Genomic DNA, 134,062 nt, shown 5'->3' with positions numbered 1-134,062 from the left:
ACCGTCTTGCTACATGGAGGAGTTTTTTTAAACATCGCATGCACATTTGAAGCTACTTTAGGAAGTGACGTGGCAGGCTAGCTCAGTGCTGCCCGGTCTTATTGAGTATATCAACTTGAAGGCCGACCGAGATACTGCAGGTTGCCGTTAGCAACTAAATTATCCTTTTAACTTCGTCTGTGTGTGATTTTAAAGTAATCGCTTCTAGTGAAATATAACTAATTATTGATACTATGATTGTGTTTTTAGTTTTTTCTTTACATATCCACGAATATTGACCAGGAAAATTGCCATTTCCCCATTCAGTACAATGGGGGATCCTATTTCCTGGAAACAATGCCACCAGTACCGCGGTCGGCTTTAAACTTGAAATCCTAAATGTAAGGGGGCAGTTGTTCTCTGCTACCATCCTCATATTGAGTGTAGTGAGATAATTAGGCAACATTTACAGTATTACATTGCAACATGTTAACAGCTTGTAGTAGTAACTGAACATGATACCGAATGTGTCCTTATTCAGACAGTCAATTATATGGCTGGTGTGTAGACCTAGCATTTTTCTAATGGTCTAATCAGCCAATCAATCAATTAATTAACCAATCAATCAAATCTGAACTGTGTAGAGATCAGTCCACAGTTAATTATAATATCAAATTTTATTTGCCACATGCGCCAAATACAACAGGTGTAGACCAGTGAAATGCTAACTTACAAGCCCTTAACCAACAATGCAGTTTTAAGAAAAATAAGTGTTAAGTAAAAAATAGATAAGTAAAAAATAGTCAGGGTAGCCATGATTAGCTGTTCAGGAGTCTTATGGCTTGGGGGTAGAAGCTGTTAATAAGCCTTTTGGACCTAGACTTGGCGCTCCGGTACCGCTTGCCGTGCAGTAGCAGAGAGAACAGTCTATGACTAGGGTGGCTGGAGTCTTTGACAATTTTTAGGGCCTTCCTCTGACACCGCCTGGTATAGAGGTCCTGGATGGCAGGAAGCTTGGCCCCAGTGATGTACTGGGCCATAAACACTACCCTCTGTAGTGCCTTGCGGTCGGAGGCCGAGCAGTTGCCACAGCAGGCAGTGATGCAACCAGTCAGGATGCTCTCGATGGTGCAACTGTAGAACCTTTTGAGGATCTGAGGACCCATGCCAAATCTTTTCAGTCTCCTGAGGGGGAATAGGCTTTGTCGTGCCCTTTTCACAACTGTCTTGGTGTGTTTGGACCATGATAGTTTGTTGGTGATGTGGACACCAAGGAACTTGAACCTCTCAACCTGTTCCACTACAGCCCAGTCGATGAGAATGGGGGCGTGCTCAGTCCTCTTTTTTTTCCTGTAGTCCACAATCATCTCCTTTGTCTTGATCACGTTGAGGGAGAGGTTGTTATCCTGGCACCACACGGCCAGGTCTCTGACCTCCTCCCTATAGGCTGTCTCATCATTGTCGGTAATCGGCAAACTTAATGATGGTGTTGGAGTTGTGCCTGGCCATGCAGTCATGGGTGAACAGGGAGTACAGGAGGGGACTGAGCACGCACCCCTGAGGGGCCCCCGTGTTGAGGATTAGCGTGGCAGATGTGTTGTTACCTACCCTGATCACCTGTGGGCGGCCCGTCTGGAAGTCCAGGATCCAGTTGCAGAGGGAGGTGTTTAGTCCCAGGGTCCTTAGCTTAGTGATGAGCTTTGAGGGCACTATGGTGTTGAACGCTGAACTGTAGTCAATGAATAGCATTCTCACATAGGTGTTGCTTTTGTCCAGGTGGGAAAGGGCAGTGTGGAGTGTAATAGAGATTGCATCATCTGTGGATCTGTTGGGGCAGTATGCAGATTGGAGCGGGTCTAGGGTTTCTGGGATAATGGGGTTGATGTGAGCCATGGCCAGCCTTTCAAAGCACTTCATGGCTACAGACGTGAGTGCTACGGGTCGGTAGTCATTTAGGCAGGTTATCTTAGTGTTCTTGGGCACAGGGACTATGGTGGTCTGCTTGAAACATGTTGGTATTACAGACTCAGTCAGGGACATGTTGAAAATGTCAGTGAAGACTCTTGCCAGTTGGTCAGTACATGCTCAGAGTACACGTCCTGGTAATCCGTCTGGCCATGCGGCCTTGTGAATGTTGACCTGCTTAAAAGTCTTACTCACATCGGCTACGGAGAGCGTGATCACATAGTCATCCGGAACAGCTGATGCTCTCATGCATGCTTCAGTGTTGCTTGCCTCAAAGCGAGCATAGAAGTGATTTAGTTAGTCTGGTAGGCTTGTGTCACTGGGCAGCTCGCGGCTGTGCTTCCCTTTGTAGTCTGTAATAGTTTGCAAGCCCTGCCACATCCGACGAACGTCGGAGCCGGTGTAGTACGATTCAATCTTAGTCCTGTATTGACTCTTTGCCTGCTTGATGGTTCGTCAGAGGGCATAGCGGGATTTCTTATAAGGGTCCGGGTTAGAGTCCTGCTCCTTGAAAGCGGCAGCTCTACCCTTTAGCTCAATGCAGATGTTGCCTGTAATCCATGGCTTCTGGTTGGGGTATTGTCACGAGAATTTATCTCTAATTAATCAAACTTAATGCTTTGAATAATTCCCAGAGGGTGTAAGGCTCTGGTTTAATCATGAATTAAACAAAGGTCCGCAACCAACAAGAATGATCTGTATGTTTTAATCATGGAGAGCTCTGCCGCCAAAAAACATACATACAGCATTTATACCCCTTGACACACAAAGGCACTTTGCTCCGCCCACCTTTAAACAGTTTCTGTCCCCTTCATCCTGGAATGTTTAGTCTCAGCAGTTTCTAACTCACCCCCTCTGTTAGTGGGTTTATAATGATAACCTTAACACAGTTCACACAGTCATCATCAGTATTGGGGTTAACAATTTTAGTCATAATCATAATCAAAGTCCACCCTTTGACTAAATTTGTTCACCCTTAGGATAAATGTATTTACAAGCATGACCAATCTGATCTTCAAACGTCAGAACTAATAAACATTTCATCCAATTGCGGTCTTTCAGGGTCAAAGTCCTCGTCATCCACCAAGCCTGGAGGATTGTCTTTCACATTCCCCTGGTCAGAGTCCGGAGTCGGTCCATCTCTCATCATTTGTTGAGATACTGCATTCACCAACGCCTTACTCACCAATCCTCGGACACAGGGAACAAGACAACAACCACATACAGTGAGGGAAAAAAGTATTTGAACCCCTGCTGATTTTGTAAGTTTGCCCACTGACAAATAAATTATCAGTCTATAATTTTAATGGTAGGTTTATTTGAACAGTGAGAGACAAAATAACAACAAAAAAATCCAGACAAACGCATGTCAAAAATGTTATAAATTGATTTGCATTTTTATGAGGGAAATAATTATTTGACCCCCCCTCAATCAGAAAGATTTCTGGCTCCCAGGTGTCTTTTATACAGGTAACGAGCTGAGATTAGGAGCACACTCTTAAAGGGAGTGCTCCTAATCTCAGTTTGTTACCTGTATAAAAGAAACCTGTCCACAGAAGCAATCAATCAATCAGATTCTAAACTCTCCACCATGGCCAAGACCAAAGAGCTCTCCAAGGATGTCAGGGACAAGATTGTAGACCTACACAAGCCTGGAATGGGCTACAAGACCATCGGCAAGCAGCTTGGTGAGAAGGTGACAACAGTTGGTGCGATTATTCGCAAATGGAAGAAACACAAAAGAACTGTCAATCTCCCTCGGCCTGGGGCTTCATGCAAGATCTCACCTCGTGGAGTTGCAATGATCATGAGAACGGTGAGGAATCAGCCCAGAACTACACGGGAGGATCTTGTCAATGATCTCAAGGCAGCTGGGACCATAGTCACCAAGAAAACAATTGGTAACACACTACGCCGTGAAGGACTGAAATCCTGCAGCGCCCACAAGGTTCCCCTGCTCAAGAAAGCAGATATACAGGGCCGTCTGAAGTTTGCCAATGAACATCTGAATGATTCAGAGGAGAACTGGGTGAAAGTGTTGTGGTCAGATGAGACCAAAATGGAGCTCTTTGGCATCAACTCAACTCGCCGTGTTTGGAGGAGGAGGAATGCTGCCTATGACCCCAAGAACACCATCCCCACTGTCAAACATGGAGGTGGAAACATTATGCTTTGGGGGGGGTTTTCTGCTAAGGGGACAGGACAACTTCACCGCATCAAAGGGACGATGGACGGGGCCATGTACCTTTCAAATCTTGGGTGAGAACCTCCTTCCCTCAGCCAGGGCATTGAAAATGGGTCGTGGATGAGTATTCCAGCATGACAATGACCCAAAACACACGGCCAAGGCAACAAAGGAGTGGCTCAAGAAGAAGCGCATTAAGGTCCTGGAGTGGCCTAGCCAGTCTCCAGACCTTAATCCCATAGAAAATCTGTGGAGGGAGCTGAAGGTTTGAGTTGCCAAACGTCAGGCACGAAACCTTAATGACTTGGAGAAGATCTGCAAAGAGGAGTGGAACAAAATCCCTCCTGAGATGTGTGCAAACCTGGTGGCCGACTACAAGAAACGTCATGTTTTGTAGAGGGGTCAAATACTTATTTCCCTCATTAAAATGCAAATCAATTGATAACATTTTTGACATGCGTTTTTCTGGATTTTGTTGTTGTTATTCTGTCTCTCACTGTTCAAATAAACCTACCATTAAAATTATAGACTGATCATGTCTTTGTCAGTGGGCAAACGTACAAAATCAGCAGGGGATCAAATACTTTTTTCCCTCACTGTAATACAAGAATACCCATACAACCGCTGACCGTCCCTAAGATGGTGGCTCCTATGGTTTTCCATTTACCAAACATTTCATCAAACCACCCTATCCACGATGTACTAACTTCTGAGTTCTAAGCTCATTCTTCACTTAGTGCAGTTAATTCTGCAAGAGCTCTGGTGACTGTCCCATCCAGTGTGGTGTTGTTAGGGATAAATGTGCAACAATGGCTTATCATTCTATAGACACCGGCCCTTTCTGCCTGATCTAGAGCCAACCTCTTTTACTAAGTCATGAGTGGGATGGCGGATAATTTGTTCAGAGATCCCTTTTACTGCATCCCTAGTCTAGCCAATAAATCGTTGTTGGTCGTAATAGATATAATTAATCCAATCCACAATTTTGTTTATTGTCACCCACCAAAATAACTTGGTAGTAAACCCTTCCCCTAATTCTTTCATAGCTTGTTATCCATCCGATACCCCCCTTGGTATCGCAATCGCATCCATCTAAATAGGGCTATTCTCCTTTTTGTTAAAACTCCTCCTATGTCTGTTTAACCCTTTCCTTGGTTCCTGGTGACTCATTCTAATTAGCTGAATCAGTAGAACCAGGGCGCACGTATCTAGCCACCCTTTTGGTATTCTCTGCCTTATACTGTCTTTACTGGCACACGCCCACCACACATCGGTTACAGGGGCTGTAAGGTTCAGAATGTTCTCCTGTGCTTCTGAACTCAAGTCAATCACATTACTACTATCTCCAATTGATAATTGGTGATGTCTTTGTTTCTTTTACCCCCCATCTGGATGTTCAGTCCCGCCCGGTCTCATATTCCCGTCCCCAAATGTGTTTAAACACTTGAGTCTAGGAACAATCCGCCGTGGGGGCCGAACACGAATATAATGGGATTTTATAATCCCAAGTTTCTTATTGACATGTACCCCACCCATTGGCTACGTCCCTAACCCTTATTTTGAATCCGACAGTCTGCCCTTCTCTGACTCCCATTTTGTAGGCCACTCGTCCTTGACGGTCAGTATGTCGGGTCGCTTCTCTTCTCTTTTACTTCTTAACAATGGTAAGGGCATAGCGTAATTGGTGGTGGATCTTGACATATCAAGACCATTGCCAAGACTATGATGCAGCTCAAGTTACCCCTATTCCCAAAAACCGCCAACCCTCTCCTGTCCTCAGTCTTTCTGCTTGGTATCACCCCATACTCACACCCTGAGAACACACTACAGTGATGATAGGTCGGGGTAGGAGATCTTCGTTAACAGAGGTGATCCCCAGACCCTATTGGTCCAGTTCTTCTCTCTAACTCTGCATGTGTTCAGTGGTGCTTGCATGTGTTCTTACCTTTTTGCAGTGGGTAACGTGGACCCAGGTTGCTCTTTCTGCTATTCTAATGGCAAAGGCAGTGACCAATATAACCTGATAGGGCCCTTCCCAACAGGCCTGCTTCCAGTCTTTCTTCTTTAGGGACTGGATTCTCACCAGTCACCTGGTTAGATAGAGTGGGTCACCTTCTCCTTTAGTTCACCTGTGGGGCACAAAACCTCTGACATACCGCTCACATCAGTATTCTCGTTCTAGACTGTATCTAAAAATAAATAAATAAAATAAAAAGTATTTTGTCCTCTCCTTCGTATATTATTTAATCCTACCACTAGCCTCTTCCCCCCTCTTGACACATGGTTCAGCTCATGTGTCAATATTACCACCTACCTAAACAATCACTTAGGTAATATTGGTAATTTATCATCCAATTGCCATCCCATATTTATTTTTGAGACTGTCCCTTGCTTCTTTATTGCTCCTCCCACTACCTTTGTCTTTTATGGCGGCTAAATTCGACTTTCATTCAGTTCAGAATCAATAGTAATCCAATCAATCAATCTCTTATCTTTGTAAAAACACTCATGTTTAGTTCAAACTCTGTTCTACCCCGGCTCTCCCGGGCTTGACCTGAAGACTGATGGTTGGACATGACAGGTCCATACTTAAATCTTTCAAACCTAACACAAACCCCCCTTCATGCTGTAATCAATCAAGAAGATGGCAAAGGAGAGACAGGTTTTAGCCTGAACTCTGCTCAACCCTGGTGCCGCTCCCTTCACAATGTTTGAAGAGAGACAAAAGACAGCCATGGATTGAAGTAAGAGCAAGCACTTCGACCCTAGGTCACCTAAGTCTTCTGCCTAGCAACAAAGAATTAAAAAAACTCTATGTTCGTGATTAACCCAGTTATACAGTGGGGGAAAAAAGTATTTAGTCAGCCACCAATTGTGCAAGTTCTCCCACTTAAAAAGATGAGAGAGGCCTGTAATTTTCATCATAGGTACACGTCAACTATGACAGACAAATTGAGATGTTTTTTTCCAGAAAATCACATTGTAGGATTTTTAATGAATTTATTTGCAAACTATGGTGGAAAATATGTATTTGGTCACCTACAAACAAGCAAGATGTCTGGCTCTCACAGACCTGTAACTTCTTCTTTAAGAGGCTCCTCTGTCCTCCACTCGTTATCTGTATTAATGGCACCTGTTTGAACTTATCAGTATAAAAGACACCTGTCCACAACCTCAAACAGTCACACTCCAAACTCCACTATGGCCAAGACCAAAGAGCTGTCAAAGGACACCAGAAACAAAATTGTAGACCTGCACCAGGCTGGGAAGACTGAATCTGCAATAGGTAAGCAGCTTGGTTTGAAGAAATCAACTGTGGGAGCAATTATTAGGAAATGGAAGACATACAAGACCACTGATAATCTCCCTCGATCTGGGGCTCCACGCAAGATCTCACCCCGTGGGGTCAAAATGATCACAAGAACGGTGAGCAAAAATCCCAGAACCACACGGGGGGACCTAGTGAATGACCTGCAGAGAGCTGGGACCAAAGTAACAAAGCCTACCATCAGTAACACACTACGCCGCCAGGGACTCAAATCCTGCAGTGCCAGACGTGTCCCCCTGCTTAAGCCAGTACATGTCCAGGCCCGTCTGAAGTTTGCTAGAGTACATTTGGATGATCCAGAAGAGGATTGGGAGAATGTCATATGGTCAGATGAAACCAAAATAAAACTTTTTGGTAAAAACTCAACTCGTCGCGTTTGGAGGACAAAGAATGCTGAGTTGCATCCAAAGAACACCATACCTACTGTGAAGCATGGGGGTGGAAACATCATGCTTTGGGGCTGTTTTTCTGCAAAGGGACCAGGACGACTGATCTGTGTAAAGGAAATAATTAATGGGGCCATGTATCGTGAGATTTTGAGTGAAAACCTCCTCCCATCAGCAAGGGCATTGAATATGAAATGTGGTTTTGTCTTTCAGCATGACAATGATCCCAAACACACCGCCCGGGCAACGAAGGAGTGGCTTCGTAAGAAGCATTTCAAGGTCCTGGAGTGGCCTAGCCAGTCTCCAGATCTCAACCCCATAGAAAATCTTTGGAGGGAGTTGAAAGTCCGTGTTGCCCAGCGACAGCCCCAAAACATCACTGCTCTAGAGGAGATCTGCATGGAGGAATGGGCCAAAATACCAGCAACAGTGTGTGAAAACCTTGTGAAGACTTACAGAAAACGTTTGACCTGTGTCATTGCCAACAAAGGGTATATAACAAAGTATTGAGAAACTTTTGTTATTGACCAAATACTTATTTTCCACCATAATTTGCAAATAAATTCATTAAAAATCCTACAATGTGATTTTCTGGATTTTTTTTCTCATTATTTAAAGTGGCCAGTGATTCCATGTCTATGTATATAGGGCAGCAGCCTCTAAGGAGCAGGGTTGAGTGATGGCTATTTAACAGTCTGATGGCCTTGAGATAGAAGCAGTTTTTCAGTTTCTCGGTCCCAGCTTTGATGCACCTGTACTGACCTCGCCATCTGGATGATAGCGGGGTGAACAGGCCATGGCTCAGGTGGTTGATGTCCTTGATGATATTTTTGGCCTTCCTGTGACATCGGGGGCTGAAGGTGTCCTGGAGGGCGGGTAGTTTGCCCCCGGTAATGCATTGTGCAGACCGTACCACCCTCTGGAGAGCCCTGCAGTTGCAGGCGGGGCAGTTGCCGTACCAGGCGGTGATACAGCCTGCTCTCAATTAGGCATCTGTAAAAGTTTGTGAGTGTCTTAGGGGCCAAGCCAAATTTCTTCAGCCTCCTGAGGTTGAAGAGGCGCTGTTGTGCCTTCTTCACCACACTGTCTGTGTGGGTGGTCCATTTCAGTTTGTCAGTGATGTGTACACCAAGGAACATGAACCTTTCCACCTTCTCCACTGCGGTCCCGTCAATGTGGATAGGGGGATCACCCTCTGCTGTTTCCTGAAGTCCACGATCAGCTCCTTAGTTTTGTTGATGTTGAGAGAGAGAGGTTATTTTCCTGGCCTCACTCTGCCAGGGTCCTCACCTCCTCCCTGTAGGCTGTCTCATCATTGTTGGTAATCAGGCCTACTACTGTTGTGTTGTCTGCAAACTTGATGATTGAGTTGGAGGCATGCTTGGCTACACAGTCATGGTGAACAGGGAGTACAGGAGTGGGCTGAGCACGCACATATGAGCGAAGTGGAGGTGTTGTTTCCTACCTTCACCACCTGGGGGCGGCCTGTCAGAAAGTCCAGGACCCAGTTGCACACGGCGGGGTTCAGACCCATGGCCTCGAGCTTAACGATGAGCTTGGAGGGTACTATGGTGTTGAATGCTGAGCAATAGTCAATGAACAGCATTCTTACATAGGTATTCCTCTTTTCCAGATGGGATAAGAGTGGTGGCGATTGCATCGTCTGTGGATCTATTGGGGCGGTAAGCAAATTGAAGTGGGTCTAGGGTGGCAGGTAAGATAGAGGTGATATGATCCTTGACTAGTCTCTCAAAGCACTTCATGATGACAGATAGTCGTTTAGTTCAGTTACCTTTGCTTGCCGAAAGGTGTGCCGCAGGGGTTGCTTTTGGGCCCTGTTCTCTTCACTATTTATATTGTCGTGATGTACCTTTCATTATTGTGATGACTATTTTATTTATCGAATAATTACCTACTATGTTTAATTGTTACTAGATTAAATTAATCATGTAACAATTAACTCATTAGGAATTTGGGGCACCACGGTAATAGTTGTTTAACGAGTTACCGTTTCCCGAATTAACTCACACATCTCTTATCATTTAACAGTCATTTGTTAATCATTTACCTCATATCAGTCTCATTCTGAAAGTCGTAGGCTCTTTAAGTCTGCACGAACCCGGGTCTTACTGATCATTCCGTACCACACAAATTGATGTAATTATTTCTTTACTAACTAATTAAAAATGATAACACAAGATACAAACACATACACGGTATATGTAGGGATTATAAACTTAATACAATGAAAACTGGTCCCTAGCGGATTAACACAATATGACACTTGTTACAAAAGATGGCAAGTTAAAGAGAGAGGGAGAGAGAAACACTTGGATACACGTGGACCTAAGCTCATAGTAATCATAATACTTTGCCAGAACTGCCGCCCGTTTGGTAAGAAGTAATGCATGCATTTACCTGTTTGTCTTCGTCGTCTCTGTTGGACCCAGGCCTTCGTGGGAAGGGTCGATTGGGCCCTCTTCTTTCGGATGGCCTTTTAGGTGTAAGGTTCAGATGTAAGGCTCAGATTGTCCACAAGAGCTCACAATGTCCTTCTTCTTAGTCGTCTGTTTACTTTCACTCGTTCTGGAAGTGGTCTTTTGAAGACGGCTAATCAGTTTGAAGAGAGAAACAGGATGGTCCCACTTAAATTCACCTTCTTAGATACAGTACTTAGAACAGCTACTCAGCCGTAACATTGATTGTTAGTGGAGGCAACTTTGTCGTCTTCACCTCGTGTTGATTTTCAGGGTCGGGACCAATATAGACAACAGCTGCAGCTTGAAGTCCGTCTAGTCTGATCATTCTTATCTCAGTCTTTTATGCACTCTTGTAAAGAGGGGCGTTTCCGTCATACTGACACGCTCTCTGAGCTCCCTCGGGCGTGGCTAGTTACGAGGCAAAAGTATTATTATCACTATGATTTTGTTAGAAAGCTAAAATCACATTCCTGTCTTCATGAAAACATGTCTTCCTCCTTGATATTTTCTACACAACGTAAAGGATGTAAACCTGATATACACAGTGTAAAAACTCTTCAAGTTACAATGTTTTCGTTATAACGCCTTTATACAATTTTTTATGACATCACAAAATATACATACATTTTCCATATTCCATTTCTCATCATTCCCAACGTTTGGATGTTGAGATGTATTGTCCCAATGTTCATTGTTGGATGTTGAAGTTTTTGCCGGCAAAAGTCTCTGAAACAAAGGACATTCCTTTCACCATACTAGAGGCCAGAGATAGATTCTCCTATCTCTAATTTATGGCAGTATTAAGGTGTCAAGACCCGCACAGCCCCCCCCCCCCATGTGGTTTAGAGGGTCTTGTTGTTGTCAGCCATTTGCCAAGCTGATATGAGGCCTTTGATCCTCACCCAGGGAGAGTCATGACAATATAAATAATCTGTTCAAACCTGTTCAAACCTGTAACAAACCTGTAACATTCATCTCTACGCGGATGATACAGTTATTTACTCCTGTGCCCCCTCAGTACAGCAGCAACATGGTTTTGACTCAAAAAATCGCTTACTGATCTTAAACTAGTGTTAAATGCTAAAAAAAACAAATGTATGTTGTTCTCTAGGTCTCGTAATATTGACCTTGAGGACCTGCATATTTGCACATTAAAGGGAGCCCAAATTGAGCAAGTTCCCCATTATAAGTGCTTGGGTATTTGGATTGACAATATGCTCTCTTTTAAAACACACATTGAAAAACTGACAAAAAGCTGAGAATTAACATTGGTTTCTTTTATAGAAATAACTCCTGCCTCACTTTGGAAAGTAAAAAGAAGATTGTTCAAGCAACGCTTCTCCCAGTACTTGATTATGGTGATATAATCTACATGCATGCGGCAGCCTCTGTTTTGAAACCTTTAGACTCAGTCTATCACTCAGCACTGCGTTTTATCACTGGGGACAATTTTCGTACACATCACTGCATTTTGTATAGTTCTGTTGGCTGAGAGTCTCTGACTACCAGAAGGGCCCAGTTTTGGCTACTTTTTGTATATAAAGCGGTTCTTCAGAGACTCCCCCACTATAATAATATAATATGCCATTTAGCAGACGCTTTTATCCAAAGCGACGTACAGTCAGTCCGGGGAACGAACCCACTACCCTGGCAATACAAGCGCCATGCTCTACCAATTGAGCTACAGAGGACCACTACAGCTCACTTATTATTTGGAGAGCTAGCAATTTTCAGATCCACTCTCTGGACTGGCTGGTTCTGGAGGTCCTGCGGGTCTCCACTGAGCTGGGGAAAAATGTTTTTAATTTTCATGCCCACAGCTCGTGGAATAGCCTTCAGGCCACCTTGAAGCTGGACTCGCTGGTGCCCATTGAACAGTTTAGATACATTTTGAGGGAGATAATATGTGATAGTTGTGTCCTTTTTGATTGATCTTATTGTATTTATTGTATTGTGTTGATGTTGTTATTTTGCTTTATGTTGTATTTAATTGTATGTTCATGTCTAAATAAAAGTAAAAACAATATATATACAGTATACTGTGTTTTTTTAATTAAACAAATAATTTGGAATTTCTGAATTTAATTCAATTCAAACAATGAATTTAATTTTTATCGGCCACACCCAACAGGAAGCAGAATTGGAATTGAATTTGAATTGAATTTGAACTGTAGGAAGTACAATTGAATTCAAAGCAATTCAAACCAAACAGGTAAAAATACACCTTATAGAACAACGGGGACTGTGAGGAGACACACGCAAAGGTACAGACACATGCATACGCACACATTGTGATATTTTTGTATGGTGGTATTAAACATTTTGTATTGTAGATATGTAGTGGTGTAATAATGTTATATGATGTACTGTTTTATCTTTTGTTTTATATGTAATGTAAGTGCTTTACTGTTTTTGGACCCCAGAAAGAGTAGCTGCTGCCTTGGCAGCAGTGAATGGTGATCCCTAATAAATAAAAATACAAATACAAATACAAACTGAGATGTGAAACATGAAAGTCTCATTCATTTGACAAAAAGGATATGCCACTTATTAATGCAAAATCATTTCAAATATTAGTTTGATTATAACTCAAAGATGTCAAACAGTATATTTCTTTGTCATGAGACAAATTGTTCCCTTCCATACTGCAGTGTTTGATCTAATGCATTCTGGGAAATGTATTTTTTCTGATATTTAAAAACATATAGTGGCGATTCCGACCCGAGTTACGAGCGCACACTTTTCTCTCTATGCGTGTTCTGACCTTGAACTTAAGCATGAGAATAGCATGCTATTCACCTGCTATTCGTTCGGGGTGGAGATCTAAGAAATGAAGGTGTGGCAGCAGTGTATATTCAGATATGCCGTATTCTGACCTTGCCTTAATTCACTTAACATAAAATATTAGCTACTATCACATCAACATGACATGACATGTATTGCGGCCCCTTTTCCACAGTAGGCTTTAAATAGTTGTGCCGTTATTCCTAATTTTATTTGTGTGCCCTCATATTTTGCTTGGATGAAATTTGAAGATCCAAGCTATAGGCTTCTGTAGGAATTAACCTGCCGAGTTGATGTTCACGCTTTAGAATGTTTTAATTAAATACCCAGGCTTTTCTCAGTTTTATTTTACAATTTGTATCATGTTTAATATTAGCTACTGTCGGGAGCCACCGTCAGTAATACACACATACATTTATAACTGTCACTTTAGCATTTGTAGCTTCAATTTTGCATCCTATTTGAATTATTATGGAACTCAGATCACACGTAGCAGGTGAAACCTGGTGTCACGGGTGCTGTAGGTGGGTGTGGTGCAGGAATCAAGCGCAGGACGCAGAAACCAAGTCCAAAAGACTTTAGTGAAATATTCACTTAGTACACGAGCTCAACAAGCCCGGAGGCGAAATAAAGGCGCACACAGGCGTCAAACAAACGGCGCACTAACATGTGCGAAAAACCCTCTCCAAAACAATGGAGGGAAACACGTAGCACAGAACACCAAACAGAAGCGCAATCACACACAACACCTGACACACACAACGAGAACTAAATAGGACACTAATGAACACTAACTGGAAACAGGTGTACAACATCAAGACAAAACCAAACGAACATGAAACATACAACGGTGGCAGCTAGTACTCCGGGGACGACGACCGCCGAAGCCTGCCCGAGCAAGGAGGAGGAGCAGCCTCGGCCGAAACCGTGACAGTACCCCCCCGGCCTCGGGGGACGACCAGGAGGACGCGGAGCAGGGCGCGCGGGATGCCCCCGGTGGAACTACGACAGGAGAGACGGGTCTAGGATGTCCCTCCGCGGCACCCAGCACCGTTCCTCCGGGCCGTACCCCTCCCACTCCACGAGATACTGGAGACCCCCCATCCGACGTCTCGAGTCCAAGATGGACCGAACGGTGTACGCCGGAGCCCCCTCGATGTCCAGTGGGGGCGGAGGAGTCTCTCCTATCTCACCTTCCTGGAGTGGACCAGCTACCACCGGCCTGAGAAGAGACACATGGAACGAGGGGTTAATATTCTTATATTCAATAGGCAGATGTAACCTATAACACACCTCGTTCAGTCTTCTCAGGACTTTAAAAGGCCCCACAAACCGCCGACCCAGCTTCCGGCATGGCAGGCGGAGGGGCAGGTTTCTGGTCGAGAGCCAGACTCGATCTCCAGGTGCGTACACCGGCCCCTCACTGCGGTGGAGATCGGCGCTCGCCTTGTGTCGACGGATGGCCCGCTGCAGATGGACGTGTGCAGCGTTCCACGTCTCCTCCGAGCGCCTCACCCAATCATCCACCGCAGGGGCCTCGATCTGGCTCTGCTGCCAAGGTGCCAGAACCGGCTGGTAACCTAACACACATTGGAAGGGGGTTAGGTTGGTAGAGGAGTGGCGGAGAGAGTTTTGGGCCATCTCCGCCCAGGGAATATACCGAGCCCACTCCTCCGGCCGGTCCTGGCAATACGACCTCAGAAACCTACCCACATCCTGGTTGACTCGTTCTACCTGCCCATTGCTCTCCGGGTGGTACCCCGAGGTAAGGCTCACCGAGACCCCCAAACGCTCCATGAACGCTCTCCAGACTCGGGAGGTAAACTGGGGGCCTCGATCAGACACTATATCCTCGGGTACCCCGTAATGCCGGAAGACGTGGGTAAATAGTGCCTCTGCGGTCTGTAGGGCAGTAGGAAGACCCGACATAGGGAGAAGACGACAGGCCTTAGAGAACCGGTCCACAACGACCAGGATGGTGGTATTCCCCTGCGAGGGGGGAAGGTCTGTCACAAAATCCACTGAGAGGTGGGACCAGGGTCGTTGTGGAACGGGCAGGGGTTGTAACTTACCCCTGGGCAAGTGTCTGGGCGCCTTACACTGGGCGCACACCGAGCAGGAGGAGACATAAACCCTCACATCCCTGGCTAACGTGGGCCACCAGTACTTAGTGCTAAGACAATGCACTGTCCGGCCAATACCCGGATGTCCAGAGGAGGGTGACGTGTGAGCCCAGTAAATGAGTCGATCCCGAACCTCGAGCGGAACGTACTTCCGACCCACAGGACACTGTGGAGGGCTAGGGTCGGCACGCAACGCCCACTCGATTTCAGCATCGACCTCCCACACAACCGGTGCCACTAGACAAGACGCCGGTAGTATGGGAGTAGGCTCAACGGACCTCTCCTCCATGTCATACCGCCGGGACAGCGCATCTGCCTTACCGTTCTGGGACCCAGGGATGTACGTGATTTTAAATACGAACCTGGCGAGAAACATACTCCATCGAGCCTGGCGAGGGTTCAGTCTCCTCGCTGCCCGGATGTACTCCAGGTTCCGATGGTCAGTCAAAATGAGGAAAGGGTGTTGAGCCCCCTCAAGCCAATGCCTCCACACCTTAAGGGCCTGAACTACGAACATGAAACATACAACGGTGGCAGCTAGTACTCCAGGGACGACGACCGCCGAAGCCTGCCCGAGCAAGGAGGAGGAGCAGCCTCGGCCGAAACCGTGACACCTGGAGCCTGGCACATGGTTTGCGACAACTGAACCGTTGTCATACAGTTCAATGGATTAGGGTAGATTAATAGGACTATTGTTCAACCCTTATTGTACACTTTTTTCCACCTTCCAATATTTCACGAATTGAACTTGAATATGTCAAGTTTTAGGATTACTCAAACCACTTAATTTTTTATTCATCAAAATATTTCATGCGTGAAGGCTCTCCAGAACAGTTTTTTTTATGATTCATACATACTTTCCTAACCAAAAAAATTTACCTAAATAATCTACAAGATCAAAGTATTTTTAAATCTACCAGTTGGTGCTGAAATGGAGATGAATATGCATATACAGTATTTAGATGGCTTTTGTGATGGAAATTTTATTGTGTGTATGTGATTGTATGTTTAGCACAATGCTGCTTTTGTAATAACCTGTCTTAGTTGGGTTCATGCGAGTGGCGGGTTGACTGCACAAAGGATTAAACCACACTATCACTCATAATCAATTTGGCTGTACACCCAGAACATTGCTCTGTGAACTAGAAGGAGTGATACAATATCTCAGTTTCAAGGTAAGAAGTCTGACGTGGTATCAGTCACATGCAGGAACCAACCATGCTTATATGACTTGTTTGTGTAGCAGTATAAAGGTACTGAAAGAGAACCTCCCATTTGGAGTTTTTCATCAATCTTGTATTGAGTTTGTGAACCTTTCCGGCCGTGATAATAAAGATTGCTTCATTTACTTTGAGTTTGAGTCCTTAGTGGTGAATTTCCACGACACTTTCTTTCATTGATTCCAATATTCTGAACCCTGTCGTCGAAATTCTAATCAAAATGAAGAGAGACTGTAGATTCTTCAAACAACTTTATTATATGATTTGCAAATCTGGAGCAGTTAACAATTCACTCAACAGTGCAGAGTTAAGAGCCCAACGAACAAGAGTTGGGTCTCAGCTTTTATAACCTTTGTCTACGTGGCAGTTTAGCAGGTGTGTGTCTTTCCTCGGATACCGCATTACCACCTCAGGTGTGAAGATGGAGGGAGATCGCATTTCAGCCGTGCGTAATTGGCCGACTCCAACCACAGTTAAGGAGGTGCAGCGCTTTATTGGCTTTGCCAACTACTATCGGAGGTTTATCTGGGGCTTTGGCAAGGTCGCAGCTCCCATTACATATCTCAACGCTCGGGCACACCACCCAAGCTCCACCCCTGTGCCTTCTTCTCCAAGAAGCTCAGCCCGGCAGAGCAGAACTACGACGTTGGTGATCGGGAGCTGTTGGCTCGCCCTGCTTCGCGTCCTCCTGGCCGTCCCCGAGACCGGTGCGCTGCTGGAGCTGTCAAGCCCCCCTTCCTCCGAAGCTGCCTCCTCTCCTTGTTCGGGCAGGCTTCGGCGTTCGTCGTCACCGGCCTTCTAGCCACTGCCGCTCCATATCTCATCATTCCATTTGTTTTGTCTTGTCTATTACACACACCTGGTTCATATCCCCTCACTAGTACATGTATAACTGTTCCCTCTACCCCCCTTACCCGTGTGGGTGATTGTTGAATGTGAGATGAGAGTAGCTCGGTTGAGCTACATGTACTTTGTATTGCTGGGGTATATTTTCCCCGTGTGCCTGTTTTGTTCCAGTTCACCTGTTTTGCGCACTGGACTGTTTGACACTATCCAGCATAACTTTGTACTACGGAATAAACTCTGTATTCTGTGATTTACCCTCCTGTGCCTGACTCCTTCAAATAACCTCTTACAACCCCGGAAGCGGGGAATGTAACGTTGTGGAACGGTGTTCGAAGGCTGCCCATTCCCCTTCTCAAACTCCCGTCGGCCCAGGAGACGGCTAAGTTGGTGGTGCAGCATGTTTTCCGGGTCCACGGCCTTCCCCAAGATGTGGTCGGATCGGGGCCCTCAGTTCGCCTTTTACTATGGACCGGATCCTGGACTGCCGGCGGGTGGGGAGGGGTCTCTAATTTCTGGTGGACTGGGAGGGTTATGGGCTGGAGGAGCGGTCCTGGGTGTCCAGGAGGGACATTCTGGACACAGGGTTGATAACATTCCGTCGCTTCCAACTATGCCATGGGTTACATCTTACGATCGTAACCCATGGCATAGTTCTTCAGGACCTTGTCCTGGAACACTTTCATCAGGACCCTGTCCTGGTATCTCTAATACGTGACCTGTTCCCAGAACAGGATGTTCTAAAGGTTCCCAGAACTTTCCCCCAATTGGAGATTACTCTGTTCCAAACAGTGCCTCAGTTCCCAGAACTGATTGCGCACAACCTTTTCCCAGAACAGGATTTCTGAAGGTTCCCAGAACCTTCCCTCAATTGAGAGTTGTGTTTAAGAAAATCAGTCACACCCTTAATTTATTTTGTCTGTTCGGGATGGCGTATCCGTCCACTGATGCTCCCTGACGGGTCCGAGGAAGGTCCCTTCTGCTCCTTTGAGTGGAGTGTGGGCTCCCTGAGCCACACCTAACGTTGCCCCTGCGCAGTTAACCTTGGGTTCCCCTTGAACAATCTGCAAGCGGAGTTAGCCATCCCATCCTCGTGGAAATTCTATTCAAAAGGAAGAGAGACTGTAGATTATTCAAACAACTTTATTATAAGATATGCAAATTTGGAGCAGTTAACAATCAAGTTACTCGAGTGAAGTTACTCAAAAACAATAGAGGAAAAACACTGGCTTCTTCTTACATGAGAGAAACAGACAGTGGACAGGTTTAAGGCTAATACAGCGCATGTGCATAACAAAGTTTGTAATTTTTCCACCATAACCCATTCTCTCTGTGTATTCTTTAGACAAAATTATATTTAAAAGGTACATCGTATTTAAAGGGATGGCTTAAGATAAATGTACTGAAAACCCTATTGAATGAAGTGAGAAAATCTGTTGGCCAGCAAGTGGGATTTCAGCGGTTTAATTAAAATGAATTCAGTGCACGCAAGGGAACCACGCCTGCAAAGCCCGTTACGCACCTGCATAAGGCAAGTCTGAATACCAACCACTGAGAAGTGCGTAGGAAAGGTGTGCATAAGAAAGGCATACATTTCCTAAGTCGGAATCGGTCCCTTAGGGAATTATGAATTATTGTAGACAACCCACAACATTTTTTAAATGTCTTTTTATTCAACCTTTATTTTAACAGGGAAGACATATTGAGACCTACAGTGCATTCGGAAAGTATTCAGACCCCTTCACTTTTTCAACATTTTGTTATGTTACAGCCTTCTTCTAAAATTGATTAAATAAATGTTTTCTCCGCATCAATCTACACACAAGACCCTTTGCTATGAGTATTCAGACCCTTTGCTATGAGACTCGAAACTGAGCTCAGGTGCATCCTGTTTCCATTGATCATCCTTGAGATGTTTCTACAACTTGATTGGAGTCCACTTGTGGTAAATTAAATTGATTACAGGTACACACCTGTCTATATAAGGCCCCACAGTTGACAGTGCATGACAAAGCAAAAACCAAGCCATGAGGTCAAAGGAATTGTCCGTATATTACCGAGACAGGGTTGTGCCGAGGCACAGATCAAGGGAAGAGTAGCAAAACATTTCTGCAGCATTGAAGGTCCCCAAGAACACAGTGGCCTCCATCATTCTTAAATGGAAGAAGTTTGGAACCACCAAGACTCTTCCTAGAGCTGGCCACCCGGCCAAACTGAGCAAATGGGGGAGAAGGGCCTTAGTCAGGGAGGTGACCAAGAACCCGATGGTCACTCTAACAAAGCTCAAGAGTTCCTCTGTGGAGATGGGAGAACCTTCCAGAAGGACAACCATCTCTGCAGCACTCCACCAATCATCCCTTTATGGTAGAGTGGCCAGACGAAAGCCACTCCTCAGTAAAAGGCACATGACAGCCCGCTTGGAGTTTGCCAAAAGGCACCTAAAGGACTCTCAGACCATGAGAAACAAGAATCTCTGGTCTGATGAAACCAATATTGAACTCTTTGGCCTGAATGCCAAGCAACACGTCTGGAGGAAGCCAGGCACCGCTCATCACCTGGCCAATACCATCCCTACGGTGACGCTCCCCATCCAACCTGACAGAGCTTGAGAAGATCTGCAGAGAAGAATGGGAGAAACTCCCCAAATACAGGTGTGCCAAGCTTGTAGCGTCATACCCAAGAAGACTCGAGGCTGTAATCAATGCCAAAAGTGTTCAACAAAGTACTGAGTAAAGGGTCTGAATACTTATGTAACTGTGATATATATATATTTTTTTTCTTTAATCAATTTGCAAAAAAAATCTAAAAACCTGTTTTTGCTTTGTAATTATGGGGTATTGTGTGTAGATTGATTTGGAACAATTTGATCCATTTTAGAATATGGCTGTAACGTAACAAAATGTGGGAAAAGTGAAGGGATCTGAATACTTTCCGAAAGCACTGTAGGTCGCTTTTTCAAATGCGCCCTGTATAATACAACGCTACATAAATAAATAAACAACACATTATACACACATATATATATATATATATATATAAATAAATATCAATTTGTCATTCAGTTGATTCAGGATGTGAACTGACATTTAATTGCTAGTAGCAAAATAAAAATAACCCATTTCTAATGAGGATTTTTCAATTCAGGAACATTGGACGACAATTTCCCTATCCAAATGTGCACACACAATGTTAGAAGAGTAACATGATCTTAGAATATTTCCCAGATAGTTTTAGGAGAATGAGTTTGTTTCAATTAAATGTTTCAACCGTATGCTACATGGTATTGGCAACCATTACATGATGTCAAAATAAAAAATTCTATGGTGATGTGTAGAATAAATAAGCCAGTAGAATTTCATTGAATTAAATTCTACTTCCTTTAAAGACATGCTCCGGAACTTTGCCGACTACTAAGTATTTGTTAAACCTCCCGCTAATCTATGAGAAGAATTACTGTTTTACCTCTATTACCCACAAAATCCCTAGTTTGAAAGTGACTGTTTTTCTGGAAGCTGTGCTGCACAATTTCCCTACATTTCCCCCCACGTGGGCCAGCCCCTAGCAATTCGGGTTCTAGCCAATGAGCTTCAGCCCCTCGCCGTTTGAGTGACATCTTGCACACACAGCAGAGTGAGATAAAGAGCAATGACGTGGTGCACATATCTGCACAAATGTGACGTAGTACATCATTTTCGGGGACCACTTTTGGCCCGTGAGCTCTACTTTCAGAACTACCGGCTAAAAAGTATACAAAAGTACTGAAGAAACTCTTTAATTCAAATTCAATTCAAATTCTTCTTCCTGTGGGGTGTGGCCAATTCAAATTAAATTCATATTCAAGAATTGAATTGGAATTAATGACCAATTTGCAACTCTATTCAGAATTGACCCCAGCCCTGATAATCACACAATATTCACACAATGGGGGACATTTTACTCTTCTAACATTGTGTGTGCACATTTGGATAAGGAAGTTGTCGTCCAATGTTCCTGAATTGAACAATCCTCATAAAAAATGTGTTATTTTTAATTTGCTACTAGCTATTGAATGTCAGTTAACTTCCTGAATCGACTGAATGACAAATGGTATTGTGTCAATGTCACATGATTCCAGACCTGTGTTCAAATCATACAGAACGATAGAGGCCTCTAGTGGCCAAAAGGCTGCTTGAGCATGGGCAGCACCATTGAGGGCTTCCACAATGCTTCCGCCATTTTAAAGTAGTCAAAGTAGTCAACTGGGTGGGGATTCCTATGGGTTGTAGCCTCAATGGTGCTGCCCAAGCTGTCACAGATGCTATAATGGCACAGCTATTAAGATGAGTCCTCTATCTAGCTCTATGGTTAAAATACAAATAATTTCAAATACTTTAGATGTGTTTGATTGGGCTTGCCTGTCGCAATGGAACTAATAAAAAAGTACAGAAATTGCAAACCCTGCCCACCTGCCACAAAGATTTCAAATAGTACCGTAAAACTTAAATTAATAGCCCTGGCCTTTATTTGCTTCAATCACTGTACACAACCGGCGCTTATTAGAGTCAGGCTTCTATTTGAGCCAGGCGTCTATTTCCTTAATGCACACAGCTTTTGCTCAATACAATATTGAAAAGACTAGCAAACTGTTTATTGTGACCAGTATTGTGACATTATAATACCAAATCCATTGCATATCAGAAATAACACCTGCGTTTCTGCGCTTCAGCAATATTCTCTCACTCTTTGCGCCTTGTATCCCCTGTAGTTGCAGGGAGATCACAACAGATAGACTTCAGTATTCAACGTTTGTCTAGATGCCTTCAATACTGTCCACGAGGGGCAACATGAGCACGTTTTACTTTCTTCTTAACAGTCAAGACTCTTCTGTTTCAACAACCTTAACTTATCCTATCCCATGGCTCAACTTACCCCATAACCAGGGTAAGTTGTGCCAAGAGACCACATTTTTGGACAAAACTAATGTTTACATGAATTCTGATTATATCCAGGGATACACAGCATCCTGAAATATACTGTATGTAGATATCTTTGTTGGAAATAATAATATATTTCCCTTGACGGAGTGATGCTGAATGTAAAAAATGGCTCAACTTACCCCACTTTCCCATACCTACTTTCACTTCACCTATAGACAAACGCTGACACTACACATCCAAGTATACAGTGGCTTGCGAAAATATTCACCCTCCTTGGCATTTTTCCTATTTTGTGGCCTTACAACCTGGAATTAAAATTGATTTTTGGGGGGGTTGTATCATTTGATTTACACAACATGCCTACCACTTTGAAGATGCAAAATATGTTTTATTGTGAAACAAACAAGAAATAACCCCCCCCCCCCACCTTTGCTACAATTACAGCTGAAAGTCTCTTATGGTATGTCTCTATAAGCTTGGCACATCTAGGCACTGGGAATTTTGCCTATTCTTCAAGGCAAAACTGCTCCAGCTCCTTCAAGTTGGATGGGTTCCGCTGGTGTACAGCAATCTTTGAGTCATACCACAGATTCTCAATTGGATTGAGGTCTGGGCTTTGACTAGGCCATTCCAAGACATTTAAATGTTTCCCCTTAAACCACTCGAGTGTTGCTTTAGCAGTATGCTTAGGGTCATTGTCCTGCTGGAAGGTGAACCTCCGTCCCAGTCTCAAATCTCTGGAAGACTGAAACAGGTTTCCCTCAAGAATTTCCCTGTATTTAGCGCCATCCATCATTCCTTCAATTCTGACCAGTTTCCCAGTCTCTGCCGATGAAAAACATCCCCACAGCATGATGCTGCCACCACCATGCGTCACTGTGGGGATGGTGTTCTCAGGGTGATGAGAGGTATTGGGTTTGTGCCAGACGTAGCATTTTCCTTGATGGCCAAAAGCTCAAGGTACCTTCTTCCATATGTTTGGGAAGTCTCCCACATGCCTTTTGGCGAACACCAAACGTGTATTAGATTTTATGCACCAGCTGTTGTTTACAAATATACACAGACCGCCACCCTTTGTCTTACCGGAGTCAGCCGTTCTATCCTATCAATGTAGCGTATATCCCGCCAACTGTATGTTATTCATGTCGTCGTTCAGCCACGACTCAGTGAAACATAAGATACAGTGGGGAAAAAAGTATTTAGTCAGCCACCAATTGTGCAAGTTCTCCCACTTAAAAAGATGAGAGAGGCCTGTAATTTTCATCATAGGTACACGTCAACCATGACAGACAAAATGAGAAAAAAATTCCAGAAAATCACATTGTAGGATTTTTTATGAATTTATTTGCAAATTATGGTGGAAAATAAGTATTTGGTCAATAACAAAAGTTTCTCAATACTTTGTTATATACCCTTTGTTGGCAATGACACAGGTCAAACGTTTTCTGTAAGTCTTCACAAGGTTTTCACACACTGTTGCTGGTATTTTGGCCCATTCCTCCATGCAGATCTCCTCTAGAGCAGTGATGTTTTGGGGCTGTCGCTGGGCAACACGGACTTTCAACTCCCTCCAAAGATTTTCTATGGGGTTGAGATCTGGAGACTGGCTAGGCCACTCCAGGACCTTGAAATGCTTCTTACGAAGCCACTCCTTCGTTGCCCGGGCGGTGTGTTTGGGATCATTGTCATGCTGAAAGACCCAGCCACGTTTCATCTTCAATGCCCTTGCTGATGGAAGGAGGTTTTCACTCAAAATCTCACGATACATGGCCCCATTCATTCTTTCCTTTACACGGATCAGTCGTCCTGGTCCCTTTGCAGAAAAACAGCCCCAAAGCATGATGTTTCCACCCCCATGCTTCACAGTAGGTATTGTGTTCTTTGGATGCAACTCAGCATTCTTTGTCCTCCAAACACGACGTGTTGAGTTTTTACCAAAAAGTTCTATTTTGGTGTCATCTGACCATATGACATTCTCCCAATCCTCTTCTGGATCATCCAAATGCACTCTAGCAAACTTCAGACGGGCCTGGACATGTACTGGCTTAAGCAGGGGGACACGTCTGGCACTGCAGGATTTGAGTCCCTGGCGGCGTAGTGTGTTACTGATGGTAGGCTTTGTTACTTTGGTCCCAGCTCTCTGCAGGTCATTCACTAGGTCCCCCCGTGTGGTTCTGGGATTTTTGCTCACCGTTCTTGTGATCATTTTGACCCCACGGGGTGAGATCTTGCGTGGAGCCCCAGATCGAGGGAGATTATCAGTGGTCTTGTATGTCTTCCATTTCCTAATAATTGCTCCCACAGTTGATTTCTTCAAACCAAGCTGCTTACCTATTGCAGATTCAGTCTTCCCAGCCTGGTGCAGGTCTACAATTTTGTTTCTGGTGTCCTTTGACAGCTCTTTGGTCTTGGCCATAGTGGAGTTTGGAGTGTGACTGTTTGAGGTTGTGGACAGGTGTCTTTTATACTGATAACAAGTTCAAACAGGTGCCATTAATACAGGTAACGAGTGGAGGACAGAGGAGCCTCTTAAAGAAGACGTTACAGGTCTGTGAGAGCCAGAAATCTTGCTTGTTTGTAGGTGACCAAATACTTATTTTCCACCATAATTTGCAAATAAATTCATAAAAAAACTGTGATTTTCTGGAAAAATAATTCTCAATTTGTCTGTCATAGTTGACGTGTACCTATGATGAAAATTACAGGCCTCTCTCATCTTTTTAAGTGGGAGAACTTGCACAATTGGTGGCTGACTAACTACTTTTTTTCCCCACTGTACATACAGTGAGGGAAAAAAGTATGATCCCCTGCTGATTTTGTACGTTTGCCCACTGACAAAGACATGATCAGTCTATAATTTTAATGTTAGGTTTATTTGAACAGTGAGAGACAGAATAACAACAAAAAAATCCAGAAAAACACATGTCAACAATGTTATAAATTGATTTGCATTTTAATGAGGGAAATAAGTATTTGACCCCTCTGCAAAACATGACTTAGTACTTGGTGGCAAAACCCTTGTTGGCAATCACAGAGGTCAGACGTTTCTTGTAGTTGGCCACCAGGTTTGCACACATCTCAGGAGGGATTTTGTCCCACTCCTCTTTGCAGATATTCTCCAAGTCATTAAGGTTTCGAGGCTGACGATTGGCAACTCGAACCTTCAGCTCCCTCCACAGATTTTCTATGGGATTAAGGTCTGGAGACTGGCTAGGCCACTCCAGGACCTTAATGTGCTTCTTCTTGAGCCACTCCTTTGTTGCCTTGGCCGTGTGTTTTGGGTCATTGTCATGCTGGAACACCTATCCACGACCCATTTTCAATGCCCTGGCTGAGTGAAGGAGGTTCTCACCCAAGATTTGACGGTACATGGCCCCGTCCATCGTCCCTTTGATGCGGTGAAGTTGTCCTGTCCCCTTAGCAGAAAAACACCCCCAAAGCATAATGTTTCCACCTCCATGTTTGACGGTGGGGATGGTGTTCTTGGGGTCATAGGCAGCATTCTTCCTCCTCCAAACACGGCGAGTTGAGTTGATGCCAAAGAGCTCCATTTTGGTCTCATCTGACCACAACACGTCCACCCAGTTCTCCTCTGAATCATTCAGATGTTCATTGGCAAACTTCAGACAGGCCTATATATGTGCTTTCTTGAGCAGGGGGACCTTGCGGGCACTGCAGGATTTCAGTCCTTCACGGCGTACTGTGTTACCAATTGTTTTCTTGGTGACTATGGTCCCAGCTGCCTTGAGATCATTGAGAAGATCCTCCCTTGTAGTTCTGGTCTGATTCCTCACCGTTCTCATGATCATTGCAACTCCACGAGGTGAGATCTTGCATGGAGCCCCAGGCTGAAGGAGATTGACAGTCTTTTATGTTTCTTCCATTTGCGAATAATCGCACCAATTGTTGTCACCTTCTCACAAAGCTGCTTGGCGATGGTCTTGTAGCCCATTCCAGCCTTGTGTAGGTCTACAATCTTGTCCCTGACATCCTTGGAGAGCTCTTTGGTCTTGGCCATGGTGGAGAGTTTGGAATCTTATTGATTGATTGCTTCTGTGGACAGGTGTCTTTTATACAGGCAACAAACTGAGATTAGGAGCACTCCCTTTAAGAGTGTGCTCCTAATCTCAGCTCGTTACCTGTATAAAAGACACCTGGGAGCCAGAAATCTTTCTGATTGAGAGGGGGTCAAATACTTATTTCCCTCATTAAAACGCTAATCAATTTATAACATTTTTGACATGCGTTTTTCTGGATTTTGTTGTTGTTATTCTGTCTCTCACTGTTCAAATAAACCTACCATTAAAAGTATAGACTGATCATGTCTTTGTCAGTGGGCAAACGTACAAAATCAGCAGGGGATCAAATACTTTTTTCCCCTCACTGTATACATACACACCTTAGCCAAATACATTTAAACTCAGTTTTTCACAATTCCTGACATTTCATTCTAGTAAAAAGTCCCGGTCTTAGGTCAGTTAGGATCACCACTTTATTTTAAGACTGTGAAATTTCAGAATAATAGTAGAGAGAATGATTTATTTCAGCTTTTATTTCTTTTATCACATTCCCAGTGGGTCAGAAGTTTACATACACTCAATTAGTATTTGGTAGCATTGCCTTTAAATTGTTTAACTTGGGTCAAACGTTTCGGGTAGTCTTCCACAAGCTTCCCACAATAAGTTGGGTGAATTTTGGCCCATTTCTCCTGACAGAGCTGGTGTAATTGAGTCAGGTGTGTAGGCCTCCCTGATGGCACACGCTTTTTCAGTTCTGCCCACAAAATGTCTATAGGATTGAGGTCAGGGCTTTGTGATGGCCACTCCAATACCTTGACTTTGTTGTCCTTAAGCCATTTTGCCACAACTTTGGAAGTATGCTGGGGTCATTGTCCATTTGGAAGACCCATTTGCGAGCAAGTTTTAACTTCCTGACTGATGTCTTGAGATGTTGCTTCAATATATCCACATAATTTTCCTTCCTCATGATGCCATCTATTTTGTGAAGTGCACCAGTCCCTCCTGCAGCAAAGCACCCCCACAGCATGATGCTGCCACCTCTGTTCTTCACGGTTGGGATGGTGTTCTTCGGCTTGCAAGCTACCCCCTTTTTCCTCCAAACATAACGATTGTCATTATGGCCAAACAGTTCTATTTCTGTTTCATCAGACCAGAAGACATTTCTCCAAAAAGTACGATCTTTGTCCCCATGTGCAGTTGCAAACCGTAATCTGTCTTTTTTATGGCGGTTTTGGAGCAGTGGCATCCTTCCTTGCTGAGCGGCCTTTCAGGTTATGTTGATATAGGATTCTTTTTACTGTGGATATAGGTACTTTTGTACCTGTTTCCTCCAGCATCTTCACAAGGTCCTTTGCTGTTGTTCTGGGATTGATTTGCACTTTTCGCACCAAAGTACATGAATCTCTCGGAGACAGAACGGGTCTCCTTCCTGAGCGCTATGACGGCTGCGTGGTCCCATGGTGTTTATACTTGCATACTATTGTTTGTACAGATGAACGTGGTACCTTCAGGCATTTGGAAATTGCTGCCAAGGTTGAACCAGATTTGTGGAGGTCTACCATTTTTTTTCTGAGGTCTTGGCTGATTTCTTCTGATTTTCCCATGATGTCAAGCAAATAGGCACTGAGTTTGAAGGTAGGCCTTGAAATACATCCACAGGTACACCTCCAATTGACTCAAATGATGTCAATTAGTCAAAAGCTTCTAAAGCCATGACATCATTTTCTGGAATTTTCCAAGCTTTTTAAAGGCACAGTCAACTTAGTGTATGTAAACTTCTGACCCACTGGAATTTTGATACAGTGAATTATAAGTGAAATAATCTGTCTGTAAACAATTGCTGGAAAAATTACTTGTGTCATGCACAAAGTAGATGTCCTAACCGACTTGCCAAAACTATAGCTTGTTAACAAGAAAATTGTGGAGTGGTTGAAAAACGAGTTTTAATGACTTCAATTGTATATATATATATACACACACAGTACCAGTCAAAGGTTTGGACACAACTACTCATTTTCTACAATGTACAGTCGTGGTCAAAAGTTTTGAGAATGACACAAATATTAAATTTCACAAAGTCTGCTGCCTCAGTATTTATGATTTCAATTTGCATATACTCCAGAATGTTATGAAGAGTGATCAGATGAATTGCAATTAATTGCAAAGTCCCTCTTTGCCATGAAAAAGAACTTAAACCCCAAAAAACATTTCCACTGCATTTCAGCCCTGCCACAAAAGGACCAGCTGCCATCATGTCAGTGATACTCTCGTTAACACAGATGAGAGTGTTGACGAGGACAAGGCTGGAGATCACTCTGTCATGCTGATTGAGTTAGAATAACAGACTGGAAGCTTTAAAAGGAGGGTGGTGCTTGAAATCATTGTTCTTCCTCTGTTAACCATTGTTACCTGCAAGGAAACATGTGCCGTCATCATTGCTTTGCACAAAAAGGGCTTCACAGGCAAGGATATTGCTGCTATTAAGATTGCACCTAAATCAACCATTTATCGGATCATCAAGCACTCCAAGGAGAGGTTCAATTGTTGTGATGGCAGCTTCAGGGCGCCCAAGAAAGTCCAGGAAGCGCCAGGACCATCTCCTAAAGTTGATTCAGCTGCAGGATCGGGCACCACCAGTGCAGAGCTTGCTCAGGAATGGCAGCAGGCAGGTGTGAGTGCATCTGCACGCACAGTGAGGCGAAGACTTTTGGAGGATGGCCTGGTGTCAAGAAGGGCAGCAAGGAAGCCACTTCTCTCCAGGAAAAACATCAGGGACAGACTGATATTCTGCAAAAGGTACAGGGATTGGACTGCTGAGGACTGGTGTAAAGTCATTTTCTCTGATGTATCCCCTTTCCGATTGTTTGGAGCATCCTGAAAAATGCTTGTCCGGGGAAGACAAGGTGAGCGCTACCATCAGTCCTGTGTCATGCCAACAGTAAAGCATCCTGAGACCATTCATCCATTCTTGGTTCTCAGCCAAGGGAGTGGGCTCACTCACAATTTTGCCTAAGAACACTGTGATGAATAAAGAATGGTACCAACACATCCTCCAAGAGCAACTTCTCCCAACCATCCAAGAACAGTTTGGTGACGACCAATGCTTTTTCCAGCATTATGGAGCACCTTGCCATAAGGCAAAAGTGATAACTAAGTGGCTCGGGGAACAAAACATCGACATTTTGGGTCCATGGCCAGGAAACTCCCCAGACCTTAATCCCATTGAAAACTTGTGGTCAATCCTCAAGAGGCGGGTGGACAAACAAAACCCCACAAATTCTGACAAACTCCAAGCATTGATTATGCAAGAATGGGCTGCCATCAGTCAGGATGTGGCCCAGAAGTTAATTGACAGCATGCCAGGGCGGATTGCAGAGGTCTTGAAAAAGAAGGGTCAACACTGCAAATATTGACTCATTGCATAAACTTAATGTAATTGTCAATAAAAGCCTTTGACACTTATGGAATGCTTGTAATTATACTTCAGTATACCATAGTAACATCTGACAAAAATATCTAAAAACACTGAAGCAGCAAACTTTGTGAAGACCAATATTTGTGTCATTCTCAAAACGTTTGACCACGACTGTAGAATAATAGTGAAGACATGAAAACTGTGAAATAACACATATGGAATAAGGTAGTAACCAAAAAAGTGTTAAACAAATCACAATATATTTTATATTTGAGATTCTTCAAATAGCCACCCTTTGCCTTGATGACAGCTTTGCACACTCTTGGTATTCTCTCAACCAGCTTCACCTGGAATGCTTTTCCAACAGTCTTGAAGGAGTTCCCACATATGCTGAGCACTTGTTGGCTGCTTTTCCTTCACTCTGCGGTCCGACATCCCAAACCATCTCAATTGGGTTGAGTTCGGGGGATTGTGGAGGCCAGGTCATCTGATGCAGCACTCCATCACTCTCCTTCTTGGTAAAATAGACCTTACACAGCCTGGAAGTGTGTTGGGTCATTGTCCTATTGAAAAACAAATGATAGTCCCACTAAACCCAAACCAGATGGGATGGTGTATCGCTGCAGAATGCTGTGGTAGCCATGCTGGTTAAGTGTGCCTTGAATTCTAAATAAATCACAGACAGTACCATCAGCAAAGCATCCCCACACCATAACACCTTCTCCTCCATTCTTTACGGTGGGAAATACACATGTGGAGATCATCCGTTCACCCACACCACGTCTCACAAAGCCACGGCGGTTGGAACCAAAAATCTCCAATTTGGACTCCAGACCAAAGGACACATTTCCACCAGTCTAATGTCCATTGCTCGTGTTTCTTGGCCAAAGAAAGTCTCTTCTTCTTATTGGTGTCCTTTAGTAGTGGTTTCTTTGCAGCAATTCGACCATGAAGGCCTGATTCACACAGTCTCTTCTGAACAGTTGATATTGAGATGTGTCTGTTACTTGAACTCTGTGAAGCATTTACTTGAGCTGCAATCTGAGGTGCAGTTAATTGCCGATTTCTGAGGCTGGTAACTATAATGAACTTATCCTCTGCAGCAGAGGTAACTCTGGGTCTTCCGTTCCTGTGGCGGTACTCATGAGACAGTTTCATCATAGCGCTTGATGGTTTTTGCGACTGCACTTGAAGAAACTTTCAAAGTTCTTGAAATGTTCCGTATTGACCTACCTTGTCACAACACAACTGATTGGCTCAAACGCATTAAGAAGTAAAGAAATTCCACAAATGAACTTTTATCAAGGCACACCTGTTAATTGAAATATATTCCACCTCATTAAGCTGGTTGAGAGAACGCCAAGAGTGTGCAAAGCTGTCATCAAGGCAAAGGGTGGCTACTTTGAAGAATCTCAAATATAACATTATTTTTGTTTATCACTTTTTTGGATGATTCCATATGTGTTATTTCATAGTTTTGATGTCTTCACTATTATTCTATAATGTAGAAAATAGTAAAAATAAATAAATACCCTGGAATGAGTAGGTGTGTCCAAACTTTTGGCTGGTACTGTACATATATTACAAATCCTGCTAATCTTAATTTCCATAATTAACAAATAATATTCGTAATAATGTAGGCAGTTCATGCAAAGGATTGTTACCTGTAACCAGGATTGCCATTACAAGTAGAACATTTTTGGCAAGCAATTATTATTTTAGCAAACAATTAGTGTGATTCATCCTATATTGTCCCTAACATCTTTACTCCCTAGCAACAGTTGTGGGATACACAAACACAACCCCTTTCCCCCACAAACAATCAATCATAAACTCAGATGCTCAACCGTTGTTCCATCCCAGAGCCCAACTCAAGAAAGGACTTGATTCACAAATGCATATAGTGTTGCAGCTGTTTGAGAAGGCATGCAAAATTGAGCAAAAACTGGCAAAAAATTGGGAGATTTGATTAACCATTGTCAAGTCCTAGGTGATGGAGATCAGATACACCCCCTTCCCCTGAAACACACACACGCTGGTCCCCCGTTGTGACCATTTCCCCATGCATCTCTGTGCAGTCAGACCATTGATTATTTTGTGCCACCAGGGCCACAATAATATGCCCCTTCTTTGAATGTCCGAGTGTGATCCCCTCCCTATGGGTTACTGCAGCTATTGTTGCCAGCACTGCCACTACCTGGGTGAGGGCACCCCACCGGCTAGATACAACGTCGTCAAGTTTCTCATTAGCATTTTTGAAAATGTCCTTGTATATTATGCTCTCCCATCACAGGCTTTGGCTTTGCAGGACCAACCCTGCCAGGCAGGCTCAGAATTTTGAGGGGGCGGTGCTGCTTTAGTAGGTCTCTGACCGCATTTATCTTTCTGTTTTGGCTGCGTAGAGGCTACTTACAGTAGGCCTATAAAACGGATAAGGCCTTCTCCTTAGTGTATGGGTCGCTCAGGTGGGTGTCTAGGGTAAAGTGTTAGTGACCATTCCATCATGATAGGACAATAAATAAATAAACTATATTTATAATGTATTTTAAAATGTATATCCCATATCTGGAAAATAATTAGTATTAGACTTTCCATTAATTGATATCTTTAAATAAAGCACATTTGGCAACGATTGGGCTCTCATTTCACTGTCCTCTCTTTCCCGAAACACAAGCTGTGTCAACCATAAACTAAAAGTTATTATCGAGGTCATTTCCTTAATATGTGACAGAGTTCAGCATGTGGGAGAAGTCGGAGCTCAGGGATGATAGACAAGTTTCCCACTAGTAATTACCAGTTGGAGGGCCATTCAACTGGATTTTTCCAGTCGTATGTGGTAAATACCACCTTCCCATTTGGTTATGAAAGTAGCATTAAGTTGGGGAAAGCTCAATGTTATGCAGATGCTCAGCAATATCACAGTGTGATTGACCAGAAGCTCTACATACAGTAGCTTCCAGCCCCTAGTGGATTGGCGGTTGATACCTAGCCTTACCTAGCATGATGTTGGCTTGCTAGCACCCACATAGGACGCTAGCAAGCCAACAGCAAATGTTACATTTTGTATATAATTATCACCAATATAACTATCGATAGTTAACATTTCTTGTGTAAAAAATAAATAAATAATATACACAACACACTGTGACCAGGAAGCACCAGGCGCTGCTCAGCCGGCGACCTGCGTTGATCTTGCCTTGCAAATTTGACCAATCACTGCATTATTTCCACATAAAGTCAAGTCATTGCAATATTGTCGCACAACATTGACCTATCACGACAGTATAAAAAGAAGGCTTGCAACCAATCATCGCACATTTACCGCATATGGTTCACTTAAGCCACATGTCAACAAGCTGAAATTGAGTACATGAAGGGGGGATCCTTAGTGTTTTTCACAAATTTCTATGTTTGATGTCATGTTTCTCACCCTATAGCAGTGCATTTTCTTGTACGTTAAGCAAATATCTGTGAACATCAGACAATAAATATATATCTAATCTATAGTCTAACCCCACAAGGGAAGCCTTTCATCAAGTCAATAGGATTTCTGAGGCAAAACGCATATTTTTAAAAACATTGTGAAATGGACCATTATGACCTTAACTGCACTAGGTCGAACAGTGAACATATCCATAGCCTAATAAAATATATTTTAGACTTCTAGCCTGTCTATGTGCTCTTAGCCAACTCCTTTGTCGTTGCTTAGTCAGATGAACTAATCCTGAATTATTGGAGCACACATAGCACCGGTATCCCAGACACAGATTAGGCCTAGTCCTGGACTACAAAGCATGATTAATGAAGAATCCAGGAAACCGGAATCCAGGGTGGTATTGTCAGTTTGATAGTCAGTTCTGGAGAACCCCTTGTGAATGCAGGTTTTTTATTCCAACCTTATAATCAATTGTGATCATTGTACATTTATATTTGAAAGAATTGCAAAAACATTGACATTGCAAGATTCATCATAGTGTCACAATGACATAGCACAAAAACAAATTAATTCAAAAAAAAGTTTTGGATCAACTTTATTAATTAAGCATAGTTTCTTCTGTTTCAGAATGGAATGATATGAAAGACATTAAGTTGAAAGTCTGTCTCCTTTGGAGATGAAAAACTGAAGGCAAGATCAATAAAAGCGTACACGTTTGTTTTAAAAACTCAAAATCGAGTTGGAAAGTGCTGAGTCCCAGCCTGGCCCTGTCGCAGAGGCCTGGGACGGAAGGCCTGGCTCAGACCGCTTCAGTCTGGGTTTAAATTGGGTCTAGACAAGACTAGGTCTGCCCATCTCGCCTCCCATCAATTTGGCCTCGTCATCATCAATGGCAACAGACAAGTGAAGGAGGGCGTTGATAAAAAATAAAATTTAAAAAACCCTCTACAGCAGAAATGAAGCTCCTAGAGCACAACCGCCAGTCCGTACTTTTCTCAGAGAATCTTCAACCCAACCCCACTCCCAACCCAAAAGATAGGCCAGCCCATGTGGAGTTTATATCCCCCTGGGAGGCTCAATAGAGGTGGTGGCTCAGAAGTAGAGGGGGTAGATAGAAGGGGAGCGGGCAGCACTGGTTTGGACAGACCCCAATGTTGAAAATCTGAGCTGTGTGGAGTGTGCCCATGGGCGATGTGCTATAGCTTGACAGTGCCAGTGGGAAGGCTGCTGTTACACAATCTGTAATAACGCAGGTCATTTACCAGTCTGTGCACACTCTGAGTGAAGGAGGGCAAGTCCTAGAGAGAGAGAGAGAACGAGAGAACAGAGAGAGAGACAACGAACGAGAGCGAGAGAGAACGAGAGCGAGAGAGAACAAGAGAGAGAACAAGAGAGAGAACGAGAAAGAGACACACTGGTTACAAGTAAATAAAAAATGTGAAACCATTCAATGTACCATAACATCCATATATTGGAAAAGAGCCAATGTAAATTGTATGTTGCACATGGGAGTTTGTTTATAAGCCCACATACTGTGCCCCCTGGCCCTCCCCCATTCCCAAATATGGGCCATGGGAAGTTTAGACATTCTGTTGCACATATGCAAAGTCACATGCACAACAGAGTTTATGGTAATTAAAACATTATATCCTGTCATACTGTAAGCATCCAGTTTAAACTGGAAAATCTGAGATACAACGATGCTACCACAGTTTTCCACTCGTATTTCTTAGTCCAGAGTTTCTGATAATTCCAAGAACACATAACCATATTATATTGGGCTAATACCCCACCACCACCTCTTTTACCACCAACACCACCTCTTTTACTATGAAACACAGTATACCCTACCCTAACCCAGACTCCCACCGTCGCGGCCATAACCCACTCTATAAACCCATTCCCATTAAGTCTCACCCGCTCCAGTTTAAAGTTGTGGCCGAGCACCGCCCTCTGGTTGGCGTCCACGGCCTGGCAGCCGTTGAGGAACTCGGGCATGAAGGCAGAGTAGAAGGCATCAAAGTCCACGGAGGCCATGTTGTACACTGCCAGGGCGATCTCCTCTTGGAGCAGGTCGTGACTTTTGTGGAGGAGCACCTGTAGGAGCACGTTGATGAAGTGAAATAGCATGGAGGTCCGGAACAGCTTCTGGAATAGACACAGTGTGGCCAAACACCAATGTTAGAATCATTCCATTTAATTCCATGCATCTTTATTGTCCGTAATGACCATTTGCCTGACGATGCAAACTGAATTATTCCGCTGCTCTATTGTTCGCTACATACTTCAGTCTGAGACTGCCATCATTGAAGTCGTCTGTTGTGACATCAAAATGATGGGTGTTGTAAAAAACAAAGTCACCAGCGATTGGATCATCTCTAACCAATCAGAGTATCAAAGCCAATTATGAATTTTCAAAATGTCACTTTACCCACGTTTGTTCTGGCTCTGGCCCAACCGATCGGTTTCTGGGACTAATCAAGACGGTCTAGAATGGATCCAGACCCATTGTGGAGAAGAAACTAACAACGTCCATGGGCCACGCAGCATTTGACCGGAACAAGGAGATTGGGTAGCCAGGCAAATCGACCATATAACTGGACATATACTAATCCCAGAGAGTGCTTATATTAATCTGTCAGGTACTGTAACTGTCTAATGTCAATTTTTTAAATGTCTATTCGTTAAATCTTGGTTATATCTTCAATGTAAAATGTAATTGTTTGTAAGGTATTTTTAGTTCCGTGTTGGACCCCAGGAAGATTATCTGACATCATGGTGTCAGTTTATGTGGATCCTAATAAAATTGAAATTAGCAATTTGTTTACAGATCATACATTTACAGATCGTATGCAAACAGCAACCAGTCCAGTGCCTTCGGAAAGTATTCAGACCCCTGGACTGAATACAAGCAGTGATGAAGTCAATCTCTTTTCCACTCTAAGCCAGGAGAGACTAACATGCATGTCATTAATTTTAGTTCTCCGTGTACTTTTAAGGGCCAGCCGTGCTGCCTTATTCTGAGCCAACTGCAATTTTCCCAAGTCCCTCCCTGTGGAACCTGACCACACTACTGAACAGTAGTCTAGGTGTGACAAAACTAGGGCCTGTAGGACTTGCCTTGTTGATAATGTTGTTAAGGAGGCAGAGCAGCGCTTAATTATGGACATATTTCTCCCCATCTTAGCTACTGTTGTATCAATATGCTTTGACCATGACAGTTTGCAATCCAGAGTTACTCCAAGCAGTTTAGTCACCTCAATTTCCACATTATTCATTACGAGATGTAGTTGAGGTTTAGAGTTCAGTGAATGATTTGACCCAAACACAATGCTTTTAGTTTTGGAAATATTTAGGACTAACTTATTCCTTGCCACCCATTCCGAAACTAATTGCAACTCTTTGTTAAGTGAAGCAGTCATTTCAGTTACTCTAGCAGCTGACGTGTATAGTGTTGAGTCATCCGTATACATAGACACACAGGCTTTACTCAAGGCTAGTGGCATGTCGTTAGTAAAGATGGAAAAATAAGGGGCCTAAACAGCTGCCCTGGGGATTTCCTGATTCTACCTGGATTAAGTTTGAGAGGCTTCCATTAAATAACACCCTCTGGGTTCTGTTAGACAAGTAACTCTTTATCCACATTATAGCAGGTGGTGTAAAGCCATAACACATATGTTTTTCCAGCAGCAGACTATGATCGATAATGTCAAAAGCCGCACTGAAGTCTAATAAAACAGCCCCCACAATCTTTTTATCATCAATTTCTCTCAGCCAATCATCAGTCATTTGTGTAAGTGCTGTGCTTGTTGAATGTCCTTCTCTATAAGCATGCTGAAAGTTTGTTGTCAATTTGTTTACTGTAAAATAGCATTGTATCTGGTCAAAAAGAAAATCCAATAGTTTACTAAGGGTTGGTAACAGGCTAATTAGTTGGCTATTTGAGCCAGTAAAGGGGGCTTTACTATTCTTAGGTAGTGAAATGACTTTTGCTTCCCTCCAAGCCTTGGGGCACATACATTCTAGTAGGCTTAAATTGAAAATACGGAAAATAGGAGTGGCAATTTCGTCCGCTATTATCCTCAGTTTTTACTATCATTCTTTAATGTCATTTATCCTTGTTTCATAGTGTTGTTTCTTTTTCTTTTTATTCAGTTTAGTCACATGATTTCTCAATTTACAATATGTTTGCCAATCGGTTGTGCAGCCTGACTTATTTGCCATTTCCTTTTGCCTCATCCCTCTCAACCATACACTTTTTAAATTCCTCATCAATCCACAGGGATTTAACCGTTTTCTTAATGGGTGCATGCTTATTAGTAACTGGAATAAGCAATTTCATAAATGTGTCAAGTGCAGTGTCTGTCTGCTCCTCATTACACACCACGGACCAACATATATTCTTTACATCAACAACATAGGAATCTCTACAAAACGTATTGTATGACCTTATATACACAATATTAGACCCAGCCTTTGGAACTTTGGTTTTCCTAGATATGGCTACTATATTGAGATCACTATAGTGTTAGCACTTGGTGGTCTATAGCAGCTTCCCACCAGAATTGGCTTTAGGTGAGGCAGATGAACCTGTAGCCATATACAACAGTATTTAACATGAGATCCTCTCTAATCTTCACAGGAATGTGGTTCTGAATATAAACAGCAACACCTCCATTTCTATATTTTCTGTAAATGTTATAACCTTGTATTGCTACCACTGTATCCTCAAAGGTATTATCTAAGTGAGTTTCAGAGCTAGTCAGGATATGAATGTCATCTGTAACTAGCAAATTATTGATTTCATGAACCTTGTTTCTTAAGCTACATATGTTAACATGGGCTATTTTGAGCACTTTTCTTCTGGGATGCTTACTTGTTTTTATTGCTTTACTGGGAAGCTTACCAGCAGTAGATGGTCATGTTCTTTATGTTAGTGTAGGGTGAGCTGCACACAGTGGCCTTCCTCCTCGGGCACACTGGCTCAGTGCTAACAGTAAAAATCAGGTTCTTAGGCACATGATTACTGCATACAATAGCTGTAGGATCAGCAGAGGCATTCAGGGCAGTTAGATGGACATAAATTAGGTTACTTATATTGTGACTACTGACGCCCCTGGTATAATGTACATTTGCTGAAGCATTTGACAACTCTGCGTCACAATGGTAGGGATTAGCTGAGCAATGGTAGGGAACGCAGCCTTATAATGCTGTGAAAGGATCCAGGAACCCAAATGATTTGGGTGGATCCCATTCTCCGTATAAAAAGTGTTTTGTTTCCAAAAGGTATCGAAATTGTCAACAAAAGTTACACCCATTGAGCTGCAATAATCACGTAGCCAATTGTGAAGAGCAAGAATCCTGCTAAAGCGTTCAATGCCACGATTCAGAGAGGGCACAGGGCCAGATATGGTGGGTTTTTGTTAGTGTCTAGCACAGAGTCAATCAGTTCTTTAAAATCCAGTTTCAACTGTTCAGAGCTGCCCTTCATAATGTCATTAAAACCCACATGGCCTACGATAGAATCGATTTCCATGTCCTGACTTACTACATTCGGGAGTAGCTTAGTAATGTAATTTACTTGAGCTCCGGGATAGGACATTGTTTTTGCACCAGGAACGGTCACATTTCTTACCATGGAGCTGCCCAAAATTACGGCCGGCGAGAAGGACGAGGAAATCCACCCACTCCCACGCTTCACAGGATGCAGGCCTCCGACAGATGGAGAAGCCCTGCTCGATCCAGAGCAGGGACGGAAGGTTGGCGACATCGACTTCAAAATCGTAGTAGTAGGCACAGCGGCCGCAGACACAGGCACCCCCAGCGACGAAAGTGCAGGAAGATCAGGCTCCAGGATGGCGTAACTACATCCCCACAGCATGATGCAGCCACCACCATGCTTCACCGTAGAGATGGTGCCAGGTGCCTCCAGACGTGACGCTTGGCATTCAGGCAAAAGAGTTCAATCTTGGTTTCATCAGACCAGACAATCTTGTTTCTCACGGTCTGAGAGTACAAGTTGGCTGTCATGTGCCTTTTACTGAGGAGTGGGTTCTGTCTGGCCACTCTACCATAAAGGCCTGATTAGTGGAGTGCTGCAGAGATGGTTGTCCTTCTGGAAGGCTCTCCCATCTCCACAGAGGAACTCTAGAGCTCTGTCAGAGTGACCATCAGGTTCTTGGTCACCTCCCTGACCAAGGCCCTTCTCCCCTGATTGCGCAGTTTGGCCGGGCGGCCAGCTCTAGGAAGAGTCTTGGTGGTTCCAAACATCTTCCATTTAAGAATGATGGAGGCCACTGTGTTCTTGGGGACCTTCAATGCTGCAGACAGTTTTTGGTACCCTTCCCCAGATCTATGCCTCGACACAATCCTGTATTTTATTTATTTTTATTTAACCTTTATTTAACTAGGCAAGTCAGTTAAGAACAAATTCTTATTTACAATGACGGCCTACACCGGCCAAACCCGGACGACGCTGGGCCAATTGTGCACCGCCCTATGGGATTCCCAATCACGGCCGGTTGTGATACAGCCTGGAATCGAACCAGGGGGTCTGTAGTGACGGCTCAAGCACTGAGATGCAGTGCCTTAGACCGCTGCGCCACTCGGGAGCTCTACGGAAAATTCCTTCGACCTCATGGCTTGGTTTTTGCTCTGACATGCACTGTCAACTGTGGGACCTTATATAGACAGGTGTGTGCCTTTCCAAATCATGTCCAAATCAATAGAACTTACCACAGGTGGACTCTGATCAAGTTTTAGAAACATCAAGGATGATCAATGGAAACAGGATGCACCTGAGCTCAATTTCGAGTCTCATTGCAAAGGGGCTGAATGCTTATGTAAATAAGGTATTTCTGTCTTTATAATTAACACATTTGCAAAAATTTATAAAAACCTGTTTTCGCTTTGTATTATGGGGTATTGTGTGTAAATTGTTGAGGATTTTTATTTTATTTAATCAATTTTAGAATAAGGCTGTAACGTAACAAAATGTGGAAAAGGTCAAGGGGTCTGAATACCTTCCGAAGGCACTGTATATGCATGAAACAAAAGGTAAGAAGGTAAAAGAGTAGTCTAGGAGATGATTTAAAAACTGGATATACTTGGCTAGTTGTTGACCACAAATCGGTCACAATATTTTACGGACAGTAATAATTCATTAAATGCACTTATAATCACGCTATATGTTTGAAACTTGTGTACGAAGGAGAGCTGTCTGCAAACTGCAACCAGTCTATCAACATACAAAATAAAAAATACATGCATTTATGAATTCAAGATTCAGCAGGTGGGCAGCAGGTAGCCTAGCAGTTAGAGCGTTGGGCCAGTAACCGAAAGGTTGCTAGTTCAAATCCCTGAGCCGACTAGGTGAAAAATCTGTCAATCAACACAACCCTAATTGGGTTGGGGGTCGTCGTCAATAATGGCTGATCCCTGGCCATGACACCGCTCTCCGAGGGTGTCTCAGGGGAGTGGGAAATTCAAAAAACACATTTCCATTTATCACCACACACTTTTACAGGTTACACACAACCAAATAACAAATATAAGCACCCCCTTAATTGACCTTTTTGAGATGCAAAAGTGAAGTGATGGACAAATATATTAAACTTCATAGTTCTCTCAGCATTTAGTGCTATTATCATGCGCTATATTGACTGTGACATAATTAGTATGATAATAATAGCATAAACCATCATGACATGTAATGTCAAGTTCATATTTATATTGTATTTTTTATTTATGACAATCATAGAAATACACTACATGACCAAAAGTATGTGGACATCTGCCTGTCGAACATCTCATTCCAAAATCATGGGCATTAATATGGAGTTGGTCCCCCCTTTGCTGCTATAACAGCCTCCACTCTTCTGGGAAGGCTTTCCACTGGAACATTGCTGCGGGGACTTGCTTCCATTCAGCCACAAGAGCATTAGTGAGGTTGGGCACTGATGTTGGGCAATTAGGCCTGGCTCGCAGTCGGCGTTCCAATTCATCCCAAAGATTTTCAATGGGGTTGAGGTCAGGGCTCTGTGCAGACCAGTTAAGTACTTCTCGACAAATTATTTCTTTATGGACCTCCCTTTGTGCATCATCATTGTCATGCTGAAACAGGAAAGGGCCTTCCCCAAATTGTTGCCACAAAGTTGGAAGCACAGAATCGTCTAGAATGTGATTGTATGCTGTAGCGTTAAGATTTCCCTTCACTGGAACTAAGGGTCTTAGCCCAAACCATGAAAAACAGCCCCAGACCATTATTCCTCCTCCACCAAACTTAACAGTTGGCACTTTGCATTGGGGCAGGTAGCGTTCTCCTGGCATCCGCCAAACCCAGATTTGTCCGTCTGACTGCCAGATGGTGAAGCGTGATTCATCACTCCAGAGAACACGTTTCCACTGCTCCAGAGTCCAACCGACGCATGGCTTTGCGCATGGTGATCTTAGGCTTGGGTACGGCTGCTTGGCCACGGAAACCCATGTCATGAAGCTCCCGACCAACAGTTCTTGTGCTGACGTTGCTTCCAGAGGCAGTTTCAGCACTCAGTGGTCCTGTTCTGTGCACTTCAGCACTCGGTAGTCCCGTTCTGTGAGCTTGTGTGGCCTACCACTTCGCGGCTGAGCCGTTGTTGCTCCTAGATGTTTCCACTTCACAATAACAGCACTTACAGTTGACCGGGGCAGCTCTAGCAGGGCAAAAATTTGACTAACTGACTTGTTGGAAAGGTGGCATTACATTTACATTTTAGTCATTTAGGACAGTGTCACATTGAAAGTCACTGAGCTCTGCATTAAGGCCATTCTACTGCCAATGTTTGTCTATTGAGATTGCATGGCTGTGTGCTCGATTTTATACACCTTTCAGTAACGAGTGTGGCTGAAATAGCCGAATCCACTAATTTGAAGGGGTGTCCACATAGTTTTGTATATATAGTTTAGAATTAGATAGAAATAGAATAGTAACCATATTTTCATGATGACAACCATATGAGGTAAGGTTATTAAGACGGACCATTCAAATAAAGTGTCCCAAAGAAGAGACAAAGGGTCATTTTGGAGCAACAATAAATTGCACTTTTGAAGCAAATGGTATGGCAGATAAGAGCTGAACTCACTCTGTGGTAGAGCTTGTGCTTGCTGTTGAGGGACTCCAGGTAAGAGAGGTTCTGCTTGAAGATGTGGATGTCCGGCTGCAGGAAAGACTGCCCAAAAGCCTGGAGAAACAGATTTGAGCCCATGTCAGGGAATTCTACGGCCCTGTCCAAAAACAACCCATAACCCATTCTCCCTAGACACCAAAATAACTGGATAGTTATAATCCAGGGTTGGTTCGGGTCAATTGGAATTGAAGGCAGTTCATTCAGAAAGTGGAAAAACATTTGAAATAAATAGCTTCTACTTTTCAGGTTATTGAGAAGTCACTGAATTTGAGTTTACTTCCTGAATTGACTGACTTCAATTCGATTTGACCACAACCCTGTATAAGCAATATGGTATCAGAGAGAGAGAAAATGTTTATTTTTATTTTTACCGTTTTTTCAACAGAACATTGTACAAATGGCAGCAACATGCTGGATTGTGAGTACAACTTACATTTGCATATTAAAATAGGCAAAAGGTTTATCGTTAAACTCAGCAGCCAAACCATGACTTGGATAGCGCTACAACGTAAAGGCTAGGAGAATTTTCTGCACATTGCTTAATGATTAGAAGGGTGCTATAAGCCAATTATATAGTGTACGAGGTAAATATAATAAGGCTATTATTAACTTGGCGTTGCAGTTTCGTTTAGACATTTTTGGAAATGTATTGACAAATTCACTAAAGCTCCGTTTCCATTGGCACTTTGAAGTCAACCCGGGTTGGGCTGGCCTTGGTGGGCTAGCTCAAATTGCATTTTTACTGCCTCAAGAAATAAGAAATGATGTCATGTTGCTAGGTAGCCAATATGTGACTGTGCAGCTGGCTTCGCTAATTAAGAATTTAATTCACCCTCACCATGCTGTAACTAACGTTAGCCCATACTCATGCCAGTGTCAGCCAGACTCAGAACCATGTATTTAGCTTGCTAACGTTAGCTAGCTAAACAGTTAGCGTCATCGCTAGCATAACAGGCCAGCTAGCTAGCTTAATTCCTACCTTGCTTGCCATGGCATTGTCTATTAGCTAGCTAACTAACCAAAGAACCAGACAACAGGTTTGATATGATGTAGGTAGCTTTCAATACGACCTGGCCAGCAAAAATTCCTGTTTCAACTCTGATTTGCTTGCTAATGTTAGGTAAGCTAGTATTCGAGGGCTGACTGTTCTCATAAAAGTTTATTGTGTAGTGCAAAAATGAATGAAGGATCCAGCTATGGTGGTAATTCTTGTCATGTCTGACTACTGCAGTACTTGTCCATGTGCTAGCTAACATCAACAAGCCCAGACGAGCTAGCTAAACATGGTGTCAGCATCCAGCATCCCCCCCCTCCCCCTCCTTCTCCACACACACCTGCATGGCAGCACTAAACTGGGCCTCGTTCTCCATGGCCTCCTCAGCTGATCCCCTCTGCACGCTGGCTAAGACAGAGGTCTTGAAGAAGTACCTCCAGTTATGGTGAAGCACCTGGTATAGCAGCTCAAACATCTCTGCTTTGACGTCTGGAGATGAACGCTGTGGGACAGACAAAGAAATCACAATAGACCTTTATTATCCGTTGTTGATCAGAAATTTATATATTTTTCTGATGTATGTATTTTTTTTTATCAGTGTGTACAAACATGTCGTGTGAATGAGAGAGTGCACTCTCACCTCGGCCACAATAGGGTAGACCTGCTCCATGCAGAGAGAGAGTACGCTGGGTAGAAAGGGTTTGAAGGCCTGGCCGGGCTCCTGAACCACCACCTGGAGAATCTTTAGGAACTTCTCCACCACTCGGCAGCCTGAGCTGCCCTCCTGCAAGATACTGGCTGCCAGCTGCTCCCTGGGACGGGGACACACACACACAAACTAGAACGTAACAAACTACTTATAGCTTCTAAATGTTTAAAACTATCACAGGGATGTTGAGGACGGCTAGTCCTGCCGTCTACAGCGCGGTCTATTAATTTGAGAGGGGTTACATTTCCCTAGCCTCATCCCTCAGCTGTATATCAAAACATGTGGCGGGGCTGCTGTTTTGTTGTTTTCCGAATCCCAGATTGTAGCTTTAAAATGGTCACTATATTTGTGTCTAAGCGTGCATGTGTGTGTGTGTGTGTGTGTGTGTCCTACCTGGTGAACATGCTGAGGAAGGTGTGTATAATTTGTCCGGAGAAGGGCACGCCCATCTGAACACGCAGGCCTTGAAACAGTGTGAGGAAGAAGCTCAGCATCTCATCCGTCACATCTTGAGGAGAGAGGGAGTGACAGCGGGAAAGCCAGAGAATGTCAGAAAGAATAACTCAGCTTTGGCATTATATCAAATCAACGACAATAATGTTTCGAGTGAAAATTACATTTTAAGTGATAGAGAAAATGAAATCTGAAATCTGCAAACGGTCCTTTTTAAGGTGACTACAAGCTTCACTCCGTTGATCTATTGTACGTGCGTGCATGTGGGTGGTGGGATTTTTGGAGTAACGAACACGTTTTGGTAACATGACATCCTCGCCGTCCCACTCCCATTCACAAGGGGGCGATATAAATGTTTTTTATTTTGTCTTTTCATTTTGTGAAAGCAATAAAGAGTCGCCTTCCCGTACTAGCAGATAGCTAGCTGGCAGCCTGGCTAGCTGGCTTTAGCCTGGATAAAAACATAGCAAGCTAGCTAGCTTTTTTAGCTTCCCACATCTCCATGTGAAATAATCAGATTCATAATGAAAAAAGATTCCTGGCAAATATTCTTATACTTGCCGGTGTAACCTAAAACATTATCCCACTTTGATATGCTGCTTGCGTATTAATTCCCATATCAGCTAAACATAGAACTTCATCATGTTTTGGTCACAGAGTAAAAAATATCCAACCTTTTGGGTGGATTCTTGTTTAGTTTTCTGTTTGAACAGTATGGTAATATTTTATGTATCATTAAGGCAAATGTTGGGAAATGTCAAAAGTAAAATATAGTAAACATGATTGACATTCTATAATCCAGATGTATGTTTAAATAAGGAATATAGCCAATACAGTGTGTAACCATGCCTTAATGTATGTATGTGTATTATTTTTGAGAAAGGGTCTGCCACCAATATAATGAGATAAGTGGAAGAGGCCTCATATGGAAAAGCGCCCATGGCCTTTTGGAGTAAGCCACATGTGACATCTGGACGTTTAAAGATAAGGGTAGAGTGGCACTAAAATAAGTTAATCATTTGCCCTAAGGGGAGTAATTGTATGCTATGTAAACATGATTATGCATGTGTGTGTATAAAAGGGAGCTCTAAGCCAAAGAAAGACAGTTGTTCCATGGAGCAAGCTCGGCTTTGTTATGCAAATAATAAAGTCAAATTTTTGGATTCACAAGCTCCAGTCTCTTGAGAGATATTTTTGAGTTGACTACTTTTGAGTCAAATATTTCTACGACATATTTGGCGAGCTTTGCCAGGAGTTGAAAAACAGGGACCAGAGACGGTGTACATCTGCAGTTGTGAAATGGCTTGGACGGACCATACAAACAAAAGCGGCCGCTTTAAAACAAAAGGTAAGCCAAGTTCTTACTTATATAGTATAACGTTTGTGTGGTTCGATCCGGGGCACGGCCTCAGCTGCAGAAAACCAAGTAGGTCTCTCCAAATTTAAGAACCAGAAAATTCGAGACTGGGAGCTTTTGGATTTAAAATGCATGTTAAATGATGAAAAGCCTCGAGGGTTGCAATAAGTAGAAAATAGTTTAAGTAGATCTGCTCGGTAGGTGGATGGTCTGCTTGGGTTGGTGTGGGTCAGTTATTGTGGTTGAGTGGGGTGGGTTATCTGTCTCGTTTGAGTTGATCATTTGGTCAGTATGAATGCATCTGTTTGACTAGACCGACGGTTTGACGCGTCTTGTACTCGTCGATGTCACTCGGTTGTTCGTCAGAACAAAGTCATTTGATTCAATTGTTCGTCCTGCTGGTCATTCTGTTTAATCCATTGTGATTTGATTGGTTGTGGTCAAGTTGGATGATTCATCTGTCTCATTCGGGTTGCTCATCTGGACAGTCTGATCAATCTGTTTGATTTGTTGCTCAATTCGTGCATTCGATCATCAGGGTCACTTGGCTGCTCATCTGATGCGTCTGTTCGATTCGTCGATTCATTTGATTCATCTTGCTGATCACTTTGTCTGGGTCATTTCGGCACGGGCGGCTGTCCATCTGGTTGAGCGATTAGAGAATAACATGTTAGACATTCCTACGAATACCGCTTTAAAACGTGTCGGGGAAGTGAATAATTTTTTAGGACTGCTTAGGTAGGCGAAATCCTGTATAAATATCGCTTTTTCTCTGTGTCAAGGAAGTGAATCAGAGAAGAAGGGCAGAATTTACAGGTCGCTTAGGAAAGCGTAGGATAGGTAGAAGTCCAGGTGTGTCGAGGAAGTGTATCACCTAGGGGGCTAAATAAATAGAAATCCTGTATAAAACTGTTTTCTTGTGTGGAGGAAGTGTATCAAGAGTGGGTTAAGTTTACAGGTAACTTAGAAAAGTGTGTGAAAGAGTGAGAGTGCAAGTGAGTGTGAAAAATCTCTGTCCTTGGTGGGGAAGGGTTGACGCACCTTTCCTGGACCGTTACTTAAGTGTAACCTGGTAGGAAGGACGCACCCGGTCTCACACCAGGAGAGAAAGAGTGAATGGTGTGTGGATGCTCATAGGGGTAGGAACACACATATGGCTGAGTGATTTAAAGCTAAAGATAAAACACTAGCAAGGGGAAGATTCATGAGGTGTCCACACAAAGGAAAAGTGGACATCAAAATACATTATTTTATTATTACATAAAGAATATAGCTGAGTGATTTAAAGCTAAGATAAAACACTAGCAAGGGGAAGATTCATGAGGTGTCCACACAAAGGAAAAGTGGACATCAGAAGACATTATTTTATTATTACATAAAGAATATAGCTGAGTGATTTAAAGCTAAGATAAAACACTAGCAAGGGGAAGATTCATGAGGTGTCCACACAAAGGAAAAGTGGACATCAGGATATATTATTATTATTATATAAAGAGACTGTCAAATGCCCATTAACAATAAATAAGTTCCGACCAAACAATAATCAAAGAAGCACAAATAGTTTAACAATAAGAGCGAATACTAATATAAAAATAATTAAGAAGGACAAATAAATAAATAGGACGAATACTAAAATAGATTAAAAAGGAAGTTAAAAATATAGGCCATAAATATGAATAAAACGGCGGTAGAAATACTGAGTGCTAGGTATCCCTTAGGCAAGAAAGAAATAGCGAAAACATCTGAAAAATGGGAGAAATGCACCAGGAAAATGGGCACCAAATGGCCAGGAGGAACACTTGATGTCTCGGTGTGTGAGGAAATGGAAACACTGATAAAGAACCATAAAGCAAAAAACAAAGGAAAGAAGAGAAGCGCCAAAAAAGAAAGAGAAAAATAAGTACTCATCATGTTCAAAATGGAAGGAGAAGGATTGCTAAAGAACTTGCAAGAAGCCAGAAACATGTTGAGAAAAGATGATGAGAAAAAAAAAAACTAAAAGAAAGCAGATTGGTCTGTGGGACCTCCACCATATGTTTGTGGACAATATCCCCAGGTGTCTGGAGTAATATCAATAAAAGGAGAAATCGAAATGGAAGAAGAAATACCTTTGTTTACATCCTCCCAAAGGATGGAAAAAGACTCAAAGAAAACAGAAGGAATCAAGTGAAGGGCAGAAATCAAGCCAAACAGATTGGACTGCTATGGAGAGCTGAGGGAAGCATTGGGAAGAATGAAAATGACGAAGAGAGATGGAGAACTCTCAGATGAAGAAATGGCAGATATTGAAGCAACAAACAAACTAATAGAGAAAGAAATGGACAGGATGAGGAGAATGTTGAGAGACAAGGAAGAAAAAGAGAGGGAGCAAAGTGAGGTAAGACAGCGTACAGGCAGAGAGCTAGAGGAGGAAGAAGGAGCAGCAGCTGAAATATGGAGAGATTGCAATCAAGGTGTAAGGGAAGAAAGATTGCGGAATAGGAGAACATTAAGAAGACCTGAAAAATACAAGGGACAATATCCAATTCTAATAAAAGGTACCCAGGCTCACTATGTTCCGTGGGGATCACAGGACCTGGAAGGATTGGTTGCCCGTCTGCCAGATTTGCATGATGGGGCAGGAAAATGGATTAGGATTTTTGAGGAACAAACCATGGGGAAACTGCTGGCTGTGGGGGATCTGAAGGCACTGTTGGCGAGGGTGGTTGGAAAGGCAAAAATGGAGGATATACTGGGGAACAGTGAACTGAGTAGAGAAGTGAGTGACCCACAAGGAGATGGGATGGACTTTGATTCACACCGTCCTGAAGTCTGGCAAGCACTAAGACTGGAATACCCGGCGAGAATTGACCCCAAGTCACTGAAAGGGGGGACACTGGGAGAAACTGAGAATCCAGCTGCCTATCTACATGAACAGATGAAACGATGGAGACTGGAAACAGAACGAGATCCAGAAGGGGACCCACTGATGACAACTCTATTCCGAAACTCAATAATAGAGGCCATGCCACAATCAGTGAGAAGCAGGCTGGAGGATGTGGTGGGACTAACCTCAAAGACACACAAAGAATTCTGTGACCATGTGATACATGCAGTAGAAAAACACAGAAAGGATGAACAGAGACTTATGGAGCACGGGAGAGACATTCAGAGGAAACTGACTCAACTCCAATTGGAAGAACTGACAAACAGAGGGAAGAAGAAAACCCAGGCCCCAGTAACAGCACCTGCTAATGAAACAGGAATGATGGCTGCAGTCACTCCAGGAGGGCCATATCTGCCTCCCACACCACAGGCCCAAGTACAACCCACAGCACCAGTAGTGAATGTGTATGCACAACAACCCCGGCAATGGAATAATAACAATAAACATCAAACATTTCAGCAAAATAATCAGAAAGGAGGAAATCGGGGCCCACAAGGGCCACCTGGAATTTGCTGGGGATGCCAGCAGCCAGGGCATACCAGACGAAACTGCCCCATAAACCCCTGGCAACAACAGGGAAACAAAAACCAAAATAATTGGAAGCAAGCAGACGGCTGGCAACAAAATCAGCAAAAAATCCAAGGTCCTGTGAATCCATGGGCAGGGCCCAATCAGGGGTACTAGGGGTGCCCAGAGAATCCTACCGGGGAGGGTCTGTTTCCAGTACTAACTACACGAGCTGATCAAGAACCTATGTTGCAGGTTCAAATTGAGAACAGAGGCACACCCATGATGGTTGACACTGGAGCCACTTACACCTGTGTAAGTCCAAATTATGCCTCTCACCTCCCCATGTCTGGCAAATATGCCAAAACTATAGGATTCTCGGGACAAACGCAGTTAATTCCAATGACAGCTCCAGTTCGCCTGACAGTGGATGACAAATCCGCAACCCTCCCTATACTTGTATCAGAACACACCCCTGTCAATCTATTGGGAAGAGATGCCCTATGCAAAATGGGTATACAAATTTGATGTTCCTCCGAAGGGGTAATCATAGACAGGGCAGGGTTAAACTTACAAATGGTAATGAAACAGGATACAGCAAATGTCTATTGGTTAGGAGATATTGAGACAGAAGTAGATAGGGTAGTCAAGAAATGGGGTAGGTTTATTCAGGCTCAGATACCAGAAGCAGAAAGAGGAAAGTCAGAATATCACTGCACCATGCAATATGATCCCTATCGTGATGATCTTTTAGAGCAACTGTGGTTGTTAAATGCAAATGGGAAATCAGTACCTATAATGTCAGTACATAATTATAGGAAAACAAGGAGCAGCAATGGAGGTGACGGACATGGATGGCTCAGACTTTGTGGCAAAATGGTACAATGTTTCTGAAGCAGCCCCACACATTACCTTGTTGGTGAACAAGGGAATGGAGGCCAAGGATTTGGGCCCCATGATGAAGCGAGCAAAAACAATTCAATGGAACAAGACAGAAAATCCACTGATTTATCACTCAAAAGATAAAGCCTTAATCAAGATACACCATACTACAATAATGACTGGAGACCCAAGGGAAGTGGAAGTTACATCCCAACAGCTAACACAGCTAGGGGAAGCAACATAATTTGAGGACCAGCAAAAACAGGAAATTGAGAAATTAGGTATGGTCACAACATGATACAGATGTTGGATTGGTAAAATCAGCAAGTCCTGTGTTTGTCAAAATAAAGCCAGATGTTAAGCCCCCTTGGAGGGCTCAATACCATATGAAACCTGAAGCAGTAGAGGGCATCAGTGCCACAATTGAGGGACTGATAAAAGCAGGAGTACTGATAGAAACGCAAAGTTGTTGTAACACACCTTTGTTGCCGGTCCTTAAAGCAGATGGGAAAAAGTGGTACTTTGACTTAAGGGCCATAAATGACATAGTACAAGATTGGCCTGCTGATGTTCCAAACCCTCATACGCTACTCACCAATGTTCCCCCAGAAGCCAAGTACTTCACAGTGATTGACCTATGTGGAGCATTTTTTTGTGTGCCCCTGGCAGAAGAGTGCAGACACTTGTTTGCATTTACCTACAAAGGTAAGCAATACACATATACTCGGACGCCACAGGGATTTAAGCATTCTCCTCATATGTTCAATCAGGTGTTAAGAACAGATCTAGAAGATCTAATACTTGAAGGAACATTGATCCAGTATGTGGATGATCTGTTGATCTGCGCTGCCTCCTTAGCACAATGCCATGCTGATTCTATGAAGGTTTTAAAGCGACTGGCAGAAGGAGGACACAAGGTGTCAAAAACGAAACTTCAGTACTGCCAATCACAAGTTGAATATCTAGGAAGAACAATTGCACATGGAACAAAGGCGATAGCGCCAGGACAACTGGAAGGAATCAGCAAGGCACCACTCCCTCAAACAGTTGCTCAGATGATGACGTTCTTAGGGATGACTGGATTCAGCTCAGACTGGATAGAGGAGTATGCGATTAAAACTGCTCCTCTGCAAGAAATCATGAAAGAAGCAGGACAACTAGACCTCAGAGCAAGCCTGGAATGGAACAGTGATGCATTGACTGCGTTTGAAACAATGAAGAAGGAAATGCAGTCAGCTCCGGCTCTAGCAGCCCCAGATTACACAAAACCATTCTTGTTGTATGTGGTAAACAGATGTGATAGGTATGCAACAGCGGTACTTATGCAAGAGACATGTAGTGGAAGACGAAAACAACCTATTGCATATTATAGTTCTAAACTAGATTCTGTTGCCCAGGGATATCCACCCTGTTATCAAGGTCTAGCTGCATTACAATATGCATATGACAAAGCATCCACAATTACTATGGGATACCCGTTAACAATACAAACACACCATAAAATAGTGGAACTAATAGAACAAGGGAAGTTTGTTCTTACCAATGCTAGAACTTTAGAATACATTACTCTATTGACCTATCCAGATGTTTCCATTAAACGATGCAGTACAGTAAACCCAGCTGAAAAAATCCCCTTGGAGTTTGAGGGGCAAGCACATGACTGTGTAGCAGATTCATTGACATTTACTCGACTAAGGCCAGACTTAGAGTCAACCCCATTGTCGAGCCTGGGGGAAGAGTGCTTAGAAGAGTATTTTGTTGATGGATCCTGTTATAAAGATCATGTGGGAAATCATGCAGGTTATGCAGTAGTGCAAAAACAAGGAGAAGATTTCAAAGAGGTGATAGCAGAATACTGTCCACAGCCATGCTCAGCCCAGTTGGCTGAACTAAAAGCACTCACTGCAGCTTGCATCCTAGGAAAACGAAAAACTGTTAATATCTATACTGATTCAGCATATGCACATGGGGTGTGTCATTTATTTGGCGCAGTCTGGAAGCAGCGAGGGTTCAAGAAAAGCAATGGTACACCCATACAACACCACGAGCAGATTGGGGAATTAATGATGGCGTTAATGTATCCCACTAAATTGGCGATAGTGAAATGTCAGGCGCATAGGAAAGGAAAGGGATTTATAACCAAAGGGAACAATGCAGCTGATGAAGCTGTAAGGAAGGCATCTAGATGCACCGTTCCAGTGTTAACATCACCAATGGTCATTATTGAATTCATACCACAGCCAGATGATATAATAAGGATGCAGGAAAGAGCAGGACCTTATGAACAGACTATGTGGCACCAAAGAGGGGCCACCAAAGATGTGAAGGGATTATGGAGGTCTCATGAAGGAACCATAGTAGCACCCATTGTGTTGCTCAACTTATTGATAACTGATGCGCATGGTTCTGACCATTGTGCAAGGGGGGAGATAGTAAGGAAAATTTAAAAAACAAGGATACTGGTCTCCATACCAACAGGCAACAATAGATGAGGCATTAGCAAGATGTGAGGTGTGTGCACAAAACAATGTAAGGAAAGGAATAACAACGCCTATAGGGCACATACCAGTTCCTGAAGGACCATTTCGACACTTAGTCATGGACTATGTAGATATGATAAAAAAGGTGAATGGCAAAAGGTACATGCTAGTGATCATAGATAGATTCAGTAGATGGGTAGAAGCGGTACCCTCAGCAGATCTAGGATCAGGAACAGTAATCACATTTCTAACCAGAGAAGTAATACCCAGATTTGGAATACCAACAGAAATTAGTTCAGACAATGGATCAGCATTTATTCAGAAAACAGTGAAGCAAGTTTTACAGCAGCTAAGGATTAAGCAAAGATTAGGGTGTGTGTATCGGCCGCAATCTCAGGGGATGGTTGAGAGAATTAATGGCACCCTCAAGGCTAAACTGAATAAAATCTGTGCCAGTCCGAAGCTCAATTGGGTGGATGCACTACCACTAGCGTTGATGAGTTATCGCATGCAAACTAACAGAAATACGCATCTAACCCTGCATGAAATGCTTATGGGTCGACCCATGCCAGTGCCAGGTCTAAGAGGGCCCTACAAAGGACCCTCATTGGAACAATTAGAGATGGAACTTAAAGCATATGTAAGACAACTAACTGCTATACATAAAGTGATCTATCTCCAGGAAAAAGGGCGAGAACCGGAACCTGGACCAGAGGAGCCAGGGCCGGTGATTCCAGGAGATCGAGTCTACATCCGAGTGTTTCGCAGGAAGTGGAACGAGCCCAGGAGAGAAGGACCATATACGGTGATCCGAGCGACGCCCACAGCAGTACAGGTGGAAGGAAGCACGACGTGGTACCATCTAAACCACTGCACCAGGGTCCCGAAGAGAACCGGTCTGCCGTCGGCGAGCCGTGGGAAAGCGGAGGATGTCGAGGCACCAGATGGAGTCCAAGAAGAAGAAGCAAGCACGAGTCCAAGTGCCAACGTCGAAAGACAACAGAGGCACTCCCTCCTGAAAATTCGGAGAGTAGGGAGGTGGGGCCTGATGATGTGGGGAATACTGCTGATAGGATACCTGCCATGGCAGATCCCCCAAACACAAGCAGAGACCGAGGGAATGGAGAACCAACAGAAGGAGGAGGAAGCAATCTTTCTACCATTGAAGGAAGAGACTCCTCTGCTGTTGAGGAAAGGGACTTTCCCACAATTGACTTCTCTGCCCTCAAATGATCTCCGACAATTTAAGAACTGTGGAATTGCTCTAACGGTAATAGCAGTTAACCTAGGAAAGATGGTGGTGAGTCTGCCTACAACTATACAATATTCTAGAGATAGTCTTACTGAGCCAGGAAGAATTGTTGTAGTGAATAAAGAACAAGTATCGTACACAGGATGGCCTAGATTGGGGAAATGTCAGATTGAAGGATATGTAATGTTTAGAATAAAATGCCTAAAAAATCTGTGTAGAAGTTGAGATAAAAGGGAATGGACATGAAAAAATAATGGATATAAAACAAGCCAAACATCTCATGATTTCGTCAGTACTTAAGAAATTGGTTCATGAAGCTAAAATAAGAAATAGAATAAAAAAGCATGTACCTTTGGAAATAGCTCGAATCAGTATTTATATTCCATCCCAAGTACTGACAGCTATGGAAACTCAAAAATCATTTTCAATACGTAGGATAAAACCTCTGCCAGAAAAATCACTTTGTGGGAGGGCTAATCATCAAACAAGATGAGAAGCAATCTGGGATGAATATGGTTGCCAAATAGAAGTTAACAAAGGAGACACTAGTTGGGAAATTACCTTTAAGGAATTGACTCAAGATAATAATGCAAAGTACATATTGGAAATAGTTAGCGTTAAAGGGTTAGAAGGGAATAGTATAACAACAATGGACATTGATCCTATTTCCAAACACCAATCTAGACAGGAAGAAGAACCTGAAATAGTTAATGTAACTATGACCTCTACCCAAGGACCACTAAGTACTATAGCAGTTGAACCAACAAAGACAGGATTAGAAAAAATAGGAACAACTGGGTTTTTTCAAAATGTATGAGATTCTTTAACTAATTGGGGAAGTCAGGAAAATAGACAATCTACTTCAGCCCTAACAGTAATACCGAAAGTAATGAAAGCATCAACAAAAATAGTAAGGCTATGGGAGGGAGCCATGCAAAATGATTGGTACAAATGGGCACAATATTCAGCTAAAATAATTAATAGAAAAACGAATTGTTTAGTATGTGCTCCTTCTCCGTTAAAAGAATTGATAGTAATACCAAATCCACACAGTTACAAGGACTGTGCTAACTTTAAACGAAGCTACTGTCATCTTAAAAGAGGAGAAAGGCCCTACTGTCCTGCAGAATGGTGGCAGTGGCAGATTTCTTTTGGGTATGTGGAGAACAAAAGATTAGAGCTACTTTGCCTAAAGGATGGAAGGGAGTATGTGCTAGAGTACAAATGCTTCAGGAGGTGGTTATATCAGAGTGGGAGGTAGACAAAACAACAAATAGGGATGCACAGAATAATAATAAAAAAAGGGTAAAAAGATAATATGAACATAACCCCAATGTATATTTAGATGCAATAGGTCAACCCAGAGGAATTCCAAATGTATATAAGGCAAGAGATGAAATTAAAGCAGGATTTGAATCAATATTTGTCTGGATTTCAACCAACAAAAACCTAGAATGGATCAATTATATTTATTATAATCAACAAAGGTTTATTAATTACACAGACTCTGCATTATCAGCTCTAGGAGAGCAAGTACAGGCTACCAGTAGAATGGCATGGAAGAATAGGCAGGCTCTAAACTGGCTATTAGCGGAAAAAGGTGGAGTTTGTGTTATGTTTGGAGATGAATGTTGTACTTTTATCCCCAATAATACTGCCTCGGATGGTTATTTCACTGAAGCAATGACTAAGCTCAAAGGACTACGAAAAGAGGTTAAGGACAATGCTGGGTATGATGCTCATGTTTGGGACTGGATGGACTTAACTTTGGGAAAATGGGGTGCAATGTTTACAAAAATGGCAATAATGATAGGAATATCACTTGTAGTAATGGGAGTAGTGTTTTGTTGTATACTACCTCTGTTAAAATCACTTTTGATTCAAACCACAGTAAAACAAATGACTGTACAGACAATTGTTACTAGTTCAGCCAAAGAAATACACCCAGTTCAGGGAGCTCCAGGACAGTATGTTAATGAATATGGGAAACCTTGTAATGTTAAAGGAGGACCAATGGACTGTTCATTTGGGAATCGTGAATGTTTGTATGAAGTTGTTCCTGGGGGTGGATGGGCCTGCCATGGCTACAAAGCCCAACAGGAAAACTTGGAGGTTAATATAGAGGAAAACCTTCCAGAATTGTAACCAATACCTGACTGGGCTCTGGGTCCTCATCAGGATGGGTCAACCAATGAGGAAGATATATTGGTTTAAATATATGCATATAAAAGGTAACCACATATGGCAAGGCTAAGAATAAGTAAATGCACAGGCTTACATTCATTTAAAAATGTATCTTTGTATTATTGGGACATTGTTGGAATGTCCCAAAGGGGGGATTATATGGTAATATTTTATGTATCATTAAGGCAAATGTTGGGAAATGTCAAAAGTAAAATATAGTAAACATGATTGACATTCTATAATCCAGATGTATGTTTAAATAAGGAATATAGCCAATACAGTGTGTAACCATGCCTTAATGTATGTATGTGTATTATTTTTGAGAAAGGGTCTGCCACCAATATAATGAGATAAGTGGAAGAGGCCTCATATGGAAAAGCGCCCATGGCCTTTTGGAGTAAGCCACATGTGACATCTGGACGTTGAAAGATAAGGGTAGAGTGGCACTAAAATAAGTTAATCATTTGCCCTAAGGGGAGTAATTGTATGCTATGTAAACATGATTATGCATGTGTGTGTATAAAAGGGAGCTCTAAGCCAAAGAAAGACAGTTGTTCCATGGAGCAAGCTCGGCTTTGTTATGCAAATAATAAAGTCTAATTTTTGGATTCACAAGCTCCAGTCTCTTGAGAGATATTTTTGAGTTGACTACTTTTGAGTCAAATATTTATACGACAACAGCTGTTGAGATTATATTTGGTTATCAATGCAAAATAGGCTACTTTGATGAATAGCCTTTATATATCAGATGAAGGAAACAAGCGACAACACTGCCCCCATGGCAGCAGAAGGAATGGTACGGTGTCTCAATTTTCAGGTAGTAAAAAAGCATGTAGAACGCCAAAGCGTATTACAAGGAGCCGTCCCTTTAGTGACAAAAAATGACATTGCAACACTCCAAATATATATATATATTTTTTCAAATCTTGCATATGCATAGAGCTTGTACTAAGCTTTAAATATCATTAATAAAACGTGAATGTCATTGAAAATGTGAAAATGGCACAGGCAACATTTCCTGTGAAATGTTACATTGTTAGAATGGCTGAAAGGACAAGTGTACTTGCAAATAAACATTTTGTTAAGTGCACCGTTTTTGTCACATACAGTGACCTTGCTCAGGCATATTACACGTATAAGGTTACATTGTAAAATTACTTGAAATGTACTGTGGTGATGGATTTTAGATTTTCATTTAATGGAGGTAAAATCAGTGAATGGGTAATTGTAAAATTACAACACGTCAGCTCTCTATTATGACTGAAACTATTGTGTTGTAACATTGTGTTTTTTCTTCTGACCTAGCTGCTGGATGAAGACAGGAAAGAGGCCCAAGGAAACTTGCACGGACTCCTGGAGACTCTGGTAGCAGATCTGTCGGGATTTGGTGGATTCCCCGGAGATGCTGTCCACAATGTCCCTTAGCACAGGCAACGTCTGGTGCAGCACTGCTTTCGCTAAGAAAGAGAGAGAGAGACAGAAAGAGGCGTGGGGGGTGAAAAATATGTTTGGGTTTATGCTATAAGGCCAAAAGTATAATGTCTCTAGTGTCCCTTTCTTACAATCAGTGCATTAAACTTCAGTGGTGAGACGACTATATTACTCTGAGGTTTGATTCAATGTAAGGGTAATTATGAGGGAATAGTTATGTAATTATAATACCACTCTACCATGTAATTCCTAAATAAAACTACCAAGTAAAATTCAGACTGAGTAAAGCCCTTTTTTGACGGGAACAATGTACATTAAGTGTAGTCGTCACACCACTCACCACTATTTATGCATGGATTAATTATTATTACATATATACACACACACACACAGTGCATTGGTAAAGTATTCAGACACCTTGACCAATACCACATTGTTACGTTACAGCCTAATTCTAAAATTGATAAAATAAAACATTTGTATCAATCTACACACAATACCCCATAATGACAATGCGAAAACAGGTTTAGAAATTTTTGCAAATGTATTACTAAATAAAAAACTGAAATACCTTATTTTCATAAGTATTCAGACCCTTTGCTATGAGACTCGAAATTGAGCTAAGGTGCATCCTGTTTCCATTGATCATCCATGAGATGTTTCTACAACTTGGTTGGAGTCCACCTGTGGTAAATTCTCCGAGCTCCGAGACAGGATTGTGTCGAGGCACAGATCTGGGGAAGGGTACCAAAATATTTCTGCAGCATTGAAGGTCCCCAAGAACACATTTGCCACCAAGACTCTTCCTAGAGCTGGCCACCCGGCCAGACTAAGCAATCAGGGAGAAGGGCCCAGATTCTCTGGTCTAATGAAACCAAGAATGAACTCTTTGGCCTGAATGCGAAGCGTCACGTCTGGAGGAAACCTGGCATCATCCCTACGGTGAAGCATGGTGGTGGCAGAATCATGCTGTGGGTATGTTTTTCAGCGGCAGGGACTGGGAGATTACAACCCTAAGCACACAGCCAAGACACCGCAGAAGTGGCTTCGGGAGAAGTCTCTGAATGTCCTTGAGTTGCCCAGCCAGAGCCCGGACATGAACCCGAATGAACATCTCTGGAGAGACCTGAAAATAGCTATGCAGCGACGCTACCCATCCAACCTGACAGAGCTTGAGAGGATCTGCAGAGAAGAATGGGAGAAACTCCCCAAATACAAGTGTGCCAAGTTTGTAGCGTCATACCCAATAAGACTCGAGGCTGTAATCACTGTCAAAGGTGCTTCAACAAAGTACTGAGTAAAGGGTATGAATACTTACGTAAGTAAGTTTTTTTGCACAAACATTTCTAAAAACAAGTTTTTGCTTTGACATTATGGGGTATTGTGTGTAGATTGATAGATCCATTTTAGAATAAGGTTGTAACGTAACAAAACGTGGAAAAAGTCTGAATACTTTCTGAAGGCACTGTACACCATTTGGTACCAAGCAGTTACCAATTGAGTCGAAATAGGTAGGTTTGGGCTATATCCGAATACCGTTCATGTACCATATTGGGGTATGCAGTATTACAGGCACTGCCCACAAGGGGCGCAATTTCTTTCGAAACATTATTATTTATTTATTTTAGCTAACAAAGTACTAGCAAATTCCCATAGAGGAAGCTAGCTAAATGCTAATAAGCGCAAGCGAACATAAACTAAATGCAAGGACAGACAACCCAGCTAATAAAGTCATCCAACTATCTCGCTCTGGATAAGAGCGTCTGCTAAATGACTTAAATGTAAATGTATCCTTCTACCCCCCCCCCTTACCCCACCCCCAAAAAAAATAAAACATATTGTAAAGTGGTTATCCCACTGGCTATGAGGTGAATGCACAAATTTGTAAGTCACTCTGGATAAGAGCGTCTGCTAAATTACGTAAATGTAAATGTAAAAATCTCAAAAAGGCTACTCACACTTGATCCAGGAGGGAATTGATTGTCTCTGCTGTAACCAAAAAGCTTAATCTTGAAAGCTAGCCACTTATAGCTAGCAAGTTAGCAAACTAAATGCATAGTTGGAGCCCTGAGCTGAAGCAAATGTATTTGGCACATCTTAGATAGTTAATTTAAAGTTATAAGATATGTAGCTGGCAAACATTAGTAGTGAATTTCAAGTGTAACTTGATCACTTCTCTTGTGCTGCTCAACGGTGGATCGTCAGGTCAAGTTTGCGCCATGTGGTCTTTATAAACATACTCAATATAATTTTTGTAAAAAAAAAAGGCTTTTGGCGATATTGAAAATCATACCGTTGGCACTTTAACATACCCAGGTATACCGCCCAAGCCTAGTAATACGTTTTAAGAAAGGTACACATTGTCATCACATCTTTTCCTCCACATTATTTCTTAGTACAGTTGAAGTCGGAAGTTTACATACACTTAGGTTGGAGTCATTAAAACTCATTTTCCAACCACTCCACAAATGTCTTGTTAACAAACTATAGTTTTGGCAAGTCGGTTAGGACATCGACTTTGTGCATGACACAAGTAATTTTTCCAACAATTGCTTACAGACAGATTATTTTCCTTATAATTCATTGTATCACAATTCCAGTGGGTCAGAAGTTTACATACATTAAGTTGACTGTGCCTTTAAACAGCTTGGAAAATTCCAGAAAATTATGTCATGCTTTAGACATCATTTGAGTCAATTGGAGGTGTACCAGTGGATGTATTTCAAGGCCTACCTTCAAACTCAGTGCCTCTTTGCTTGACATCATGGGAAAATCAAAAGAAATCAGCCAAGACCTCAGAAATTAAATTGTAGACCTCCACAAGTCTGCTTCATCCTTGGGAGCAATTTCCAAACACCTGAAGGTACCACGTTCATCTGTACAAACAATAGTACGCAAGTATAAACACCATGGGACCACGCAGCCGTCATACCGCTCAGGAAGGAGATGCGTTCTGTCTCCTAGAGATTAACGTACTTTGGTGCGAAAAGTGCAAATCAACCCCAGAACAACAGCAAAGGACCTTGTGAAGATGCTGGAGGAAACAGGTACAAATAGTATCTATATCCACAGTAAAACGAGTCCTATATCGACATAACCTGAAAGGCCGCTCAGCAAGGAAGAAGCCACTGCTCCAAAACCGCCATCAAAAAGCCAGACTACGGTTTGCAACTGCACATGGGGACAAAGATCGTACTTTTTGGAGAAATGTCCTCTGGTCTGATGAAACAAAAATAGAACTGTTTGGCCATAATGACCGAAAAAGGGGAAGGCTTGCAAGCCGAAGAACAACAACCCAACCGTGAGGCACGGGGGTGGCAGCATCATGCTGTGGGGGTGCTTTGCTGCAGGAGGAACTGGTGCACTCCACAAAATAGATGACATCATGAGGAAGGGAAATGATGTTGACATATTGAAGCAACATCTCAAGACATCAGTCAGGAAGTTAAAGCTTGGTCGCAAATGGGTCTTCCAAATGGACAATGACCCCAAGCATACTTTCAAAGTTGTTGCAAAATGGCTTAAGGACAACAAAGTCAAGGTATTGGAGTGGCCATCACAAAGCCCTGACCTCAATCCAATAGAAAATGTGTGGGGAGAACTGAAAAAGCGTGTGCGAGCAAGGAGGCCTACAAACCTGACTCAGTTACACCAGCTCGGTCAGGAGGAATGGGCCAAAATTCACCCAACTTATTGTGGGAAGCTTGTGGAAGACTACCCAAAACGTTTGACCCAAGTTAAACAATTTAAAGGCAATGCTACCAAATACTAATTGAGTGTATGTAAACTTCTGACCCACTGGGAATGTGCTGAAAGAAATTTAAGCTGAAATAAATAATTCTCTACTATTATTCTGACATTTCACATTCTTAAAATAAAGTTGTGATCCTAACTGACCTAAGACAGGAATTTGTACTAAGATTAAATGTCAATAATTGTGAAAAACTGAGTTTAAATATATTTGGCTATGGTGTATATAAACTTCCGACTTAAACTGGAAATACCAGCTGAAATACCAGCTGAAACAGGACTGTAGAAGGAAGCAATATCAAAACTACAGGAGACGTAAGGATGATAAATGGCATGATGCCCAACTGACTGTCTTCCAGGCCAAGGCGGCGTGGTGGCTGGTTGGCAGTGTCCCTCAGTAGGCGGTAGTGGCGGGTAAGGGCAGCCAGCAGGCTGGCGTGGCTACTGGAGCGGGTTTGCCACTGCTGCTCGCTCTCTGGCAGGTTAGACCAAGGCAGCAGCAGCATGTTGGACAGAGCCCTGCACACGAGCATGTGGGCCTGGAGGAGTGGAGACACACACACATTAGACAGATCCCTCCACGCATAACCATACACACTCCAGCAGGTGCGACTATAGGTGGGGGGTATAGACATTCCATGAGACACATTATGCATACACGCACGCACACACATTGGATATCACCCTCACCCTGCCCACTACATGATCATGTCAACATTGGCACATTAGATAAAGCCCTAAAGCACTACACCCCAGAATCCAGACAGAGAAAAGTTTAATTATTTTAATCAGGAAATACATTAAGGCTGACAACCCACGGTCGGAATGAATCTCGGCCCTAAGCCTCAAAATAACATTGAAGCCATAATGGTGCACTCTGACCTCTTGGGGGAGCCTGCGATTCTGGCTCTCTGTGATGAGGTTGAAGATGTTCTGCACGGCGGGCAACGTGACTAGGAAAACAGGCCGCACGGTGGTCGCCATGGACACCATGAGATGGCATGCCGACAGCAGCAACTTTTCAGGTACCTAGAAGAGAAAGACAGCTTGACAATTAAATAGGTAACACAAGGAATTGACAAAGTTTGCAAAGATTCTTAGTTGACTTGCTAAAATGATCTGATAACCAGTTTTTGGCCAATGAGAACACAAACAAGCTCAGTTGGTCGGCATAAAAATGGAAACACTGGGTGTCATGTCATGATCCCAATTGCACAACATCAGCAACTAGGTAAGATTTAACACAGACATATTACCACATACTGTGTGTGTGTGTGTGTGTGTGTGTGTGTACGGTTGGTTACCTTGGCAGTGATAAGCGGTGCGGTGGCGTCCATGGTGGAGGTGACGAGGCTGATGAAGCGGCTCTGGTTCTGCCTCTGGACCTCATTGTAGAATTGAGCCAGCCAGTGGGAGTAGGCCTGCAACGCCGCTAAGGACTGGGCATGACTGGACACAAACACACATTAATAACTGTGACAATACAGTTACATTTGCCAAGAGAATCAAATGCTCTCTGACTATTTTCTTATCACTAATTATTTGTTTAATAAATGTGATTTCTGAAGTTACGTCTAAAGACAAGGGTCAAATTTCTGACGAATACACTTTATATCTACAGTACCTTCAGAAAGTATTCATACCCTTTGACTTATTCCACATTTTGAATTCAAAACTGATTAAATATGTTTTTCTCATCCATCTACACACAATACCCCATAATGACAAATTGAAAACAGTTTTTTTTAGAAATGTTGGCAAATGTATTGAAAATGAAATACAGAAATATCTAATATTCAAACCCTGAGTCAATACATGTTAGGATCACCTTTGGAAGCGATTACAGCGTGAGTCTTTCTGGGTAAGTCTCTAAGAGCTTTGCACACCTGGATTGTACAATATTTGCACATTATTCTTTTTAAAATTCTTCAAGCTCTGTCAAGTTGGTTGTTGATCATTGCTAGACAGCCATTTTCAAGTCATACCATTGATTTTCAAGCAGATTTAAGTCAAAACTGTAGCTAAGCTCCTCAGGAACATTCAATGTCGTCTTGGTAAGCGACTCTAGTGTATATTTGGCCTTGTATTTTAGGTTATTGAAAGGTGAATTTGTCTCCCAGTGTCTGTTGGAAAGCAGACTGAACCAGGTTTTCCTCTATTCCGTTTATTTGCTCAAAAAATAACACTTTCTATTTAGGACATAAAGTTCATTTCTTTGCCACATTTTTTGCCATTTTACTTTAGTGTCTTATTACAAACCGGATGCATGATTTGGAATAGTTTTATTCTGTACAGGCTTCCTCCTTTTAACTCTATTGTGGAGTAACTACAATGTTGTTGAATCACCCTAAGTTTTATCCTATCACAGTCATTCATCTCGAACAGTTTTAAAGTCACCATTGGCCTCATGGTGAAATCCCTGAGCGGTTTCGTTCCTCTCCGGCAAATGAGATAGGAAGGACGCCTGTATCTTTGTAGTGACTGGGTGTATCCAAAGTGTAATGAATTACTTAATCATGCTCAAAGGGATATTCAATGTCTGCTTTTTTTTTTTTTTACCCATCTACCCATAGTTGCCCTTCTTTGCAAGGCATTAGAACCTCCCTAGTCTTTGTGGTTGAATCTGTGTTTGAAATTCACTGCTCGACCGAGGGACCTTACAGATAATTGTATATGTGTGGGGTACAGAGATAGGTAGTCATTAAAAAATTTATATTAAACACTTATAGAGTGAGTCCATGCAACTTATGTGGCTTGTTAAGGAAATGTTTACTCCTGATCTTATTTAGGCTTGCCATAACAAAGGGTTGAATACTTATTGACTCAAGACATTTCAGATTTTCATTTTTAATTAATTTGTAAACATTTCTGAAAACATAATTCCACTTTGACATTATAGGGTATTTTGTGTAGGCCAGTGACACAAAATCTAAATTGTATCCATTTTAAATTCAGGCTGTAACAACAAAATGTGGAAAAGTCAAGGGATGTGAATACTTTCTGAAGGCACTGTAGACAGTGGCAGTAAACGGTTGACACTCACACATCGATGAGGTCAGGCTTGAGCACAGATGGCACGGCAGTCTCCAAGTCATACAGGCTGATCTGAGAGCCATAGCATGTGACCTCCACCAACCTAGAAACACAAGTACAGAGACACTAAACAATGATGCAATCTGAATTATTTATTTATCAAAATTCTCACCTGTAATACAAGAAGACAGAATTGGGGTAAATTTGATTTCAATTCAGGAAGTCCTGCATTGTCAATTCCAAATCAAGACTTATAAAATCGTCTTGCCACTTTTCAATAATTAACTTGGAATAATTAAATCTCAAGTGTAAGTGGTCAGTCAGGAAAATGCATAATTCCCTTTCTCTTTCTTCTTCACATATTGGAGGCCACCAAAGGGGTAAGCACTAGGAACCAAAACGAAGGTAGACACTGATGTCTGAGAGAAGCAAGGGAGTCAACTCCATTTTAATTAAGCCAATTCAGGAAGTAAACTGAAATTTAAATGGAAGTGACCACAACCATGGACTGAAGGAAGCAGCGTCGCACACTAACCTCTCCACCACCGCTAGCGCATCGTTGAAGCGTGTGGCGAAAACGTCCCCAATAAAATACCCAGCCAGCCTTCCGACAGCCTGAAGTAGGGAGCTGAGGTCCCTGAGAGCACAGTGCAGCCTCCGACAATCATTCTCTGCTGTGATGTTCAGTCTCCGACCTGCCACAAATAAAGAGTAGAGATGAGGATAAGCACATGCTCAATTTCATGAAATAACCTTTTTTTACAGTCCATTGCATGTTTTTCAGAAGACTCTTTCCGTACTGAGTGTCTTTTTCAGTGCTTTTTTACTGCACTTTTGGTTTCATGTCTGAAAATGAAAGGCAAACAACCCCTAGGCCCTGCCCCCTGAGAGAACTTGTTAGGTGTTATCAAAATGGTCCAGCCTATGAGAGCTACTAACATATCACTTAGACCTATTCAATTACGTAAAATCTAAACCTGTACCAATGAGATAGCTGTTTCTGGATACCACGATTATGATTTTTCCTCCTATAAAACCTACTCCACATTTAAAATATTTGTTTCTAAAAAAATTACAAAATAAGATGTCTTGATTGTGTACATCTTCACACCCTAATACTTGGTGGAAGCACCTTTTGTAGCCAACCAGCTGTGAATAATTTTGAATAAGATTCTACCAACTGCACAACTCTTGGCCAGTTTATTAGGTACATCACCTGTTCACGAAAATGGTTAGCTCCTACAGACAGTGAGTCATGTAGCTTGCGATATAAAGCAGGCAGACAGGCATCAAGGCATTCAGTTACTGTTCGATTGAACTTTAAAATTGGCAAAACTAGTGACCTAAGCGACTTGGAGCGTGGTATGATCATCTGTGCCAGGCGCGCTGGTTCCAGTATCTCAGAAATGGCCGGCCTCCTGGGCTTTTCACACACAAGTGTCTAGGGTTTACCGAGAAAGGCGCGAGAAACAAAAAACATCCAGTTAGCAGCAGTCCTGTGGGCGAAAACAGTTCGTGGATGAGAGGTCGAAGGAGAATGGCAAGAATCGTGCAAGCTAACAGGCGGGCCACAAACAGGCAAATAATGGCGCAGTACAACAGTGGTGTGCAGAATGGCATCTCGGAACACAAAACTTGTCGGTCCTCGTCACAGATTGGCCATTGTAGCAGACGACCACACCGGGTTACAATCCTATCAGCTAAAAACGAGAAGAAGCGGCTCCAGTGGGCACGCGATCACCAACACTGGACAATTGAGGAGTGGAAAAACATTGACTGGTCCGACGAATCTTGGTTCCTGTTGCTGATGGCAGAGTCAGGATTTGGCGTAAGCAGTGTGAGTCCATGGCCCCATCCTGCCTGTGGTCAACGGTACAGGCTGGTGGCGGTAGTGTTATTTAATTATGTTTTATCAACGTTTATTTAATCAGGGGAGACCAATTGAGATCAGGGTCATTTTCAATAGTGCCCTGAGACCATAAAGTAAAATAAAACTATATAACAACACACAATAACAATGTAATGGTGTGGGGAATGTTTTCCTGACACATGTTAGGTCCCTTCATACCAATTGAGCAACGTTTGAATGCAACACCTTGTAGAATCCATGCCCCGAAGAATTCAGGCTCTTCTGGAGGCAAAGGGGGACCCATTTCTAGATGGCCACTGAGAGTATATCCATTGTTTTTGTAAAATTGCCCAAGTGCAGTACATTTGGTTGGGAATCATTGATGGATAGCAATATTCAAACCTGGTCTCTGATTATGAAGCACATTTTAGTCAGGAATGAGAATGGACCACTCAACACATCTTGAAAAGCCTTTCTGGCAAATTATTCTGGTGTGTCTTTGGCATCGCGTTTCCATTTCTCCAAAATCACGTCGTTGTCAAGCCTCCCTTGGAGGTCATGTAGAATGTTGTATTGCAAAAAACGGTTTGTATGGTCTAGTGGCAAGATTTTTATTGGATGTTACATTTTAATAACCGTCCCCACAAACACCCTTAGAAGGGGTGCTGAGTGTCACTGTTTTCCGTCCGGGTAGGACACATTTTGTAGAGTTGTTGGGTATGCTAGTTTTCAAGTGATCAATTGTGGCTGACAGTCTGCGATTTAGAATAATAAAGATCTCTCCGGGAAGAAGAAAGGCAGAAGTGTATGTTTCATTATTAACTACTCATGGTGTGATTGTGTTAACGTACAGGAACTCAAGTACTTTTGTTCACCCGACCTAGAATACCTTGTTAGATACTACTGCACTGTTGGAGCTAGGAACACAAGCATTTCACAATAATACCCCATAATGACAAAGTCAAAACATGTTTTTAGAAAATTAAATAAAAAAATCTCATTTACATACACTACCGGTCAAAAGTTTTAGAACACCTACTCATTCAAGGTTTTTTCTTTATTTTTACTATTTTCTACATTGTAGAATAATAGTGAAGACATCAATACTATGAAATAACACATATGGAATCATGTAGTAACCAAAAAGGTGTTAAACAAATCAAAATATATTGTATATTTGAGATTCTTCAAATAGCCACCCTTTGCTTTGATGACAGCGTTGCACACTCTTGGCATCCTCTCAACCAGCTTCACCTGGAATGCTATAACACCTCCTCCTCCATGCTTTCCGGTTGGAAATACACATGTGGAGATCATCCGTTCACCCACACCGCGTATCACAAAGACACGGCGGTTGTAACCAAAAATCTCAAATTTCGACTCCAGACCAAAGGACACATTCCCACCGGTCTATTGTCCATTGCTCGTGTTTCTTGGCCCAAGCAAGTCTCTTCTTATTATTGGTGTCCTTTAGTAGTGGTTTCTTTGCAGCAATTCAACCATGAAGGCCTGAATCACACAGTCCCCTCTGAACAGTTGATGTTGAGATGTGTCTGTTACTTGAACTCTGTGAAGCATTTATTTGGGCTGCAATTTCTGAGGCTGGTAACTCTAATGAACTTATCCTCTGCAGCAGAGGTATCTCTGGGTCTTCCATTCATGTGGCGGTCCAGTTTCATCATAGCGCTTGATAGTTTTTGCGACTGCACTTGAAGAAACTTTCAAAGTTCTAGACATTTTCCGGATTGACTGACCTTCATGTCTTAAAGTAATGATGGACTGTCATTTCTCTTTGCTTATTTGAGCTGTTCTTGCCATAATATGGACTTGGTCTTTTACCAAATAGGGCTATCTTATATCTTCTTGTCTCATCAGACCACATGACCTTCTCCCATTCCTCCTCTGGATCATCCAGATGGTCATTGGCAAACTTCAGACGGGCCTGGACATGCGCTGGCTTGAGCAGGGGGGCTTGCGTGCGCTGCAGGATTTTAATCCATGAAGGCGTAGAGTGTTACTAATGGTTTTCTTTGAGACTGTGGTCCCAGCTCTCTTCAGGTCATTGACCAGGTCCTGCCGTGTAGTTCTGGGCTGATCCCTCACCTTCCTCGTGATCATTGATGCCCCACGAGGTGAGATCTTGCATGGAGCCCCAGACCGAGGGTGATTGACCGTCATCTTGAACTTCTTCCATTTTCTAATAATTGCGCCAACAGTTGTTGCCTTCTCACCAAGCTGCTTGCCTATTGTCCTGTAGCCCACCCCAGTCTTGTGCAGGTCTACAATTTTATCCCTGATGTCCTTACACAGCTCTCTGGTCTTGGCCATTGTGGAGAGGTTGGAGTCTGTTTGATTGTGTGTGGACAGGTGTCTTTTATACAGGTAACGAGTTCAAATAGGTGCAGTTAATACAGGTAATGAGTGGAGAACAGGAGGGCTTCTTAAAGAAAACTAACAGGTCTGTGAGAGCCGGAATTCTTACTGGTTGGTAGGTGATCAAATATTTATGTCATACAATAAAATGCAAATTAATTACTTAAAAATCATACAATGTGATTTTCTGGATTTTTACATTACAGACCTCTACATGCTTTGTAAGTAGGAAAACCTGCAAAATCGGCAGTGTATCAAATACTTGTTCTCCCCACTGTATTTTGATTTGTTTAACACTTTTTTAGTTACTACATGATTCCATGTGTGTTATGTTATAGTTTTGGTGACTTCACTATTATTCTACAATGTAGAAAATAGTAAAAATAAAGAAAAACCCTTGAATGAGTAGGTGTTCTAAAACTTTTGACCGGTAGTGTAAGTATTCACACCCCTCAGTCAACACGTTAGAATTACCTTTGGCAGTGATTACAGCTGTGAGTCTTTCTGGGTAAGTCTCTAAGAGCTTTGCACACTTGAATTGTACAATATTTGAACAAAACAATTCTCCAAGCTCTGTCAAGTTGGTTGATGATCATTGCTAAACAGCCATTATCAAGTGTCACGGATTCTGCCGAGGCTGCTCCTCCTCCTTGTTCGGGCAGGCTTCGGCGTTCGTCGTCCCCGGAGTACTAGCTGCCACCGTTGAATGTTTCTATGTTTGATTGCTTTTGTCTGTCTATTGCACCTGTGTCCGTTTGTGTCTGATTATGTGTTCTATAAGTTGCCTGTTTTGTATTGGTTAGGTTGTGTGTTGTTTTTCGCCTGTCAGTTAGTGCTGCGTGTTTGCTCTGTTTGTTGTTTTGGAGTTTACGCACAGTTTGCGTAATCGCTCGCCTCTGTTTTTGAGGCCGTTTATTGTATTTTTGCCTAGTGGTTAACTAGTAAACTTTGTTGGACTAAGCTTCGGTGTCCTGCGCCTGACTTCCACACCACACTTACATCAGCCCATTTGACAGAACAACACACCACCATTATGGAGTCAGCAGGAGCAGCGGCGGCACCCAAGTCGCTGGAGGATCGGATCAGCGACCAAGACACCATGATCCGGCAACTTGGGGCCGCCATGAACGAGGTGTCCAACACTCTACGCCGGTTGGTTACGGGAGAGGTGCCCACGCCTTCGCACACCTTACCGTCACCATCGGCCAGTCCTCCTCTCCCAGCACCGGAACCCAGTGGCATTCGGCTCACGCTCCCGAGGGCATATGATGGTTCTGCAGCCGGGTGTCAGGGGTTCCTCCTGCAGGTGGAACTATACCTGGCCACCATACACCCGGTGCCCTCGGGATACGAGAGCGTCTCTGCCTTCATCTCCTGTCTATCCGGCAAGGCGTTGGAGTGGGCCAACGCCGAATGGAGGGGAATAGACACCGCTACCATCACCTACGCGGAGTTCTCCCGCCGCTTCAGGGCTGTGTTCGATCATCCACCTGAGGGGAAGGCGGCAGGGGAGCGTCTGTTCCACCTCCGACAGGGGAAGAGGAGTGCACAGGAGTTCGCCCTGGAGTTCCGGACTCTAGCGGCGGATGCGGGGTGGAATGAGAGGGCCCTCATCGACCATTACCGGTGTAGCCTACGAGAGGACGTTCGTCGTGAGCTGGCCTGCAGGGACACCAACCTATCCTTCGACCAGTTGGTGGACATTTCCATCCGTCTCGACACCCTGCTGGCTACCCGCGGACGTCCCGAGTGGGGGTCGTCCATTCCACCCTCCAGCACCTCCGAGCCGATTCCCATGGAGCTCGGGGGTGCTGGCGCTAGGGAGAGGAGGAGAGAGAACCCGAGGGGGGCCGTCCCCTGCACCAACTGTGGCCGTGGAGGACACACTGCGGCTAGGTGCTGGGGAGGGTCTCCTGGGAGAGGGGACAACAGGTCATGCACCGGGGAGTCATTTCAGGTGAGTAGGCGCTCCACTTACCCAGAGCTCTCTGTTGGTCACATGAGTATACCTGTGAGATTTCCACAGGTGGCACCTCATTCCCAGCATAAGGCGCTAGTAGATTCAGGCGCAGCTGGGAATTTTGTTGATCGTGAATTTTGTTATAGGCTAGGAATTCCCCTTCGGCCGGTAGAAGCCCCTTTTCCTGTTCATGCCCTAGACAGCCGGCCGCTGGGGTCGGGGTTGATCAGAGAAGTCACAGCACCACTTAAGATGACGACGCAGGGGGCTCATGAGGAGATCATTCAGTTTTATCTGATCGACTCTCCTGCGTATCCCGTGGTGCTGGGGCTTCCCTGGTTGAGCGCCCATGATCCTACCATTGCGTGGCAACAGAGGGCTCTTATGGAGTGGTCTGCCCAGTGTGTAGGGAAATGTCTAGGTGTTTCCTTAGGGGCGACCTCGGTGGAGAGTCCGAACCAAGTGCCCGCAATGCGCATTCCCCCTGAATATGAGGATTTAGCACTTGTGTTCAGCAAAACTAGGGCAACACGGCTACCACCTCATAGACAGGGGGATTGTGCGATAGATCTCCAAACAGGAGCGGCACTTCCGCGGAGCCGTGTGTATCCCCTGTCTCAAGAAGAGACAGCGGCTATGGAGACTTACATAGCCGAGTCCTTGGTACAGGGATACATCCGGTCCTCCACTTCCCCGGTTTCCTCGAGTTTCTTCTTTGTGAAGAAGAAGGACGGGGGTTTGCGCCCGTGTATTGATTACCGTAGTCTCAATCAGATCACGGTTAAGTACAGTTACCCTCTTCCTCTGATTGCGACTATGACGGAGTCATTACGCGGAGCGCGGTTCTTCACAAAGTTGGATCTCAGGAGCGCGTACAATCTGGTGCGCATTAGGGAGGGGGCTGAATGGAAAACAGCATTTAGCACCACCTCGGGTCATTACGAGTATCTCGTCATGCCATACGGGTTAATGAGTGCTCCTTCAGTCTTCCAATCCTTTGTTGACGAGATTTTCCGGGACATGCATGGGCAGGGTGTGGTAGTATACATTGACGACATCCTAGTGTACTCTTCTACCCGAGCCGAGCATGTAGCCCTGGTGCGCCGAGTATTGAGGAGGCTGTTGGAGCATGACTTGTATGTTAAGGCAGAGAAATGCCTGTTTTTCCAGGAGTCCATCTCCTTTTTGGGTTATCGATTGTCCGCGTCTGGTGTGAAGATAGAGGTTGACCGTGTGTCGGCCGTGCGTAATTGGCAAACTCCAACCACTGTAAAAGAGGTGCAGCAGTTTTGGGGTTTTGCTAATTACTACCGGAGGTTTATCCGGGGCTTTGGACAGGTGGCAGCTCCCATTACGTCCCTGCTAAAGGGGGGTCCGGTGAGTTTGCAGTGGTCAGCTGAAGCGGACAGGGCATTTGTTAGACTGAAGAACCTGTTCACTTCGGCTCCGGTGCTGGCGCATCCGGACCCCGCTTTACCATTTCAAGTTGAGGTAGACGCATCCGAGGCCGGTATTGGGGCAATCCTGTCGCAACGGTCCGGCACGCCACCCAAGCTCCGCCCCTGTGCGTTCTACTCTTAAGAAGCTCAGCGGAGCGTAATTATGACGTAGGGGACAGGGAGCTGTTGGCTGTAGTCCAGGCCCTAAAGGTGTGGAGGCATTGGCTTGAGGGGGCTCAACACCCTTTCCTCATTCTGACTGACCACCGTAACCTGGAGTACATCCGGGCAGCTAGGAGATTGAACCCTCGTCAGGCTAGGTGGAACATGTTCCTGACCCGGTTTGTTTTTAAGATCACATACATCCCAGGGTCCCAGAACGGTAAGGCAGACGCCCTGTCCCGGCGGTATGACACAGAGGAGAGGTCCATTGAGCCTACTCCCATACTGCCGGAGTCTTGTCTGGTGGCTCCGGTGGTGTGGGAGGTCGATGCGGAGATCGAGCGGGCACTGCGTACCGTCCCTACTCCCCCCCGAGTGTCCTGTGGGGCGGACGAACGTTCCGCTCGAGGTTCGTGACCGCCTTATTTATTGGGCTCATACATCACCCTCCTCTGGACATCCAGGTATTGGCCGGACAGTGCACTGCCTTAGCGTGAAATACTGGTGGCCAACGTTAGCTAGGGATGTGAGGGTTTATGTCTCCTCCTGCTCGGTGTGCGCCCAGTGTAAGGCACCTAGACATTTGCCCAGGGGAAAGTTACATCCCCTGCCCGTTCCACAACGACCATGGTCCCACCTCTCGGTGGATTTTGTGACCGACCTTCCCCCCTCCCAGGGGAATACCACCATTTTGGTCGTTGTGGATCGGTTTTCCAAGGCCTGTCGTCTCCTCCCAATGCCGGGTCTCCCTACTGCCCTACAGACCGCTGAGGCCCTATTTACCCACGTGTTCCGGCACTATGGGGTCCCCGAGGACATTGTGTCTGACCGAGGTCCCCAGTTCACCTCCAGAGTCTGGGGGGCGTTCATGGAACGCTTGGGGGTCTCGGTGAGCCTTACCTCGGGGTACCACCCAGAGAGCAATGGGCAGGTTGAACGAGTCAACCAGGATGTTGGTAGGTTTCTGAGGTCCTATTGCCAGGGCCGGCCGCAGGAGTGGTCTAGGTATATCCCCTGGGCAGAGATGGCCCAGAACTCTCTCCGCACTCCTCCACCAATTTAACACCTTTCCAGTGTGTTTTAGGGTATCAGCCGGTCCTGGCACCATGGCACGAGAGCCAGATCGAGGCCCCTGCGGTGGATGAGTGGATTCGGCGCTCGGAGGAGACGTGGGACGCTGCACATGTCCATCTGCAGCGGGCCATCAGTCGACAGAAGGCGAGCGCCGGTCGCCACCGCAGTGAGGGACCGGTATACGCACCGGGAGATCGAGTCTGGCTCTCGACTCGAAACCTGCCCCTCCGCCTGCCCTGCCGGAAGCTGGGTCGGCGGTTTGTGGGGCCCTTCAAAGTCCTGAGAAGATTGAACGAGGTGTGTTACAGGTTACAACTGCCTATTGATTACAAGAATATTAACCCCTCGTTCCATGTGTCTCTTCTCAGGCCGGTGGTAGCTGGCCTGCTCCAAGAAGATGAGATAGGAGAGACCCCTCCGCCCCCATTGGACATCGAGGGGGCCCCGGCGTACAGGGTCCGGACCATCTTGGACTCGAGGCGCCGGATGAGTGGTCTCCAGTATCTCGTGGAGTGGGAGGGGTACGGTCCGGAGGAACGGTGCTGGGTGCCTAGGAGGGACATCCTAGATCCATCCCTCCTGACTGAGTTCCACCGTGGGCATCCCATGCGCCCGGGTCCGCGTCCTCCTGGCCGTCCCCGAGGCCGGGGTCGGCGCACGGCTGGAGCCGCGCGTCAAGGGGGGGGTACTGTCATGGATTCTGCCGAGGCTGCTCCTCCTCCTTGTTCGGGCAGGCTTCGGCGTTCGTCGTCCCCGGAGTACTAGCTGCCACCGTTGAATGTTTCTATGTTTGATTGCTTTTGTCTGTCTATTGCACCTGTGTCCGTTTGTGTCTGATTATGTGTTCTATAAGTTGCCTGTTTTGTATTGGTTAGGTTGTGTGTTCTTTTTCGCCTGTCAGTTAGTGCTGCGTGTTTGCTCTGTTTGTTGTTTTGGAGTTTACGCACAGTTTGCGTAATCGCTCGCCTCTGTGTTTTTGAGGCCGTTTATTGTATTTTTGCCTAGTGGTTAACTAGTAAACTTTGTTGGACTAAGCTTCGGTGTCCTGCGCCTGACTTCCACACCACACTTACATCAGCCCATTTGACATCAAGTCTTGCCATAGATTTTCAAGCCAATTTATTTTTATCCTAAAAAACTCCCTAGTCCTTGCCGATGACAAGCATAACCATAACATGATGCAGCCACCACCATGCTTGAAATTATGAAGAGTGGTACTCAGTGATGTGTTGGGTTTGCCCCAAACATAACACTTTGTATTCAGGACATTACATTTATTTCTTTGCCAAATTTTTTGCAGTTTTACTTTATTGCCTTATTGCAAACAGGATGTATGTTTTGGAATAGTTTTATTCTGTATAGGCTTCCTTCTTTTCAAATCTGTCATTTAGGTTAGTATTGTGGAGTAACTACAGTCATTAAATTGTTTTAAAGTCACCATTGGCCTCATAGTGAAATCCCTGTGCTGTTCCTTCCTCAAAGGCAACTGAGTTAGGAAGGACGACTGTGTATTTATAGTGATTGGGTGTATTGATACACCATCCAAAGTGTAATTAATAACTTCACCATGCTCAAACTGATATTTAATGTCTGCTTATTTTATTCTACCAATAGGTGCCCTTCTTTGTGAGGCACTGTGGTTGAAATTCACTGTTTGACTGAGGGACCTCACAGATAATTTTAAGTGTGGGGTACAGAGTTGAGGTAGTCATTCAAAAATCATGTTAAACACTATTATTGCACACAGAGTGAGTCAATGCAACTTATGTGACTTGTTTGGGGGGGTGCTTATATTTGTCTCAACATATCCCAACTCCCCCTGAGACACCCGCAAGGAGTGGGGTCACGGCCAGAGCCACCATTGTACAGCGCTCCTGGAACAATTAGGGTTAAGTGCCTTGCTCAAGGGCACAGCGACAGAGGGAATTGGGATATGTAACAGGACAAGTATAAGTCCCACCAAAATTATTCTTATATTTGTTAAGCAAATTTTGTCTCCTGAATTTACACTGAGTGTACAAAACATTAGGAACACTAATTTTAAGTTGCATCCCCTTTTGACTCAATTCGTCGGGGCATGGACGAGGTGTCGAAAGTGTTCCACAGGGTTGCTGGCCCATGTTGCCTCCAATGCTTCCCACAGTTGTGTCAAATTGGCTGGATGTCCTTTGGGTGGTGGACCATTCTTGATACACATGGGAAACTGTTGAGCGTTGAGCGTTGCAGTTCTTGACACACTCCAACTGGTGCGCCTGGTACCTACTACCATACCCTGTTCAAAGGCACTTAAATATTTTGTCTTGCCCATTCACCCTCTGAATGGCACACATACACAATCAATGCCTCAATTGTTTCAAGGCTTAAAAATCCTTCTTTAAATCGATCTCTTTCCCTTCATCTACACTGATTGAAGTGGATTTAACAGGTGACATTAATAAGGGATCATAGTTTTCACCTGGATTCACCTGGTTAGTCTATGTCATGGAAAAGAGCAGGTGTTCCTAATGTTTTATACACAGTGTAATTAGGCTTGCCATAACAAAGGGGTTGAATACTTATAGACAAGACATTTCAGCTTTACATTTTAAATCAATTTATAAACATTTTCTAAAAACAATTCAACTTTGACATTATGGGGTATTGTGTGCAGGCCAGTGAAACAAATCTCAATGTAATCAATTTTAAATTCAGGTTGTGAAACAAAATGTGGAAAAGGTCAAGGGGTGTGAATATTTTCTGAAGGCACTGTATGTGTTGGCCTACCTACGTTAGCAAATGTACACAAAAAGACAGTTAAATATCACACACAATGTATACAACTAATACAATTGGAGCAGGCCAACCCTGCTGGAGGTCTGCTGGGTGTGCAGGGCTGGGTTTCAGCCCAGCAATAACGCACCTGATTCAACTTATTAAACCTCAAGTGTGATATTGCTGTACTGGAATAGTAGTCTGCTCACCCAGTAGATCAGGGATCAGTGGAGCAAGGTTGGCCACCGCTGGTATCGAGTTTATTTTGTTCACTTGAAATGATGCTTTAGTAATAATGTTACTACTCAATGATCTACTGTTGTTTAGACTTAAGATGTCTAATCTTTACATATGAGTTAGCTTATTTGTACATTTTGAAGTGATTAAGTGTTGATTCTTTGAAGTGAAGTGTTTAAACATGTTTTAATTGTTAAACTATTAATAACAAAATGAACTAGTGTCAATGTTGATTAATAACAATTCTGCAATAAAGAGGGGAAGGGGTTCGGTTTTAATGTGTCTGTTGTATTCTCAAATGAACATTTCCTTTATGTCTAGTTGGAAGATCTAAAACCCGTTTTATTTGATTGTCACTCTCTCTCTCTCAGTATATGAGCTATGTGAAACCATTTTGCAGCTTATCATATGGCATGCATTGGCAATGCAAATAACATTTAATGTCACATGTGCCGAATACAAGGGGTGTAGTCTTTACCGTGAAATGCTTGCTTACATTTTTTGGGGCACGGAGCAGATTTTATGTTTTGTGAGCGGAAACTTGAACATTGTGAGACTTTTGTGCAACTTCCGGCGGGCGTTTACAGTGAACAGTTTTAGACAGTAGCCAATAGGCTATTGTGGCTATTTGAGCCCTGTGTAGCTCAGTTGGTAGAGCATGGCGCTTGCAACGCCAGGGTTGTGGGTTCGATTCCCACGGGGGGCCAATATGAAAATGTATGCACTCACTAACTGTAAGTCGCTCTGGATAAGAGCGTCTGCTAAATGACTAAAATGTAAAAAATGAGCATAATGTAGGCCTACCAACAAAACCAATGGAGCAAATCGCATAACATTTTCACATGGAAACAGATTTTGATTTCTATCAGACAGCCTACAGCAGTCTTTATGTGGTGTTCAATGCAGGTCTATACAGTGGGGGAAAAAAAGTATTTAGTCAGCCACCAATTGTGCAAGTTCTCCCACTTAAAAAGATGAGAGAGGCCTGTAATTTTCATCATAGGTACACGTCAACTATGACAGACAAAATGAGAAGAAAAAAAATCCAGAAAATCACATTGTAGGATTTTTCATGAATTTATTTGCAAATTATGGTGGAAAATAAGTATTTGGTCAATAACAAAAGTTTCTCAATACTTTGTTATATACCCTTTGTTGGCAAGGACACAGGTCAAACGTTTTCTGTAAGTCTTAACAAGGTTTTCACACACCGTGTTGCTGGTATTTTGGCCCATTCCTCCATGCAGATCTCCTCTAGAGCAGTGATGTTTTGGGGCTGTCGCTGGGCAACACGGACTTTCAACTCCCTCCAAAGATTTTCTATGGGGTTGAGATGTGGAGACTGGCTAGGCCACTCCAGGACCTTGAAATGCTTCTTACGAAGCCACTCCTTCGTTGCCCGGGCGGTGTGTTTGGGATCATTGTCATCCTGAAAGACCCAGCCACGTTTCATCTTCAATGCCCTTGCTGATGGAAGGAGGTTTTCACTCAAAATCTCACGATACATGGCCCCATTCATTCTTTCCTTTACACGGATCAGTCGTCCTGGTCTCTTTGCAGAAAAACAGCCCCAAAGCATGATGTTTCCACCCCCATGCTTCACAGTAGGTATGGTGTTCTTTGGATGCAACTCAACATTCTTTGTCCTCCAAACACGACGAGTTGAGTTTTTACCAAAAAGTTCTATTTTGGTTTCATCTGACCATATGACATTCTCCCAATCCTCTTCTGGATCATCCAAATGCACTCTAGCAAACTTCAGACGGGCCTGGACATTACTGGCTTAAGCAGGGGGACACGTCTGGCACTGCAGGATTTGAGTCCCTGGCGGCGTAGTGTGTTACTGATGGTAGGCTTTGTTACTTTGGTCCCAGCTCTCTGCAGAGAAATCAACTGTGGGAGCAATTATTAGGAAATGGAAGACATAAAAGACCACTGATAATCACCCTCGATCTGGGGCTCCACGCAAGATCTCACCCCGTGTGGTTCTGGGATTTTTGCTCACCGTTCTTGTGATCATTTTGACCCCACGGGGTGAGATCTTGCGTGGAGCCCCAGATCGAGGGAGATTATCAGTGGTCTTGTATGTCTTCCATTTCCTAATAATTGCTCCCACAGTTGATTTCTTCAAACCAAGCTGCTTACCTATTGCAGATTCAGTCTTCCCAGCCTGGTGCAGGTCTACAATTTTGTTTCTGGTGTCCTTTGACAGCTCTTTGGTCTTGGCCATAGTGGAGTTTGGAGTGTGACTGTTTGAGGTTGTGGACAGGTGTCTTTTATACTGATAACAAGTTCAAACAGGTGCCATTAATACAGGTAACGAGTGGAGGACAGAGGAGCCTCTTAAAGAAGAAGTTACAGGTCTGTGAGAGCCAGAAATCTTGCTTGTTTGTAGGTGACCAAATACTTATTTTCCACCATAATTAGCTAATAAATTCATTAAAAATCCTACAATGTGATTTTCTGGATTTTGTCTGTCATAGTTGAGGTGTACCTATGATGAAAATTACAGGCCTCTCTCATCTTTTTAAGTGGGAGAACTTGCACAATTGGTGGCTGACTAAATACTTTTTTCCCCCACTGTATATATATATTTTTCTCAACGTATTGCTGAGGAGAGCTCACAAGTAAGCTTTTCATTGTAACGTTAACACCCCTCTGTATTCTGTGCATATGACGAAAAAACAATGATTATATTTGCATAAGGCCATGTTGTCTCATGCAAAAATGTTCACTCACTTGTTCCTGAAGTGACGATGAACTGCTGCAAACCCAGGTACACATCCAAGTCCTCTTGGAAGACAGGGAACTGAGAGAGAGAGAAATGGTTTATGAGTCAGGGGTTTAAGAAATAATTAACTCCAAAATCAATGTTAGTCAGACGTTTTGTCTTGAAGATATAAGGATGATAAGATAATGTCATGTTGTCATACAGTGAGGGAAAAAAGTATTTGATCCCCTGCTGATTTTGTACGTTTGCCCACTGACAAAGAAATGCTCAGTCTATAATTTTAATGGTAGATTTATTTGAACAGTGAGAGACAGAATAACAACAACAAAATCCAGAAAAATGCATGTCAAAAATTGTATAAATTGATTTGCATTTTAATGAGGGAAATAAGTATTTGACCCCCTCTCAATCAGAAAGATTTCTGGCTCCCAGGTGTCTTTTATACAGGTAACAAGCTGAGATTAGGAGCACACTCTTAAAGGGAGTGCTCCTAATCTCAGTTTGTTACCTGTATCAAAGACACCTGTCCACAGAAGCAATCAATCAATCAGATTCCAAACTCTCCACCATGGCCAAGACCAAAGAGCTCTCCAAGGATGTCAGGGACAAGATGGTAGACCTACACAAGGCTGGAATGGGCTACAAGATCATCGCCAAGCAGCTTGGAGAGAAGGTGACAACAGTTGGTGCGATTATTCGCAAATGGAAGAAACACAAGATAACTGTCAATCTCCCTCGGCCTGGGGCTCCATGCAAGATCTCACCTCGTGGAGCTGCAATGATCATGAGAACGGTGAGGAATCAGCTCAGAACTACTCGGGAGGATCTTGTCAATGATCTCAAGGCAGCTGGGACCATAGTCACCAAGAAAACAATTGGTAACACACTACGCCGTGAAGGACTGAAATCCTGCAGCGCCCACAAGGTCCCCCTGCTCAAGAAAGCACATATACAGGGCCGTCTGAAGTTTGCCAATGAACATCTGAATGATTCAGAGGAGAACTGGGTGAAAGTGTTGTGGTCAGATGAGACCAAAATTGAGCTCTTTGGCATCAACTCAACTCGCCGTGTTTGGAGGAGGAGGAATGCTGCCTATGACCCCAAGAACACCATCCCCACCATCAAACATGGAGGTGGAAACATTATGCTTTTTCTGCTAAGGGGACAGGACAACTTCACCGCACCAAAGGGACGATGGACGGGGCCATGTACCGTCAAATCTTGGGTGAGAACCTCCTTCCCTCAGCCAGGGCATTGAAAATGGGTCGTGGATGGGTATTCCAGCATGACAATGACCCAAAACACACGGCCAAGGCAACAAAGGAGTGGCTCAAGAAGAAGCACATTAAGGTCCTGGAGTGGCCTAGCCAGTCTCCAGACCTTAATCCCATAGAAAATCTGTGGAGGGAGCTGAAGGTTCGAGTTGCCAAACGTCAGCCTCGAAACCTTAATGACTTGGAGAATATCTGCAAAGAGGAGTGGAACAAAATCCCTCCTGAGATGTGTGCAAACCTGGTGGCCAACTACAAGAAACGTCTGACCTCTGAGATTGCCAACAAGGGTTTTGCCACCAAGTACTGAGTCATGTTTTGCAGAGGGGTCAAATACTTATTTCCCTCATTAAAATGCAAATCATTTTATAACGTTTTTGACATGCGTTTTTCTGGATTCTTTTGGGGTTATTCTGTCTCTCACTGTTCAAATAAACCTACCATTAAAATTATAGACTGATCATTTCTTTGTCAGTGGGCAAACGTACAAAATCAGCAGGGGATCAAATACTTTTTTCCCTCACTGTAAGCACATCACATTAAACTAATGCAGGGTGAAAGGTGATACGTGAACAAGCCAAAAAAGGCCTGCACATTCAATGCACATAATACCACCTTTAGAATCATTAACATTTTAATCATTAGGAGCATTACAGTGTGTTGACCTTTTTGGTATTTTCCAGGAATAAAAAAATGAGAAGAAACAAAGAGAACACTCACCAACGTGGTGAAGGCATGGGACGGTAGCAGCTCCATCACCTTGGCAACAACCTCCAGACTCTGCCGCAAGTACCGCTGCCACTCAGTCTGTTGCTATGGTAAGCACAAAGAGTGAATCTATTGATACAGGTTGAGGCAAAACAAGCAGTCTGTGTGTGTGTATACAATGTTGTAATATATGTGATATAATGGGGACAACAAAATGTTTATTTAACACACTAGGCAATAAAGGTGCAGACAAATATAATTCCAGCAATACTGACGAAAGCAGTGCGAGAAGTAAAGCCTCTTACATCATCATCCAGGGTCTCATCATCCAGCTCCTCTAATTGGGCCTGGTTATATCGGAACTGAATTCGGTTGAGAACCTCTCTTAATAGCAGCACCAAAGCATCCTTATACCTGTAGAACCGCACAAGCGGACAGATTAGCGGCCAATAGAAGAAGCAGCACCATACAAGAGGCTAGTAACTTTTAACGACAGAACCATATTAAAAACATTATAGCAACTCTGGCCCTCAAGAGTTACTGGGTGCGCTGGCTTTCGTTTAAGCCCTTCAGTAAGACAGATTCCGCTAATAATATCCCAGACTGAATATTATGATTAGTTGATTAATTGGATCAGGTGTGTTGATCAAGTGATGGGCTGGGAGAAAAGTCTGCACAACCAGTAGCTCTCCAAGATCAAAGTTGGAGAACCTTGCATTACAGGCACTGAACCATAAACATTTCACGCATCAGAAAACATTCTTGATAGTACATCCAAATTCCTTTGCTTTATATACAAGTAGAACGAGAGCAACACTGAAAATGACATTAAATCCATTCAGTTGTACCTGTTCAGCACACTGTCTCGGTCAGCCAGCCTACTTTTGATTTTAGTGGTTAAATAATCCAAGAAGATACTCCAGATGTCCAAACAGGCAAAATAGCCTTCGTGGGTGGCCTAGAACAATAGGACAGAAGAGCAGTCATTTTCTCTACAGTACATGACAGAGGTTTCTGATTCCTCAACAGTCATCCTGTAGGTAATATTATTATGGAAGCCATCTTGGGCTGCTGCAGAGTTCTCTTTTTCTCTAATCTTTCCCCAACTGTGGAATACGATACTGTAGTATGCACATACTTGAATAGCATCCAAGTATTTGGCCTCAATTCATTTCCATATAATATTTTAGTGTCAGCTGCCCCTGTGATCAGTGTAAAGGCAAATGTAAAAAGTAAACAAAATGGCTGAAAGGATGTGCTACCTGATTGAATGTGTACTTGAAAAGCAGGGCTAAAAACTCCACCACAGGAAACTGAGCGTTGGACTCGATCCGCCGAAGATGCACGCTGACGAACAGGCGCAGAAAGTCGGTGAACTTCTCTACATAACTGCAGACAGAGAGGGAGAGAGTGCCACATATATCTTTGCATTAGAGACAAACCGATCTATTGGTTGACTGATATTGGCATGTTTTGGGCTTTTACCGATCATACCTGCCTTTACAACGGATGGAGAAAGAAACTCATGCTAATCTGAGCAGTTCAGATGTTTAAGTGATATTACAGAGGTTTTGTATAATTTCAGCCAATAGTTGTGTACAATGTAAGATGTGGGTCGTTCCATGACTAGAATGCCTTTTTGTCCCTCAGACATCTGTGGAAATTTCTCTAAAACACTCAATTTAAAATTGGACCACATGCTCTAACTAAACCATGTTCAAAATTCCAAAAGCAGTGTGTTTTCATAAAAAATAAGTATCTGAGAGCCTACTCTGGAAATGTACTTGTAGAGTATATTGTTTAACACGTCTAAACATGAAATAAATAAAACTGTACTTTTGAGATATTTACGTTAACATGTTTAATTATCCATAAATGAATGTAAAGAAATTGTATCCTTTATCCCTCTTGCATTCTTAACCCTCTTGCTTCAGAGCGTGCATTTAACTACGCCTACATGACAGGAACGAGTGTGCAGATCTTGCGCACTACACTAGGCCTAAATGATGCCAGGTTAGCATGTAAGGATTCTGTGACTTACTCCCCTGGGAATCAGAGAGGACTGCAGATAGTATATTATACATGTATGAGCCATACATTGACACGTCAAGTCCAAAACATAAGGTCAAAAAATTTGTTTATGTAGTTTCCAAGATCCCGTCTAGCCTCTTTAGTTTAATCAAGTTTAATTTTTTAAATGATAGGATTTGAATGGTGATTCCATCTTTGTGGGGCTGTATTTCCTTTGGACCTCAATATGTGCTGAAAACGGTTCCACGACAGAAATAGCACACTTGAAGTGGACTGAAATAGGTGCCGGTACTCTTTATATCCAAGTCAAGCACTGACCAATCCTCTCAAAGCCTCTGTCAAAGCCTGTCCCCAGCCCCCTCCCCTTGTAAAAAGTCTACCTGTGCTTACAATCCGGGCCATCAGATGCACTTAATGACAACAAGGAGGTATCTGACAAAGTATTTGATGCACCAGAAGATGTGTTAGCAGCACAAAAGGCTCACTTCAATAAAGTTTACACTGACTTCATTTCCTTGAAATGTCAACTTTTGTAAAAATTAACAAACTATTTCAAAGACTATAGAGACACCTGAAAAAAGCATCTTAAGTGTTTTTAAATTGCTGTCTCCATGATACACATCTGGTGTAGCCGTCAAAACACTATGCTAAAAGGGAAACAGAATGTTTAGTGAAAACGACACTGATGACCTGTTATATTTAAGCAGTGAGTTACGGTGTTATTGTAATGAACAAAAATATAAACGCAACAAACAATTTCAAAGATTTTGCTGAGTTACAGTTCATATAAGGAAATCAGTCACTTGAAATTAATTCATTAGGCCCTAATCTATGGATTTCACATGACTGGGCAGGGGCACAGCCACGGGTGGGCCTGGGAGGGCATAGGCCCACCCACTTGGGAGCCAGGTCCACCCAATAGGGAGCCAACCCTAGCCAATCAGAATGAGTTTTCTACCACAAAAGGGCTTTATTACAGACAGAAATACTCCTCAGAACCCCACCCCCCCCTCCCTTCAGATGATCCCGCAGGTGAAGAAGCTAGATGTGGAGGTCCTGGGCTGGCGTGGTTACACATGGTCTACGGTTGTGAGGCCGGTTGGACGTACTGTAAAATTCTATAAAATGATGTTGGAAATGAACATTGAATTCTCTGGCAACAGCTCTGGTGGACATTCCTGCAGTAATGACAATTGCACACTCCCTCAAAACATGAGATATCTGTGGCATTGTGCTGTGTGACAAAACTGCACATTTCAGAGTGGCCTTTTATTGTCCTCAGCACAAGGTGCACCTGTGTAATGATCATGCTGTTTATTCAGCTTCTTGATATGCTACACCTGGAAGGTGGATGGATTATCTTGACAAATGCTAAAATGCTCACTAACAGAGATGTAAACAAATTTGTGTACAACATTTGAGAGAAATAAGCTTTTTGTGCTTATGGAAAATGTCTGCGATCTTTTATTCCAGATCATGAAACATGGGACCAATACATTACATGTTCAGTTTATATTTCTGTTCAGTGTAGGATTTTTTGAAGTGTAAGTATGATGTAATTAAAGTACCTCTTATCCAATCAGAATAATTGTCTCCACCCCTAAAAGCAATGTCATTTGGCGTAGCCTGCTATTTAACATAAATAAATAGATGATTGAATATTTCAGTATGGCCATTGTCCGATTGGGGTGTGGGCCCATAAAGATATATAATACACTATTTACAGTGCATTCGGAAAGTATTCAGACCTCTTGACTTTTTCCACATCGTGTTACAACCTTATTCTAAAATGAATAAAACTATTTTTCCCCCTCATCAATCTACACACAATACCCCATAATGACAAAGCGAAAAAAGTTTAGAAAATTTTGCAACTTTATGCAAAATACAGTTGCTTGCGTAAGTATTCACCTGGAATTTAAATAGATTTTTTGGGGGTTTGTATCATTTGATTTACACAACATGCCTACCACTTTGAAGATGCAAAAAACTTTTATTGTGAAACAAACAAGAAATAAGACAAGAAAACAGAAAACTTGAGCGTGCATAACTATTCACCTAAACCCCCCTAAAGGTCTGGGCTTTGACTAGGCCATTCCAAGACATTTAAATGTTCCCCTTAAACCACTCGAATGTTGCTTTAGGAGTAAGCTTAGGGTCATTGTCCTGCTGGAAGGTGAACGTCTGTCCCAGTCTCAAATCTCTGGAAGACTGAAACAGGTTTCCCTCAAGAAATTCCCTGTATTTAGCACCATCCATCATTCCTTCAATTCTGACCAGTTTCCCAGTCCCTGCCGATGAAAAACATCCCCACACCATGCTTCACTGTGGGGATGGTGTTCTCGGGGTGATGAGAGGTGGTGGGTTTGCGCCAGAAATAGTGTTTTCCTTGATGGCCAAAAAGCTCAATTTTAGTCTCATCTGACCAGAGTACCTTCTTCCATATGTTTGGGGAGTCTCCCACATGGCTTTCGGCGAACACCAAACGTGTTTGCTTATTTTTTTCTTGAAGCAATGGCTTTTTTCTGGCCACTGTTCCGTAAAGCCCAGCTCTGTGGAGTGTACGGCTTAAAGTGGTCCTATGGACAGATACTCCAATCACCACTGTGGAGCTTTGCAGCTCCTTCAGGGTTATCTTTGGTCTCTTTGTTGCCTCTCTGATGAATGCCCTCCTTGCCTGGTCTGTGAGTTTTGGTGGGCGGCCCTCTCTTGGCAGGTTTGTTGTGGTGCCATATTCTTTCAATTTTTTAATAATGGATTTAATGGAGCTCCGTGGGATGTTCAAAGTTTGGGATATTTTTTTTTATAACCCAACCCTGATCTGTACTTCTCCACAACTTTGTCCCTGACCTGTTTGGAGAGCTCCTTGGTCTTCATGGTGCCGCTTGCTTGGTAGTGCCCCTTGCATAGTGGTGTTGCAGATTCTAGGGCCTTTCAGAACAGGTGTATATTTTAAATGTTTTAGTCATTTAGCAGACACTCTTATCCAGAGCGACTTACAGTTAAGTGAGTGCATACATTATTTTATTTTTCATACTGGCCCCCCGTAGGAATCGAACCCACAACCCTGGCGTTGCAAACACCATGCTCTACCAGCTGAGCTACATCCCTGCCGGTCATTCCCTCCCCTACCCTGGACGATGCTGGGCCAATTGTGCGCCGCCCCATGGGTCTCCCGCGACCGGCTACGACAGAGCCTGGATTCGAACCAGGATCTCTAGTGGCACAGCTAGCACTTAGACCAATGCGCCACTCAGGAATATAAATAGTATATACAGTATATATACACTGAGATCATGTGACACTTAAATAAAATGTAACTAATTATGTGACTTCTGAAGGTAATTGGTTGCACCAGATCTTATTTAGGGGCTTCATAGCAAAGAGGGATGAATACTTTGTAAGGCACTGTAAATACCTGAAATACCATATTCATATAAGTATTCAAACCCTTTGCTTTGAGACTCGAAATTGAGCTCAGGTGCATCCTGTTTCTATTGACCATCCTTGAGATGTTTTTACAACTTGCTTGGAGTCCACCTGTGGTAAATTCAGTTGATTGGACATGATTTGGAAAGGCACACACCTTTCTATTTAAGGTCCCACTGTTGACAGTGCATGTCAGAGCAAAAACCAAGCCATGAGGTCGAAGGAATTGTCCGCAGAGCCTCGAGACAGGATTGTGTCGAGGCACAGATCTGGGGAAGGGTACCAAAAGATTTCTGCAGCATTGAAGGTCCCAAAGAACAGTGGCCTCCATCATTCTTAAATGGAAGAAGTTTGGAACCACCAAGACTCTTCCTAGAGCTGGCCGCCCAGCCAAACAGCAATCGGGAGAGAAGACCCTTGGTCAGGGAGTTGACTAAGAACCCGCTGGTCATTCTGACAGAGCTCCAGAGTTCCTCTGTGGAGATGGGAGAACCTTCCAGAAGAACAACCATCTCTGCAGAACCCCACCAATCGGGCCTTTATGGTAGAGTGGCCAGACGGAAGCCACTCCTCAGTAAAAGGCACATGACATCCCACTTGGAGTTTGCCAAAAGGCACCTCAGACCATGAGAAACAATGGTCTCTGATCTGCTTAAACCAATATTTAACTCTTTGGCCTGAATGCCAAGCATCACATCTGGGGGAAACCTGGCACCATCCCTACGGTGAAGCATGGTGGTGGCAGCATCATAATGTGGGGATGTTTTTCAGTGGCAGGGACTGAAAACAACTGAATTATCACATTTACATAAGTATTCAGACCCTTTACTCAGTACTTTGTTTGGATAAAAGCGTCTGCTAAATGGCATATTATTATTATTATATAAGAACCTTTGGCAGCGATTACAGCCTCGACTCTTCTTGGGTGTGATGCTACAAGCTTGGCACACCTGTATTTGGAGAGTTTCTCCAATTCCTCTATGCAGATCATCTCAAGCTCTGTCAGGTTGGATGGGGAGCGTTGCTGCTCAGCTATTTTCATGTCTCTCCAGAGATGTTAGATCGGGTTCATGTCCGGGCTCTGGCTGGGCCACTTAAGGACATTCAGAGACTTGTCCAGAAGCCACTCCTGCTGTGTGCTTAGGGTCATTGTCCTGTTGGAAGGTGAACATTCGCCCCCAGTCTGAGGTCCTGAGCGCTCTGGAGCAGGTTTTCATCAAGGATCTCTCTGTACTTTGCTTTGTTCATCAATCCCTCGATCCTGACTAGTCTCCCAGTCCCTGCCGCTGAAGAACATCACCACAGCATGATGCTGCCACCAACATGCTTCACCGTAGGGATGGTCCCTGGTTTCCTCTAGACGTGACACTTGGCATTCAGGCCAAAGAGTTCAATCTTGGTTTCATCAGACCAGAACATCTTGTTTATCATTGTCGGAGAGTCTTTTAGGTGCCTTTTGGCAAACTCCAAGCGTGCTGTCATGTGCCTTTTACTAAGGAGTGGCTTCCGTCTGGACATTAACATAAAGGCCTGATTGGTTGAGTTCTGCAGAGATGGCTGTCCTTCTGGAAGGTTCTCCCATCTCCAAAGAGGAGCTCTGTCAGAGTGACCATCGGGTTCTTGGTCACCCCTCTGACCAAGGCCCTTCTCCCCCGATTGCTCAGTTTGGCCAGGCGGCCAGCTCTAGGAAGAGTCTTGGTGGTTCCAAAATTCTTCCATTTAAGAATGTCCTATCAATCATGTCCAATCAATTAAATGTAACCACAGGTTGACTCCAATCAAGTTGTAGAAACATCTCAAGGATGATCAATGGAAACAGGATGCACCTGAGCTCAATTTCGCGTCTCATAGCAAAGGGTCGGAATACTTAGGTAAATAAGGTATTTCTGCTTTTTATTTTTAATACATTTGCAAACATTTCGAAAAAGTTGTTTTCGCTTTGTCATTATGGGGTATTGTGTGTAGATTGAGGAAAACAAATAATTTAATCAATTTTAGAAAAAGGCTGTAACGTAACAAAATTTGGAAAAAGGGGTCTGAATACTTTCCGAATACACTGAGCTGATGCTTTAGGCACACTGTTTGATTAAATAATTAAGACACAACTTATTCAAGAAAGAGCCCGGTGGTCACACTGTGTAAAAAATAACAGCAGTGAGTGCCTGTGTGACTGGCGCACGTTGTCTAGCTCTCCTCCGTACTGCAGCAAAAAGGCACCACACCACAGCAAGTGTTTATTGCTCTGTCCGTGCTGAAGCCGCAAAAATTTCAGCCACTTAGTTTCTTACGTGTTATTTTACTGAAATCCCTAATTTGTTTAGGAAAAACATTCCCTCAACCCTTGCTCTCTTTACGGGAAACATGTAAGCATAGCGTGCATGTGACCAATAGGGCCTGACATATAGCCTATCACATCAATAAATTGGTTATAACAAACTCCAAACTCAGTAATGTTGACAGCAAAATGGGGGCGGAGGATGTGAAAAAGAAACAGGCAAATGTGTACTGGTTGCTCAGGAGGGAAAGGGGAAGTCAGATCTGTGAAAGACATTTGACTTAGCTGTGGAAACTACTGGAGTTCAAGAAAAAGGAGGGTATAGGAGCAAGTTGACCCACTGTCATTATCTATTCCGTCTGACAGTATTTATGCAGTTTGCTTGATTTTGTTTTCCTTCAGGTGCATTAGAAAATGAATGGAGAGCCCAATATTATATAAATAAAGGAAAGAATAATCCCCCCCTTGCAAATTGGAACAAGGAGTAAATCCTGCGGCACTCCTCTTATTTTCCCTGGTCCACCTTGGGGACCGGTTGGTCGGTCGGTGTTGTGTTGTTGCTCCAGACGTCGTTGTGGATCGTCAGCGTGGTGGAACTGTGTGCTCTCTGGGTCTCCTCCACATATAGTCAGACTCCCCAGTGTTCTAATTGATACAGGATGTGTTTCCAAGGCCTCTGGAGGAAGGTAGTGCATGACTTTGACACACTATGGAGCACACAGAACATAACAATCACGAACAAGGCTCCTCTTGCACCCATAAAACCGTTAAAAACATTAGTTCAATTCTCTCAAATACTGAGTTATATTGTATGCTCAAAACATTTTGGGAATTATTATTTTATACTAATACAATTGCTCAGAGAAAGAGATTTTGTTTAACAAGTAATATTTCTTTCGAAAAAAGATAGGGGTCAAAATTATTGGCACCCCTGTTTTCAATACCTTTCCATACCTCACCTTACGAGGATAACGGCACTGAGCCTTTTTCTAAAATGTTTGATGACATTGGAGAACACATTAGGAGGGATCTTAGACCATTCCTTCATACAGAATATTTCCAGATCCTTGAAATCCTTTGTCTGCGCTTATGGACTGCCCTCTTCAATTCAAACCACAGGTTTTCAATGGGGTTCAAGTCCAGAGACTGAGATCGACATTGCAAAATGTTGATTTTGTAGTCAATTAACCATTTCTTTGTGGATTTTGATGTGTGCTTGGGGTTATTGTCTTGCTAGAAGATCCACTCGCGTCCAAGTTTCAGCCTCCTAGCAGAGGCAACCATGTTTTGGGCTAAAATGTCCTGGTACTGGGTAAACTTCATGATGCTGTTGACATTAACAAGGGCCCCAGCACCAGTGGAAGCAAAATAGCCCCATAACATCAAAGATGTTAGGTATGGGGTTCTTTTCTGCTTACGCATCATTATTTCAATGCCAAAACCACCACAGGTGTGCTTTATTTTCAACTGTGGGACCTTATATAGACAAGTGTGTGCCTTTCCAAATCATGTCCAATCAATTGAATTTACCACAGGTGGACTCCAATCAAGTTGTAGAAACATCTCAAGGATGATAAATGGAAACAGGATGCACCTGAGCTCAATTTCGAGTCTCATAGCAAAGGGTCTGAATACTTATGTAAATAAGACTCTGTAGCTCAGCTGGTAGAGCACGGCGCTTGTAACGCCAAGGTAGTGGGTTCGATCCCCGGGACCACCCATACACAAAACATTTATGCACGCATGACTGTAAGTCGCTTTGGATAAAAGCGTCTGCTAAATGGCATATTATTATTATATTATAAGTGTTGCATGAGTATTGTGTGCCAAACAGTTGCTGTTAGATTACAATATTATACTTTTTCTGACCATTTGGAACAGTGTAAACACTAAATAAGTGTACCAGAGAGTCTGTGCTAAAGAAATATATATATAAAGCCTTTATTACAGCAGACTAAAAAGAGTTGCATGCATTCGTGAATTGCGGTTTATTTGTTGTTTAGGCTAATTATTCAAAGCTCCCATTGTTATTTAATTTAAAAACTAAAATGCTTGATTGAATTTCAAAACATGAATGTCCTGTATGCTGTATGATGGCATGAACAAATTAATGAATGATTGATTGATACAGTAGCCTATATAGTGAAATATAGGCCTCAGTAAGTTATGGTATTAAGACTAAACAGGACGCCCTCTTAGACGTACAGCTCGATGGTGGTTATACAAGGCTACTATACAAAGCCTACTAATGATAACGACATTACTTATTTTATTATAATGATGATCATAATAACAATTGTAATAATAACAATAAGAAGGAGAGCAAGAAAAATGAGATTATAGGAGCGAGGTGTCTTGTGCACCATGAAAGAAAAAAAGAAAAAAACATTGCGACTGCACGACGAAAGAAATCTTGGTTGATCAACAACCTATCGACCAAACAATCGACCAGTCAACTAAATGGGGTCTGACCTAATCAATACACCCACTCACTACAAAGATAAAGGCGTCCTTCTTAACTCCATTGTCAGAAAGGAAGGAAACTGCTCAGGGATTTCAACACGAGGCCAATGGCGACTTTAAAACAGTTAGAGTTCAATGGCTGTGATATGAGAAAGCTGAGGATGGATCAACAACATTGTAGTTACATTACTCCCCAATACTAACCTAATTTACAGAGTGAAATTAAGGAAGCCTGTACAGAATAAAAATATTCCAAAACATGCATCCTGTTTGCAACAAGGCACTTAACTAATACTGCAAATAATGTGGCAAAGCAATTAACATTTTGTCCTGAGTACCTACCACTTTCCATATTTTCAAGCATATTGGTGGCTGCATCATGTTATGGGTATGCTTGTAATCGTTAAGGACTGGGGAGTTTTTCAGGATAAAAAAAGCAATGGAATGGAGCTAAGCACACTAGAGGAAAACCTGGTTCAGTATGCTTTCCACCAGACACTGGAAGATTAATTTACCTTTAAGCAGGATAATAACCTAATACACAAGGCCAAATCTACACTGGAGTTGCTTACCAAGAAAACAGTGAATGTTCCTGAGTACCGAGTTACAGTTTTGACTTAAATCTGCTTGAAAATCTATGGCAAGACCTGAAAATGGTTGTCTAGTAATGATCAACAACCAATTTGACAGAGCTTGAAGAATGTTGAAAATAATAAAAATTGGCAAATGTTGCACAATTCAGGTGTGGAAAGCTCTTAGAGACTTACCCAGAAAGACTCACAGCTGTAATCTCTGCCAAATGTGATTCTAACATGTATTGACTCAGGGGGGTTGAATACTTTTTTAATGAAGATATGTGTTTTATTTTTCATTCCTTTTTTTCTTTTATTTTTTACAAATGTTAGAATTTTTCTTCCACTTTGACAGAGTATTTTGTGTAGATCATTGACCTTTTTTTTTTTTCCAACGAAATCAATTTTAATCCCACTTTGTAACAACAAATGTGGAAAAAGTCAAGGGGTGCGAATACTTTCTGAAGGCACTGTATGTGTTCTATTTAATTCCATGTGTGGGCCTACCTCTCTTCTAGCTCCTGCAGCCGGCTCTTGACGGAATGCGCGTTGTTCTCCCTTGTCAGCCTCTGTAGCAGGAAGAAGGTCTGCTGAAACATCCTCAGCAGGTACTCCTCAAAGTCCAGCGGCACACAGTTCTTGGACACCAGCTCATTGATGCATGTCATGGCCAGTACTCCCAGCCGCGACATGTCCACCTGCCCGCCGCCGCCTCCTCCCGTCTTACGCCCGGGCTGACCTCCGCCATTGGTAGGGGGAGCATGCTCACCATTGGTCGAGGACGACGAGTAGATGGAAGGGGGAGCCTTGGGCTTGACCCGCAGGTCACAGCCAAAACGGGCAAAGTGGAAGATAGAGGCGAGGAGGGAAGGGGTGATGCTGGTAGAAAGGGGGATCCAGCTGAATAGATGGGCCAGACACTCCAGAGCTAGGGAGCACAACTGTTCACTGTCATTGTCCAGTGCTGGGATGGGCTGGGATAGCAGCTTGGAGTACTGGGTGCCCTGCAATAGACTGCCCAGCAACTCTGCTTAAAGGGAGGGGGGACGAGCGCAAATGAGTGGCCGGGTTAACATAATCTCTCCCAGTCCCGCTCCCTCTCTCATATACACACACATTGTCATACAACCTTCACAAACACACTTAGCACAGTTGTCTCCTCTCCTCCCACATTGTACACTCCCCCTTGTAGATCTGAGATGACTGGATGGGTGAAAACAGTAGCATCAACTACTTACAGCCAGTCTATCCAATCTAATCAGATCCGTGAAGGGTGTGAACAACTTTCTGGAATGAAAAGTGCCCCCTGATTTACAGCACACATTCTCACCGCTTTCTCCTGAGGTGGGAGAGGGAGGGGGGGTGGCAGCCGTAACGCTGTGCTTATCCCAAATTGTCTCCAGGATACCTGCAGGGTAGAAATGTAGAGACAAGTGTTATTATGGAGTGCGCATATCACACCATTAGAACCCACAGAACAGAGAGAGCGATGGGGGGAGAGAAAGAGGGGGGATAGTAAAGATCACAGGAGGTTGGTGGCAAACTAATTGGGGAGAACGGGCTCATGGTAATGACTGGAGCAGAATTAGTGGAATGGTATCAAACACAGTATGTAATGGGGAATTGATACACACTAACAATCAAACGCAAACAATTCACACAATGAAGTTATGAAATAATGAATGTGCACAAATTGGCGGGAGAGAGCGCATTCTGGAGAGAGAAGTGCATTGTGCATCTGGGCGCTGCATGGTCAATTTGACGTCTGCATTGGCCATGCAGCATTTACAGTGATACGGTCTTTGCAGAAGTCAGGGCATTCATACTTCTTGCGCTTCACGGAGCAGTGCAGAGCTGTTGTGAAAGATGTTGTCAATTAAGTGAGTTTGTGTTCATACAGGATGTACCGGCCCCACCTACCGTGAACCAATCGTGTCAATGCGGAGCTATACAGAGCCCTCCGAATTGTTACAACACTTGGGAGGTGCATGGCGATGCGGTATGGAGCTCGATTTGGCCTAAGCATGCCTCCGGAGGCTCCGCAATTGCGTCACACCCTCCATATGGAGCCACCGACCACATTTTCAGATCAAGCATGAATTGGCTTTTAGTCTAGGCCTCTGCAATGGATTAGTTGACTGAGATGGGTGCTATTTTTTTAAATATACAGTACCAGTCAAAAGTTTGGATACACCTACTCATTCAAGGGTTTTTCTTAATTTTTACTATTTTCTACATTGTAGAATAATAGTGAAGACATCAAAACTATGAAAAAACACATATGGAATCATGTAGTAACCAAAAAAGTGTTAAACAAATGAAAATATATTATATAATTTGAGATTCTTCAAAGTACCATCCTTTGCCTTGACAGCTTTGCACACTCCTGGCATTCTCTCAACCAGCTTCATGAGGTAGTCACCTGGAATGCATTGTTAAAAGTTAATTTGTGGAATTTCTTTCCTTCTCAATGCGTTTGAGCCAATCGGTTGTTTTGTGACAAGGTAGGGTGGGTATACAGAAGATAGCCCTATTTGGTAAAATACCAAGTCCATATTATGACAAGAACAGCTCAAATAAGCAAAGAGTAACGACAGTCCATCATTACTTTAAGAAATGAAGGTCAGTCAATCCGTAAAATTTCTAGAACTTTGAAAGTTTCTTCACGTGCAGTCGCAAAAACCATCAAGCGCTATGATGAAACTGGCTCTCATGAGGACCGCCACAGGAAAGGAAGACCCAGAGTTAGCTCTGCTGCAGAGGATAAGTTCATTATAGTTACCAGCCTCAGAAATCTGCAATTAACTGCACCTCAGATTGCAGCCCAAATAAATGCTTCACAGAGTTCAAGTAAAAGACACATCAACATTAACTGTTCAGAGGAGACTGCGTGAATCAGGCCTTCATGGTCGAATTGCTGCAAAGAAACTACTACTAAAAGGACACCAATAAGAAGAAGAGACTTGCTTGGGCCAAGAAACACGAGCAATGGACATTAGACCGGTGGAAAGCTGTCCTTTGGTCTGATGAGTCCAAATTTGAGATTTTTGGTTCCAACCGCCGTGTTTTTGTGAGACGCAGAATAGGTGAACGGATGATCTCCGCATGTGTGGTTCCCACTGTGCAGTCTGCAGCGATACGCCATCCCATCTGGTTTGGGCTTAGTGGGACTATCATTTGTTTTACAACAGGACAATGACCCAAAACACACCTCCAGGCTGTGTAAGGGCTATTTTACCAAGCAGGAGAGTGATGGAGTGCTGCATCAGATGACCTGGCCTCCACAATCACCCTACCTCAACCCAATTTAAATGGTTTGGGAAGCCAACAAGTGCTCAGCATATGTGTGAAGTCCTTCAAGACTGTTGGAAAAGTATTCCTCATTTAGCTGGTTGATAGAATGCCAAGAGTGTTCAATGCTGTCATCAAGGCAAAGGGTGGCTACTTTGAAGAATCTAAAATCTAAAACATATTTAGATTTGTTTAACACTTTATTGGTTACTACATGATGTGTTATTTCATAGTTGTGATGTCTTCATTATTATTCTACAATGTAGAAAATAGTAAAAATAAAGAAAAACCCTTGAATGCGTAGGTGTCCAAACTTTTGATTTGTACTGTATATATGCCCATGCTCAACAAAATAAAATATTGGTCGACCAACAGCCTATCGACCAAACAATCGACCAGTCGAGTAATTGGGGTCAGCCTTACACAGTAGACCTACTAGGCTGAACTTAGTCACACAAATAGCAGAGGACGACAACAACACAGAAACAAAAAACGAACAGTTTTTTATCTTTGATGACAGCCGATGATCTTTGATGATGAGGAGCTGGATGGAGCAGGCTGTGCATAGCCTAGGCCAGGGGTTTTCAAACTGGGGTCTGCGGCCCGGGGTACTGTAGGGGAGTCTGCGTTCTTTCCCCACAAAAAAAAAGGAGAAATCATTTTTATTTTTAAATACGTGTTTTATGAATATCACTAAGCTGCAACAAAATACCATCTTGGGTACCATTTTTATGTCTCTGCATCTAGTATGAAGGAAGCTTATAAACTCAGCAAAAAAAGAAACTTCGCTTTTTCAGGACCCTGTCTTTCAAAGATAATTCGTAAAAATCCAAATAACTTCACAGATCTTCATTGTAAAGGGTTTAAACACTGTTTCCCATGCTTGTTCAATGAACCATAAACAATTAATGAACATGCACCTGTGGAACGGTCGTTAAGACACTAACAGCTTACAAACGGTAGGCAATTAAGGTCACAGTTATGAAAACTTACGACACTAAAGAGGCCTTTCTACTGACTCTGAAAAACACCAAAAGAAAGATGCCCAGGGTCCCTGCTCATCTGCGTCAATGTGCCTTAGGCATGCTGCAAGGAGGCATGAGGACTATAGATCTGGCCAGGGCAATAAATTGCAATGTCCGTACTGTGAGACGCCTAAGACAGCGCTACAGGGAGACAGGACGGACACCTGATCGTCCTCGCAGTGGCAGAACACATGTAACAACACCTGCACAGGATCGGTACATCCGAACATCACACCTGCGGGACAGGTACAGGATGGCAACAACAACTGCCCAAGTTACACCAGGAACGCACAATCCCTCCATCAGTGCTCAGACTGTCCGCAATAGGCTGAGAGAGGCTGGACTGAGGGCTTGTAGGCCTGTTGTAAGGCAGGTCCTCACCAGACATCACCGGCAACAACATCGCCTATGGGCACAAACCCACCGTCGCTGAACCAGACAGGACTGGTAAAAAGTGCTCTTCACTGACGAGTTGCGGTTTTGTCTCATTAGGGGTGATGGTCGGATTCGCATTTATCGTCGAAGGAATGAGCGTTACACTGAGGCCTGTACTCTGGAGCAGGATTGATTTGGAGGTGGTGGGTCCGTCAGGGTCTGGGGCGGTGTGTCACAGCATCATCGGACTGAGCTTGTTGTCATTGCAGGCAATCTCAACGCTGTGCGTTACAGGGAAGACATCCTCCTCCCTTCCTGAAGGTTCATCCTGACATGACCCTCCAGCATGACAATGCCACCAGCCATAGTGCTCGTTCTGCAAGACATGAATGTCAGTGTTCTGCCATGGCCAGTGAAGAGCCTGGATCTCAATCCCATTGAGCACATCTGGGACCTGTTTGATCGGAGGGTGAGGGCTAGGGCCATTCCCCCCAGAAATGTACGGGAACTTGCAGGTGCCTTGGTGGAAGAGTGGGGTAACATCCCACAGCAAGAAAAGGCAAATCTGGTGCAGTCCATGAGGAGGAGATGCACTGTAGTACTTTATGCAGCTTGTGGCCACCAGATACTGACTGTTACTTTTGATTTTGACCCCCCCTTTGTTCAGGGACACATTATTCAATTTCTGTTAGTCACGTCTGTGGAACTTGTTCAGTTTATGTCTCAGTTGTTGAATCTTGTTATGTTCATACAAATATTTACACGTTACAATTGCTGAAAATAAACGCAGTTGACAATGAGAGGACGTTTATTTTTTTGCAGAGTTTAGATAGTTTCACAAACCTATGCTAACTAGCCTTAGCATGCTAGCTGTTCCTGTTCATCCGTCTCTGGGATGTAGATAAATGGCTTCATTGCCAAAATCAATCCCTTTAATATGGAGGAAATTACAGTAATTGGAGATAGTGTTTTTTTCAACATAGAATATTCTTAGGTGGGCCGTCTGAGTGGTAGTTTTCCGGATGGAAAAACAGTTTGTGTCAACTTAACCCACCAAAACCAGATAGAAAGAACGCAGAAAAGATATTGAATTAATATACACTACCGTTCAAAAGTTTGGGGTCACTTAGAAATGTCCTTGTTTTCGAAAGAAAAGCAATTTTTTGGTCCATTAAAATAACATCAAATTGATCAGAAATACATTGTTAATGTTGTAAATGGCTATTGTAGCTGGAAACGGCTGATTTTTAATGGAATATCTACATAGGCGAACAGAGGCCCATTATCAGCAACCATCAGTCCTGTGTTCCAATGGCACGTTGTGTTTGCTAATCCAAGTTTATCATTTTAAAAGGCTAATTGATCATTAAAAAACCCTTTTGCAATTATGTTAGCACAGCTGAAAACTGTTGTGATGAATAAAGAAGCAACAAAAATGGCCTTCTTGAGACTAGTTGAGTATCTGGAGCATCAGCAATTGTGGGTTCGATTACAGGCTCAAAATGGCCAGAAACAAATAACTTTCTTCTGAAACTCTTCAGTCTATTCTTGTTCTGAGAAATGTAGGCTATTCCATGCGAGAAATTGCCAAGAAACTGACGATCTCATACAACGCTGTGTACTACTCCCTTCACAGAACAGCGCAAACTGTCTCTAACCAGAATAGAAAGAGGAGTGGGAGGCCCCGGTGCACAACTGAGCAAGAGGACAAATACATTAGTGTGTCTAGTTTGAGAAAGACGCCTCACAGGTCCTCAACTGGCAGCTTCATTAAATAGTACCCGCAAAACACCAGTCTCAACGTCAACAGTGAAGAGGTGACTCCGGGATGCTGACCTTCTAGGCAGAGTTGCCATGAAAAAGTGTCTATGTTCTTTTGCCCATCTTAATCTTAAATCAACAGTGAACAATCGCCTCTTCACTATTGACGTTGAGACTGGTGGTTTGCGGGTATTGCTGATGCTCCAGATACTCAACTAGTCTCAAGAAGGCCCATTTTATTGTTCTTTAAATCAGAACAAAAGGGGTTTTTAATGATCAATTAGCCTTTAAAAATGATAAACTTGGATTAGCAAACACAACGTGCCATTGGAACACAGGACTGATGGTTGCTGATAATGGGCCTCTGTACGCCTATGTAGATATTCCATTAAAAATCTGCCTTTTCCAGCTACAATAGCCATTTACAACATTAACAATGTCTACACTGTATTTCTGATTAATTTGATGTTATTTTAATAGATAAAAAAATTGCTTTTCTCTCGAAAACAAGGACATTTCTAAGTGACCCCCCAAGTTTTGAACGGTAGTGTATATATATTTTTTATAATACCATTGAGAACTAACAATCAAATATAAACGTTAGAGTTAGCATATTAAATGGCTGGCTTTAGGACCATGCTGAGAATCGCTCGGGGAGAGCAGAGACAGAGCCAGAGTTTGCTTTGCCGGTCAGCCGTTTAGGCAGTGCGCCGATTGCTTTGAATTTGATGTTGGCATTTGAACTTGGCCTTGTAAGCCTCACGGCCAGCTGTTTTATGCACCGGTTACTTTCACATTGATGTCGGCATAGGCTAGGGGTAAATTTAATTTGCCAAAATTAGCTATATAATTACTTGTGCCTATACATAAGAATAAATAATTCAAAATACTTACCCAGAGAGCATGATTTGGCCACAGAGTTATCTAATTGTTCAACTCCCAATTGACCGAACAGTAGCCTATATTACTGGCACCAGCGGAGAGCCATATCCTCTGTGAGAGTGCACATATTCACTGTCTTTATCATTCAATCAGTACCACTGGAAAGTTTTTTTTGGGGACAATAATTTCCTCCTTCAGGTTAGATGGATGTATTGTAAAATGTGCATCTCCCCTTTTCGCAGGCCTAGATTAGATGGTTGCATTTAATACAAGGTTGTTCTTACTGATCTGTTTGTCAGTGTCAGCAGAGTAGGCTACTAACTTGTTGTATAAAAAAAGTGTACTCACCGGCCAGTTTATTAGGTATCGGGTCGAACCCCCCTTTGCCTCCAGAACAAGCCTGAATTCTTCAGAGCATGGATGCTACAAGTTGTCGGAAACGTTCCACAGGGATGTTGGTCCATGCTGACGTGACGGCTTAATGGAGTTGCTGCAGATTGGACGGTGCATTCCATCTCATCCCAAAGACGCTCCATTGGGTTTGGTCAGCAACAATATTCAGATACACTGTGGCGTTCAATCGTAGCTAAATTGGCATCAAGGGACCTAACGTGTGCCAGGAAAACATTCCTCACACCAGTACACCACTGCCACCAGCCTGTACCGTTAACACCAGGCAGGAAGAGTCCATGGCCTCATGCTGCTTACGCCAAATCCTTATTCTGCCATCAGCATGACCAGGCAATGTTTTTCCACTCAACTGTCCAGTGTTGGTAATCTCGTGCCCACTGGAGCCGCTTCTTCTTGTTTTTAGCTGATAGAAGTGGAACTCAGTGTGGTCGTCTGCTGCAATAGCCCATCCATGACAAGGATTGACGTGTTCCGAGATGCCGTTCTGCGCCGTTATTTGTCTGTTTGTTGCCCGCCTGTTAGCTTGCACAATTCTTGCCATTCTCCTTTGCCCTCTCTCATCAACTAGCTGTTTTCTCCAACAGGACTGTCACTGACTGGATATTTTTTGTTTGTCGCACCATTTTCGGTAAACCCTAGACACTATCGTGCATGAAAAGCCTGGTCTACTGGATTCAGGCACGCCTGGCACCGACGATCATACCATGCTCAAAGTCGCTTAGGTCACTCGTTTTGCCCATTCGAATGTTCAATTGAACAGTAACTGAATGCCTTGATGCCTGTCTGCCTGTTTTATATAGCACGCCATGACCATGTGACTCACTATCTGTAGGAGCGATCCATTTGGTTTTACCTCATGAACTGGCCGGTGAGTGTATGTTGCTTATGTTTCCAGTCATATAAAGTGTAGTAGAATTGCATGAAATGTGTTTATAAAATGCAACATTTTATGAAAGGAGTAGAACGGTCTCTGATTAGGCCTACTCAATCAATCAAATATATTTATAAAGCCCTTTTTACATCAGCATAAGTCACAAAGTGCTATACAGAAACCCAGCCTAAAACCCCAAACAGCAAGCAATGCAGAATACTCTGTCCCTACGCGGTAAGGAAGGCATTGTTCAGAACTGTGTCTTGCTAACAGTGATTGAGTTACAATGCCTTGCAAAAGTATTCATCCCCCTTGGCTTTTTTCCTGTTTTGTTGCATTACAACCTGTAATTTAAATGGATTTTATTTGGATTTCATGTAATGGACATACACAAAATAACTTGTTTCAAAAAATTCTAAAAAATTAATAACGGAAAAGTGGTGCGTGCATATGTATTCACCCCCTTTGCTATGAAGCCCCTAAATAAGATCTGGTGCAACCAATTACCTTCAGAAGACACATAATTAGTTAAATAAAGTCCACCTGTGTGCAATCTAAGTGTCACATGATCTGTCACATGATCTCAGTATATATACACACACCTGTTCTGAAAGGCCCCAGAGTCTGCAACACCACTAAGCAAGGGGCAACACCAAGCAAGCGGCACCATGAAGACCAAGGAGTTCTCCAAACAGGTCAGGGACAAAGTTGTGGAGAAGTACAGATCAGGGTTATAAAAAAATAGACATTTTGAACATCCCAAGGAGCACCATTAATCCATTATTTAAAAAATGGAAAGAATATGGCACCACAACAAACATGCCAAGAGCGGGCCGCCCACCAAAACTCACGGACCAGGCAAGGAGGGCATTAATCAGAGAGGCAACAAAGACACCAAAGATAACCCTGAAGGAGCTGAAAAGCTCCACAGCAGAGATTGGAGTATCTGTCCATAGGACCACTTTAAGCCGTACACTCCAGAGCTGGGCTTTACGGAAGAGTGGCCAGAAAAAAAGGTGTTTAGGTGTTCGCCTAAAGGCATGTGGGATACTCCCCAAACATATGGAAGAAGGTACTCTGGTCAGATGAGACTAAAATTGAGCTTTTTGGCCATCAAGGAAAACGCTATGTCTGGCGCAAACCCAACACCTCTCATCCCCCCGAGAACGCCATCCCCACAGTGAAGCATGGTGGTGGCAGCATCATGCTGTGGGGATGTTTTTCCATCGGCAGGGACTGGGAAACTGGACAGAATTGAAGGAATGATGGATGGCACTAAATACAGGGAAATTCTTGCGGGAAACCTGTTTCAGTCTTCCAGAGATTTGAGACTGGGACGGAGGTTCACCTTCCAGCAGGACAATGACCCTAAGCATACTGCTAAAGCAACACTTAAGTGGTTTAAGGGGGAAATAGTTATGCACACTCAAGTTCTCTTGTCTTATTTCTTGTTTGTTTCACAAAAAAAAATATTTTGCATCTTCAAAGTGGTAGGCATGTTGTGTAAATCAAATGATACAAACCCCCCAAAAAATCCATTATAATATATTAGTCTGCAAATGCGATGACAGATGCATGTAATCTTTTATTATAAAGGTCACATTTTATGGTGAATAAATAGCTATGGATATCAGCATTTGAAGTTTCACTGTACGTTTTACTGTTCCACAAGTAAATGAGTCAATTTATGATATGTTTTATTACCGGTTGACATTGTATATGCCGTTCCACAGACCTTTAAATGTTATATTGTGGTGATAAAAATGACCCCAGACATTTAGTTGTTTGTTTTTGCTGATCTCCAAATATCATTTTAGAGTTTTTTTTTAACTGTGTAGAAATGCAGTAGATGAGATTCAACTTACCCACAACCTACTTTGCCATACCATTTAATTTTCATTTATGTCAAAAATCTACACAAAATACTCTGTCAAAGTGGAAGAAAAATTCTAACATTTGTGAGATCAAATAATAAAATAAAACACTAATATATCTTGATTAGATAAGTATTCAACTCCCTGGGTCAATACATGTTATAATCACCTTTGGCAGTGATTACAGCTGTGAGTCTTTCTGGGTAAGTCTCTAAGAGTTTTCACACCTGGATTGTGCAACATTTGCCCATTATTCTTTTCAAAATTCTTCAAGCTTTGTCAAATTGGTTGTTGATAATAACTAGACATCCATTTTTAGGTCTATCCAGAGATGATCAAGCAACTCCAGTGTAGATTTGACCTTGTGTTTTAGGTTATTATCCTGCTGAAAGGTGAATTTTTCTCCCAGTGACTGGTGGAAAGCAGACTAAACCAGGTTTTCCACTAGGATTTTGTCTGTGCTTAGTTCCATTCCGTTTCTTTTTTGTTCTGAAAAACTCTGCATAACAAGATGCAGCCACCACTATGCTTGAAATATTGTAGAGTCGTACTCAGTAGTGTTGTATTTGATTTTCCACAAACATAAAACTTTGTATTCAGGACAAAACTTAATTGCTTTGCCACATTTTTTGCAGTATTACTGTTGCGAACAGATGCATGTTTTGGAATATTTGTATTCTGAACAGGCTTCCTTCTGTCACTGTCAATTAGGTTAATATTGTGGAGTAACTTATGTTGTTGATCCATCCTCAGTTTTCCCCAATTACAGCCATTAAACTCTGACTGTTTTAAAGTCACCATTGCCCATATGGTGAAATCCCTGAGTGGTTTCCTTCCTCTCCGGCAACTGAGTTAGGAAGGACATCTGTATCTTTGTAGTGACTGGGTGTATTTATACCCCATCCAAAGTGTAATTAATAACTTAACCATGCTCAAAGGGATATTCAATGCCTGCTTTTTTCTTACCCATCTACCAATAGGTGCCCTTCTTTGCGAGGCATTGGAAAACCTCCCTGGTCTTTGTGGTTGAATCTATGTTTGAAATTCACTGCTCGACTTAGGGACCTTACAGATAATTGTATGTGTGGGGTACAGAGATGAGGTAGTCATTCAAAAATCATGTTAAACACTATTATTATTGCACACAGAACAAGCCCATTTCCATATTCCACACATTTTTACTCCTGAACTTATTTAGGCTTGCCATAACAAAAGGTGTTGAACACAGACTGAAGACATTTAAGCATTTCATTTTGTATTAATTTGTACAAATTCCACTTTGACATGATGGGGAATTGCGCCAGTGAGAATTAAACCTACATTTAATCTATTTTAAATTCAGGCTGTAACAACAAAATGTAGGAAAAGTAAAAGGTATGTGAATACTTTCTGAAGACACTGTAACTGGAAGCATGCTATTGATAGAACCAAAGGATTCTGTATTAGCATGCATCACATCAAGCAAGGAGCATTTGAAATGCACTGCGAAAAAATTAAATAAAGTTCTAAGTGCCATGGGAACTGACACTTGTTAATGATAGCCAGCAAGAACTCATCTTCCTCTTGGACAAACGTGTTCAGTCAGCACAGACTGAACCCAAGGAAAGGTCAACTAATCCAACTGGCATTTAAGGGGGATCTTACAAGAAGATTTCGGGGAGAATGATCAATTACTCAGGAAGTTCAACAGAGCATGAAGGAGGATACAACTCTTCTGATTGAAGAATATGGTGCCGGAGGAGATGGCTGCCGTTTTACGGCCCCCTAACCAATTGTGTGTTTTTTCGCGTTATTTGTAATTTATTCTGTACATAATGTTTCTGCCACCAAAAAGAGCTTCTGGATATAAGGACAGCGATTAGTCACCTCGTACTGGACAAAGATTTTTTCTTCAACGAGTCGGACGCGAAGGTCCAAAAGGCTTCTTAACAGCTTCTACCCCCAAGCCAAAAGACTCCGGAACAGCTAATCAAGGCTACCCGGTCTATTTGCATTGTCCCCTCCACCCCACCCCCTCTTTTAAGATGCTGCTACTCTCTGTTTATTATCTATGCATAGTCACTCTACTCACATGTACATATTATCTCAATTACCTCGACTACCCTGTGCCACCGCACATTGACTCTGTACCGGTACCTCCTGTATATAGCCTCCCTACTGTTTTTTATTTTACTGCCGCTCTTTCATTATTTGTTATTTTTATTTTACTTATTTTTCTTAAAACTGCATTGTTGGTTAAGGGCTTGTAAGTAAGCATTTCACTGTAAGGTCTACACCTGTTGTATTCGGCGCATGTGGCAAATAAAATTTGATTTGATAAGAAACGATCTAGCTGGTTGTGTTAGTTCAACATCTTGGTGGTCAGTGGCGTCATTTTCAGCAAAAACCTAGGGTATGGACTGGCAAAATTACTTCTTTAGCCAGCCGGTCTTGCTTAGTGTGATCAAAAGAAGTCAATGATCTCGGCATTTGAACTTTTATGTTTATTGTTGTATAGCGTGATATAAGCAGAATTAAATATAATTCCAATGCAAGAACTCACATGACGCCTCATCATGCTACTGCTACGGTTTCTTGGTAGCGCATTGCTTTTCGTGATTGTAAATGAGAACTGTACGTACTGGAAACGTGTTAATGGTAGGCCGGCATTGCTTAATTGATTATATGGGTGGGTCGAATTTGATCCATATCGCAACGTGTTGATGAACTCATGAGCTGCATGATTTTACATGTTTGAAGCGGGCCTATAGGCCTATTTATAAGACCGCTGTGCATGGCTGCATCTCACTTTAGTAGGCTATGTTTTGGTAAATTCCATTTGCCTTTTGTTTACTGCATTTGTTTACTGTTAATGTAAGTAGCATAAATAGATTGTGTCATGCCTTTATCGATCTGACATTTTGTTTATAGGCCTATAGTAGACCTACCACTTTTGTTCTGTTCGCATTCATTCGTTCGCATTCGCAGTTGTGTCGGTATTCTAAGCCAAACTGCTATTCAGTATTTTTGTTTTGCGTGAATAACTAGCCTACTATTTTCAGCATTTAGTTTGCATTATTTTGGTAAGACAGCTGTGTGTGTATGGCTGCATTCACATAGGCTGTTTGTAACATGTGATTTACCCTATCTATCTTGTAGCCTATATTAATTTGCCTAATAGGCTTTGCTTTAGTGTGTAGGGTGCTGTCCATTGTGCTGATACAGCGCAGCGGAGATGGGCTATAGATTTTGCACCAACCTGTCACTTTAAAAGCACTCAATGGTCTCAGAGTTTCAGTATTTAAACTATGTTTGTGGTATAGCATGAAATAAGCAGAATTTTATATAATTCCAATGCAAGAACCCCCCCAAAATTGTGCCCCCTAACCGATTTCAACTGCCCCTTTGTCACTTTATCCTGACGCCGGGTCTGTCTGCTTGGCTTGGTAAGTAACATCAACCAAATAAACAATTTCTACCCTCTGCATCAAATATCTATTCTGCTAAGACAAGTTAATTTACAAAAAAATCATGGCCTTGAGCAAGGCACTTAACCCTAATTGCTCCTGTAAGTCGCTCTGGATAAGAGCGTCTGCTAAATGACTAAAATGTTAAATGTAATTGCCAAAATCCCGAAGTATCCCTTTAACGTTAGGTTAGTGAACAATGTCAATGCATTTTATAGAGCAAGCCAGACTGCTTTAGCCATGACACCTCCTACTAAATTTTGCTTGACTAACATAAGTGCAGCATAGTTTCATTTCTAAACTTTCGCCATCCAAACCAAGTGATGCCAACGTGCATGAACACTGGGAGCCGCTCCGCTTGGTGAACCGCCAGTGTTTCACCTCCCAACTTCCCATTGTAATGAATGGTTGAACTTGCTCACCTGTCAGTAGTCCCAGCACCGTGGGGACCTGCTCCAGCAGCAGTTTGCGCAGCTCGTCTTTCCGTGCCACACTCAAATCCTCCCGCGGGCACGCCAGCTCCTCGGATGTGGTCTTGAGCAAAACCAGCCCCAGAGAGGCCATGGTAGGAGACTGGATCAGCTGCAGTAACACACACAGAACACACACAGGTCCAAAAGTCTTCTTAACAGCTTCTACCCCCAAGCCATAAGACTGAACAGCTAATCAAATGGCTACCCAGACTATTTGCATTGTTCCAACCGCCATGTCTTTGTTAGACGCGGTGTGGGTGAACGGATGATCTCCGCATGTGTAGCTCCCACCGTAAAGCATGGAGGAGGTGGTGTTATGGTGTGGGGGTGTTTTGCTGGTGACACTGTCTGTGATTTATTTAGAATTCAAGGCACACTAAACCAGCATGGCTACCACAACATTCTGCAGCGATACACCATCCCATCTGGTTTGGGCTTAGTGGGACTGCAGAGTGAAGGAAAAGCAACCAGTGCTAAGCATATGTGGGAACGCCTTCAAGACTTGGAAAAGCATTCCAGGTGAAGCTGGTTGAGAGAATGCCAAGAGTGTGTAAAGCTGTCATCAAGGCAAAGGGTGACTACTTGAAGAATCTCAAATATAAAATATAATTTTGAATTATACACACGATCACGGCAAAAACAAAACACGTGCGCGCACACATACACGCATCAACATTATTTGATTCAAACCAATCAGGGCACCTGTCCAGAGACAAAGAAGTGGTGGCCTCACTTTTGAACAAAAAAAAAGAAGCAACTAAATGTACCTTTAACATCAATCTGATTGAAAATATTTAAGTTTTGAAAATTGCATACCTCAATACTACACCGGCTCCGACGCTCGTTGGATGTGGCAGGGCTTGCAAACTATTACAGACCACAAAGGGAAGCACAGCTGCGAGCTGCCTTGTGACACAAGCCTACCAGACGAGCTCAATCACTTCTATGCTCGCTTCGAGGCAAGCAACACTGACGCATGCATGAGATCATCAGCTGTTCCGGATGACTATGTGAGTAAGATTTAAGCAGGTCAACATTCACAAGGCCGCAGGGCCAGACGGATTACCAGTACTCCGAGCATGCGCTGACCAACTGGCAAGCGTCTTCACTGACATTTTCAACATGTCCCTGACTGAGTCTGTAATACCCCTTAGGAGACTGAAAAGATTTGGCATGGGTCCTCAGATCCTCAAAAAGTTATACAGCTGCACCATCGAGAGCATCCTGACTGGTTGCATCACTGCTTGGTATGGCAACTGCTCGGCCTCCAACCGCACGGCACTACAGAGGGTAGTGCGTACGGCCCAGTAAATCACTGGCGCCAAGCTTCCTGCCATCCAGGACCTCTATACCAGACAGTGTCAGAGGAAGGCCCTAAAAATTGTCAAAGACTCCAGCCAACCTAGTCATAGACTGTTCTCTCTGCTACTGCACGGCAAGCGGTACCGGAGCGCCAAGTCTAGGTCCAAAAGGCTTCTTAACAGCTTCTACCCCCAAGCCATAAGACTCCTGAACAGCTAATCATGGCTACCCAGACTATTTGTATTGTCCCCCCACCCTCTTTTACGCATTGTCCCCCCACCCCACCCCCTCTTTTACGCTGCTGCTTCTCTGTTTATTATCTGTGCATACTCACTTTAACTCCACCCACATGCACATATTACCTCAATTACCTCAACTAACCTGTGCCCCCGCACATTGACTTTGTACCGGTACCCCGTGTATATAACCACCCTACTGTTATTTTACTGCTGCTCTTTAATTAGTTGTTATTCGTTATTTTTTACTGACCACTTATTTTTCCTAAAACTGCATTGTTGGTTAAGGGCTTGTAAGTAAGCATTTCACTGTAAGGTCTACACCTGTTGTAGTCGGCGCATGTTGCAAATAACATTTGATTTAATTTGATTTTGTGTAAGTTAATATATTGTGTTAATGTTAGTATGGTCTAAATTCTACTTATGTTTAGCATGGTTAGTATGTATTCGTTAAAACATCAAATAAATATACTTATTGAAGAGCAATATACTGTACATTAGGGCAATATTCTTCCCATGTCTAAAATGTAAACACAAAGCAGACCTAACTCTTTGGTCCTTTAAAAACCTGTTGTAGGTGAAATATTGTGTGCTATAGCTTGGAACACAAATAAATGTGACTCTGGATGACAACATAATTATGTTTGTTTCCAACATTTGGGATGTTTCTCTAACGAATTTTAATCCGCTTTGCATATTGTTTCCTTGTCGCGATACTGGTATCGCCACGGCCCTACTGTACATACTGAATATATAGGACTATACATACAGTGGTGAGATAAAGTTTGTGAATCCTTCAGCATTTTCTGTATTTCTGCATAAATTGTACCTAGTATTTGAACCTCTATATTAATCAGCTCAATAAAAGTGTATTAATGTTGTCACGAGTTTAGTATTTTGTCCCATATTCCTTGCATGGAATGATTCTATCACGCTTCTAACTCTACAAACTCGTTGTATACATTTGCAGTTTTTTTGTGTCGTGTTTTGGGTTATGTTTTGCCCAACCAGAACTGAATTGTGAATAATGCAATTTTGGAGTCACTTTTATTGTAAGTAAGAATAGAAGATGTTTCTGAACATTAAACCTGATAATGCCATGATTAAGAAAAAACATGAATTAATCATGAATAATGATGAGTGATAAGGTTACAGAGGCTACAACAAAACATGCTGACATGCTCTCACCATTACAGGGGAGAGCATGTTAGCTTGTTTTGAAGATCACATCATAGGTCAGTTTTATGCAGAAAACGCTAAAGGGTTCACAGACTTTCTCAGCACTGTACTGCAACTGTACATACTGTATGTATAGGACTGGATGATGACATGGGGATGAGAACTTATAATAAAGGCTTCCAATGGCCAATGCATTGGAAGTCAAAATTCTGTTTTTCCTGTGTTTTATATCATATTGTACAGCTGATGAAACTAACACTGTAAAAGTGTGAGAAAAAAAATGGTTATTTCCTGATAGTTGCTGGTTGAAAATACAATCTTCATAGGACATTCTAATCAGCAGGCTTTGCATGGGTGGAGTTTCGGCTTGCCTGGTGACATCACCAGAATTAGCTAATAGACCAATAACAAAGAGCGTTCCGAACTAGGGCTGTGGTGGTCACGAAATTCCGTCAGCCGGTGATTGTCAAGCAAATAACTGTCGGTCTCACAGTAATTGACCGTTAATTAACAAACAGATTTAGCATCACCTGGCTTCCACAGGAACATCTACATTTAAAAAAGTATAATAAATCCATGTAATATAGCCTACACATTCACAACAAATCCATTATTTATTTTAGACAGGTTTAAAGAAGCATGATATGAAGAAAATGTAGTCTATTTCAGAAGAACAGAATAGCATACTCCGAGTTGTCCTTATGTTAGGTCCTGATCTGCCTATGCCAAATGGCTGTGGGCTACACTAGCTAATTTAGCAGACAAGATTTGCTTAGAATTCCGTGGCATTATTTTATATAATTTTTTAGTATGAAGAATACAATTGAACAAAGCTGAATAAAATAGAATGGATATTTTCTTCAAACAATTTGAGGGAGTGTGCACATGCGGCTATTCTATGTTGAGCGGTTAACAAAGAAATAAGTACTCCTTATTGCTTAATTTAGAGTTATTAATGTAACTTTAGTTGTTCTACAAACGTTGGGCTATAATGTGGCTGATGCAACAGATCAGAACGTTTAGCTTAAAATGTTGATAAACTATTAGGCTATTTCTTCACATTATAAGCGCAGCAATGCGCACATGGCAGTAGGCTATAAGCGTGAATGTTCCATTAGCAGGAAAACACCATTATCAAAAGTGACTGCAAATGCGATTATGCATGTAATACTTTTATTATAAAAAGGTGCATTTTTATGGTGAAAATTACCTTCCCCAAACTTGAAACTCACGCGCTGCTTATGTATGCCAGTTAGGCTTTACACTCCTTGTAAAGCGGATTAATGTGCTTAATTTTAAGAACTTATTTGGCCACTTTAGTTGTGATACAAACCTTATTAGGCTAAATGAGGTGTGTGACTATGATTTAAAAAAGTGGCTTTGTTTCTTGCCTTATTAGGCTAAATGAGGTGTGTGACTATGATTTAAAAAAGTGGCTTTGTTTCTTGCCTTATTCACAAGTGAAACTCCTGAGTGGCGCAGTGGTCTAAGGCACTGCATCGCAGTGCTAACTGTGCCACTAGAGATCCTGGTTCGAATCCAGGCTCTGTCGCCGCCGGCCGCGACCGGGAGACTCATGGGCGGCGCACAATTGGCCCAGCGTCGTCCAGGGTAGGGGAGGGAATGGCCGGCAGGGATGTAGCTCAGTTGATAGAGCATGGCGTTTGCAACGCCAGGGTTGTGGGTTCGATTCCCACGGGGGGCCAGTACAAAAAATAAATAAATATGTATTCACTAACTGTAAGTCGCTCTGGATAAGAGCGTCTGCTAAATGACTAAAATGTAAAATGTAAATATAATTCACAAGTGATAGGCTAATATTGTCACCCATCAGACTATTCTTGATTTAATCTCGTCTTTACACATACTAAATAATATATGTGTGAAATGTGTTTTGATTTAGAATGGACCATTATCATGCACCTGTCTCGAAACAGGGGCAGTGGAAAAAATACATGTAATCTATGCACTTAAATAGCGAATGGAGGACGCTTTTCCTGTGGTTCATTTTCATGCCAGCCAGGTAGGCTATACTCCTGCTGTAAAGATAAGCAATGTGCTTAATATTAGGAAAGTTGACAAATAAATATAGTAGGCCTATAGCCTATAGAAAGCTGATGGGATCCTCCTCGTTTTAATAGAGGCCATCACTCTGTTTTCTCGCACAATTGCTAGCCTATAGAAATGTTGCGCAACATGAACTCATGGGATCTCATGAAGCGTGATTAGATTTTCAATCATATTTGCATTGATGTCAGAGTGATTAGATGGACAATAGAGTACTGACTACCAGGCAGTTAGCAAGTTTGGTAGGCTACTAACGACCATCAGCAGCATCAGAGCTTGGAGAAGTCTAATTACCGTGACTAAGCGGTCACGTGGAATTTGACTGCCTTCATGACTCGTGACCGCCGGTGTGGCAGTAATACGGCCACTGCAACAGCCCTATTCCGAACCTCTGCCAATAAGAGCTAGTTTTCAAGTTTCCCCTCCCCACTCAGACCACTCGCAGACAGTCCAGGCAAAATTCTTGCTTGAGATATTGATTTGTTTATTTTTTACAATTTTAATGGAAAACTATTACAGTAAGGTAATTAATTGTTACCCAGAAATGATTTTTATATTGATATAAAAATAGCTGCATTGGGCCTTTAACCTTTTGCCTGTCAATCAAATTAATGAAATCGTGGATTGCAGCCAAGTGCTCTCCATGCACAATTTGCCAGATGCTAAAACAGTTGAGAGATACAGATTTAGCGATGAACTATCCTTTTAAAATGCTAGCAGGGTGACCATATTATTATTTATTTTTTTGGACCATATGAAGACTAATGTATCAAATGACAGGCCTATGTCACTTTATTTAGCTTCTGTTGTATGGCTTTGTCAGTTCTGTTTTTTCATTTTTATTTATTTATTGTAATGTTGTTTGGGCTAGACTTTATTTAGGTAGCCCCCTATAAAAGGCATACAAACCTAAATAATAAATCAATCTATCAAGTGCTACTTGATATGCAACAACATTCTGATGAAGGCTATTGATGGCCTAAACATCGTGATTTTAATATTTAGATAAATAAAGTATCAAGTTGTTAATTGTGATCAAGAGTTCCCCCTATTCCAGGGGTCCCCAATTACATTCAGCCATGGGGCATTGCTTTTCTTGAGCGGCTGGTCGGGGGGCTGAAACATAGTTATAAATAATCTGTACACTGCAAATTGACCGAATGAGGCACAAACGGATACACTAAGTGTACAAAACATTAAGAAAACCTGCTCTTTCCATGACATAGACTGACCAGATGAATCCAGGTGAACGCTATGATCCCTTATTGATGTCACTTGTTAAATCCACTTCAAATCAGTGTAGGTGAAGGGGAGGAGACAGGTTGAAGGAGGATTATTTTTAAGCCTTGAGACATGGATTGTGTATGTGTGCCATTCAGAGGGTGAATGGGCAAGACAAAAATATTTAAGCGCCTTTGAACAGCTGCAAGGAGCACCGGTTTGTGTCAAGAACTGCAATGCTGCTGGGTTTTTCACATACAGTTTATCAAGAATGGTCCACTACCCAATGGACATCCAGCCAACTTGAAACAACTGTGGAAAGCATTGGAGTAAACATGGGCCAGCATCCCTGTGGAACGCTTGACACCTTGTGGGGTCCATGCCCCGAATAATTGAGGCTGTTCTGAGGGCAAGGGTGGGGGGGGGGGGTTGCAACTCAATATTAGGAAGGTGTTCTTAATGTTTTGTACCTGGTGAATTTACAGGCTTATGTCCAACAACGAAAAGTATTACAAATAATAATAGTTTTTTTTTTTTTTGCTCAGAAAACCTGGGGGGCCACCTATTCGGGAATCCTGCCCTATTCCTTCCTGATATGCAACAACTTCAGTTAGGTTTAGGGCTAGTGGAAAGTTAGTTGAACCTCTATGAACCATTTGTGAGGGACTAATCAAATAAAATATTACCGTTTGCTGTATTGGCAAAGCCAACATAAGATATTCAACACAATTTTAGCAGGGCTCACCTGAAGGGTGTTGGTAAAGAAATCATGGTAGAACATGGGCCAGTCCTGGCGACCAATGTCCACTATGACTTTGCAGAGTTTGTTGCGTATGAAGAAGGGCATAGCTTTGTGCTGGGCCAGCAACAGCTTGGGCAGGCAGCTACGGATCTCCATCTTGTCCTGTGAGGCTACTCCCAGCCACATCTTATTTACCAGGTTCTGAAAAGGCAACAATGGGCAGATTTTCAGGTGTTATGATGACCACTTTGCGTAACTTTATTTGAACTAGCCAAACTTGCTTTAAAACACTGTTATAACTTATCATGATCATAACCATAAGTAGGCCTATCAGTTAAAAAGTGTAGGGTGTCTTCTCTTGCTATTGCATATTCATTCCAGTCATCAGTAAAATCCCACATGGTCGGGTACATGTCTAATATCAATGTGTTAACAATAAAGGTTATAAAATGACTATGGGTTAAGGGAAATTCTCATTTTAACAGATATATATATATTTTTTTAAATGTTGGAAATGGTGTACCTTGTGACAACCCTGAGGTAGGTTTAGCCATTAATTACTGTTCTGCATCGTAACACGATCATAAAATCCTAAACTGTTGCAACATTAAGAGCTGTCCAACACGTTTTCTGACAATTTTGACATGTGCCATGGATGTACTCTTGACGCTATTATGCAGCCATTATAATCAGAGGTGTCATAAGACTAAAGAACACCGCAATGTCACAATGCATGTATATATGCACTTATTGCATTACAATAATACATTTTATTTTAAGCGCTTTTCAAGTCATATACACAAGATAAATTATATTGTCATAATATATATTTGACAAGTTATGAAGCATGCTATGAAGCTTAATAACACTTATGAAGCGTTATGGCAGACAGTTTAAGTGTTACAAAAATATTTGGGCTTTTAGTGATGTTCATAATTATAAATCACACTGAGAAAAAATGGCTTAAAGGGATACTTTTGGATTTTGGCAAGGAGGGCCTTTATCTACTTCCCCAGAGTCAGATGAACTCCTGGATAGGGCTGTGGCGGTCACAAAATTTGGTCAGCCGGTGATTGTCAAGCAAATAACTGTCGGTCTCATGGTAATTGACAGTTAATTAACATAAACACATGTTGCATCTCCTGGCTTCCACACATAGTCTACAAGCCATTTTAAAAAGTCTAATAAATCCATGTAATATAGACTACACCTTCACAATAAATCCATTATTTATTTTAGACAGGTCTTAAGAAGCATGAAGAAAATGTAGTCTATTTCAGAAAAAAAAACATGGCATACTCTCAGTTATCCTTATGTTAGGTTCTGATGTGGCTATGCCAAATGGCTGTGGGCTACACTAGTTCATTTAGCAGACAGGATTTGCCTATAATTCCGTGGCATTATTTTACATTATTTTATAGTATGAAGAATACAATTGAACAAAGCTGAATAAAATAGAAAGGATATTTTCTCCAAAAGATTTGAGGGAGTACGCACTATTCTGTTTTGAGCGGTTAACAAAGAAATAGGTACTCCTATATGCTTAATTTAGAGTTAATGTAACTTCAGTTGTTCTACAAAGGTTGGGCTATATGTTTTGATTTTTAATACATTGAAAGGCTGCATGATGAGACTAATGACGATTTGAAAAAAGTTGCTTGAAAGGCATGAGCTCTGCTTTGTTTTTTTGTGCAAGCTGTACACAATCCAATAGTCTCTCATTCACAATTTGACAAGCACTTGATAATGCCTCGAATTTCACAGTGGCATCCCCTTTGTGGCCCGGAGTGCTACGTTGTGCCCTTCTTCCTGAGTGTGCGGCGCAATCCGAAGCGCCTCTCACTCGCATGGCTCTCCGTCACGTGATCAGGTCTCTCTCACAGGCTACAAGTGCAGACAGATACATCGGGGACGCAACTGCGTGTGTCCTTTTCCAATTCCAAGATGCATTTTGAAGATATTGAAAAACTGTCCACGTTTACTTTTCGTCAGCCAACAAGATGAGTAGGCCTAACGAACAGCAAAGGCACTAGCCTATGTCAATCTACTATCCCCCATAGTACAAAAGTTGACCTATTCTATACTGTGGGATAAATAAATATTCCAAACATGGTCTGGGACAGTTGTGGGCCGCAATTGACGTGGACTTTTACATTAATATGGATTTTTTATCTCTGTTGCTAAGAAATAATTGAATTGGTTCATCTCACTAGGTTTGTGTGTGTGTAAAATGAGCATCTGACCTGTGTTCGGGTCAGATTCTACAGTTGTCTTATCTTATCAGGGACTGAAACCAGACTGTGACCCAGTGGCTCTCCTTAGGCAAATCCAGGGTGAACCGGGGTTGAATAGAGTTCAAACTGAACATGATTATGTTTGCATGACAGGGCTTGATTGATTGCACTACCATTGTTTCCAAACTGAATACATTGAGGAGAAGTCAGATTTCGCCACTATCATAAACTAAGGAAGTGGGCGGAGCGGTCAAGAGGTGGAAACTGGAGACAGCGGTGGGGGAACCCAAGAGGGAGGGGTTAAGCTAAAATGTATGTACAACGACTATATAAACTGAGAGCTGAGAGGTGGAAGGGAGATTCTTTGCAAACCACCTCGGCTTTGTCTATTGTAATAAAGTCTATCTTACTTCTACAAAAACTCTGGAAATAATTTGGTTCTTTGAACAATATAAGGACAAATTTGCCACAACACGATAGATCCCAAATTAATACAACCACTAGCATCAAAAAAATGTTTTTATGCAATGTGGCTGACGCAACAGATCAGAACGTTTAGCTTAAAATGTTGATAAACTATTAGGCTATTTCTTCACATTATAAGCGCAGCAATGCGCACATGGTAATAGGATATAAGCGCAAATGTTCCACTAGTGGGAAAACACCATTATCAAAAGTGACTGCAAATGCAATTATGCATGTATGCTTTTATTACATTTTTTTTACATTTTAGTCATTTAGCAGACGATCTTATCCAGAGCGACTTACAGTTAGTGAGTGCATACATTTTCATACTGGCCCCCTGTGGGAAACAAACCCACAACCCTGGTGTTGCAAGCACCATGCTCTACCAACTGAGCTACAGGGGACTATAAAGGTGCATTTTTATGGTGAAAATTATCTTCCCCAAACTTGAAACTCATGCAATGCTTATATATGCCAGTTAGGCTCTACACCCCTTGTAAAGTGGATTAATGTGCTTAATTTTAAGAAGTTAATTGGCCACTTTAGTTGTGATACAAACATTATTAAAACATAAATGCCTATGGGCTAGGCTACATGAGGTGTGCGACTATGATTAGAAAAAGTCGCAAAAAAGGCATTGTTTCTTATGCTGGGCATCATTCACAAGTGATAACATAACATTCACAAGTGATAGGCTAATATTGTCACCCATCAGACTATTCTTGATTTAATATTGTCTTTACATATACTAAATCATATATGTGTGAAATTTGTTTTGATTTAGAATGGACCACTATAATGCACCTGTCTCGAAACAGGGGCAGCGGGAAAAAATACATGTCATCTATGCATTTAAATAGCAAAATGGAGGGTGCATTCCCCGTGGTTTATTTTCTTGCCAGCCAGGTAGGCAATTCTCCTGTTGTAAAGATAAGCAATGTGCTTAATGTTAGGAAAGTTGAGAAATAAATATAGTAGACCTAGCCTATAGAATGTTGATGGGATCCTCATCTTTTTATTAGCGGCCATCACTCTGTTTTCTCCCGCAACTGCATAGCCTATAGAAATGTTGCGCAACATGAGCTCATGGGCTCTCATTAAGTGTTTGATTAGATTTTCGAATACATTTGCATTGATGTCAGAGTGATTAGAGGGATAATAGAGTGCTGAGTACCAGGCAGTAAGCAAGTTTGGTAGACCAGCAGCAGCATCAGAGCTTGGAGAAGCCTAATTACCATGACTGAACGGTCATGTGGAATTTGACTGCACGGTCATGTGGAATTTGACTGCCTTCATGACTCGTGACCTCCGGTGTGGCGGTAATACGGTCACCACAACAGCCCTACTCATGGATACCATTTTTATGTCTGGGGAAAGTAGTGTAATTTAAAGTAGACTCAGCGATATCACGTACATGCAGAAAGTAAACAGCATAGTGGGTCAATTTCCACAACAACTAAGAGTGGAGCGCAAGGCTCAACTTTGCCGCTGTTTTTGTGCCCTGGCTACCACGTAGAGCCCTGCACGGGCATGCATTTTAAGCCCTACCCATGCCCGGGACATTCAGGCCCTACCCTACCTATCCAGGCACGATTACTTCTGCCAAATTTAAAGCCCGGCCCTGCCTGAAACCAGAAATAACATTCTCTGTTTGTGAATCCATTAGCTGCTACTCTCACTCGCTCCCTGCTCGCAGGCAGCTCGCTCTGCATGCACTCTGCTCATGGCGGCCGAGTTGGTGAGTAACCATGGCAATGACTCTGTTTGGGCTGCTCTGCTCAATGACAGAGAGTAGGTGGCTACTTTTCAACAGTCTAAACTCAAGGAACATTATTTTCTGTGAAATAATCTCTCCTGTCTCATATTTGACAAGGTTGAAGCACTTTGACGCCATGTTATGATCTTAGTCCGATATGACTGTACTGCGAAGAAGAGCACGAGTCAAATGGCTCAGCTTCAAAATGTTATTGATCAATTGAGTGATACTGTGAACAGCGTGAAGTGAACCCGTGCACAAGCGCAGATACTTTGTTTGACTGCGTGAGAGCGAAGTGTTGCATCTCGCTCATCTCAATATCCTAGCCTATTCATTGATGGGCCCTGCTTTACTGAAGTAGCAAAACATTGCAAGCAAAGAAATTGTGATATACAGCTTTTGATTGCCGATAGATAGGCCTAGTGCACGATTCTGTCTGCCTGGTGGCCGACCTGCCTATACTGTGCCCATCTCTCTCCATCCCTTGCTAGCTCGCTATGAAAGATGCGAGTGTTTATGTTCTTGAAAGTACGGCAACTAATCAGCCTCCTCCGTTCCAAAAATACAGAATCTTAGGAGTCTATTCCTAGCGGAATCGAATCTTGACACTTAGAAATGGGAGTCGACACCAGGAGGAATCAATTATTTTGGAGTTGACTCTCCACCACTACGTCATTGTTGGAAAAAATGCAGAGAAAGGCAGGCGAAGTCCTGTAAGGCAATACTATAAGAACTTAAATGAGAAGGAAATGCAAACTTTGCGAGGTGGAATTGAGGTACAGTAATGTTAGTACAGGTGCAATGATTAACCATCTGAAAGTGACGCACCATAAGACCCAAACCATTGCTGGCAGCTGCATTGTGAATTCACATGGAATTTTATGAATTTTTCTTATTGTTTAAAACGGAAAACCGAAAAAGTTTAAACTTTAAGAAAAACGTTTCATTTGTCACATCCCTCATTTTACTTAACCCTTATTTTACCAGGTAAGTTCACTGAGAACACACTCATTTACAGCAACGAACTTGAGAATAGTCAGCCATGCACTGATGCGCATATACAAATACAGAATAACTTTATTTTCACGAAGGAACTTCTGGTTTGGAGGTTCCAAAAATATATCAGCATGACTACAACGTTAATGTATTCAACAACAGTGATCAAACACCAATGAGCCTACACGAAGGACATGCATCGAAGAACCTCTTGGAGACCCATTTCCATGAAAACATGTGAGGCCCTTATGATCATCAAGCAAAGTGATGTTGAAAACATCCACAGTACAAGTTCCAACAAACAGAACACAAATTCGAAACCAATGTGCAAAATTCCAATTATGATGCCACAATCATCAACCAGGACACTACTTCTCTGAAAAGGTGTAGCCTATAGCTGCAAAAACCCATAGAAACAACAAAGCATGTGACCCTCCCACTGACCTACTCAGGCGTCACATCACTAACAAGTCACAACAAGCTTAGCCTTAATGTATAAAAAATAAAAAAAATAAACTCAAACTCAAACTCAATGACAGCCTTTCAGACAGGGGGGGGTTGGAACTTCAATTGGAGTTCATCAATCACCAATTTAACTATCAACAGGTTAGCCAATGTTAGTTTAGTATAAAATTAACTATAGTTTAAAGTCCCGTATCTCCGAGCAAAGAGATCTGTCTTGAACACGACATCTCATGTTCTGAAAATGTCAATGTGTGACATCTGCATTCAGTACTGAGAATGTCTTTAGTGTATTTGCATATTATCAACAGAAAGCAGCCCCATTAAAATAACCATTGCTATGTAACGGTGTCCTCTTTGCGAGTCAAGTACAGCAAAGCCATTGGCACCTCTACGTAGCACAGAAGATTTCAGTATTGTATAGTACAATAGTTGTATTATAAGGCTTTGTCCGTCATGGAGTTTATTACAAACTGCATACGTGTGTGATTGGGCTCCAATGTTGAGACTCAAGGTGTTGGAGACCCCTTCAGGTGATAGGCCTATACAATATTACTACCAGACTATTCCTAACATTCACCAAATGAACTTACCTCAAATACTGTGAGACTGTACATCATCACATACTCGTTCCGAGTGTTGGAGATGAAGTACAAGCAGTGGCGCCATGCTCCCATCTGCTGAGCAAAGTTATTCAGCAGCTCTTCTGCAGAATGGGCAGAAATAAAGGAGGCACATTATTATTATTTTTTTATGTTGAGACATTTTTTACATAAGTCATTGCTTACATAAAAAGATAATTATGACAACTTATCACAAATATAATAATAATAATAACATTTCTATAGTGCTTTTCATAAGAATGTCAAAGTGCTTAAAAAGCAAAAAACAAAGAAGCAATACATCATCATGAGTAGCTTAGCTAGTTAGGTCAACCAATAGAGTTTGAGTACATGCATCCTCCAATGATGGAGCGGGACAGTTCATGACTTGATCAGAGGAAGGTGGTCAGGGCGATGGTTGATGAGTCTAGTGACGATTACGTAGAGGACTACTCTGGGAACTAGTCTGTCGTGTAGCTACTGGACCTCTCCTCCTTCACAATGTGTAGCACCCACTTGGGTGATGCCTCAGCAGCTCTGGGCGCCAGAAAGCTCACCACACACAGTTCAGAGTAGTAGCCAGTCGTCCTCACTACGAGCCCTTTGCCTCAGCACTGCATTCTTTTACTTTACAAATATGAGGATATATTACCTGTATCTGTAATTAAAATTGCATCTGCACTGTATAGTCCATAGCAAATCAATATAAAAAGTTCTGCAAACTGGCCACCATTTCAGCACCAAACGTTCCATGACAACAGCGTTGCGTGAATGCAATTATCATGGGACTTTGAGCCAACATAGCAGCACCCATTTCAATTTTAAATCACATACCAAGTGCACCACAGTACATGGCTCTGGTCCATTCTACTACCATGCCAAATTTCATAAGGGTGGCCGGACTTGTTCAGATGGTTGCACAACGATACTTTTGAATGGACATGCTTCTGTACCCAGATCAAATTTGGCACGGCACTACCACCAGCGCCACACTCACCAATCTCTCTCTTGCGCTCGTTGGTTGTACAGCTGTGGAAGAACTCTGTCATGAGACTCTCCAGAGCGCGCAGTGAGCTCTCCTCTGATGCCTGCGGGATCAACGGAGGGAGGGAGCAAGGGAAGGAGGAATGATAGAAAGGCGGAGGAGAGGAATTGGAAAATATGAGCGATAGGTAGAGAGCTTTAAGAATAATAAATTGTTCGTTTATCAAAGTTAAGAATGTGATCTAAGCCCACTCCACAGCTAGCTTAACATTTTGCCAATGGAGCTAGCGAATTTGATCATTTTCGTTAGCTCAATTGGTTAGTACGTTTTCAAGGGTGGTCCGTGTGTTTGCGATCAGAGGATCACTAGTTCGAGCCCGGTATGGGGACAGGGACAGTGGAAGAAGCTATACTGTTAGCAGCACACTGACGACAGTTTCATTAAGCCGGGCATACACTACACGATTTTGGCCACGATTTAGCTGTCCCAGACAACTTTTCCAGATCTGAGAATAAATCCCGATGTCGTTTCCTACACGGGGTGTGCGGCCGTCACCGACGCTTGTTGAATGTGAGTGGGTCAGAGACACAATCTAGGGGCTACCGATGCAGTCGTTGAGCTGTCCGGATATTTTCAAACATTGATTTTATCGGCACAAAATCTGCAATGCTGTTGTAGTGTGAGATGTGCAACTAAACATTTTTAACATTGATCAGCAATAGCCAATGAGAGCTCGCCAGTGCGATGATAACATTGTATCGCATCATCCAGAATGTGTAGACTCTCGAGCAGGGGCGATGACTACTACTAGTATGCGTTTGTAGCCTTTAACCAAAACATTTAATTGTTACAGCTCTGAAGTTCACAATCATTGTTATTGAATTCAAAATGTATTGGCTACATACACTATATGACCAAAAGTATGTGGACACCTGCTCGTCGAACATCTCATTCCAAAATCAGGGGCATTAATACGGAGTTGGTCCCCCCTTTGCTGCTATAACAGCCTCCACTCTTCTGGGAAGACTTTCCAGTAGATGTTGGAATATTGCTGCAGGGACTTGTGTGTGACCCCCGTCTGTCACATTGTTTAGTCTGCGCACCACTATGTTGGAAAGACAAAAAAACGACTGGTATGAAGATAGTTTAATGTGAGGCTCAGCAATGTTAGGATTTTGAAAGTCATGTAGTGTACACCCAGCTTTCGGGGCAGTAAGGTCAAATGGATGTCACATAAATTCCTCCAAATTGCATAGGGCCCAGGACAGGTGCTGCACTGTGACGCTTATGGAAAATACTCACACTAACTTCCTCATCGCATTGGTAATTTCCACCCAACTGCTATTCATAATCATAGTATAATGGATTTCACTAAACCAGCAGCAAAGGGAGTCTGTCAATTCACTATTTAAGAGAGTTGTGTTAAACAAATTGTTAGCATTTGAGTCACAGGAAGGACAGTATAGCAAAAAGGAGAATAGTGATTCCTCTGCATATCTGAAGCATCTTGCAGAGCAAAGGGCCCGAATTCTTCTAATGGGCCGCAACATGCTAGGATTACTCAACGCAAATATTTGGTCTTGCAAGATGTGTGTCTAGTGTCGCAGACAGACGAATTCGACTCACATCCCGGAAACCAGGTAGCCTACTCATCATGTGTGGAGCACAAACAAGAACCGTTATCTTGCTCGACAGGGTTTGATTGCTGTTTAAAATATATCTTCTTCCAGAATTCTGGAATTTTATACTGGGAAAATATCATCGTAGAATAGATCATTTAGAAAGCTTTCAAGATATGACACGTCAAATGTGACAATACCGGTAACTAACACATGCATGCAAATGATCAGTTCAATATTTATAATTTAATACTAAGGGTTTCACATTTTGATTAAAATATTATATTCAGTAAAGGATATTGACCATTTCTGTTCTGTCATCGCTTTGCTGAAGTCTACAGCATCTATTCTACATTGTCCATGTATTGGATTTTTAATAGTATCCATTTCCTGACATGTTAGTTAATTAACTAGTAATAATGTGGCAGATTATAACCCATACTCACCATGTTCGGAGTTAATTTCGATGCCTCTCCTGGCTTCCAATAAATATTTGTAGCAAGCAGGCTACTTGAAGTGTTGGCTACACCGGTAGAGGCTCATGTTGTGGCAATGGGCCCACTCGCGACTAGAAGACATTGCATCATAAAAATGCAGGTGAAATCATTAATTAATGCAGATCTCCATACAATGTATCGCTTTTAAGAGACGACCCTTGTTATTGTTGATAATGTTGCTACACGGGGTTTAATGAAGGTGAACAAGACATGTAGCGAACGCTGACTAGCTGTTGCACTGGGAACCCGGGTTAAAAAATAAAGCACGCATTAAAGATTGTCTGTTTGAGGGGTTTACGTCGTAAGTCCTCCGGAAAATGTAATACAAACTGAATTTACAGCTGCGTGCTTGTTCCTGTTTTCTGTGTTATTCTCCTCAAGCGGTTCTACCCAATCCCAGTGCTAGCTTTGGCTAAGCTAACTGGTTGCTTTGGAACTGCTGTACTGAGCCTGAGGCCTTGCAGTCGCAACTTCCTCTCCGTGAATCAGCCCCTCCCCACCGGAAGGAACATTTTAATCTTCAGCCGGATGAGTCCGCCAGCCACAAAAAAATATAGCATATTACATTAAATATTTTCACAAGTCTGTCTATATTTGCATATTGTGGCAAATTTACAATAGGAATTCTGTGTTATCAATTTACAGCACACACACCTCAAGATCAGCCTCACATGCTTCCCTCTACCCCATCAGAACCTTGGCCTCATGCACTTTTTATTTATTTGAAGATACTCAGCAATATAAGGTTTGTTAAATGCCCATGACCCTCAGAAATGTCTGAGTGATGCATCAGAGCAGTGACACCTGTGTCCAAAATTTGAGATCTGAGATGAGAGACACCAGTCTGAATCTCAGCCACCATCTGGCTCTGACTGCCATTGTCTGGAGTGTCCCGAGTGGGCCTAATAAACCCACATTAATTTGGCCAGTTCGATGCCGTTTCTGCCTGCAGAGGGCTAAATAAACACACACTAATCTTAACTCAGTAGCAGGCACACGAGGAGCCCCTGGGGAATGATGGCCTCACCATGCTCATTTGTGCCTGATCAGGTGTGTTTCCCCCAAAACATAAAGATCATCTTTAGCATTAAGATCAGTTTGCCCATTACCTAGCAAAGGACATCGGATGATCTTAGTGCTAAAGATGGTCTTCATGTTTTTGGGAAACTCCCTCCTGATAATTTTTTTGGCATTATTCAATTCAAAACACTTATGTATGTCACATATGACACCAAAACATTTTCTGAAGGGAAAAACAAAGGTAGACTTTTAATTATGTGGTGAAAGCTCAATCTTATTAGTCGTAAAACAGTTGAAGCTACAATCTAGCTCTTGACTGAAGACTTGGTTTGAACAGTAGCGATACGTGGGTAAAATCACTGTGGAAGCCAGAAAAAAAAGGCTTATTTTTGTATTTGAATTTATTAGGGATCCCGATTAGCTATTGCCAAGGCAGCAGCTACTCTTCCTGGGGACAAACAAATTAAGGCACTTCCATTACACATAAAACAAAATATAAAACAGTACATCATAACATTATTACACCACTACATATCTACAATACAAAATGTATAATACCACCATCCAACACTATTACAACGTACGTGTGCTAGCGCCTGAGCATACATATTACAACCTATGTTATTACAATCTGTGTTGGCTCTATAACCTTTTAGTTCAGATGCCTTGCGACCGTGATATACAGTGCATTCGGAACGTATTCAGAGCCCTTGCCTTTATCCACATTGTTACGTTACAGCCTTATTCTAAAATTGATTAAATGGTCCCCCCCCAAAAATCTACATACAAAACCCCATAATGACAAAGCAAAAACAGGTAAAAAAAACTGAAATATCACATTTACGTAAGTATTCAAACCCTTTATTTAGTACTTTGTTGAAGTGCCTTTGGCAGCGATTACAGCGTCGAGTCTTCTTGGGTATGACACTACAAGCTTGGCACACCTGTATTTGGGGAGTTTCTCCCATTCTTCTCTGCAGAACCTCTCAAGCTCTGCAGGTTGGATGGGGAGTGTCGTTGCACAGCTATTTTCAGGTCTCTCCAAAGATGTTAGATCGGGTTCAAGTCCGGGCTCTGGCTGGGCCACTCAAGGACATTCAGAGACTTGTCCCAAAGCCACTCCTGCATTGTCTTGGCTGTGTGCTTAGGGTCGCTGTCCTGTTGGAAGGTGAACCTTCACCCCAGTCTGAGGTCCTGAGCGCTCTGGATTACATTTTCATCAAGGATCTCTGTACTTTGCTCCGTTCATCTTTCCCTCGTCCTGACTAGTCTCCCAGTCGCTGCCGCTGAAAAACATCCCCACAGCATGATGCTGCCACCACCATGCTTCACCGTAGGGATGGTGCCAGGTTTCCCCCAGACGTGAGGCTTGGCATTCAGGCCAATGAGTTCAATATTGGTTTCATCAGACCAGAGAATCTTCTTTCTCATGGTCTGAGTCCTTTAGGTGCCTTTTAGCAAACTCCAAGCAGGCTGTCATGTGCCTTTTACTGAGGAGTCACTCCCGTCTGGCCACTGTACCATAAAGGCCTAATTGGTAGAGTGCTACAGGAAGGTTGTCCTTCTGGAAGGTTCTCTCATCTCCACAGAGGAACTCTGGAGTTCTGTCAGAGGTACCCTTCCCCAGATCTGTGCCTCGACACAATCCTGTCTCGGAGCTCTACGGACAATTCCTTCGACCTCATGGCATGGTTTTTGCTCTGGCATGCACTGTCAACTGTGGGACCTTATATAGACAGGCGTGTGCCTTTCCAAATCATGTCCAATCAATTGAATTTACCACAGGTGGACTCCAATCAAGATGTAGAAACATCTCAAGGATGAGCAATGGAAACAAGATGCACCTGAGCTCAATTTCAAGTCTCATAGCAAAGGATCTGAATACTTAAGTAAATAAGGTATCTGATTTTTTTTTTTATACATTTGCTAATATTTCTAAAAACCTGTTTTCGCTTTGTCATTATGGGGTATTGTGTGTAGATTGATGACATTTTTTTATTTAATCAATTTTAGAATAAGGCTGTAACGTAACAAAATGTGGAAAAAGTCAAGGGGTATTGTTTTTCAAAGACATCTGGATTGTACGACGTGCTTGGTCGTTTTTATCTGTTGACAGGTTCATATACTCAGACGGGGGGGGGGGGGGGGGTGTATTCTCAGTTTTGGGAAAATGTATTCTCAGTTTGTAGCGCGCGGCATAACGTACCGCTAGTAGCATTTTTGCCAAAGACCGTTATACTAGCGGTCTAGTCTGTGTTTGATAAATGTGCAATAAGCATAAAACACAATTATATAAGGAATCAGCAACATGTTCTCATTCTGAGAAATAAGGTAGGCCACTTGATTCCACATCTGAACAAAGTGGACAGGCTAGCATGCTGTTCAAACAGTTGGAGACAGACAGAAGGATGTGTTCATAACAACTCAACTGTTCTACCTTGTTAGCTAGCAAATAGATCCAAGTTAGCTAAACTTGAAATATAAAGATTAGCTGGCTACTCACTAGCATGTGGGCTTGTGCTTGAGAGATTTATGTTTATTAGACCTGTGTTAATCTTCTATAATGCCTGCTGCAATAAGTTAGTCATTATCAGTGAATGTGCATTATGCATGGTTCTGGTTAAATTTGTAACAAAAAGGGCATTTTCATAGACAGACTTGAAAGTCAGATCAGTGATCATTCTAAAAAAGCAGGTTAAACTATTTTAATTAAATAATTACATTATTAGTGGGTATTATGGTTGTGGAAGGCTTATATTTAGCCTAGGTATAATTTCACAAACCCTGAATTCATTAGATTATTACTGACTGTTTGAAATGAAGTGCATTTTACCTTTAATTGTACAACAAAGCTTATTTAGAGAAAACATTTTTAAATAGTAGATATATCAGGAATCGCCCATAAGTTTGAGATATATTTTAAGCCACATCGCCCAGCCCTACTTACAATCCTGCCATCACCGGAGCCCAAGTCCACAAGGTTACCCTGTCGACCACTCGGCAGTGCCATCACATTCTGCACTTGTTTCTTGCTGGCGGGGAGGTAGGGCACCTGCGGAAAATATCGCAACTCACATCGGTTATCAGAACTAGCAGATAGAAATGTCGTTAACACTTTACTTAAAAGCCTACAGATGCAATGTACCCCTTATGTCTTATCAAGGTGTCAGCATGCTTCAGTTTCGGCTGGCGCCTAGTTGACCTCAGGTAGTCAAGCCGAACGAGTGTGCTCGCATACTCCCTTAAAAGACCTTCGCTTCAAAAACAAGAAAAAAGCAGCAATGGTACCGTGTGGCTCAGTTGGTAGAGCATGGAAACGCCAGGGTTGTGGGTTCGATTCCCATGTGGGACCAGTATAAAAATGTATGCCCTCACTACTGTAAATCTCTCAGGATAAGAGCGTCTGCTAAATTACTCAAATGTAAATGTAAAATGTACCATTTGTCCATTTTGAGACGCCTTAACCAGTATATGCTTCCTCAAAATAACTCAATTAAACAATGTGAGCCAACACAATTCCCCAATCCTCATGACAGAAAGGCAGGTCTGTTCTACATAATATACACTGAACAAATATATAAACTCAACATGTAAAGTACACAATTCCTGGAAGCTGAAAATGTTCCAGTTCTTCCATGGCCTGCATAATCACCAGACATGTCACCCATTGAGCATGTTTGGGACGCTCTGGATCGACAGCGTGTTCCAGTTCCCGCCAATATCCAGCAACTTCGCAAAGCCATTGAAGAGGAGTGGGACAACATTCCACAGGCCACATTCAACCGCCTGATCAACTCTATGCAAAGGAGATGAGGCATGAGGCAAATGGTGTTCATACCAGATACAGACTGGTTTTCTGATCCACACCCCTGCCTTTCTTTTTAAGGTATCTGTGACCAACAGATGCATATCTGTATTCCCAGTCGTGAAATCCATAGAATAGGGCCTAATGAATTTATTTCATGTGACTGATTTCCTTATACAGTGAGGGAAAAAAGTATTTGATCCCCTGCTGATTTTGTACGTTTGCCCACTGACAAAGACATGATCAGTCTATAATTTTAATGGTAGGTTTATTTGAACAGTGAGAGACAGAATAACAACAAAAAAATCCAGAAAAACGCATGTAAAAATTTTTATCAATTGATTTGCATTTTAATGAGGGAAATAAGTATTTGACCCCTCTGCAAAACATGACTTAGTACTTGGTGGCAAAACCCTTGTTGGCAATCAGAGGTCAGACATTTCTTGTAGTTGGCCACCAGGTTTGCACACATCTCAGGAGGGATTTTGTCCCACTCCTCTTTGCAGATCTTCTCCAAGTCATTAAGGTTTTGAGCCTGACGTTTGGCAACTCAAACCTTCAGCTCCCTCCACAGATTTTCTATGGGATTAAGGTCTGGAGACTGGCTAGGCCACTCCAGGACCTTCATGTGCTTCTTCTTGAGCCACTCCTTTGTTGCCTTGGCCGTGTGTTTTGGGTCATTGTCATGCTGGAATACCCATCCACGACCCATTTTCAATGCCCTGGCTGAGGGAAGGAGGTTCTCACCCATGATTTGACGGTACATGGCCCTGTCCATCGTACCTTTGATGCAGTGAAGTTGTCCTGTCCCCTTAGCAGAAAAACACCCCCAAAGCATCAATGATTCTCATGATCATTGCAACTCCACAAGGTGAGATCTTGCATGGAGCCCCAGGCCGAGGGAGATTGACAGTTATTTTGTGTTTCTTCCATTTGCGAATAATCGCACTAACTGTTGTCACCTTCTCACCAAGCTGCTTGGCGATGGTCTTGTAGCCCATTCCAGCCTTGTGTAGGTCTACAATCTTGTCCCTGACATCCTTGGAGAGCTCTTTGGTCTTTGCCATGGTGGAGAGTTTGGAATCTGATTGATTGATTGATTGCTTCTGTGGACAGGTGTCTTTTATACAGGTAACAAGCTGAGATTAGGAGCACTCCCTTTAAGAGTGTGCTCCTAATCTCAGTTTGTTACCTGTATAAAAGACACCTGGGAGCCAGAAATCTTTCTGATTGAGAGGGGGTCAAATACTTATTTCCCTCATTAAAATGCAAATCAATTTACAACATTTTTTACATGCGTTTTTCTGGATTTTTTGGTTGTTATTCTGTCTCTCACTGTTCAAATAAACCTACCATTAAATTATAGACTGATCATTTCTTTGTCAGTGGGCAAACTTACAAAATCAGCAGGGGATCAAATATTTTTTTCCCTCACTGTATGAACAGTAACTCTGTAAAATCTTTGAAATTGTTGCATGTTGCGTTTATATTTTTGTTCAGTATATTTATATCTGATGATTCTGTAATTGAATTGCACCCCAGTGAACACGACCCAGGTCTTACCTGTAACCTCAGAGGGACTTTTCGAAATCCCGGCATGAGAATGTGTTATATTTAAGCAATAAGGCCAGAGGCGGTGTGGTATAGCCAATATACTCAGGGCTATTCATCAGCACGAAGCAAACATTGGTTTGTCATACCCGTGGTATATGCCACGGATTTCAGCCAATCAGCATCCAGGAGCCAAACTACCCAGTTTATAATATGCAGTTAGTATAGCCTAGTAGTCTCTAGTCTTGTTGCAGCACATCATCTAATGAGTCTTTACTAGGGCTATCAGTAAACCTGAAATATTGAAAGATGATAACTAAAGACACATTTTTGTTCTGGAAAAAATATAATTGAATGGTGTTTCATCTTTGTATGACTCAGTTTTTACTACAATATAGGCTAGTTTATTACAAATGACATTCATAAGCTTCCAACATACAGTGCATTTGGAAAGTATTCAGACACCTTCACTTTATCCAAATTTTGTTACGTTACAGCCTTATTCTAAAATGGATTAAAGAGTATTTTTTCCCTCATCAATATACACACAATACCCCATAATGACAAAGCAAAAAAAGGTTTAGAAATATAAAAATACCTTTTACTCAGTACTTTGTTGAAGCACCTTTGGCAGCCATTACAACCTTGAGTCTTCTTGGGTATGACGCTACAAGCTTGGCACACCTGTATTTGGGGAGTTTCTCCCATTCTTCTCTGCAGATCCTCTCAAGCTCTGTCAGGTTGGATGGGGAGCGTCACTGCACAGGTATTTTCAGATCTCTCCAGAGATGTTCGATCGGGTTCAAGTCCGGGCTCTGGCTGGGCCACAAGGACATTCAGAGACTTGTCCCGAAGCCACTCCTGCGTTGTCTTGGCTGTGTGCTTAGGGTTGCTGTCCTGTTGGAAGGTGAACCGTCGCCCCAGTCTGAGGTCCTGAGCACTCTGGAGCAGGTTTTCATCAAGGATCTCTCTGTACGCTCTATTCATCTTTCCTCTCGATCCTGACTAGTCGCCCAGTCCCTGCCGCTGAAAAACATACCCACACCATGATGCTGCCACCACCATGCTTCACCGTAGGGATAGTGCCAGGTCTCCTCCAGGCGTGACGCTTGGCATTCAGGCCAAAGTGTTCAATCTTGGTTTCATCAGACCAGAGAATCTTGTTTCACATGGTCAGTCCTTTAGGTGTCTTTTGGAAAACTCCAAGCGTGCTGTCATGTGCCTTTTACCGAGGAGTGGCTCCCATCTGGCTACTCTACCATAAAGGCCTGATTGGTGGAGTGCTGCAGAGATGGTTGTCCTTCTGGAAGGTTCTCCCATCTCCACAGAGGAACTATGGAGCTCTGTCAGAGTGACCATCGGGTTCTTGGTCACCTCCCTGACCAAGGCCCTTCTCCCCCGATTGCGCAGTTTGGCCGGCGGCCAGCTCTAGGAAGAGTCTTGGTGGTTCCAAGTCTTGGTGTTCTTGGGGACCTTCAATGCTGCAGACATTTTTTGGTACCCTTCCCCAGATCTATGCCTCAACACAATCCTGTCTCGGAGCTCTACGGACAATTCCTTTGACCTCATGGCTTGGTTTTTGGGCTTGGTTTTTGGTCTGACATGCACTGTCAACTGTGGGACCTTACATAGACAGGTGTGTGCCTTTCCAAATCATGTCCAATCAATTTAATTTACCACAGGTGGACTCCAATCAAGTTGTAGAAACATCTCAGGGATGATCAATGGAAACAGGATGCACCTGAGCTGAATTTCGAGTCTCATAGCAAAGGGTCTGAATACTTATGTAAATAAGGTATTTGTTTTTTATTTGTAATACATTTTTTTTTTAATCTAAAAAAACTTTTCGCTTTGTCATTATGGGGTATTGTGTGTAGATTGATGAGGAAAAAAATGTATTTAATCCATTTTAGAACAAGGCTGTAACAAAATGTGGAAAAGGGGAAAGGGTCTGAATATTTCCCGAATGCACTGTATCCATATCTCTGGTTAAAGTATCTTTGGTGCCATCAAACTTCCTCAGTATTATCAAAGATCATCTATTATATTGACAAGATGGTCGAGTGACAGCTTTAATAATGGAAATTCATGTCCTCAAAGATGGAGGCGGAGGAGGCGAGTTCTGGTGGGACCATTCTAGCCAATGAAGAGGTCAGATATGCGTGGGAACAAAAGGCACAACTCCGATGTTTCCGAAATGCCACATGCATCCACTTATATCAGTGCATTCGTAACAACCTAACCATTACGAAACGTCTATTAGTTGAAATAAGACTCACGTAGCAAATTAGCAATTACAGTTTTTGTTGACCAAATTCGACACCCTCCCTTTGACCTCCATAAAAAAACATCCTCACTTTGTGGTCTTATTTTTGTGGACAGATTTTTGGTGGACCACCTGGAAAGAGGTGCGTCTAACCTCAAATGCGCCACCTGCATTCATTAGCCCTAGTTGATGGGCAAACAAGGCTTTCTGAGGCCTTTTGGGCTTTCACTCAAATTGTGTCAAAAACAAGTTCACTGTTATTTTCTAAACATTTCTGCATTTTATAGAAGTGTCCAGAACTTTTTTTTTCGAGCCAATGTTTTAAGTAGCTGAACATTTCATTACTACAACCTTATGAAAGTAACAAACTGACATGTTTTCATTTCCGACAAAAACAACTTTATATCGAAGGAGTGCCTTTGATTTGACAGCCTGCACATGCGATGTTCAGCGTGACACGACCGGTTACACCGGATGACGTGTTTCTGAGCATGAGCTTAGCTAGCTACAGTTGCCATGACATCGCCTACAAGTGTGATCGGGGATTTCTATTGGAGAAGCAGTTTCTGGAGCTCTTCATCTATACAGTGCCTTGCAAAAGTATTTATCCCCCTTGGCATTTTTCCTGTTTTGTTGCATTACAACCTGTAATTTAAATGGATTTTTATTTGTATTTCATGTAATGGACATACACAAAATAGTCCAAATTGGTGAAGTGAAATTAAAAAAAAAAATAACGGAAAAGTGGTGCGTGCATATGTATTCATCCCCTTTGCTATGAAGCCCCTAAATAAGATCTGGTGCAACCAATTACCTTCAGAAGTCACATAATTAATTAAATAAAATCCACCTGTGTGCAATCTAAGTGTCACACGATCTGTCACATTATCTCAGTATATATACACAACTGTTCTGAAAGGCCCCAGAGTCTGCAACACCACTAAGCAAGGGGCACCACCAAGCAAGCGGCACCATGAAGACCAAGGAGTTCTCCAAACAGGTCAGGGACAAAGTTGTGGAGAAGTACAGATCAGGGTTGGGTTCAAAAAAAATATCAGAAACTTTGAACATCCCATGGAGCACCATTAAATCCATTATTAAAAAATTGAAAGAATATGGCACCACAACAAACTTGCCAAGAGCGGGCAGCCCACCAAAACTCACAGACCAGGCAAGGAGGGCATTAATCAGAGGCAACCAAGAGACCAAAGATAACCCTGAAGGAGCTGCAAAGCTCCACAGCGGAGATCGGAGTATCTGTCCATAGGACCACTTTAAGCTATACACTCCACAGAGCTGGGCTTTATGGAAGAGTGGCCAGAAAAAAAGCCATTGCTTAAAGAAATAAATAAGCAAACACGTTTGGTGTTCGCCGAAAGGCATGTGGGAGACTCCCCAAACATATGGAAGAAGGTACTCTGGTCAGATGAGACTAAAACTGAGATTTTTGGCCATCATGGGAAACGCCATGTCTGGCGCAAACCCAACACCTGTCATCACCCCGAGAACCCTATTACCATAGTGAAGCACGGTGGTGGCAGCATCATGCTGTGGGGATGTTTTTCCATCGGCAGGGACTGGGAAACTGGTCAGAATTGAAGGAATGTTGGATGGCGCTAAATACAGGGACATTCTTGAGTCTTCTGTTTGTCTTCCAGAGATTTGAGACTGGGACGGAGGTTCACCTTCCAGCAGGACAATGACCCTAAGCATACTGCTAAAGCAACACTCGAGTGGTTTAAGCAGAAACATTTAAATGTCTTGGAATGGCCTTGTCAAAGCCCAGACCTCAATCCAATTGAGAATCTGTGGTATGACTTAAAGATTGCTGTACACCAGCGGAACCCATCCAACTTGAAGGAGATGGAGCAGTTTTGCCTTGAAGAATGAGCAAAAATCTCAGTGGCTAGATGTACCAAGCTTATAGAGACATACATTGAGGGAAAAAGTATTTGATCCCCTGCTGATTTTGTAAATTTGCCCACTGACAAAGAAATGATCAGTATATAATTTTAATGGTAGGTTTATTTGAACAGTGAGAGGCAGAATAACAACAAAAAAATCCAGAAAAACGCATGTCAAAAATGTTATCAATTGATTTGCATTTTAATGAGGGAAATAAGTATTTGACCCCCTCTCAATCAGAAAGATTTCTGGCTCCCAGGTGTCTTTAATACAGGTAACGAGCTGAGATTAAGAGCACACTTTTAAAGGGAGTGCTCCTACTCTCAGCTTGTTACCTGTATAAAAGACCTGTCCACAGAAGCAATCAATCAATCAGATTCCAAACGTTCCACCATGGCCAAGACCAAAGAGCTCTCCAAGGATGTCAGGGACAAGATTGTAGACCTACAAAAGGCTGGAATGGGCTACAAGACCATCGCCAAGCAGCTTGGTGAGAAGGTGACAACATTTGGTGCGATTATTTGCAAATGGAAGAAACACAAAAAAGCTGTCAATCTCCCTCGGCCTGGGGCTCCATGCAAGATCTCACCTCGTGGAGTTGCAATGATCATAAGAACGGTGAGGAATCAGCCCAGAACTACACAGGAGGATATTGTCAATGATCTCAAGGCAGCTGGGACCATAGTCACCAAGAAAACAATTGGTAACACACTACGCCGTGAAGGACTGAAATCCTGCAGCGCCCGCAAGGTCCCCCTGCTCAAGAAAGCACATATACAGGCCCGTCTGAAGTTTGCCAATGAACATCTGAATGATTCAGAGGAGAACTGGGTGAAAGTGTTGTGGTCAGATGAGACCAAAATCGAGCTCTTTGGCATCAACTCAACTTGCCGTGTTTGGAGGAGTAGGAATGCTGCCTATGACCCCAAGAACACCATCCCCACCGTCAAACATGGAGGTGGAAACATTATGCTTTGGGGGTGATTTTCTGCAAAGGGGACAGGACAACTACACTGCATCAAAGGGACGATGGACGGGGCCATGTACCGTCAAATCTTGGGTGAGAACCTCCTTCCCTCAGCCAGGGCATTGAAAATGGGTCGTGGATGGGTATTCCAGCATGACAATGACCCAAAACACACAGCCAAGGCAACAAAGGAGTGGCTCAAGAAGAAGCACGTTAAGGTCCTGGAGTGGCCTAGCCAGTCTCCAGACCT

The 134,062-nt window shown here is 42.8% G+C and overlaps 1 protein-coding gene across 1 annotated transcript; it reads right to left on the bottom strand.

Annotated features, from left to right (window-relative positions):
- Positions 1-33,658: 33,658 nt before the first annotated feature.
- On the bottom strand, positions 33,659-122,785 carry LOC311102144 (exportin-6-like). Its single transcript, XM_084143377.1, has 24 exons — positions 122,248-122,785; positions 120,195-120,285; positions 119,189-119,301; positions 112,686-112,883; positions 105,885-106,044; positions 92,857-92,934; positions 92,034-92,553; positions 82,019-82,145; positions 81,605-81,714; positions 81,062-81,170; positions 80,769-80,861; positions 78,786-78,855; positions 64,737-64,896; positions 64,212-64,304; positions 62,473-62,617; positions 62,051-62,197; positions 61,518-61,707; positions 57,289-57,444; positions 44,340-44,454; positions 43,878-44,049; positions 43,578-43,739; positions 42,199-42,297; positions 34,997-35,227; positions 33,659-34,377 (listed from the first exon to the last, which is right to left on the bottom strand). Exons 1-24 carry the CDS (start codon positions 122,248-122,250, stop codon positions 34,276-34,278), a joined length of 3,444 nt encoding a protein of 1,147 aa, XP_083999503.1. The 5' UTR covers positions 122,251-122,785; the 3' UTR covers positions 33,659-34,275.
- Between the last annotated feature and the right edge of the window lie 11,277 nt (positions 122,786-134,062).

This window comes from Coregonus lavaretus, assembly GCF_964263955.1.
Source record: "Coregonus lavaretus genome assembly, chromosome: 2".
NCBI classification, from domain to species: domain Eukaryota; kingdom Metazoa; phylum Chordata; class Actinopteri; order Salmoniformes; family Salmonidae; genus Coregonus; species Coregonus lavaretus.
Note: the sequence above shows the minus strand (reverse complement) of the source record. Positions and strands in the feature narration are given on the sequence as shown.

Coding starts and splice junctions, on each gene's coding strand:
- LOC311102144 (XM_084143377.1), bottom strand. Junction 82,146..92,033: donor CTGCAGGAGCTAGAAGAGAG/GTAGGCCCACAC, acceptor CTCTGTCTGCAG/TTATGTAGAGAAGTTCACCG. Junction 44,050..44,339: donor TTCCTCAGCATGTTCACCAG/GTAGGACACACA, acceptor TCCCCGTCCCAG/GGAGCAGCTGGCAGCCAGTA.